General features: G+C 41.3%; 6 protein-coding genes and 1 pseudogene across 8 annotated transcripts; 2 read left to right on the top strand and 5 right to left on the bottom strand.

Annotated features, from left to right (window-relative positions):
• Positions 1-10,340: 10,340 nt before the first annotated feature.
• LOC112250755 (DAZ-associated protein 1) lies at positions 10,341-27,129 on the bottom strand. Of its 3 annotated transcripts, none has more exons than XM_024421159.2 (13): positions 26,967-27,129; positions 25,697-25,737; positions 24,883-25,049; positions 24,259-24,324; positions 23,129-23,236; positions 22,800-22,848; positions 19,026-19,108; positions 16,616-16,763; positions 16,325-16,354; positions 15,738-15,890; positions 15,011-15,172; positions 12,345-12,437; positions 10,341-11,177 (listed from the first exon to the last, which is right to left on the bottom strand). In XM_024421159.2, exons 1-13 carry the CDS (start codon positions 26,996-26,998, stop codon positions 11,005-11,007), a joined length of 1,305 nt encoding a protein of 434 aa, XP_024276927.1. In that variant the 5' UTR covers positions 26,999-27,129; the 3' UTR covers positions 10,341-11,004. The 3 variants fall into 3 exon arrangements, with proteins under 3 accessions (XP_024276927.1, XP_024276928.1, XP_024276929.1); XM_024421160.2 differs by having other exon boundaries at positions 23,129-23,233; XM_024421161.2 differs by lacking the exon at positions 12,345-12,437 and having other exon boundaries at positions 26,967-27,126.
• Positions 27,130-35,333: 8,204 nt separating this feature from the next.
• Positions 35,334-39,669, top strand: LOC112250754 (guanidinoacetate N-methyltransferase). The gene is made up of 6 exons (XM_024421158.2): positions 35,334-35,597; positions 36,609-36,754; positions 36,850-36,913; positions 37,034-37,101; positions 37,414-37,524; positions 39,401-39,669. Exons 1-6 carry the CDS (start codon positions 35,423-35,425, stop codon positions 39,539-39,541), a joined length of 705 nt encoding a protein of 234 aa, XP_024276926.1. The 5' UTR covers positions 35,334-35,422; the 3' UTR covers positions 39,542-39,669.
• Positions 39,670-42,238: 2,569 nt separating this feature from the next.
• LOC112250753 (NADH-quinone oxidoreductase subunit B) lies at positions 42,239-48,991 on the bottom strand. The gene is made up of 8 exons (XM_024421157.2): positions 48,875-48,991; positions 47,993-48,029; positions 47,675-47,746; positions 47,477-47,597; positions 43,315-43,494; positions 43,171-43,217; positions 42,822-42,910; positions 42,239-42,655 (listed from the first exon to the last, which is right to left on the bottom strand). Exons 1-8 carry the CDS (start codon positions 48,891-48,893, stop codon positions 42,558-42,560), a joined length of 663 nt encoding a protein of 220 aa, XP_024276925.1. The 5' UTR covers positions 48,894-48,991; the 3' UTR covers positions 42,239-42,557.
• Positions 48,992-49,335: 344 nt separating this feature from the next.
• LOC112251547 (proprotein convertase subtilisin/kexin type 4-like) lies at positions 49,336-58,195 on the top strand. Its single transcript, XM_042322705.1, has 15 exons — positions 49,336-49,559; positions 49,695-49,799; positions 49,905-50,000; positions 50,168-50,290; positions 50,409-50,485; positions 50,610-50,698; positions 50,808-50,980; positions 51,121-51,333; positions 55,672-55,772; positions 55,876-55,979; positions 56,114-56,231; positions 56,429-56,608; positions 56,822-56,946; positions 57,427-57,546; positions 57,675-58,195. Exons 1-15 carry the CDS (start codon positions 49,401-49,403, stop codon positions 58,193-58,195), a joined length of 2,304 nt encoding a protein of 767 aa, XP_042178639.1. The 5' UTR covers positions 49,336-49,400.
• Positions 58,196-64,758: 6,563 nt separating this feature from the next.
• Positions 64,759-83,302, bottom strand: LOC112250752 (CTD small phosphatase-like protein 3). The gene is made up of 11 exons (XM_024421156.2): positions 82,520-83,302; positions 74,596-74,725; positions 74,366-74,500; positions 73,501-73,612; positions 71,738-71,849; positions 71,519-71,605; positions 71,316-71,378; positions 69,472-69,551; positions 69,114-69,240; positions 68,910-69,005; positions 64,759-65,756 (listed from the first exon to the last, which is right to left on the bottom strand). The coding sequence occupies exons 1-11, from the start codon at positions 82,619-82,621 to the stop codon at positions 65,691-65,693; spliced, it is 1,110 nt and encodes a 369-aa protein (XP_024276924.1). The 5' UTR covers positions 82,622-83,302; the 3' UTR covers positions 64,759-65,690.
• A 5,961-nt stretch (positions 83,303-89,263) lies between these two features.
• On the bottom strand, positions 89,264-132,308 carry LOC112250751 (AT-rich interactive domain-containing protein 3A). The gene is made up of 9 exons (XM_024421155.2): positions 132,021-132,308; positions 117,306-118,026; positions 116,660-116,951; positions 99,714-99,786; positions 98,143-98,326; positions 97,144-97,391; positions 96,560-96,844; positions 92,671-92,760; positions 89,264-92,491 (listed from the first exon to the last, which is right to left on the bottom strand). The coding sequence occupies exons 2-9, from the start codon at positions 117,644-117,646 to the stop codon at positions 92,355-92,357; spliced, it is 1,650 nt and encodes a 549-aa protein (XP_024276923.1). The 5' UTR covers positions 117,647-118,026; positions 132,021-132,308; the 3' UTR covers positions 89,264-92,354.
• A 6,134-nt stretch (positions 132,309-138,442) lies between these two features.
• On the bottom strand, positions 138,443-141,383 carry LOC112251546 (annotated as a pseudogene).
• Positions 141,384-144,179: the final 2,796 nt, after the last annotated feature.

Below are 144,179 nucleotides of genomic sequence, written 5' to 3'. Positions count from 1 at the left end.
ATTCTGATCACCTGTTCACACAACTGTATGTCATTATCACACACTATTTAGTTCAGTTCTTTGCACCCCATCATTGTGAGGTATTGTTTGTTTTGTGACACGTCTATTCGGAGGGCTGGTTTTCTTCCACGTAATTTAATCCTCCTGTGTATGATAGTTTCGGCCTGCCTCACTAACTACGCCTATTCCCTGCCTGTACTATTCCCTGCCCAGATTTCCTGTTATCAACCTATTGCCTGCCCCTGGACCCAGCTACCTGCCCCCTCCTGTGGTCCTTTACAAATAAACAGCTCTCTGTCTCCCATGTGTTCATTACACAAAGGGCATCAATGTATTAGCAGCGCAATTCGCCAAGGCAGGATACTCTGAGCGCAGACCAATCCAGAAATCTGGCAGTGGCTTCTGATTAAATTCAATTTTCACAGAACCGATTGACGAGGCTCTCAGATATCGGTAAGTGGACTGGAGGCAGGGCATGAAAGGATAACGAATCCAGTTGTTTGTGTCATTTGTTTCAGGAAAGTACCTGCGTAATTGGGCACCGAACTCACTCAGGTGCTTCACTATATCACATTTGACATTGTCCGTAAGCTTGAGTTAATTTGCGCACAAAAAATGTCAGGCATTCCCTTGGCAGCAAGAGCCGCTCGCTGGATGCTGCAATGTACCCAAGTGGCGTCGGGAGCAACTGCTTGCACGCGCGTTACCACTCCACTATGTCTCCCTGTCATGGCTTTTGCGCCTTCAGTACAGAAACCAACTCATCTTGACCACCAAAGTCCATTTGATGTCACAAAGCTTTCCAGTGCTTTAAAAATATCCTCTCCTGTTGTTCTGGTTTCCAGTGGATTGCAGGAGAGGATGTCTTCCGTAATTGACCCCCCATAAACGTAACAGACATATACCAGGAGCTGTTCCAGGCCCACCACGTCTGTTGACTCCTCCAGCTGTAACGCTTAGAATTCACTGGCTTGTATGTGAAGCAGTAATTGTTTTAAAACATCTGATGCGTCATGAAACAGTTTTGTTTGATGAAGTCATTGTCTGTATAGTTTTTTTGCCCTTTTCCCCAGCATTGTCCCAACCATATCTGCAGCAGCAGGAAGAATGAAGTCTGTCTTAGCCACTCGGTATCTCACCATATAAGATGCTTCTAGCCCCTTCTTATTAATGGTATCTGTTGCTTTTATACATGTCTGACTGACTGCTCGAAAGTCATCTTAATTCTTGCTCAAACTCCTGTGTCTTATTTTTCAAATTGGCATGTTTTGTTTCTAAATGTCTGTGCAAGAGTGAAGGTTTCATCGAATTGTGAGATAGTACTTTTGCACATATAACACACTGTGGCTGAGGAAAGGTACTACTCCCAATACAAGTGAACCCCAAATCAATGTTGTTCTCATCATATTTGCCCCTCTTTGATGGCCCAACATCCCTGTCTGCTGTTCGGTGCTTTCCCGGGTAATGGGGCAGTAGCTCTTCGGGGCATCATATTCACAACTGTCTGTGTCCATGCTAGCCTGGCTAACAAGCAAAACAACTTGTGTCATCGACAGTTGCAGGTGTAGTACTGCTGGTAGTAGCAGTACTACCAGTAGAGCTGGTATGTCTCAAATGTTTTTTTTTTAATGTGAATCACATTTTTATTTGGCGTACCCCTGATGGCATTGCGGTAACCTCTGCGGCAGGTACCCCCAGGGGTAACTGACTTGCCTAGTTAAGTAAAATGAAATCATTCTCACACAAGTAATTTGCTGAAGGCTCAAGCCTATACTACGTTATCTACTGGTATAACATCGTTATTGAATGCAGTTCTATGACAAGCTCTAGACTTTTATTTTGGAAATGAAACCGAAAGCTTCAAAGCAACTCTTAATGTCTGGGTGTTGCTTGATTGACTAGCCAACTTTGACTAGCTAAGTTCGGTACATATCCTTTGCAGATGCCACATTACTGACAACAGTTTGTAAGCATAAAAAAGTTCTATAACTAAGCAAAGGGAGACTGAATGTTATTGAATGTGTAAATGTTCATTTATAGTCATAACATAGGGTTTGTACATTTACATTTCATGTTTCACGCACGCAATTTACGTATGGATTTTCTTACGATCCTAACGAGACATACGTTCAACCTTTTGGCAGGTATAGGAAGAGGCTAAGCGAGAAGGCTCACTCTTGCCAAAATCTGTTCTGAATAAGCCCAATGCTTTTCTATGGGCATAATATGCAGACCTAAGCTTGTCGCCTGCAGTCCTGCCTTTGGGACAATGACTCACATTGTTAGGGTGGAGACATGAGTATCTTGTCAATACACAGATCTCTAGTTTCCGCCACTTGGCGGGTGCAGCGTGCACTGTTCAGATGCTGGCTTCCCGTAAAATAAATTGATATAATTACTCCTGTTTAAACAAAATCATTCAAATACCAGAGAGCTTGACTTAGCCATTAGATCATTAGCTTATTTGAGAAGCCAGCCATTTGGGCAGCGCACGTGGCAATAGGCCTAGCTGATTAATAAGTTGAGGCTGTCAGTGAAAAGCATCTCAAATGTGTGAAGATGTGTCTTGAGTATAAATTAAATGTCGAGACAAGAAGAATGGGCGGGGTGTGTGGCAAACATGAGCGTTTCAATGAGAAAAGACCGCGATTTTCCCCAGGAATATGGGTGGAGACCAGAGCAATCGATCTCCGGCTCATAGATTAAGAGCATTTCGTAGATGACAGATGAACACTTTTAGACACCACAAAATAAAGTAATCAATATAACGTTTACACATTACTCTCACAATTCGTACCCTTTGACAGATTTTAACTTTAACACAATTATATGAATGTTATCAATCTCTATCAACTAATACTGAATGCATCTTCTTAACCTTAGATGTTTTAAGATCCTCACATACTATGAACTTACTAATACTTTTTAATGTATAACAGGCTATGAATATTTTCTTTACCCTGTTACATTAATGCATGTATTACAGTCATTTACCGTTCTCATTCTCAAAGTGGAAACGTTGTTTGCAGAGTTTACAACCTGCTACACTTGTGAGAAACACATTTTGGTATATTTCATAACCAGCCGTTTAGGAGTTTTCTAAATGTTTTCACTGTCTTTTGTTTGGAGTGCTCTAGGTGAGCAATGAGCATGTTTGTGGTTTCTCTGTCCTGATAAGGCTGAGGGAGTGTGCATGCCTGAGCACGCCAACCTGCTAAGTTGGTACAATGTTGCACTTCACTAGCTATAGCTCAAATCAAGACATATAGAAAGGGAGGCAGACAGAGTAGAGAGATCAGTGGCAATTTTAGCATGTATATCTTGGTGGGGCACACCACTACACAACACTAAACAATACATTAATTGCACTTTAAAGGTGGCAAATAGTGTCACAAACTGTTACATAAAGCTATCCCAACAGCAGAGCTTTCTTTTCAGCACCATGGAGTGAATCCAGTATTTATGCTGCAGTAGTTTATGTGTCGGGGGGCTAGGGTCAGTTTGTTATATCTGGAGTACTTCTCCTGTCCTATTCGGTGTCCTGTGTGAATTTAAGTGTGCTCTCTCTAATTCTCTCTTTCTCTCTTTCTTTCTCTCTCTCGGAGGACCTGAGCCCTAGGACCATGCCTCAGGACTACCTGACATGATGACTCCTTGCTGTCCCCAGTCCACCTGGCCGTGCTGCTGCTCCAGTTTCAACTGTTCTGCCTTATTATTATTGGACCATGCTGGTCATTTATGAACATTTGAACATCTTGGCCATGTTCTGTTATAATCTCCACCCGGCACAGCCAGAAGGGGACTGGCCACCCCACATAGTCTGGTTCCTCTCTAGGTTTCTTCCTAGGTTTTGGCCTTTCTAGGGAGTTTTTCCTAGCCACTGTGCTTCTACACCTACATTGCTTGCTGTTTGGGGTTTTAGGCTGGGTTTCTGTACAGCACTTTGAGATATCAGCTGATGTACGAAGGGCTATGTAAATAAATTGGATTTGATTTGATTTTGATTTGAATCCTTACCACCGCTACACCTGGCTATCAGCGGAGCCTTGTCTGGCAGCGAAACAATTAATTCAGCCTAATTTAATGACTTTTAAAAAACATTGCTGATATGGCTTACTTGCTTAAACAAATGTGGTTTCTACTGACAATTGAGATGTACAAACTATGGCATAAGGGAACGATGAGTGGATAAGAAGCAATCCGTAATTTTGATGAAGACAATGAGCGAGCTACAATGGACGTAGTCAATATAACTATTTGTTCAGCACTTTTGAAATGTAGTGACAGAATTCATAACATGGGAAATCCTTACAGTATTCTCCCTGTACACCAATTCAGAACTGTAGGGTATATAAAGGGGGCATACAAGCAGACAATGAAAGCTCTTACAATAATCGAGGATGACATTTCTCTAAAACAGGCTATGTGCACCACCAAGTCAGAACAGTAGGCTAAGTTATAAGGGGGAAAGGGACCAAATTAGTAGGGTGAGGCACATGGACTACTAACAGCTTACTACACAACATACACTTACTATTACTTTGTTAGCCACAGTATACATATCTCCCTGGCATAATACATCATTTATGCAACAGCATACAATACATTTTTGGAATCCCCTTGTGCTGACTTGAACAGGAAGGTGGTGCGGTGCGGCAGTCCTTCTTGGGGGCAAATTCTGTCACCAAACTTTGTCATCTAAGTCTGGCATTCTCTGGATTTATTGTGCTTTCAAGACAACTGGGACGTCAGAATAAAAAAAGGTAGAATCATGACGTCAGTGATCTTCAGGTCGGAGCTCTAGAAAGAGGACCAAGTTCCTGACTTGGAATTCCGAGTTGGATGACCGTTCAAAATGTATTTTCCCAGTCGGAGCTCGTTGTTTTCAAAGTTCCAAGTTGTCTTGAACTCACTGAACTCTGAGATTTCCCAGTTCCGTGTTTCCAGTTGTTTTGAATGAGGCAGAAGTCATGCTGGATTGACATCATGGCCAATGTATTCAACCTTTTCTGGCCCGTGGTGTTGCATGTGAACGTTTATCCTTCTAAGCTTGGAAAAGAGACCCTTAAAACCAGACTTGAACCACACACCCTCACTACCGAAAAGCCGGCTACTGATTACTTTGAAATGCTTGCAGTTAGTCACTGACTCCTTCCAAACCACTCATTGTTGAATTTGCAAATTCCAACTTGTGTAATGTTGATGTCCAATGGCAGATGAACTCTGATACGTTTTATCTGTAATTTCACTTCTTATGACAAGGACTGAAAAGGATTTGCCAGTAGATTGTCGACTTGATTCATGATGATGACTGCTTGTCTCGCTTGCTAAGATTTTGAAAGCATGATGGTGAAATTATCAGTCCAATCAAAGCTATGGTAGATAACGTGATTTGACCTGTGGCCATTGACCTTGAGCCTTCTTGGATGTAACTCTGTGGCAGCACCCAAGGGGCTTGAACTTTCTTAATCTCCCTGTAGATTTTGCAATGATGTAGTGTCCCCATGAGTGAGAGAACACTGTGACAATCACGGCGCAACTAGAGAACATTACCAGCCCATATGCTCTGTATTTTCCGCTGGCTGCCCCACCACCACAGAAAGCACTGAGCTAGGCTGAAACACCTGTATTTTGGAGCTGCTTTACTCAAGAAAGCAAAAAAAGAGACCATGTTTGTATGTGGCTTTATTAACTCAATTTTGTTATTTTTAAATTGGCAAACTGATATTTGGCACATATTGATGCCAAAATAACATGCAAAACAGAATAAAAGAAATGCAGCAGCCTACAATACATTGGCCAATACAGCAGTTGGCCTCTAACTTCCATTATCAACTAAATAATATACATAGGACTAAAGCCGACAAAATAAAAAGAGGATAATTTGTTTTTGTTTTTGGGGGAATAAACAGCCCCACCTGCCCGGAATGACGGGTCGCGGCTGAGAGAGATTAACGGATTGAAAGAACCTGAATGTTCATCGGGATATTTTCTACTGTTTTTATTTGTGGGCTTTAGGCCTAAGTATTTTATTTAGTTGATGATGGAAGTTAGAGCCTATTGGCCAATGCAGCAGTATCTCAGTTTCTAGTGCTCATTTCTTTAGCTGCCAATGGATCACCTTGTATCAATGTTTCCATATGGGAAAGGCTGGTGCTCTTGCATAAATTGAATTTAAACTTTTAGATTGCTATCATTTTAATTCAGATTTTTATAATGAACCATGCGACAATCATTTTGAGGAAAGAAACCCTTCTTATAGAAATTAAACTGTTTCACGAAAATGCGTACATAAAAAATAAAGAGGGCACGACAAAGCCTGTTCCCCCTCAAGAAACTGAAAAGATTTGGCATGGGTCCTCAGATCCTCAAAAGGTTCTACAGCTGCACTATCAAGAGCGTAGTGCGTATGGCCCAGTACATCACTGGGGCCAAGCTTCCTGCCATCCAGGACCTCTATATCAGGCGATGTCAAAAGAAGGTCCAAAAAATTGTCAAAGACTCCAGCCACCCTAGTCATAGACTGTTCTCTCTGCTACCGCACGGCAAGCGGTACCGGAGCGCCAAGTTGAGGTCCAAAAGGCTTCTTAACAGCTTCTACCTCCAAGCCATAAGACTCCTGAACAGCTAAACAAAGGGCTACCCAGACCCATATTTTACACTGCTGCTACTCTCTGTTTATAATCTATGCATAGTCACTTTAACTCTACCTACATGTACATATGACCTCAATTACCTCGACAAACCGGTGCCCCCGCACATTGACTCTGTACTGGTACCCCCTGTATATAGCCTCGCTTGTTATTTTACTGGTGCTGTTTAATTATTTGTTACTTTTATTTTCTATTTTAAATGTTTTACTTATCTATTTTTACTTAACACTTATTTGTCTTTCTTTCTTAACGCATTGTTGGATAAGGGCTTGTAAGTAAGCATTTCACTGTAAGGTCTTCTTCACCTGTTGTATTCGGCACATGTGACAAATAAAATTTGATTTGATTTGAATGTTCCTGAGTGGCGGAGTTACAGTTTTGACTTAAATCTGCTTGAGAATCTATGGCAATACCTTAAAATGCGATGATCAACAACCAATTTGAGAGAGCTTGAAGAATTTGTATAGGAATAATATTGCACAATTGGCCAAATATTGCACAATCCAGGTGTGGAAAACCTTTAGAGATTTACCCAGAAAGACTCACAGCTGTAATCGCTGCCTGAAGTGATTCTAATATGTATTTACTCAAGAGGTTGAATACTTATCTAATCAAGATGTATTAGTGTTTTAATTTTCATATATTTCTTTCTTACAAATGGCATTTTGACATTACCATATTATTATAAGTAGACTGTTTGGACCTGCAAGAAGTTGTGCCACAGATTGGGTCTTTTCAGAAGGAGGATCCAAACACACGGACTTGGATTAGATATTTCAAAGGTATTTCATCCCGGGGCAAAACGAACAAATTGCCATCAATCTAATGATCTAATACACTCGATCAAACAGGCTTCACTGCACACGATTATACATCTTATAAAGTAATACACTCATTCAAACAGGGGTCACTGCACACGCACACACACACAGGTAACTTCAGACTATAATATACACCATTCTAACGGTCATGGTGCGTTATGAGCACAAACAAAAAAACTATTATTGACTGCAAAGAGATCTGAGATTGAGTCCCTATCAGTCTGCTCTCCATATTCGTTACAACAGATGTCAGTTCAATGTCTAGTATGGATTTACATTTGGTTGAGTTGTCAACTAACATGAATTCAACGTGAAATCAACCAAACATGTCACCCTGTCATTGGATTTAGGTTAAAAGTAAGGTGAAAAAAATATGAAATGCCCTTACTTGTGTTGAAACAACGATAATTCAACCAGTTTTTGCCAAATGGGAACGTTCTTCGTAGCCTAGTAGTCGAACACTTTCCATAATCTACATACAGTAGTTTAGAGAGTCTAACAACTAGGCCTATGGCGAACGGGAAGTTCAGAATGGGGGGAACCAAAATTATGTGCGTAATGGCAACTATTAACGACCTTATCCATTATGTTTAACTAATATTAGTATTTCCTCTAACGGCAACTCTCCTTACGACTACGGGGCAGTCTAGAAGGCTATGTGAGCACACCCAATGAACGAATTATCTTGGTATCCTGGAGACCGGGGGCTATGCGTATGTGTCCATGTCGAGCTGCTCTCCAAATTCGCTACAACACCCGATATTTTGCAGCCCATTATAAACCTATAGCGGACCACTAGATAGAGTACCCTAACCTGTAGGCTAATAGTACATTAAAGTTGGCAAGTTAAAGTAAATTATAGGTTTACCCAACGGCTGCGGGTGGAATGAAACAGGGATTTTTACACAAACACGTCTATGGGAGGAGAGGTAACTCAATGACCACTCCTGCATGTGCAAAGCAGTTTATTTAGGCGCCGTTTCAATAGATTAAAGGATGGATTCTCCATTTCTTGAAATAATATTTAATAATATATCTAAATATAGGCCTGGATCAATAAGGATCGATAATAATAGCCTATATATAAATAAATAATCACTGATCTGACAATACTTATTTGGTATGGTAGCCTAGCCTAAAATCTCCTGTCATCTATCGGGGATGTCTTCAAGGATGGGAGTAATGGATGCGTAAAATGATCAAAAACAGGGGCATCGTCTCCGTTATAGGTTATGCATGCGCCACAGCTATACCGCTCACTTAGGCTACCTAATTTAGGCTACCATTAATTCACCTTATAGAGGCTAGTAGCTAGACCTGTTAGGTTATAATAATTAACCGTAAAACGTCTGTCTCAGACGGGGCTTTACCCAAATCCCTGCCCCGTGGCTATGCAAGGTCCATGGCAGGCGTTTGGGGGAAGCCCTTGAGCCCGACAGGGACGCGCATCCTCCACATAATATGTCACTTGTATTCACAAAACAAGCCTAGGCCTATGCTACTTCATTGGAAGTGTACATAAAACACCGTGCCATTACGCACAGATTTGTAAATTAACCTTAAAGTTCGACATAGTAACAGCTAGGCCAGCAGCCTCTAAGTATATACAAGGTGTTGAGGACAGGAGCGGTTCTGGGGAGGGGGGACCCCTTGTGGACCCTGGCACTCCTAAATGTGGAGCATGAAATAATTCTTACATAACAAATTTTGGCTATCATTCTTTCTTTACATCCGTTATTAGACAGTGGCATCTCGGAACACTAATGATTATGAACATGGTATTTTGCCTTGCAAATGCCTGCAATGCAGCGACACTAATGCCCCCCCCACCCCCACCCCACCAGTTGAAATAGTCTAGATCAGCCACTGGTTGATGATAACATTGTAGCGGATTCGAAGGGCACCATGACAGGGACTACCTGTCACACACATCATACAAATCCTTCTGAAAAGACCCAGTCTGTGGCACAACCTTTTCCAGGTCCTAATACTTATATTATGGTTGTCGCTAAAAGAGTAACGATTTCATTTTTACTAAAACCAATTCTAAAGTAGTTTCACCAGGTCCTCCAACTCGTGCATTTTAAATTGCACAGCAGAGAGCCAGGGAGGCATGCAACCAAACCCTTGAATCTTGAAATTTAACTGCGACTTTGTTCTCGAAATCTTGACGTTTAATTTCAACGTTATTCTCGATATAATGGTACTCAAGAGAAAATTCACGTAAAAGTTCTGTGCATTGAGGCAAAATAATATTTAATGGCTATTCTGTGGTTTTACCATGTGAGACCAAGTGGGTTTGAAAATGTAATTTGCACAATGCATTTGTTAGCTTGCTGAGCTAAAGCCTATATAGGCATTTTATTGGGGAGATAAAAACCATAAATCAGGGGTATTACACTTTTAATCTACTAGGTCCAGAGCCAGCTGTTTTTCAATTGTACCGGATTAATTGCACCTACCTGGTGTCCCAGTTCTAAATCTGTACCCGATTAGAGGCGGAGAAAAAAAAGAGCCGTGGAACTGGCTACGAGGTCGAGAGTTCAGTTTGAGGGGCCTGTGTGTACGCAAATATATCTTTACTTTTTTTTAGAGGGCCAAACCCGTTTGGGTTTGACATGTTCAGGTTTTTGTTGATATTGAGGGAACCTGGTCCATGATTGTCATTCTACTTAACCCTTGAAAATGACCATGGGTGTTATTTTCCCCATAGACTGTCGCCACCCCAGAAACAACACAGCCTACCCCTTGATGGTTCATGTAATGCCCCCCCAAAATTGTGTAAAGGGATCCTAAACAGAATATACACCAAGCATATCAAACATTAGGAACACATTCCTAATATTGGCAGCAACAAGAGGCAGGATATCTTTAAAACATTTATTTGAAATAAACTCCTTTCTTTTTGCATAAGTGCAAAATGCACTCAAAAACAGCCACCTGAGGGAAGTCTACATCTTTAAATAAAAAAACAAGCAAAGTGTACATTTTTCGTACAAAATTCTCTTTAAAAAAATTGCAGTTTGTGTATAATATATATTCATATTTTCCAAACTTTAAAACAAAGACTCAGAAAATAAACACAATCCACCAAATTAAAAACATTTTCCCTAAAATTTAAAGCTGAGAACTTTAGACCCTGTTTTCAGTTCTGTATCTGGCATAAATATACATGTGTCTCTCTCTCTCTCTATATATATATATTTTTTTTTCTTCTTCTCTGTGCTAGTGTTTGACCAGACAATCAAAACCTATTGCAAAGTAGTAAAGTCCTACTTTAAAACATGTGGGGAGAAACAAAGTTCCTTTCATTTCAACATTTGAAAGAAAGGTTATGCAAAAATCAACTTTTACATCATGTGACATTGTAACAGAAGTAAATTGGAATCCCTGGTTTTATGAGAGTTCACTTTTCCCCCCAAATTGTGTCAATTTGTGTTCCAAAAAACAAATACAGAAATCCAGTTTTGCTTATGACCAGAACACATTTCCCTGACTTTAGAACTGAGTGCTGTGGCAGTCGGAGACGCTCAGCGTCGGTATGGATGAAAGCCCGTTACGTTGTGATTCTGTCCTCGAGCAAAAGCGGCTGCTGTAGGCTGGGGGCCCGCCGCCGGTTGTGCTGTTGGTGCCCCGTATGAAGTGGTCTGCTGGCTGGGATCTGCAAAAGTATGGCCAAACCCACTCAGGTCCTGACCATAACCTGTGGGGGTGGGTGAAGAACAGGGAAGAGGGGTTCATTATCACAATCATAAATGGTGCTCATAAACAAACAGATTCCAACCAGCTAGGTGAAAGTCCCTTATTTTACCCAAAATAAATACAGCATTGATCATGGTTTCAGGGCTTTTAATGTTCATGTTAAATATAGTCTTCCTTCCTTCATGAGCCTCCATGAACCAAAAATCAGAGTTTGGTTAAGGCAGTTAAGAATGAGTGCTTCCAGTTTAAATCAATTGGTCTATTATTTTTAGGATTCAAAATATGTAATCTGAACTGTTATGAGAGGAATCAACAAAAGGAAAACAGTATAAATGCTTAACAGGTTTTTTTTTTTTTTTTTTAAATAGACACTGGATGGCTCCATCTCCCTGCAATCCACTGTAGTCGGAGAAGCAGAGAACTGCATAGACGTTCAGTGCAGATCAGGCTGAACAGTTCCAACTCATGTCGGACAGTACAGAGTAACGAAAAAAGAAAAGAAATGAAACAGAAAATGGTAGAACACAAGCAAACTTTCCCACAAGGTGCTCAAAGCGCTACAAGGCTGGAAGAAACATGTGGAAGAGCAGACCTAACAGAAATCAAATAGATATCGGACATTCATTCACCAGCCACAAGTGTTTGTTTCTTCATACAAACTTTCCTCTGATTATCATCTTTTATCTGTCAAAGGAGAGGACAGCATATGGGAAAAAACAACAATTGACTGCTAACACTTTCAACAACAGAGAGCAAAATAAAAACGTTAATTATACTATACCATGAACACATTTTGACAATTAAATATATATATATTTTTTTTTTACCAGAAAAGGCAGAGAGGACAAACAAATCTGAGGACACAGGTGTTGTTGGTATAATAAACTACAGCTACGATAGGAAATGAGACATTAACATTCAACAGGCATGGAACCCTGTTAATTGATTTATTATTCATATTGTGAGATATGGTCACGCAATAAGATCTCAATCTCAAATCATTGAATACCGTAGCTGTATTTTAGTTTACTCTAGAAGTATGTACTTTGTATGCACAAACATACAAAAGCACATACAGGGGGAAAGGGACGCAAAGGAACGTAGCAGCTATACAACTTTATACTGAACTGTACTTCTGGTGGTTGGAAAAGACAATGCTCACACCTACCTGCACTACTTCCTCCCTGCACATCCTGACCATTACTGTGAGAAGGACGCGTTGGTCCGTAGGAAGAGGGCTCCTGAGGGTAGATACTCAGGCCTATCAGGGAGACGAGGAGACTAGGTTGACGTAACCCAGATAGTCCACTTTAACATTGTCGCCTTCTTAGACCTGCCACTATGGCTTGGCTTAACACTTAATTATTACACTCCCACTGACTGCCTGCTCTTAAGACTCCTACCATCACTGCACACATCCACCTGGAATTACAAACACATAGGGTGAATGGGGGGGCACTTCTTGCTAATGCCCTTTGCCACCTATGGTTACCTTACTAAACAATTCTAAAGTAGGCAGCTAATGCTAACAGTAAAGAGCAGGATGGGTAGGCAAAGCACAAGCATGAAACACTGAACAAGATGGGAATCTCAACTGACAGTCACAGGGATATAGTCAACTGATGCAGTGCATTCGGAAAGTATTCAGACCTCTTGACCCCCCCCCTTACACACCCATACCCCATAATGACAAAGCAAAATCAGGTTTAGAAATGTTTGCAAATGTATTAAAAATAAACTGAAACATCATATTTACATAAGTATTCAGACCCTTTACTCAGTACTTTGTTGAAGCACCTTTGGTAGCGATTGCAGTCTTGAGTCGTCTTGGGTATGACGCTAAAAGCTTAGTTGGCACACCTGCATTTGGGGAGTTTCTCCCATTTCTCTAAACAGAGGTCTCTCCAGAGATGTTAGATCGGGTTCAAGTCCGGGCTCTGGCTGGGCCACTCAAGGACAAAGAGACTTGGCCCGAAGCCACTCCAGTGTTGTCTTGGCTGTGTGCCTAGGGTCGTTGTCCTGTTGGAAGGTGAACCTTCGCCCCAGTCTGAGGTCTTGAGTGGTCTGGAGCAGGTTCATCAAGGATCTCTGTACTTTGCGCTGTTCAGCTTTCCCTCGATCCTGAGCCTCCCAGTCCCTGCCGCTGAAAAATATCCCCACAGCATGATGCTGCCACCATGCTTCACTGCAGGGATGGTGCCAGGTTTCCTCCAGAAGTGATGTTTGGCATTCAGGCCAAAGAGTTCAAACTTGCTTTCATCAGACCAGAGAATCTTGTTTTTCATGGTCTGAGAGTCCTTTAGGTGGCTTTTGGCAAATTCCAAGCTGGATGTCATGTGCCTTTTACTGAGGAGTGGCTTCTGTCTGGCCACTACCATAAAGGCCTGATTGGTCAAGTGCTGCAGAGATGTTTGTCCTTCTGGAAGCTTCTCCCATCTCCAGAGGAACTCTGGAGCTCTTTGAGTGACCATCGGGATCTTGGTCACCTCCCTGACCAAGGCCCTTCTTTCCTGATTGTGCAGTTTGGCCGGGCGGCCAGCTCTAGGAATAGACGTGGTGGTTCCAAACTTATTCCATTTAAGAATGATAGAGGCAACTGTGTTCTTGGGGACCTTCAATGCTGCAGAAATGTTTTGGTATAATTCCCCAGATCTGTGTTGACACACAATCCTGTCTCAATTTCCAGTCTCATAGCAAAGGGTCTGAATACTTATGTAAATAAGTTATTGTTCTTTATTTTGAATAAATTTGCAAAAATTTCCAAAACCTGTTTTGGGTTTGTCATTATGGGGTAGTGTGTAGATTGAATACGAAAAACATTTAATCTATTTTAGAATAAGGCTGTAACGAAAAAATGCGGACAAAGTCAATGGGTTTGTATACTTTCCAAATGCACTGTACTATTTTGAAGATCTATACACTTATAAGAGCTATTAACGAAACAAGATATCTAGGTCTGTCTCTCCCCACAGATTTTGGTTCACTCTGACAAATGCCAGTGGGGACGAGGAGGGGGAGACAGAATTAACTAACTAAGCAACATACATTAACCTTTCAAAAGGCAAGGATTTACCAAGGCATTTTGCTTACTAAGGAGGAAGAGGCCTTATGCAAGAGCCACTCAGTTGATGACAATGCTGGATTTGTACCCAACATGGTACAATAAATATAATTGGAGGAATTGAAAAAAAATCCTGATACAGTGCCTTCAGTCTTCTCATATAAGCTTTCATATTTGTTTGTGGGGAAAGATTGGTCTGAAACCTATTACTCTCAGGAGAAAAATAATCTACAGGATCCATCGACACCATGGAGCTCATGCCAGGAGAGAAAAGCCAGCCAAGTCAATAACAAAAATGGAACAGTTGGTCAAACTGCCTGTAACCTTTGCCAGTAAAATACAATATCTTCCTTGGTCTATCTGCAGTTTGGTAGACATTCCAACTCCTCTCAAAAACAAGATTTCTAGGTAGGATGATCTAATTCAAACCTATCATTGGTTACCCATCCACATCATTACACAGCCCTAACTGGAATATTCTAAAAAAGGTGACACTGAAGAGTCCTGGGTATGGTGGGACTTCTATAGTATCTTCATGGCCAAGCCGTGGGGGGGTATATATGTATGCAAGTGTGCATATGTCGTCGTTAAAGCTACATGGTACCAAAGGGGCGAGCTCCTGCTTGTTTTATGGTTGTAGTAATGAGCTTAGGCTAGGGAGGAGGGGTTGTTTGACCCAATAAAGCATCCAACAAAATGGATCTATCCAGTATAAGCCATAATAACAGCAATGCTGAGGGTGGGGCTAGGGAATGCATGGAGGCTCTACTTACCATACTGGCTGTAAGGGAAGTCTGGCTGTCCCGTGGGTGCTTTGCTGATGTCCTGAGTAGGTGCTGTAGCTGGAACAAACCCTAGCGGCCCTGTTACCGGAGTCGTGGGCGGCACTCCTTGTGGGGCATACTGCTCACCTTGTGGCGTGCCAAAACTGTACCCTAAACCAGTGCCAGATGGAAGAGTAGTTATGCTGTACATTCTGAACTATGAAAGATCACCTGTAAGATATATTTCCATTTTATTATAATCAAAATAATCATACAACCTTTGTCAGCCTAGGCAGTAGGGTTTGACGATATTAGAATGTAATCATATACTGGTGGTATTAAAAAATTATATATTGTAAGACGATATTTAACGTTCTTGTGAAGATAAAAATGGAGAACTCTAAGCGTGTTACTGTCGGTGTTACATTATTGTTAGCGCTGCAGACGAGCTATTCATTTCTTCGAGACAAAGCTGGTGTTGAAATTATTTTCCGCCATTTTTTACCTGACTTAACGATGCCCGCATTTGATACTCGTGCTGACATTTAAGTTTTTTGTGGAGGAATTTGTACATATGTGCAAACACTCATCATAAAGCAATGATTTTATTTTTTTTACAAAACACACATTTTTGGGGACAATTGTTAATTGCAATATTGGCAATATGAAAACAAAACCATTTACATAAATAGAAAAAATGCTTTTCTTATGACAACAATACATTGCAGATACTGACCGAACTGAGGTGGTGTGCTGTATCCCTGTTGAGCGTAGGCCTGAGGTGCACCAAACCCCCCCGGCGGGGTCGTTGTGACGAGGAATGCGTTGAACGGTGATGGGGGCTGGACGGGAGCTCCACGGCCCACAGATAAAGGGGGCCCGTACCCACCTGAGTCAGAGAAAACAACAGTTACTGAATACGGGATGACAGGTGTCTATTGGTACATTTTTAGTCTTGGATATATCCTGGTTGAAACCCACCGTCAGTAGAGACTGCATATTAGATAGCATTTTCACCGCTAGGGTGGTATTATACAAGACTTAAGCAAGGGTGAAGAGTGTTAAGAATAATGATAATTTCCCTCTAGAGACAGATAATGGACTTAGAGTGCCCTGAGGTATCCCAGCTGTCACCGTGATAACTGGTGCTTAACTGACATTACCCAATTCGTCAATATGGAAAATATCAAGTGCAAGGCAATTGTCTATGACACAATACTTTCTTGGTAAGTTAACCATCACAAGACAATAGATAACTATTTTTTTAAAACTAGTTAGTGCGAGATATCCAAAACAATCAAGTGATTCAAGGACAAAACATACCCATGGGCTGGCCTGTAGACACCCAAACTCCTTCAAAAGAGAAAATAGTTTAGTATTTTGCTGGCACAAAAACAATTCCTCAATATGCAATTTGTAACTATAGTACGTTGATCATTCCTCAAAGTAAAGTTTCAATGTGGACCTAGAAATACAATGTTAATATTATTTTATAAAGCAATCAGGAATTTTAACAGTTCGCAATACTATATTTCTCCTAGGTATAATAGAATGTCATGTTCCTGGTCTGACAGAACGAGCCAGGTTCTCTGCTCTGGCTGGTCTCTCACTCACCCGGAGGCCCATAACTCTGCTGCCAGCCCTGGGCAGGCTGTGCCGACCAACCATTGGCTGCACTCAGGATGCCTCTGGGTCCCCATTGGTTAGGTTCAAACTGGCCAGGAGCTTTGTTGTCCCGAGGTTCAGCCCTTTTCACTTCCACCTGGACAAAGGACAAGGAGGGCACAATTTGCAAGACCAGTAGTTTATCACCAAAATACCTTCCTTACCTGATCTCACCCATTACTAATATTTCTCTTCAACATATCAGCTTGAGAGTGTTTCAGTTTTACATCTTATCTGGGCCATTACACTTGTGCCTAATGCTGATCAATACTTTAAGGGGAGTTGTGTAACAATATGTTTCTCAGGTACTTCAGTCACAATAAGATATTGCTTAATTGTTGGTTAAATCATTTTGAATAAAGCATAAAATAGCAATTGATTTAAAATGGTGCAAAAATGTCATACATTTTTACAAAAATCAGTCTGAGAAACATATTCATATTTCCTGTTTTTGTGCCCTTTAACTTTGATAAAAACATTTATCGGAAGGTAAAGACTTACCTTTTCCCAGCTAACGTTTAAAGAATCTCAATTATATTTAACTTGTAGTAGAACTTCAGAGGGAGATGGATGTACAAAGAAATGTATCATATATATCAGAAGAGGTAAAACATGCAGACAATAGAAATGGACAGTCATAAGTCAATTTAAAAATGAATCTTCATACAGTGTCAGATAATGGAGAAAATTGCAATGGTGCTCAATTGACTAATACCCATCTGATTTGCTCATCTCACACAGAAAAGAAGCACTTGGTATTGGACTGGACTAATGTTCAATGAGGTTGAAAAGCCAAATCATTTTGTATCACACCAGATGGTTTGTGAGGCTACCAGCCCTTATCTGCCCTATAAAATAGTAGCTTCACTTGTTGTAGCCAGCCAGAGATACCAGCAGTTTACCAGAGCGACAAATGGGTTTAAAAACTACATGGTGGGGAAGAGGGGGGGGACTAGACAGAAATAGACTAGGCTCTATGGAGGTTGAGTTATTGGGGTCACCTTGCAAAATGAATCTCAATTTTCCCCCTGCTTTAAGGCGGTGCCACTTTCTTTGCCTCGCCTCTTTCTTCTCTGTCGACCTAATTACAAGCACGTTTCCACGAGTGGCCCTCCGTCTATAGCACAACTACCTGGGTCTTCTCCCACGGGCATCGTGGCTGGGAGTGATGGATACCATGACTTCAATACACTACCCAACAGCGGAACTGGGATTTTGTCCCACAGTTTGATGTGCTCCACTTTCTAATTTTGTAACTTATATCCCCTGCCTCCCTCAAGTCTAAGCCAAAGGTAATGTCAACTCAAGATCAAGCCAAGCCCCGATTCCTTCTGGAAATCAGGACAGTCAAGGAGTCAGTAAGAGGATAGCATAAAGTAGGTAGGGTCCCATACATCAATTATGAACAGACATGGGTTGAGTTCAACTATGAAAAATGGGGGGGTGTAATCACACTATTGAATGCAAATTTTCCAAATTAATTTTGTCAAGATAATGAATGCTATAGGAAAGGACGTCTCAGAAGTAGTTATGCTAATTGTTTATGATAAAACTACAAATCATTCATGACTGAATATAACTAAAAATAAAAACTACTGGTATCACAGAACTGTGGCTTCAGGCACCCAATTATCTAGGAACTTGCCACTGGAAGGAAGTAGTGGATGATAGAGGCTTAAAAGACGGTGTGAATAGACAGCCCTAGAAAAAGGCCCACCCATTTTGGTTCTCAGATGTGGTCGACACAGTATGGAGATTCTTAAACTGGGGTCACTTAATTTAGGTTCTTTAGGAAATATATCAAATAACTCAAAAAGTAAGTGACCTGCCAACAAAATAATCAAAAAAGAAAAAAAGAACTGAACAAGACCAATCCTTTAGGTGATTTCTCTGTGGTAAAATAAAGCATTTTAGGCTAAACTCTTATCTCCCATTATATGCTCCAAAACTGGCCACTCCCTTGAATCTCCAAAGCCAGGGCAAGTATAGTTTGAAGTAAGATATCGAATAACTTTTACAACCTAAAGGAGAGGTCAAAATAAACAAAGCCTTGGGCGAATACAGAAGTTGTCACTAATACTTCAGGAGGGGTGACCAAGTATTCTTTACAACAAGTACAAGGTCAACCAGGCCATTGAAATGTTACGTGATCCAGAAAACAATTGTGACCTGATCTTTTAGGAAAATCTTCAGCCATGTCATTAAAATATGGAGTTTATAAGAGGTTTAGGCCTTCAAATCTCATTGGTGGCCCCTGAAAATAAGAGCTGTAACTCAAAGTTAACAGCAGCGAACAATGCATCACGTCGCCCAAGCCTCAGTTTGATCTTGAGGGTAAAATAAAACTACAACTACACACTTTTTTGCCCATGATGTCGTGAAAATGCATGTTGACAGCCTGGTCCACTGATTGTTCGGCCTCGAAAGTAATAAATCCAAAACCTAGCCAACGACCAAGAGTGAATCAAGGTAGCAGGGTGTTGTGACAACACAAGATGAAGAACAGTATTGTGCTCAGCAAGACAAGGATCCATCAAGACTGAGCTGGAGGCTCGTGGGGTTCAGATGATGTCACTGACTTGCAGCGATACACAAGCTGAAGTTTGAGGCCTGAGGCACTTGTATCATCCAAGATAAACTTTGCACCAATCCTTTCCATGAACAACTAAGGTTTCAACTGTTTAAAAAAAAATTTTTTTTTTACTTCTAACACAGCAAAGTCTCCTTGTTCTGTATTCATGTATTATAGGGGTTTGAAAATGTAATGTAATATATCAAATTGTAATATATTTATATCTAGTGCAGTCAGTTGAACTACTGAGGAATATAAAAACTATACAGATTTCATGACACTTAAGTGGTTTCAGAGCATTCATGTATGCATTGGGTGCCAATTGGCCCAGCAGTATTGATGTTAGTTCATTTCATCCAAACCCCAACTTGATCTGCCCCTTGGTATATTGCTGTGCAGCACAATCTGGCAGCATCCATTGTTAATGCATAACAAAACAAAAAAATGGAGAAACAGAAACTGTACAATGTCTAAAGCTTTTTCAAGTTTTCCCAAATGTGGTTTTATGTTTAGAGTCAGCCAGGATAAGCCTAAATGGAAAATTACAATATTGCTTACAACAGCAACACAAAGATATAGGCCATTATGTCTTACACACGAAATGTGTAAGTAATATCTAATGATGCTGTCAAGAGTTTGCATGGGGGATAAACAAAGTTCCCGTCAAACATGGTGAAAAACCCAATGGTGTAAGTATTCAACTCTTACTGTACAAAATAAAAACCCTGAAATGAAGGCTTTGATAAGGTGATTGACTGTGAAGCCTCTCATGGCTTTCCATTGAACTGCATAGAGCCTGGGTTATTCTAACAAATCAAATCTAAACTTTAATTGGTAGCGTACACAGTTTTACAGATGTTATTGCAGATGCAGCGAAATGCTTGTTTCTAGCACCAGCAATATCAAGCAAAAACACCATTCATCCCAATGACTACAGTCCCTGCATGATATTAAAAGTTACTCTAGCTGAACCTATGAATATACAGCACTGTAATTGAATCCTTCATTTAATTGTACATTTAGAAGCCCAACATTGGCAAATGTCCTGGTTCTGATAAAGTCTTGTGATTTTTTTGTGGTGATACAAAACTTTCCACAGTACTTGAGTTATGCAGCAGCAGCAATAGCCCACTACAGTGAACCAGTTTCATTTTGATAAACTCATACCAGTGGCAGAATTGGGTTGTGAGAAAATCTCCACTCTGGGACCTAACCTGATTCCAATTAAATGTCCTTTGAGACAACCGAGAATTTGAAACCGCTAATATTATTTCAAGCTGTCCCAAGCCGCCTGATCTACAACTATAAATATCATCCATCGATGACCTGTCCTTAATCTAGATTCAAAACTTAGTTTAAGCATTTGCAGGCAAACATTCCTAGACAATCTACCCAAAACAAATGTGTCAAAAACCCAATGTCGTGCTAAGAGCAACAACAAAAAACCTCAAGTTCATAACCATGATGAATCTAAACTTTGTATACACCCCAAATTGACAGCCTGCACATTCCATTTTTGGTTCAAACATCTGGCCTGTACCTCTGTGATACCACTCAGTACACAATAACCTAAAGGAGAAAAGACAAATCTTAAGAGACACCGTTAATCATATTCAAACCATTCACAAGGAGAAGGACAGAAAAATTAAAATAGGAAGGGCTTATACTTACAAAAATACTTAACTTTCTACATACGGGAAAACACTTAATATATATCTATATATATATATTTTAAATCCGAAGTCTAAATTTAACAAAAGAAAACTTAGCTTAATACTGAATGTTTAAAAGTATTTTAGTAACAGAAAAGTCTGGATATTATGCTTGATTATGTTAATGTCATTGCTGTGCAACATCGTGTAAATTCAGATGACAAACTATTCTGCTTGTCTCCCCAAAGAGATCAAGGGGTACTGAAGTAGAAGAGAGGTAATAAATGACAGAAGTCATTGACTGCTGCATCTTTGCTATGTGGGACAAGTGCAGAAGAAACAGCTCTGAGCAAACTACCCAACCTAATGTAACCTACATCTAGGCTAAACAGTTCTGAGCTAACTGACCAGACTAATCAACATCCACCCATGCTTGTCTTGTCATTCTAGGGGTGTGTTTACAGCCCAATTCACATTCAAATGTTTTACTAATTGGTCTTTTGACCAATCAGATCTGAAAATGAGCTGATGTGAAAAGATCCGATGTGATTGGTCAAAAGACTAATTAGTGGAAAGAATAACCAGGCTGCCAGTGTAAACACAGTCTAACTATCAACTAATTTACCAGATGAAACTCCTTAATCGGTTCTTCTTAAAAACAATTTCAAATGTCAACCGACTGAAAAAAAAGTGATCTGCATAATTTAGGGCCATAGGAATTCCTTTCCCCAGCTTCTTCAGGTTTTCCCTCTCGAAATTGAACTAATAGAAAAAACTAAACTGGATGTTGTAAGTCCACAACAATGCTTAAACCACATCAGGAGATCACTTTTGAGTTCTGGGTCAAATTTGAGAAATGTCTTACCCTTTAATTCCAGTGGGCACCTAGTAAGAGTCCGTTTAGTGATGTTTTTGTAGTACACATGATGGTAGAGTTTGCAAAACAAATATCCACTGGATTGATGCAAATGATAATGACATAGCATTCTGCCAGGTAAGCATAGGCTACCATGTAGTTAACATTTAATTGAGAAGGTTTTTGGGAAAGCCTTTCCATCTATCAGAAGATTTTTCATTAGCATCATCGCTAACGCAAAATGGTAGCTGCGCGCACTGCACACACAGATGGGGAATTCTCGTTGACTCTTCAGAAAGTTGCAGGAAATACAAATCACTGATGTTCATGTCTTATGATAAACTTGGGCTAATTAATACATTTTCAATACATTTAGTTGATTCGCTACCAAACAAAGTTATATTGTTGAATTCCAATGTGTCTGGATTGAGTCCACGTTTTCCGTATTGCAGATTTTATAGGTCCTTAATTTAAAAAAATATTATAATAATCTGGCACTATGCTGGTGAAGTTCTGCCATTTCAGCATTTAACTCAAAGTACTCAAAAAAGACAAATGTTAACACTTTTGTCAAATGGTCAAAGTTTTAAATTAGTCAATCCATTTCATTGCAGCCTGAATAATACCAAAAAAGAATATCAAGATACTGTACTCAAGTATAGTTGTCATGATGAAGCCAATTTATTTCAAACTACATGTAATAGTATAGTGTGTTAGCATGTCCCTTAATAAAACATCTAAATGCATCAAAAGCTGATCCGGTCACACAAAGTCAAGATGTTTGAAATGCCTGCAAACTTTCAAAACTTCCTCATCATGTAAATAAGACTGCACGGGGAAAGCTTTCCGTATTTAAGGGTGGCATCCATTACAACGCCTGTGAATGAATGAATGACGAACAAGATGTTCCACCAGAAGACACAGGTGGGTCTAGCTATAATTCAGCATATGGGGGGTGGATTGAATGCAGCTTACTCTCTTTGAGTCAGAATAGTTTGTCATGAGATTTAGAGATGGGAGGTACGGAAGAAAAAAAAAGGGATCAGCTTTTACCTCGGGGCCTCTGTTTTTCCGCGTCATAGATCATTACCACCTCTGTGACCTTGGATTCAACAAAGGAGAACATGGGCTGCATTAGGATACAGGGGGAAAAAATGCTAGTATTGCCATTGCATGCATCTCTCAGTTGGAAAACTAACACATTCTATCAATATCCTCTCCTCATATTCATGGCATTTTAACAGAAAATACTACTTTTCCTGTAGTCTTCCATTAAGCACTTCCTATATTGGATCCTGTGCAACACATTTAAAACGGTTTTAGGTATTCTTTTTTATATAAAAGCTATACAATACCGTATAGACCATTTTAACAGGACTCACCACTCCAAATCTATTGAAATAGTCCCGGAGTTCAGGTTCACCGCAGTTATGGGGGATTCCGCCGACAAATATCTTCTTTGATTTATTGCTGTCAGCTTTGCTGCCCTTCTGAAACAAAGAATGGGATCTCAAAGCCAGATCAAGAATCTGTACAGGTGCATCAAATCCAGGACCAAAAAACAGCTTCCATCTCCAGGCCATCAGACTGTTGAACAGCCATCACACCATCCCCTGTATTAAGAGAGTAGTACTCATGTAGTAAGTGAAAGACAAAGATAGACTCGCTCACACCCACACTCACAGCCAACGCTGCTGTCCCATGTATATGAAGACAAACACTGGACTGTTTCTTTCACACCAAGTATTCATAGTGTATTATTCACAAAGCTCATTCTAAAATATCTACTACTGTACGTTCGATTTTTGTTAAACTGTTTATATACTCAAATCTTGACACGGCTCACTAATATCTTCTGCTTTACATATCATCCTCAGTATATATTTTAGGTGGCATATGGATTACTGAGTGTTATTTGGGTTGTTATCTGGATTAGTTCTAACATTTGTGATTTGTTTTTTTAGTTTTTCATTATTATTTGTGTACTTGTTAAGACATTTTTTCCTGCATTTAGGCGCTAGTAACAAGCATTATACTGCACCCGCTACAACACCTGCTTAACTGTGTACACAGCCAATAAACTTGCATTTGATTCACACTGAAGACAATTCACCATCTAGTCAGACAGCGGAGAAGAAATTAGGTTCTCTCATTCTGCCCTGGGGTATAATTCTTCACGTCACATCAATGCAAACACCAGTCCCAAAAGATCAGGGCACACTAGTGCCTTCACCTCAGAGTTACTGAGACAAGCCATTTCAGGATCTCTGTAAGTGATTTAGTAAAAAAAAAAAAAATCAAGTCTAACAATTACATTTTAGGCTCATTAGTAGAAGTCATGTTCACAGCAATATGCTTCAGTGTGACAGATGAGATTTCTAGAGGCAGATAGGACCCCAGTTTATAAAAGGACCAAAAGGATACAATTTAATCCATTCTACCTTGGTGGAATTGGTGCCCTATTTCTGTAGAGGACACATGTAGACCCAACTAATTAAAATACGCCCCTTACCCAGCCATCCTTCGTTCGCACTTTTTCAGGTTGCATTCCTCTGGGAGTACATGGCTTGGGATCAATCTGAAGGCAAGGAATGAAATTGTACATCTCACCCTTCAGTGAAAAATCACCTTCAAATGTTCCCTCCAATTTATCTGGTGAATTAGCCCACTCAATACAGCCACATACAAATTAAATAAATTACGTGTTATACAATTCAAATTATGATAAGTCAAAGTTTAACTTCAAGAGAATGACCTTCACCATGGCAAAATTGACCTGTTCATATTGCTGCATAAAGCAACTTGTAGCAAACAAAGCATGTCATGTCCAGCCCACTGCAGTTACATGTTAGTTCAACTAATAGGCATCTGAAGAGGCAACACTTGTTTGGCAAACAGCCTGCTTTCATGTCCATGAATGTCCTTCAGAGCCAGCCTTACATTTACTGAAGATACCAATGCCAGTTATGAATTCCCTACTACGTGCTCTTGCACAGAGTATCATCTACATGTAATACTTCAGATAAAATGTCCACATTCCCATGCAGTGCTTAATTATTCTAATACTTTAAAAAAAGCATAATTGATAAGACACATAATTTACTTTCCTTATTCAAGCTGCAAAGTGCATACTCACATTTCTGCCATCAAGATTATGGGGTTTGGTCTCCAGTACAGTCCGGACACAGTTTGGGTCTTTGAATTTGACAAAACCAAAGCCCCGTGACTGATTTGTGGTTTTGTCCTTCATGATGACACAATCAACTACTTCCCCATACTGCGAGAAATAGTTTCTCAAAGTTTCTGATAGAAAAGAGGACATTGACATGAGTGGGACGATCCGTTACAGGATCCTTTAGGGATACATACATAGCCTAGTGTCCTGACATTATGGGTAATGCGTTTCAAAGTTAACTGAATGCAAAGTATTTAATTAAGATCCCCATTAGCTGTTGCCAAGGCAGCAGCTTCTCTCCCTGGGGTCCAAACAGACAAAACATTACATCAAACAAAACATTGTGCATTCAAAAGCATGCATCTTTGGAGGCAGGGCATGGAGGTTTCAACAAATAATTGTCATAACAATCACATCGAATTCTTATAATTGCTTTTCTTGTCATTGAAAGCCCCAAGGAAGTACCAAGGAAGGATGCACAAAAATACATAGTACTGTGGCTATTGCTCATAACTTCAGAAAACACTGTCAGAGTGAAGAGCGTGGTGTAAAGACACACTGCCCAATCAAGCATGATACAGAGAAGGGCTCTGGACCATAGCTACAGACAAACTCGCTTAAGACTAGATATGAGCAACTATGAGAAAATCCTGCATGTGTACTTTAATTACAATACCCACTAACATGCCACCCTTTGGTACTCCTTCAAGCACAACAGTATGTGCACTGCAATACGCCTAATATTGACTGGTTGGTAAGTAGACAGCTGACTCACCCTGTGTTGTACTCCAGTCCAAGCCACCCACAAACAGTTTCCTATAAAACGAGAAAAAAAAGCATTCCTTTGAATTTAAGCAAAACCTGAGATGGTCCATCATTCCTGGGACACAGGAACACATTCTCAAATGGTTCTGATGCGTTAACATGTGAAAACTGACTGTGCCACATAATTGTAATGTAACCTCACAATAGATAGTTATTTTACTGTGGGTATATTTCTTTAAGCTGCTGATGATGCATATCAACAAACCTTGCTTTCTACTCAAATACTGGAGTAAGGGTGACTTGTTAAGCACCGACATCACCTCTGGTCTTGTTTTGAAACCTTATGCCACGTATACAAGCTAACAATATCTTCGCTTGCCTGGTTTAATTTAAGCTAGCTAAATTAGCTAACTAAAACATGAATGATCCATTAAACTTGAAAGAGCGTTAGCTAACGTTACAAATTTGACTTTAGTTAATCTTATAAACCAACGTTAGCTATATGCCGCAAGTAAAAAATAAAATAGGTAAGATACCATTGCTTCAACTATAATTTGATATGGATAATGTTGACGGATCAAACCAATATTATTACAATACTCTCAATCTTATTCCCTGAAGTCAGTTCTCTATCAAGTTCAAGAGTAACAGCGCAATACTAATATTATCTCCAGCAACTAGCCACAATTGAAAGTTAACTAGCTTCTGGTATATTTTTTAAGCATGTAGTGTTAACTAACGTTATATTCTGTCAACTTCAATCAAACTTGAAATTGGCTACTCCACAAAACGAAGATATCACCAGGAGTCGACACTTGGCTAACGTTACCGTGCCGTATTGGTACTTCACCACTTTGCTAGCTAGTTAACGTTAGCTGCTAACGCTAGAGAGCCAACTTGTTTCGGTTTATATTTATTGTGTTGTTAGTTAACTAACTAGCTGAATAGTTGATTATTTCAATTAATTATTCAATGACACCATGTAAACATTACTTTTGACTAGCTATCTAGTTACCTAAACCAATGTCATGCATGTTTCCAAATTATTCTAAACTAGCTAGGCTAAAGTCAACTAACGTTCGCAAACTAAGCTAGTTAACGTTAGTTACCAGTAGTTATAAATATAAAAACGCCAACTAGCAAGCTAACGTTTGCTAGCTGAGTAAAAGTGGTGATGCAGGTAATATCTATCACAGTAATTCAATGATTGAAGTTAAAATGCAAAGGAGTATATACTTATATAACTAATTCTCATTAATTAGGTGGCGATCACATCTTACCCAACTTCATCTCCGGCTAAATTGCTGTTCATTTCTAAGGCTAGTGCAGGGAACGGGTTACTAGTTTATTGCTTCAGTACTGCTCCTCTCGAGGAAGGTCACTCCGCTTTTGGTTCAAACTGAATCTGCGCAATGACGACGTTTGCCACACGGGGTCACCTGCCAGGGGGTGAAAAAAATGTAATAATATACAGACAGTTGTGGGATATGTAGTTGAAATTCAAGATGTAGTCTCTTCATTTACAAATTAGATCATAAAATAAAATAATACTGCCACACGGCATTGCTTGTGGATGTACTATATAGTGCTGAGTGATTAGTGCTTTAAGGTTGGTTCGGTTTCGGTTCGATTATTACATAAGAAAATGTAGACATTAAATGTATACATTTAAAATAAAATACAATTAACGGTAGTGACTGAACATTACTACTTATCACTTACCACAATTTATTCTCATTACTTTACTTTAATAAAATATTCGTTTTATAAAGATGACTTTATTATTTAATTCCAAGTCATCATCTCATCTCTAGAGCTGCTGCCTATGCGTTTGACGAAATCAATATTTTAGTATTTGTTCAAAGTAAATAAGGCATATTTTTTATGACTGAATTACAACTATCAATCACTTAGATCATATATTTTCAGGTAGAGATACCTCGTGAAAAATCTGCTTTCTATCCCTGTCGACCGCGCGTTCTCGCCTCTCTCAGGGTGCATTCATAAATTGCCTCCAATATGTAATGTCAGAGCGTTGTCAGAGTCTGCCATAAAGATCATCAAGGACATCAACCACCCGAGCCACTGCCTGTTCACCCCGCTGCCATCCAGAAGGCGAGGTCAGTACAGGTGCATCAAAGCTGGGACCGAGAGACTGAAAAACAGCTTCTATCTCAAGGCCATCAGACTGTTAAACAGCCACCACTAACATTGAGTGGCTACTGCCAACACACTGTCAATGACACTGACTCTACTCCAGCCACTTTAATCATGGGAATTGATGGGAAATGATGTAAATATATCACTAGCCACTTTAAACAATGCTACCTTATATAATGTTACTTACCCTACATTGTTCATCTCATATGCATACGTTGATACTGTACTCTATATCATCGACTGCATCCTTATGTAATACATGTATCACTTGCCACTTTAACTATGCCACTTGGTTTACATACTTATCTCATATGTATATACTGTACTCGATATCATCTACTGTATCTTGCCTATGCTGCTCTGTACCATCACTCATTCATATATCCTTATGTACATATTCTTTATCCCCTTACACTGTGTATGACAGTAGTTTTTTTTGGAATTGTTAGTTAGATTACTTGCTCGTTATTACTGCATTGTCGGAACTAGAAGCACAAGCATTTCGCTACACTCGCATTAACATCTGCTAACCATGTGTATGTGACAAATAAAATTTGATTTGATTTGATTTGATTTATAAATTCAGAGCGTTTTGCTCTTGGAGCATTCAGAGCGCACACTGAACGCTCTGGCTGAGGAGTAGGGTCGATCCTAGCGTTCTGACCTCACAACGGCAGTCAAGCACCTAAACTAACTGGCTAAATAAAGTTGGCTAGCTACTTTCAGACACAATTGAGGGTACACCTCACTCTCGCCAATTTACTAGCCCTAGCAGAGTTGGTTAGGCTCTCTTCATCTAGAGCGTCAATGACCGTAACTGTGCTGCTGGCAACAATTGAACTGCATCAGTTATTCTGCGCTCTGGCACACTAAAACGAGAGTGCCCTGAAATCATAGTAGATAGCCAGAGTGAATTTACAAACGCACCCTGTCTCCATGTCTGCATCAAATGTTCACATTATAGTTCAACGCATCACACAGACCAGACAAGTAAGGCAGACACGTAATGGATTATGGCCATTGTAGTCACGAACCATGTTTTCTACGCTAATATTGGCCTGTTGGAAACTACAACTCCGTAATACATCGCTTGATCTGATTTATAGCTCCAGAAACTGTGCATTGACCTCACAGAAGAAAAAAAACTAACGAAATATAATTCAAATAAGTTAACAAACGTCCGTCAATTAAAAACAGCAGGCATTTCAGTTAATCGCTCAGCACTAAATGTACAGACAGGCTAGTTAAGGGTCATAGTTAAGAATCATATCATCTCCACCTTACCCGACACCCTAGATCCACGACAATTTGCATACCGCCCCAATATATCCACGGATGACGCAATCGAAATCGCACTGTACACTGCCCTATCCCATCTGGGCAAGAGGAATACCTACAGTTGAAGTCGGACGTTTACATAGACCTTAGCCAAATAAATTTAAACTCAGTTTTTCACAATTCCTGACATTTGATCCTTGTAAAAATTCCCTGTCTTAGGTCAGTTAGGATCACCACTTTATTTTAAGAATGTGAAATGTCAGAATTATAGTAGAGAGAATGATTTATTTCATTTTTCCCCCATTACATTCCCAGTGGGTCAGAAGTTTACTTACACTCAAATAGTATTTGGTAGCATTGCCTTTAAATTGTTTAACTTGGGTCAAATGTTTTGGGTAGCCTTCCACAAGTATCCCACAATAAGTTGGGTGCATTTTGGCCCATTCCTCCTGACAGAGCTGGTGTAACTGAGTCAGGTTTGTAGGCCTTGCTCGCACATGGTTCTGGCCACAAAGTTTCTATAGGATTGAAGTCGGGGCTTTGTGATGACTCCAATACCTTGACTTTGTTGTCCTTAAGACATTTTTCCACAACTTTGGAAGTATGCTTGGGGTCATTGTCCATTTGGAAGACCCATTTGCGACCAAGCTTTAACTTCCTGACTGATGTTGCTTCAATATATCCACATAATTGTCCGTCTCATGATGCCATCTATTTTGTGAAGTGCACCAGTCCCTCCTGCAGCAAAGCACCCCCACAACATGATGCTGCCACCCCCGTGCTTCCCCCTTTTTCCTGCAAACATAACAATGATTATTATGACCAAACAGTTCTATTTTTGTTTCATCAGACCAGATGACATTTCTCCAAAAAGTACGATCTTTGTCCCCATGTGTAGTTGCAAACTGTAGTCTGGCTTTTTTTTATGGAGGTTTTGGAGCAGTGGCTTCGTCCTTGCTGAGAGGACTTTCAGGTTATGTCGATGTAGGACTGGTTTTACTGTGGATGTAGATACTTTTGTACCGGTTTCCTCCAGCATCTTCACAAGGTCCTTTGCTCTTGTTCTGGGATTGATTTGAACTTTTCACACCAAAGTACGTTCATCTCTAGGTGAGAGGTAAGTTGGCTGCGTGGTTCCATGGTGTTTATACTTGCGTACTATTATTTGTACAGATGAACGTGGTACCTTCAGGCGTTTGGAAATTGCTCCCAAGGATGAACCAGACTTGTGGAGGACTACAAAAAAAGATTATGGGGTCTTGGCTGATTTCTTTTGATTTTCTCATGATATCAAGCAAAGAGGCACTGAGTTTGAAGGTAGGCCTTGAAATACATCCACAGGTACACCACCAATTGACTCAACTGATGTCAATTAGCCCATCAGAATCTAAAGCCATGACATATTTTTCGGGAATTTTCCAAGCTGTTTAAAGGCACAGTCAACTTAGTGTATGTAAACTTCTGACCCACTGGAATTGCAATGCAGAGAATTATAAGTGAAATAATCTGTCTGTAAACAATTGTTGGAAAAATTACTTGTGTCATGCACAAAGTAGATGTCCTAACCAACTTGCCAAAACTATAGTTTGTTAACAAAAAAATTGTGGAGTGGTTGAAAAATGAGTTTTAAGGACTCCAACGTAAGTGTATGTAAACTTCCAACTTCAACTCTATGTAAGACCGCTGTTCATCGACTACAGGTCAGCCTTCAATACCATAGTGCCCTCCAAGCTCATCACTAAGCTCGGGGCCCAGAGTCTGAACCCTGTTGTGGTAATTTCCTGTATTACTAAGTGAAAGGAGAGTTTACAAACCACACACAAGTCAGAGTTATACTTTAAACTTAATATTTTAATAATATGAGCTTCCCCATAACCCTTTGATTCTCAGATCAATTCAGTGTCTATAAATGAATTCTGAGTGTCAACATAATGGCAACTGAGATCTTTTATAGCAAAGATCCACCCCTCTCAATTCACAATGATGAACCACAGGTCTTAGGAAAACTGCACAAAGGAATACTTTTACTTGAGAGAGGAGTATCCCATAGCCAGACATTATTAGCTATAAATCATTGTTCAGTTTGCTCTCTAAGATAAGGTTCTACTTCTCGTTCTTGGTACTTCATATTCCCAAAACAATTACCTCATCCAATTGCATATATCAATTGTCAATTCTATATACTCCCATCTCAAATACAACCCACCCCTGGACAAGCTCCCTTAGAGGAGTGAGCCTCTAGGTCATATACTATGAAAGACAAGTTTCGACATCAGAGGGGAAATTCAATGGTTCTAGACACTGCCATACTCCTCCCCCCAAAGGGAAAAGTAGGGAGTGACTGGTGTACAGACATTGTGGAGCCCTTCACATGGTTTAACAGATACCCTCACATATGAAGACAATCCTGACCTCTCCCCTCTCTGGGCCCCAAGTGATTTTTCCCACATAAGCATATTTATGAAAGTTGATAAAATATCTTATTTATCAATGTTACCTAACTAATTCTGATTCTGCTACGACAACCCCACCCTGTGCAACTGGGTCCTGGATTTCCTGACCATCCCCAGGTGGTGAAAGTGGGCAACAAAACCTCTGCTACGCTGATTCTTAACATGGGGGCCCCACAAGGGTGCGTGCTCATCCCCCTCCTGTACTCCCTGTTCACCCATGACCGTGTGGCCACACACAAGTCTCCAACGAAATCATCAAATTTGGAGACGACATAACAGTGGTAGGTCTGATTACCAACAACGATGAGACAGCCTACAGGGAACAACGATGAGACAGCCTACAGGGAAGAGGTGAGGGCCCTGATGGAGTGGTGCCAGGAAAATAACCTCTCCCTCAACAAAACAAAGGAGCTGGTCATGGACTTCAGGAGACAGCAGAGGGAGCACGCCCCCATCCACATCGATGGGGTCGCAGTGGAGAGGGTGAAAAGCTTCAAGTTTCTCGGTATGCACATCACTGACAACCTAAAATGGTCCATCCACACAGTCAGTGTGTTGAAAAAGGTGCAACATTTTACATTGACATTTTAGTCATTTAGTAGACGCTCTTATCCAGAGCTACTTACAGTTAGTGCTTTCATCTTAAGATAGCTAGGTGGGACAACCACATATCACAGTCATAGTAAATACATTTTTCCTCAATAAATTAGCTATCAGTAAAGTCAGAGCTGTTAAGGGTGGGGAGTAGTCAAGTGTGATTGTAAGTTCACAAAAGGCTATTTTTAATCATTTTCTATTGGGGGGGGTTAGGAGGTGGCGCGAGGGGGGAGCTGTGGGATTATTTAATATACTCTTTGAGGAGGTAGGGTTTCAGATGTTTTCTGAAGAAGGGAAGGACTCTGCTATCCTAGTTTAAGGGGGAAGCTGGTTCCACCATTGGGGTGCCAGGACAGAGAAGAGTTTGGCCTGCGCTGAGCGGAAGGGCCAAGAGACCAGAGGTGGCAAAACGGAGTGCTCTGGTTGGGGTGTAGGGTTTGAGTATAGCCTGAAGGTAGAGAAGGGCAGTTCATCTTGCTGCTCCGTAGGGAAGTACCATGGTCTTGTAGTGGATGCGAGCTTCAACTGGGAGTCAGTGGAGTGTGCGGAGGAGCGGGATGACATGGGAAGACTTGGGAAGGTTGAATACCAAGCAGGCTGCAGCATTCTGCATAAGTTGCAGGGGTTTAATGGCACAAGCGGGAAGCCCAGCCAACAGCGAGTCACAGTAGTCCAGACGGGAGATGACATGTACCTGGAATAGGACCTGCGCGGCATCAAGGTGAGGTAGGGTCCTACTCTATGGATGTTGTAGAGCATGAACCTGCAGGAGCGAGTCACTGCTTTGATGTTTGCAGAGAACGACTGAGTGTTGTCTAGGGTTATGTCGAAGTTCTTTGCACTCTAGGAGGGGGACACCATGGAGTTTCAACCCGTGATGGAGATGTCTTGGAGTAGGCAGGCCTTCCTGGGGAGGAAGGGCAGCTCTGTCTTGTTGAGGTTGAGGTTGACGTCAGTGGAGGCTGCTGAGGGGGGGATGGCTCATTATAATGGCTGGAATGGAGTGTAACGGCTGGAATGGAGTGATTCACTCTATTCCGGACATTATTATTATTATTTTAAAAAATTAATTTTTTTTACCTTTATTTAACTAGGCAAGTCAGTTAAGAACAAATTCTAATTTTCTTATTTTGAAATTCTTATGAGCCATCCTCCCCTTAAGCAGCCTCAACTGCTTGAGGTGGTGAGCAGTCATCCAAGCTGAGCTATCTGCTAGGCACACAGAGATGTGTGTCACCACCTGGGTGTCAGAAGTGAGGAAAGAGAAAAGTAGTTGACTGTCATCCTCATAGCAATGATAGGAGAGACCATGTGAGGATATGACGGAGCCGAGTGACTTGGTATATAGAGAGAAGTGGAGAGAGCCTAGATCTTTGCCCTGGGGGACACCAGTAGTGGAGAGTATGTGGTGCACACAGATCTTCTCCATGTCACCTGGTAGGAGCGGCCTGCCAGGTTGGATGCAATCCAAGAGTGTGCAGAGGCTGAGACATCCAGCCCTGAGAGGGTGGAGAGGAGGATCTGATGGTTCACTGTGTCGAAAGCAGCAGATAGATCTAGGAGGATAAGAACTTCAACCTTTTTTCAACCTTAGGAGGCTGAATACATTTGGCTTGGCCCCTGATATCCTCACAAACTTCTACAGATGCACCATTAAGCACCTAGGGTTTCTTCTGGACAGGGCCTAAATATACTGTCCTAATAAGCACATGCAGCGTTTCCCAAACTAGGGGTTGGGAGGGACCACATGTGGTGTTGCCTGATTTGAAAATTGGGTTGCAAGAGAAACAAACAAAAACAAAAATTGCGCTTGTTATGTTAGTAACATCTGGTAGCCACTAGATGCAGTTGTAATAAACAGAGTGGTTTCTGTTTTCTTCCTACAGATCTGGCTCTATCGTTTGAACGTTTAAGCTACAACATATTATGACCCCATCACTGAAAGAGTAGCCTCTCAGGAACATGTATGTTTCCCTCGACAATGCCCACGAGCTGCGCAGGACTCATTAGAAAAGGCGTTCAATCAGACTGGGGGGGAAAAGAACATCATCAATGATGATGCAAGGCTAACGTTACTTCTCCTTTGCTAGCTAGCTAACACACATTCACATCAAGCAGCTGAAATGACAGCAAACTATTTACATTAAAAAAAAAATTACCTTAATTTCTATTGCCAATTCTTTGGATATAGCCTTTATAATGACCCTGATGAATGAATTTTCTTGGATCAGAGAAGCTGTCAATCTTGCCGCGTTCGCATGGCATGATGGAGATCGCAAAATAATACAAAAAAATGCAAAATGTTGCACGAGTCGGATAGTCGGACAAGGCTTATATTAACCTGAGCAACAAAAAAAAGTCAGCGATTTTTTACATTTTCCTTTTGAAAGTGATATCCTAAGTATAAATACAGTAAAGTACACACACTAAAGGGTAATAAAATATGTTCTGAGCAAAATAGTGATTTTTAGACAACTACAAACTTCAAGGAGTTGGTCATTCAAGGAGTTGGTTTGATGGGAAGTCGTGATGTCATTGGCCTCCTCCCTTGCTCAAAGAGCAATAAAAAACAAAAAGGAAACCCCTCCCACTTGTACTATGTCATGACTTACCTGGACCACCTATTGAGATGTGCCTTTTGTTGAGTTAATCAGGTGTTAAATGATGGTTGAAAAATAGACTGGAGTGCCACTTGAACCCCAGCTGTATTAAACCAAATGCTAGGCAAGAAGCATGGGGAAATAATATCTAGGCGCTTTTTCCAGGGGGGATTAAGTTTATGAATGCCTGGCTCAGCTGCAGGACAGTGGAAGCATATTGAAACTTCAAATATAATTATGGCATCATGGCGTTTTGCCTTACATTACCGTGAATAACTCATGGCTATCAACCAATCAGCATCCAGGATTCAAGCCTCCCGTTTTATAAAGTAGACTAATAGGGCACACTGCAATGTTGTAAAACAGACTACAATATGCAATGATTATTAAAATACAATCAGTGTATCATGTTTTCTCTCAGCTTTCGACACTTAGGACTTCATTGACCCGGCTACTCCTTGAAATGCCACTTATTGACCAACAGTAGTAAGCCTAATGTCTATGCCTACGCCTCGTTGACGTCTTGCACAGTCAGCACTTCTGACCCATATAAATCCCCACCGCAACAAAATCTGTCCTTCCTCTGCCACGACGTAGAGACAGCAACTCCGTCCATCCCCCATCTAATAAAGAAAGCCAACTACCAAAATGACTACGGCACAACCCATATTTTCCAAGGGAGAAGACTGCAAAGCTGGCTGGCACGACGCTGGTGCTGGTTACAATGAGACCGACACTCATCTCGAGATTTTGGGCAAGCCGGTTATGGAACGTTGGGAGACTCCGTACATGCACTCGCTGGCAATTGTAGCCTCCTCAAAAGGTACAACACACAATGTGCAAGCTAGTGGGCCATATGAACGCATAGGGACGACAAGACGGTGTGGATTTTGGTACTCTGTGATGTAGTTCCATAATAACATTTTACCTGACTGTAATTCATTTTCCTTACAAATGTGTAAAACAAATAGACCGTAAGGGACAGCCTATTTGCCTATAACCTAATCAATGGCTACAATTCATTCAGCGCTGCAGGTTAATCAATACAGACGATCACAATCAATCAGCAGACGTTAGGAAACGTTCATGAAACCAATGCGTTTACAGTTTATATGCGACGTTCCTCTCAATGCACGTTATGTTTAAAAACATGGCGGAGTTGGATATAATGGCTTGTGGTTGCAGCAGGTGTTACTCTACCAATTGAACCGTGCCAAATGCGCACTTGCTGGGGAGTGTCAATAATTTATTACCGCATACCATTCAAGAAGTTTCATGATTATCACTGATACTTTAAAAATATATATACATTAGGCTACGTTAGTTGCGTAAACGTTTAGAGTTGTTTGTGCACTCACGTCACCATAGCGCCCATGTTGCTGCATGGAGGAATGTGGTCCAATGAGAACAGTTGTTTAGTTACAAATACAATATGACCAGTTCTAGTAAATAGTGTATGTTTGTCTTTATATTGCTTTGGCAATGTCTGTTGGAAAATACACATCTTTGGTGGAAATTTGCCAGTTTATAACAGCGTAGTAGCCTAAAGGGTGATGGCAAAACAAAATGGTATTTTTCTAATCTATTTTTACACATTACTGAAAGACTACTCTGTGGAACTCCTTCAAGTGGCCACAGGCCATCTATCACGTGCCGTTTCCCCCAAACATTCATTTGAGAACCCTTAAATAACAAACAAAAATTGTGCATTATTAGTTTTGCTTTTCGTGAAAGGTGCCACAGCACTGGGATAAAGGTAGAAAAGTTGAAAACACTTCAATACAGGTAGATACTTAAACACAAATTGAGATGCTTGTTCTGCTTTGTCCCACAGGTGGACGGGTTCTGGAGATTGGGTTTGGCATGGCCATCGCGGCAACTAAAGTCGAGTCCTTCCCCATCGAGGAGCACTGGATCATTGAGTGCAATGATGGAGTGTTCGCAAGATTGCAGGAGTGGGCCAAGGCTCAGCCACATAAAGTGAGACAAATCTTCACTTCACATTAGGTTCTATTCAGACTTTTTCCTCCTTTTTAAAGTGAATGAAATTAACCTAAATTCTTCTCCACTCACAGATTGTGCCCCTCAAAGGACTGTGGGAGGAGGTAGTGGGCGGCTTGCCTGACAACCACTTTGATGGTAAGTTTCAAAATGCATTCTATTGGCATATCCATTATTGAATATTTTATATTCTTCAGTGAGTAAATTGCTTTAGATATGTATGTATGTGTAATTGTAATTATGCCTCTTCTATCAAAGGCATTCTGTACGACACATACCCTCTGTCTGAAGACACATGGCACACTCACCAGTTTGACTTCATCAAGGTAAGTAACACTTCGATGACCAAGGCTGCACATTATGAACATATCAGCAAAAGCACAGGAACCAACAGAGGAGTGGGATTTCCCCCTGTAATAAAGACTACAAAACACACAAATGTTTGGTATCATATATGATATCATAGCTGTATCCAACACAAACATATGGCAGATGTTTACAGACATGAATCCAAATAGAATAAGATATTTCTTAATGGAATCTGATCCCTATCACTTGAAACAAACATTGCCTATCGTTCCACAATGACGTGCTAACGTTTCCATTAATAGTGCAATTGTTGAATTGTGTCTCAATAGGGCCATGCCCACAGGCTGCTGAAGCCAGGTGGCGTTCTCACCTACTGTAACCTGACCTCCTGGGGTGAACTTCTCAAGACCAAATATGACAACATCGACAACATGTTCCAGGTGAGCCGCCTTTCAGCCAGTCAATGATCAACACCTAATCTCTCTCTGAGTTGCATGGGTAGGCTACACATGTTCCTTCTCGGGCTCGACACATTTCATTTCTTTGCACGCCTTCTGCCCTTCTGCCAGATGGTACTTACAGGTATATCACGGATAGTTACTGTGGTATTACATGTCATTTCACGTGTGGCCCTCAATATTGTTTGGTTTGATGTTCATTCAACCATTAACCCATTAGTTTAATGTACAGTGACTACGTCTCTGTTGCACTCTGCTTATTTGGTATGTCTGTAGCTACAGTACTAACTCATTTTGCTGCTGCATGTTTCCACCATTTTTTTTTGTTACAGTACTTCAAAGTCGACACTTGATCACAAATGTTCTATAGTTTTATTTCAAAACTATGAAAATCAAATTCACAACTCGATTGATTCCACTCCTGTGTGGGGTGAAGTGATTACTTAGACAAACTAAACCAATTACTGTATATCTACTAATACCATTTTTATTGCACTTGGTCCTGGCACTGTTAGAAAATCTGTCCTCAATTACCTTTCTTGGCTAAACAAAGGTTAATGATAAATTGTATCTGAACTGCAACTGCGTAACCGTTTAAACTCACAGACCCTATTATCCTGTATACTGGTTGAAAATTGCAGATTTGGTCACTGATAAGTGCCTCAATTGTAACTTAGTGGCTGTACAGTAACCTACTGTACCATATATGACCGTCAGAGTTCAGGCTCTTCAATTTACAGCGTTTTATGGGATTCAACTGACAGCCGTTCTAAGCGCGTGTACCACACACACAAAAAGATGCCATTTGTTGTTGTCTGAGGGGAATGCTGTAAATCGAACGATCTGAAAGATGAGACGTTGAGGACTATAATAAATACCGCTTTGATGTCATACAAGCAAACCACACACCTACATTAAGTCCAAATGTGCACTTCACATTTCCATGTTTGAAAACTCATGTCATTTTAAAGTAGAAACATTTATGATCGATATGTTTGATGTAAAGTTAAAGATGTGTCATACCCTGGGTTTTCCTGAACAGAATGAACCGGTGTCGTATTGTGAAGAAAATGTGCCGAGAACATGCACTCATGACTCCATTCTGCGCGCACCAAATGTATTTTGTGTTTGTCTTAAGTGCCTTGTGAAAGCCTAACACTGTAAGATCGTATTTTATAACTTCGCTAGTCATGTTGGCAATTGAATAAGCTTTCAAATGATGCTCACCTGACCCAGATTGCGATTTATAATGAAACGTTCCTGGATTGTGTAAACAGTAATTGTGTGATTTTTGGGTACGCCGGGCTGTGTTCAAAACAACTACAAGTATTCTAGCTTCAGTTCCTCAATGGCAAAGCTAGGAGAGCTCAAAAAGCATCTTATCATTGAAGGCTCTTTCCATGAGTCATAAAAGTGCATTGATTACTTAGGAACTGTTAGACCTCTCACTCAGACACTTTTTTTGTTTTTTGATTTTTTTTTTGTTATGTTGCAGCTACCCCAAACATGTCATGAATATTCTTGTGTTACTGATTGTATCCAGAGTGTTTTCAGATTTCGTTGACAAACGCTGCGAAAAGTACAGTAAATGTAAAATGCATATAAAATCAACAGTTTGTTTGGATTCAGTCGTGTCAGGTGAACTGTTGTGTCTGATCATTTCCCCATAATCTCCAGTGTTCTCTTTTAATTGCTACCATGGTCATGCATATGCTTTTTATGTTTCTTCTGATAGAAACATTTCAATTTGGCACTATTCACATAGGCCAATTTCCACAAGTGTAAAGGGTTAAATGGCCCCATAATGTGTGATGCAGGTCCACAATACAGACCAGATCTTTGTGTTGATGATTTTCAGGAGACCCAGATGCCTCAACTGCTTGAGGCTGGCTTCAAGAAGGAGATGATTAGCACCACAACCATGGATATTGTCCCCCCAAGCGAATGCAAATACTATGCCTTCCGCAAGATGATTACTCCCACCATTCTGAAAGAGTGAAATGGCTTGGTGCCACTGCAATGTCATGCCTTCTCAAGTGCCTGTATTTTAAAAAGCCACATTAGTTTACTGTCAAATCCACAAGCACTCAGGGATGTTCATCTTTCAATAAACCAATTTAAATCACATCAACTCTATTTTCTTCTGTCAAAATGAATTTGTTTGGGTATTACCTCTAACAATTGTGCATCTCTTGCAATTTGTCACAGAATGCATTACATTTAACTGTATTGCAACGTCAACAAGCATTTTACATACCACACAGGCAGCCCAATTCTGATCTTTTGTCCAATTATTAGTCCTGTGAGATTAACCAACTAATTGACCGATCATTTGAATTCTATTTAGTTTTGGGGTTTTCCTGTGAGCTCGATGTGCAGTTTCTCTAGAGCTAAATCAGATCAAACCTGAACTGTGCGATGTAGCTGGGAGTTGTATTTAGTTTGTTTTTTTTCCCACAAAAGGGGTTACTTATGGACAAATACTCAATACCCCCCCCGACGATCCCGCATGTGAAGAAGCCAGATGTGGAGGTCCTGGACTGGTGTGGTTAAACATGGTCTGCGATTGTGAGGCCAGTTGGATTTACTGCCAAATTCTCTAAAACATTGAAGGCGGTTACTGGTAGAGAAATTAACAAAACATTTTCTGCCAACAGCGCTGTTGGATATTCCTGCAGTCAGCATGCCAATTGCACGTTCCCTCAAAACTTGGGACATCTGTGGCATTGTGTTGTGTCAAAACTGCACATTTTAAAGTGTCCCTTTTATTGTCCCGAGCACAGGGCGCACCTGTGTAATGATCATGCTGTTTAATCAGTTTCTTGATATTCCACACCGGTCAGGTGGATGGATTATTTCTGAAAAGGAGAAATGCTCATTAACTGGGGTGTAAACAAATTTGTGAACAACATTTATTTAAGAGAAGCTTTTTGTACATATGGAACATTTCTGGGATCTTTTATTTCAGCTCATGAAACATGGGACCAACACTGAGTTGCTTCGGTTGCCCGAACGCCTACTTGTCTGGTCTGTGTTGAGCAGACACGGAGAGAACACAGTTGCTGCTCAAGGCACAGTATCTCACCCTGAAAATACATGATCTAAGTGATTGATAGTTGGTGATTAGCAGTCATAAAAGTATGCCTTGTTTACTTTGAACTACTAAAATTGTGATTGTCAGACAGCAGCTCTACAGAGATGAGATGACTTGGAACGAAATAATCAAATAAAACTAAATGTAATATACACAAGTTAAATATTTTAAAGGATAGTTAAATGATAAGTCCTATGATGGTAGTGACTGCCCATTACTGCTTATCTTAATTGTTTTATTCTGTTACAAGTGCCGCAGCGGTTTAAGGCACTGCATCTCAGTGCAAGAGGCGTCACTACAGTCCCTGGTTCGAATCCAGGCTGTATCACATCTGGCCGTGATTGGGAGTCCTATAAGGTGGCACACAATTGGCCCAGCTTCATCCGGGTTTGGCCGTCATTGTAAATAAGAATTTGTTCTTAACCGACTTGCCTAGTTAAATAAAGGTTCCATTTTTTACAGCATTCAGAAAAATTTACGAAAATCAACAAACCTAGATTTCTTTTATAATCGAACAGACCTCAAAAAGCAATTATTGGCATTTTGACCAATCAGATCAGTCCTTTGCCAAATAATTGGGCAAAAGATCAGAATTGGGCTGCCTGTTTAAACAGCTTTCGATTTTCCATTTGAATGAATAAAAATCAAAATTGCACTCTTTTGACAAGAAAACAATTATTTCCCGAGGGGCTGGGTGGGACAAGCTTCAGAATAAGTCCCTTAAGTAAATAGTTACCTTTTCCATCTAGAGAAGTTGTTAATCATTAATGGATAAGTTGTCGTGGCACATTGCCTCACTTATTGGCCCTGGTTATAGATAAGTGTTATTTGTAGCTTACACCCCAATCATGAAGTGTTTTTTAAATAGAGGTCCTCGGGATATTAGACAACCTTCAGAGCTCACAAGAATTCAACTGAATCCATAAATATTTACCATGGGGTCACAAATCCTTGAGCCTGGTAAATGAGATGAGTTACTGAAAATGAGATTTGTCAAATATCAACTTATATTTATGGAGCATGCATTTCTTGCAGAATAAGCACAAGAGGGCAACAATTCAACATTTTTTTGTAGATTGGATGTAATTTATCGTGCCAAATCACACAAGGGGAGCTTTTTTGTGCCAACATGTTAGATGGTTTAGACCTATCAACTTTCCCATAAAATATTAATAGCTCCACCCTGCTTCCTGATAGGCTAGGTGGAATTGTATCCCTATTGCTACCTACCAACCGTCTAAGATGTGCATACAGGGTTAATTTGGGATTGGGTGTTGCTTAGTAGAACCAAAGACGGACCCTGTGACAATACTTTCAGGTTGTATCCAACCTCACTTCATTGAAGTAAACACTGATCTGACATGACAAGGAAAGCTTGCTTACACCAATTCAATGTCAGATCAGTGATTACTTCAAGGAAGAAAGGAAACATTGAGTATTCAAAAAGGAATTATTTGGTTGAACCAGAGACAAAGGAAGAAAATATCTAAACTCTGTAGAACTATTGTGTGTACCAAGTGCACCATCTACTGACTGAAGTACAAATAGTCTTCAGATAAAGTACACCAACACATTACAAAAGGGTAAGAATAGACCACAAAAGAAAGCAAAAGACCTGATGTGACTTTATCTAAATAGTGATGACCATAGAAATATTGTTTAAAATGTTCAGTTAAAATTATTCTATTGCTGAGAGAAAATTGGAAATTGATGAATGTCATACCTGCCAGTATCATAATCTGTGCAGGGCCAAGAACAACAACAGTTAAACTAACGACAAGAAATTAATTTAATTGTTTATACAGAGAAGAGGAGCCAGAGAATACCCGAGAGTGACTCCTGAGGATATTGCCTACCGGTTTACTGGGTGGCCAGACCACCCATAAATACAACATTTACAAACAGCCAGAGACTGAGAATTTCACTTGCGATACCAAATCCTCATTTTCTTCTCTCTCTTTATTTTCTTCTGCAACTGGAGCGTCCCGTAGAGAAGGGCCTCTGCTGTGGGAGGGCAGCCTACAAGAGGACAAGTAAACAATCAATTTGAGTCAAATGTTTTCTATAAAAATAAAATAAAATCTTCAAAAGAGCTATTGTTGTGATTTGTTTCTTTTCCACATTGCTGTACATACATCCGGGACAAAACATTATTTGTTTCATAATTTAAAAAACAATGAGATACCTGGAACGTATATGTCCACTGGTACGATACGGTCACACCCTCTGACCACTGCGTAAGAGTAGTGGTAGTAGCCACCACCATTGGCGCAGCTGAAGGACAGAGTAATAAGATAAGTGGCTCAACTAACAGTTAAATATGAAATGCAAGATGAATGTCAACCAACACTGTAAATCTTGGTGTGGGGAAATAAATCACAAATCAGTAGAAGCAGATAACTTTAGGGAGGTTATGTTAAACAATCAGGTGTTATTTAAATGGAAAAGTTCAGGCGATCATGAGATCCATTTCAAACTAGATAACCACTAAAATGTTTCTGTTTAAATCTAATCATATTACGACAATACTTTACCTTCCCATGGAAATGACATATCTTGGCTCAGGCATCTGGTCATAAACCTAGGGGAAATAATGAACATCATGGTGAATTCATACACTCAATAAAAGCAAATACAGAACTCCTTTCTCCAAAGAAACATGTCCTTCAGTCAAATACCTTGCGCAAAGCGGGGGCCATCTTGTTGGTCAGGGTGCCTGCCACAATCATGACGTCGGCCTGTCTGGGGCTGGCTCTGAACACCACTCCGAACCGGTCCATGTCATAACGAGGAGCCGCCATGTGCATCATCTCCACCGCACAGCACGCCAGTCCAAACGTCATGGGCCATAGGGAGCTCTAACGTAGAAACACACAAAGACAGATTGCCTTGTAGACTTATCAGTCCAATCTGAACAAAGATCACTGAGTCAGTCAATGCTTTCCCTTATTCATCTCTGGTGAAAAGAAAAGTGAGATATGGCTGGCCCCTACCTCTTGGGCAAAACATTTTAGTGCCCCCCCCCCTCTTGATGGCAGAGAATAAAAAAATTGCAAGTTGTTTCAAAGCTAATTTCCTGCAATTCTACACATTTTGCCATGACTTATGCCATGTTAACGTGATATCTGAGTGAGAGTGACTAACAGAATACAATTTTATTGGTCACATACACATGGTTAGCAGATGTTGCAAGTGTAGCGAAATGCTTGTGCTTCTAGTTCCGACAGTGCAGCAATATCTGAGTCTGAGTCACTGGCTTACTGGTGCTCTTCCATGCCGTCCCTAGGAGGGGTGCGTCACTTGAGTGGATTGAATCTCTGACGTGATCTTCGTGTCCGGGTTGGTGGTTGAAGATATCCCTCTAGTGATGTGGGGGCTGTGCTTTGACAAAGTGAGCGGGGTTATCCTGCCTGGTTGGCCCTGTCCGGGTGTATAGTCGGACGGGGCCAGAGTGTCTCCAGACCCTCCAGTAATTTTGCTGAAATAGTTTGTGTCGGGGGGCTAGGGTCAGTCTTGTTATATCTGGAGTATTTATCCGGTCTTATTCAGTGGCCTGTGTGAATTTAAATATGCTACCTCTGATTCTCTCTCGGAGGACCTGAGCCCTAGGGCCATGCCTCAGGACTACCTGGCCTGATGACTCCTTGCTGTCCCCAGTCCACCTGCTGCTCCAGTTTCAACTGTTCTGCCTGCGGCTATGGAACCCTGGCCTGTTCACCGGACCTGCTGTTTTCCAACTCCCTCTACCGCACCTGCCGTCTCGACATCTGAATGATCGGCTATGAAAAGCCAACTGACATTTACTCCTGAGGTGCTGACCGGTTGCACCCTCTACAACCACTGTGATTATTATTATTTGACCCTGCTGGTTATTAATGAACGTTTGAACATCTTGGCCATGTAATGTTATAATCTCCATCCCGCTCAGCCAGAAGAGGACTGGTCACCGCCTGGTTCCTCTCTAGGTTTGTTCCTAGGTTCCTGCCTTTCTAGAGTTCCCCCTCCTCGCCACCATGCTTCTACATCTGCATTGCTTGCTGTTTGGGTTTTTAGGCTAGGTTTCTATATAGCACTTTGATATCAGCTGATGTAAAAAGGGCTTTATAAATCAATTTGATAGATTACATGTTAGAATAACCAAACCGTTCCACAACCACGTAATACACACAAATAAGTAAAGGAATATATACATATAAAAATACGAATGAGCAATGACATAGCGACATTGGCAAGATGCAATAGATGGTATAAAATATAGTATATACATTTGAAGTCAGAAGTTTACATACACCTTAGCCAAATACAAATACATTTAAACTCAGTTTCACAATTCCTGACATTTAATCCTAGTAAAAATTCCCTGTTTTAGGTCAGTTAGGATCACCACATTATTTTAAGAATGTGAGATGTCAGAATAATAGGAGAGAGAATGATTCATTTCAGCTTTTATTTCTTTCATCACATTCCTAGTGGGTCAGAAGTTTACATACACTCAATTAGTATTTGGTAGCATTGCCTTTATATTGTTTAACTTGGGTCAAATGTGTTTTGGGTAGCCTTCCACAATAAGTTGGGTGAATTTTGGCCCATTCCTCCTGACAGAGCTGGTGTAATTGAGTCAGGTTTGTATTCCTCTTTGGTTGCATAAGTTTTTTCAGTACTGCCCACAAATTTTCTATAGGACTGAGGTCAGGACTTTGAGATGGCCACTCCAATACCTTTTTTGTCCTTAAGCCATTTTCCACAACTTTAGAAGTACGCTTGGGGTCACTGTCCATTTGGAAGACACATTTGCAACCAAGCTTTAACTTCCTGACTGATGTCTTGAGATGTTGCTTCCATATATCCACATAATTGTCCCTCCTCATGCCATCCATTTTGTGAAGTGCACCAGTCCCTTCTGCAGCAAAGCACCCCCACAACATGATGCTGACACCCCCGTGCTGCACGGTTGGTATGGTGATCTTCGGCTTGCAATCCTCCCCGTTTTTCCTCCAAACATAACAATGGTCATTATGGCCAAACAGTTCAATTTTGGTTTCATCAGACCAGAGGCAGTTCTCCAAAATGTATGATCTTTGGCCCCATGCGCAGTTGTAAACTGTATTCTGGCTTTTTTATGGCGGTTTTGGAGCAGTGGCTTCTTCCTTGCTGAGTGGCCTTTCAGGTTGTCGATAGAAGACTCGTTTTGCTTTGGACATAGATACTTTTGTACCCGTTTCCTCCAGCATCTTCACAAGGTCCTTTGCTGTTGTTCTGGGATTGATTTGCACTTTTCACACCAAAGTACGTTTATCTCTAGGAGACAGAATACGTCTCCTTCCTGAGCGATATGACGGCTCTGTGGTACCATGGTTTTTATACTTGCGTACTATTGTTTGTACAGATGAACGTGGTACCATCAGGCGTTTGGAAATGGTTTCCAAGGATGAACCAGACTTGTGGAGGTCTACAAAAAAAAATCTGGGGTTTTGGCTGATTTCTGTTGACTTTCCCATGATGTCAAGCAAAGAGGCACTGAGTTTGAAGGTAAGCCTTGAAATACATCCACAGGTACTCCTCCAATTGACTCAAATGATGCCAATTAGACTATCAGTAGCTTCTAAAGCGATGACATCATTTTATGGAATTTTCTAAGCTTTTTAAAAGGCACAGTCAGCCTAGTGTATGTAAACTTCTGACCCACTGGAATTGTGATACAGTGAATAAGTGAAATAATATGTCTAAACAATTGTTGGAAAGTTTCTTGGAGGGCCATTGTGGTTTTGGCTAGAGGGGGTATACACAGCTGTGACAATAACCGAGGAGAATTGTCTTGGGAGATTACACGGTCGGCATTTGATTGTGAGGAATTCTAGGTCAGGTGAACAAAAGGACTTGAGTTCCTGTATGTTGTAACAATTACACCATGAGTCATTAATCATGAAACATCCACCCTTCTTCCCGGAGAGATGTTTACTCCTGTCGGCGCGACGTACAAAGAATCCAGGTGACTGTATTGACTCCAACAACATATCCCGATTGAGTCATGTTTCCGTGAAACAGAGTATGTACAATCCCGGTCTCTCTGGAAAGCAACCCTTGCCCTAATTTAGTTTCTACCTTGTTATCAAGAGACATTGGGGAGTAATATACTCGGAAGCGTTGAGTGAAGTCTGACCAGAAGAGAGCTCCGTCTACCTCTTCTCTGGCGGTGTTGTTTTGGGTCAGCCCCTAGAATCAGCTCAAATGCCTTGGGTAGTTCGGACAAAGGATCCGCTTCGGGAAAGTCATTTTCCTGTTAAGTTCACGCCACTCTGATATCTAATAGTTCTTCCCGGTTGTATGTAATAACACCTAAGATTTTCTGGGCTAACAAATAATAAATAAATACAAAATACTGCAAAGTTCCTAAGGACTAGAAGCGAGGCAGCACTCTCTGTCAGCACCATTTTGTAAAATGTGGGTCAGGACCCGTGGGCATGTGCCCGACTGTCAGTGATTAACAAAATAAAAACTTCTCACGCACAATCAAATGTAGAAATTGCACCTTGTGTATTCTACTTTTCTGACTCAACAGTAAGTTGAGACCCGACTGAGTGCCAAAAAAGAAAAAAAAGCTTAAGGCTGGATTAGAGGAATGCCTGTGATCATACGGTGCTGCCCTCTATAGTTAGTTTAATCATTTTGACAGTTGTTTGACTGGCAGCCAGTCAGCCACAGAATAGAATATGTCACAAAGATGTTTTAGATGGAGGGGTGCACTTCTTGATTTTCTTATTGAAAGATTGACACAAACATTCAAAATGGACCACATGCCACTGAAGAACATAGAGTACTTGCGGTGTGACATTGACTTACCCTGCGTGCCCAATTCACCAGATCATCCAGCTTAGTGATAACATACTCTCCCTTGCTGCTTGTTACTGCAGCGGGCTTGGCAGCAGCCACCGCTGTGCTTTTCTCTCTGACTGAAACCACACTGGAAGAAAAGGAGGTAATATGAAGTACTCAAACAAATATTTTGACAAATTGAGACGTTTACAGGACCTCCCTTACCATGTAGCATTGCCACTTTTAGCAATGTGGTGTAGCGACAGGCACGGTTGTATCGCAAATACTGAAATAGATCTGTGTGGTAGAAAAAGATTAGGTAATACGACCTTACAATACAACAGACTAACCATCAAGACAAACTAAATGGTATTAACAATACACAAATTACACTACTTTAAGGATTTTACAAATAGAGCAAACATTTCATAAGGTTACAGGTGATTTCAAAACAGAAAGAACCTGTTACTAACTATAGTAAATCCTAGGCCTGTCTTAGTTTAAATCACCTTATCTGCGTAATTTGCCTAACGTTATGCTTACCTTGATGAAAAGGTACCAAACGCAGCGAGGCGAGGAACTGCACAGGAAAGACAAAAAAAAGCACAGATGTCAACAAATGTATCTATAGGTTGTATTTAGATAACGTAACGGTTACTTGCGGGACACATCGAAATATTGGCTATAGAAAAGGCAGTGCGCTTTCTTGGGTGATATAATAAGCTGACTGACGTTTGTGATAGAAATATTAATAGCGACAGTAGCTACCATCCATGCTTTACAAATGTTTTATTTAACTAGGCAAGTCAGTTAAGAACAAATTCCTATTTACAATGGCGGCCTACACCGGCCAAACACGGACGACGCTGGGCCAATTGTGCGACGCCTTATGGGACTCCCAATCACGGCCGGTTGTGATACAGCCTGGATTTGAACCAGGGTGTCTGTAGTGACGCCTCTAGCACTGAGACGCAGTGCCTTAGACCGCTGCGCCTCTCGGGAGACCCTAACTAACATTACTTAACTAGCTAGCACTATGAGCCATTGCTCTTATGTAAAACAGGGACATGTATTGGTCTTTACTAGATTTACCACTGAGACGTTAATAACCATGCACAATGTCTGAGAAACTTCACGCGTGCTAGCTTTCTAGCTAGCTAACTACACGAACAAACAGAAGTTGCTAACTAGCATATAGTTGTTTCTGATTAAGCCAGGGGTTCTGGAGTGCTAGCAGCTAACTAGCTTGCAAGGTCAGGGAATACAAACAGTTGTGATAACAAAAAAATGTCACGAACAACCAATATAATAAATGAATCGGAAACGATACAAAAGTGTAATATTTGTGAGATAAATTAGTTAGATATTTTCCAGAATGATATGTTCCAGTAACTCGCTTTACGTTTTAGCCAAAACATCACTCACCCACCAACGCCGCCATCATAAGCAAATATAATAGCTAGGACTTCCGGTGACTATGCTTACACGATAGAACCATTTGGGGCGCTCTCTTCCATATGATTTTATTGACAGGACTACAAAAATGTCTGTATATTAGTAAAACGTAGGCCTATTGATTGGTCTGAACTTTCGAAGTGAATTGCTCAATGTAAAAAACAAAGGTGTAGAAAATAATGTCACATTAGCCAGTGGATCCATGGGGTAAGAAGTAGATCAGAACAGATCCAGGATCAGTTTACACAACCCAAATCATAGCCCATTACAACGCAAAACTGACTTCATAATGCGATAATTGGGCGCCAATCTGTGGCGGGAATATTTATTGATCATGCGCATGGAGGCCTGTTCGAATGTCAAACAACAACCGTTAGTGATACAACGTTGTCAAAATCACTTAGTCATGTTGGAGGCATGAGAGTTATCAAAATGAAAAGGTTGTTTCCTTAAGACTAAAAATAAATCAGCTGAACAGTTAAAAAAAGAAGCCAGCATGAGGTACCTGTACATTAGTTGCTCTTTGTGTATGGTGTATGTGTGCACAATTTACGCAGAGGTCATCTACACCAACAGTTGGGCTCTATATTTAAGTGGCACTCCTGAACAAATCAACAAGATTGCAAAGAAACATGGTTTCCATATCTTGGGAAAGGTAAAACAATTATGTTAATGTTAGTTCACAGTTTATTCATGCAATATAATAATTTGTATTTTTTATAGGTAGATATTTTGGCATAATATGACTTGCTAGTAGGATCTCATTTCTTCTGGCATATTATATTTGTAGATATTTCCAGATGGCAACTATTACCATATGGAGCAACGAGGGGTGGCAAAACAATCATTGCAGGCACACTATTTGCATAATCTTCGACTGAAAATGGACCCTAAGGTGAAAAGCCAATAGATCTGTAAAACACTTTCTAAAATTGGCTGTGATAACCAGTCCCAGTATTGCTCTTATTGTGATGAGTGTAATGATCTACCTGTTTCTCAGGTGCTTTGGTTTGCACAGCAATCTGGAAGGAGTAGAAATAGAAGACACTCTTTCACTGTACCCACTGATCCATTTTTCAATCAGCAGTGGTACCTGGTACATGTCAACATTATTCTTTCATTTGTGTTTGAAGTTTATTTCCACAATAAGAAGCTCTTTAGATTTTTATTCTGCTGTTTGAGGGTTTTCTGCCTTGAGTGAAAACATATGGTAAACCTGTTTTGAAAAAAAATAATTGTAACTGTAGGCTTCTGCTTTTCCAGAGTGAGGCCTTTAATCAGAATGTGGTGGCCGCCTGGGCTCGAGGCTACACAGGCAAAGGGGTAGTGGTGTCCATCTTAGACGATGGCCTAGAGACAAGCCACCCAGACCTTGCTGAAAATTATGTGAGCTATCGAGATGATTATTGTTGTAGGGGCAAATTATTGCATTTTGTTAATCATGAAGACAAATGGAAAATGATCCATCAGTAGAAAAAACAACAACATTGCATTGTACCTGTAGGATCCACTGGCTAGCTATGACATGAATGATAATGACCCCAACCCAGAGACTCAATACTCTCTGACCAGACCAAGGAGGTAATTTGGCTGTAATGTTATTAAGATTTTACTACTACAAGACATTACATCATATAACATGTATGATCTGCACTATATGATGACATTCTGCATTGATGAACCCCTTTTGTCCTCTACTCCATAGGCATGGAACACGGTGTGCTGGGGTGGTGGCAGCGGTGGCAAATAATGGGATGTGTGGGGTTGGAGTGGCACATCAGGCCAAGATCGGAGGCAAGTATTAACTATACATTAAATAATTCTCTCTGTTAATAGTATATAAAACAATACGGTAATTATCCTGCTTTAATTTCCACCCTGGCTTCTGCTCTGTTCTGTCCAGGAGTTCGGATGTTGGATGGACAAGTGACTGACCTGATAGAAGCCATGTCCTTAAACTTGAATCAGAAGCACATTGACATCTACAGCGCAAGCTGGGGACCTGAAGATTTGGGGAGGAATTTGGAGGGGCCAAACACATTAGCTAAAGAAGCCTTTATCAGAGGCATAAGCAATGTATGATACAACTTGCACTGGTCATCCTATATTACCTGTTTCATCAGTAGGACCAATCCGTTGGCTGAAGATTCTGGAGGCAAAGTAACTATTGCAGTAAGATTATACAATGAGTATTAAGCAACTTCAATATCTTACAGGGCCGAGGTGGCTTGGGTTCCATTTACGTCTGGGCTTCAGGCAATGGGGGCGCCAGCTTTGACAACTGCAACTGTGATGGCTACACCAACAGCATTTACACGTTGTCTGTTGGAAGTACCACCGAGAAGGGAACTCTGCCCTTCTACAGTGAACCCTGCTCGGCCATTCTAACAACTACCTACAGTGGTGGAAGCTTTCAACACCACAGAATTGTAAGTGTCTTTTTCCCAACTCATACCATGTTATTGTTTTCAACATTCATATATACACTGAACAAAAATATAAATGCAACATGCAACAATTTCAAAATTTTACTGAGTTACAGTTCATATAAGGAAATAAGTACATTAAAAAAAGTAGTTAAAAAAAAAACTAGGCAAGTCAGTTAAGAACAAATTATTATTTAGAATGACTGCCTACCCCGGCCAAACCCGGACGACGCTGGGCCAATTGTGCGCCGCCCTATCAGGCTCCCAATCATGTCCGGTTGTGATACAGCCTGGAATCGAACCAGGGTCTGTAGTGACACCTCCAGCACTGTGATGCTGTGCGTTAGACCACTGCGTCACTCGGGAGCATGGATTTCACATGACTGGGAATACAGCTTTGCATCTGTTGGTCAGAGATACCTTGAAAAGGTAGGGGCGTGGATCAAAAAATCTGTCAGTATCTGGTGTGACCACCATTTGCCTCACGAAGAGCTACTTTGCATGCAAGTTGACCAGGCTGTTGATTGTGCACCTTTGGCAGCGATTACAGCATCAAGTCTTCTTGGGTATGACGCTACAAGCTTGGCACACCTGTATTTGGGGAGTTTCTCCCATTTTTCTCTGCAGATCCTCTCAAGCTCTGTCAGGTTGGATGGGGAGCGTTGCTGCTCAGCTATTTTCAGGTCTCTCCAGAGATGTTCGATCAGGTTTAGGTCCGGGATCTAGCTGGGCCACTCAAGGACATTCAGAGACTTGTCCTGAAGCCACTCCTGTGTTGTCTTGACTGTGTGCTTAGGGTCGTTGTCCTGTTGGAAGGTCTGGCCACTCTACCATGAAGGCCTGATTGGTGGAGTGCTGCAGAGAAGGTTGTCCTTATGGAAGGTTCTCCCATCGCCACAGAGGAACTCTAGAGCTCTGTCAGAATAACCATCAGGTTCTTGGTCACCTCCCTGACGAAGGCCCTTCTCTCCTGTTGCTCAGTTTGGCTGGGCGGCCAGCTCTAGGAAGAGTCTTGGTTGTTCCAAACTTCTTCCATTTAAGAATGATGGAGGCCACTGTGTTCTTGGGGACCTTCGATGCTGCAGAATTTTTTTGTACCCTTCCTCAGATCTGTGCCTCGAAACAATCCTGTCTCAGAGCGCACTGGACAATTATTTTCACCTCATGACCTGGTTTTTGCTCTGACATGCACTGTCAACTGTGGGACCTTATATAGACAGGTGTGTGTGCCTTTCATGTCATGTCCAATCAATTGAATTTACCACAGGTGGACTCCAATCAAGTTGTAAAAACATCTCAAGGATGATCAATGGAAACAGGATGCACCTGAGCTCAATTTCGAGTCTCATAGCAATGGGTCTGAATACTTTTTTATTAATACTTGCAGTTGAAGTCGGAAGTTTACATACACCTTAGCCAAATACATTTAAACTCAGTTTTTGACATTTAATCCTAGTAAAAATTCCCCGTCTTAGGTCAGTTAGGATCACCACTTTATTTTAAGAATTTGAAATGTCAGAATAATAGTAGAGAGAATGATTTATTTCAGCTTTTATTTCTTTCATCACAATCCCAGTGGGTCAGAAGTTTACATACACTCAATTAGTATTTGGTAGCATTGCCTTTATATTGTTTAACTTGGGTCAAACGTTTCAGGTAGCCTTCCACAAGCTTCCCACAATAAGTTGGGTGAATTTCGTCCCATTTCTCCTGACAGGGCTGGTGTAATTGAGTCAGGTTTTATAGGCCTCCTTGCTCGCACAAGCTTTTTCAGTTTTGTCCACAAATCTTCTATAGGATTGAGGTCAGGGCTTTGTGAATGCCACTCCAATATCTTGACTTTGTTGTCCTTAAGCCATTTTGCCACAATTTTGGAAGTATGCTTGGGGTCATTGTCCATTTGGAAGACCCATTTGTGTCCAAGCTTTAACTGATGTCTTGAGATGTTGCTTCAATATATCCACATAATTGTCCTTCCTCATGAAGCCATCTATTTTGTGAAGTGCACCAGTCCCTCCTGCAGCAAAGCACCCCCACAACATGATGCTGCCACCCCCGTGCTTCACGGTTGGGATGGCGATCTTCTGCTTGCAAGCCTCCCCCTTTTGCCTCCAAACATAATGATGGTCATTATGGCCAAACAGTTCTATTTTTGTTTCATCAGACCAGCGGATATTTCTCCAAAAAGTATGATCTTTGTCCCCATGTGCAGTTGCAAACTGTAGTCTGACTTTTTTATGGCGGTTTTGGAGCAGTGGCTTCTTTCTTGCTGAGCGGCCTTTCAGGTTATGTCGATATAGGACTCGTTTTTACGGTGGCTATAGATACTTTTGTACCTGTTTCCTCCAGCATCTTCACAAAGTCCTTTGCTGTTGTTCTGGGATTAATTTGCACTTTTCGCACAAAAGTAAGTTCATCTCTATGAGACAGAACGCATCTCCTTCCTGAGCGGTATGACGGCTGCGTGGTCCCATGGTGTTTATACTTGTATACTATTGTTTGTACAGATAAACGTGGTACCTTCAGGCATTTGGAAATTGCTCCCAAGGATGAACCAGACTTGTGTAGGTCTACAACAAAAAAATTCAGAGGTCTTGGCTGATTTATTTTGGCTGATTTATTTTGACTCAGATGTCAATTAGCCTATCAGAAGCTTCTAAAGCCATGACATAATTTTCTGGAATTTTCTGAGCTTTTTAAAACCTGTTAGAGATAGGGGGCAGTATTTCCCCTTTGGATGAATTGCGTGCCCATAGTGAACTGCATCAAAATCTGTCCTAAATTGCTAATATATGCATATTATAATTAATATTGGATAGAAAACACTCTGAAGTTTCTAAAACCGTTTGAATTATGTCTGTGAGTATAACAGAACTCACAGGGCAGGCAATCTTCCAAACTAGTTTTGAAATCCTGAAAGTTGGGGCAACTTTGACGTCATCGCCCCCTCCCTTCCCAACAAGTTATTGATCTGGAAACACTTCCTATGTCTTCCACTAGATGTCCTCATTCAGTAGAAAGTGTAATGGAGCATTTGCTGTGAACCTTGACCTAATGGGAAGGAAAGTACTAAAGTGTCGCAAAAGATTCAGGTGCTTGAAGGCGCGTATGCGTTCGAGTGATTCGGCTGTTCCAATCAGCCCCAGATGAACATGGATGGCCCGGTTGGAATGCTATTCGATCTGTATGATTATAACATCCTGAAGATTGATTCTGCACTTAGTTTGACCAGTTTCGTCGACCTGTAATATGTCATTTGGAAGTTTTGATGCTGGACCAGAAGTCGTTTTTTGGGCATTTGAGCTGAAAGTGGTAGCAAATGCTGCTACATGGACACTAGAATTGAACATTATGAAACAAAACGATTTATTGTTGAACTAGGACTCCTTGCACTACATTCTGATCGAAGATCATCAAAGGTAAGGGAATATTTATGTTGTAATTTTGTATTTCTGTTGACTCCAACATAGCGGAGAAATATTGTTACGTCTGAGCGCTGTCTCAGATTATTGCAATGTTAGGCTTTTTCCGTAACGTAAAAAAAAAATGTGACACAGCGGTTGCATTAAGAACCAGTGTATCTTTTTAATTATATGTAGAACATGTATCTTTAGTCAAAGTTAATGATGAGTATTGCTGTTATCTGGCGTAGCTTTCTATAATTCCTCCGGACATTTTGGAGAATTTAGTTCCTGTAGGGGAACCCATAGGCTTAAGAATTTTTAAAGGCACAGTCAACTTAGTGTATGTAAACTTCTGACCCACTGGAATTGTGATACAGTGAATTAATTATAAGTGAAATAATCTGTCTGTAAACAATTGTTGGAAAAATGACTTGTGTCATGCACAAAGCAGATGTACTAACCGACTTGCCAAAACTATAGTTTGTTTACAAGAAATTTGTGGAGTGGTTGAAAAACAAGTTTTAAATACTCCAACCTAAGTGTTTGTAAACTTCCTACTTAAACTGAAATGTAAATTTGCAAAAATGTCTAAACCTGTTTTCACTTTGTCATTGTGGGGTATTGTGTGTAGATTGAGGAATTATTTTTATTTAACCAATTTTAGAATAAGGCTGTAACGTAACAAAATGTGGAAAAAGTCAAGGAATACTTCCCAAAGGCACTGTGCAAATATGCATTTAGAATGACAAAGCATTCTGATAAATCTTTGACTAGTTTAGCTTTAGAATAATCATGCTTAAAAAGTAGTCACATGAATGCAAGAGGTTGCTGAAGATGTGTGGAACTTGAAAGAGGTCAATATTTATCTCTCATTCACCACCTACAGCAACAGTAAGCAGAGCCTCAACAAAATACCTGGATGTTGTTTCCCCTCTAGGTCACCACTGACCTGCATCAGTCCTGCACCTCTGACCATACTGGGACCTCTGCCTCTGCCCCTCTGGCTGCTGGGATTATTGCACTGGCTCTGGAGGCAAAGTAACCACTCCTTTGTCTCTGTGCACCTGTAACTCAAGAAACTTATTTGTTGTAAGGCTTTGAGTCATCGAGAAAGATGATAAAATCCCAACTTCTCCCACAGCCCAAGACTCACCTGGCGTGATGTGCAACACCTCGTGGTGCGAGCATCAAGACTGGCAGATCTTCGAACGCATGATTGGCGGACTAATGGTGTTGGGAGACCTGGTGAGACATAAAGCACTACCTTCTATTGTTAGATAGTTAACCATTCAGGGAAAGTGAGATGTGATTTGCTAGACTGTAGGGCATGAAATTTAGTAAAAAAAGAGTGAACTGGCATCTGATTTGCTTTACTATAGTCAGCCATTACTATGGATATGGGCTCCTGGATGCAGGCAGACTGGTGGACTTGGCCAGTAAATGGAAAACAGTCAAACCTCAAAAGAAGTGCACCATTGACCTCATTACCAGATCCTTGTAAGAAAAACACCCTTCTACACTTCTCACTTATGGATAGTTAGTAGGAATACAGCTACCTATCAGTGTGTTCTCCAGCTGTTTACAGTACACATAAATACGATCTTCAGATTTGATTGAGCATGAACTGTCATTCAACCAAATGATAATACCAACTTGGCCGGTTAGATTTGTTGTACTTTATGTCTGTCCGATAGTGAACTCCGCATGAAACTAACATTGAGGTGGAATGTGACAGCTTGTCATGGCACCAGGAATTGGATTCGGTCTCTGGAGCACATTCAGGCACGTCTCACACTGACCTATAGCAGACGTGGAGATCTCTCCATCACCCTCATTAGCCCGAAGAAGACAATCTCCAATTTACTCACAACCAGGTAAGACACAGCCAAGTCAATGGACAGCAAACTTGAAACCAATAAATAGAAGTATGAAACCATTTATAGATAATCTGTCATAAGGAAGAATAAATATTATACATACAGCATAATGGTGAAGTATCAGGGTTTACAATATGCAACGAGAGGTCCAAGTGTAACCCATCTTGTCTTTAATGTACTAAAATATTCCAATCCAATGTTACATCACAGGCCCTACGATAAAACGTCTGCAGGGTTCTCAGACTGGGCCTTCATGAGTACACACTGCTGGGATGAGGATCCCTCTGGATATTGGGTTCTACAGATAGAAAACAACGGAGATTCAAACAACAGAGGTACACGGATTTCAGCAGACATTCTCAAACTGACGAAAAACAACGTTTGTGGACTTTAAGGTGTCAACTTCAATAACACCGCGAGTCTCTTAAAACACATCTCTGGTATCTCAATTCAATTAGTTAATGGCAGAAAGAAATATTATACATCTAATGTGAACTAGAAAAATGTATTGTCATCCTTAACTAGGATTACAAATCAAAAGCACTTGGTGCTGCAGCTGACGTGACAGCAGCTGGCTCTGTTTGGCTCTGGCTTTCATCATCTGTTATAGTCCATATTGTTCAAACACACTCCTTCACATCTCATCAAAATATACTACTTAATGTATTCATGTCAAAACATGAAAATTATTTGTTTTTGTTCCCTGGTTTCCCATAGTTACTATTTATTTCTTTGTGCGCTATACATTATACATAATGAGCATTTTCTACAATGTACTCAGCCACCAACTAGTTAATTGTTTTCTTTGTTCAAAGGATTCCTGTTGAAATTTCAACTGGAGTTGCATGGGACAGCTGAACACATGATAGGCCGTCGCATGGAGAGGGCAGTGGTACAGCAGTGTGCAGCGAGGAACTCTGATGGCGGCTGTGAAGGCAGGCTGCTACATTATTCATTCCCTGAATTTAGTTTACAATGAAACAGTTGCACACACACTGTCATTTCACATTCTGGAAGACATCTAGGAAATGTTACTAACCAAGCAAGTATCCTCTGTTTATAGAGTGCATATACCCACTGTACGGATTTGAGAACAGCTGCCTGATGTCCTGTCCACCTCACTACTATGTATCAAATGGAAACAGCACCCGCTCCTATCAGAGGTGCTTACCCTGCCATCGCAACTGCCTCACTTGTTTCGGCAAACAGGACACAAACTGTCTCGACTGCCCTCCATATTCCACCTTGGATTCTCGTCGCAGTACCTGTAGTCCCCCCGTCTACCCCTGGGACCACAAAGGTAAAGTAACAAATGGCATGGATCGGACGGCAGCGGTTCTGGGTATTCTGATCGGAGGGCCGCTGGTGATTTTGTTTGTCATGTGGGCGATTGCATGGATGGTGAGCAGGTCGTTTCTACCACGTGGTGCTGCCAGGAACCAGGTGGACATCAGCACCAGTCATAGCAATGATGAGTCCAGGGATGTGGAGATGGTGGTATTCAGTATTACAGAAAGCCAGGCAGAGAACAGCGAGAGTACATCTACATTCACCAACATTCCCAATACTTCAAGAGAAACATGACTCACTTCAGTCAGCATAGAATTCATTATTGGCTAATTTCATGTTGACTAACAGAAACAGAGGAAACATTTTACAAATAGCTTTTATTGTTACTTCAGTATCATTCACAAACTTTTGGATGGATAAAAGAAATATATTTTTAAGACCCAAGTTGCATTCAGTGGTTTTTATGAGAGCACATCAGTTGGTAGAATATCCATCCATTTGCAATTATACATTTTAATTCAAAGTACGTCACAGAACATTTTAAATCTAGGCAGCGGAATAGCTTAAAATTACACATTAAGACGGCTTAAAAACTTCCTCCACAACTAGAGGGAGGAACGGCTCTTGCATTTCAGATAATATGTATGAATCCACATAAAAAGGTCCTGTATATGAGGAGCGAAAATACAACTTAAGCCTTTACAGGCTTAGAGGTTAGAGGAATTCTGTGTAGCTTCACTGTACACATATTACAAGAATGGGCTATTTCTGGGATAAGCTTTCTCTTGAAGTTGAAAGGGAAAGTGCTCTCCTCACTGAGTTTCCAAGATGTCTGTGGGTATGACCCTATCTGAATTTGCCACTGGGGCTCTGTAACATCTCCAGAGGCCAGGATGAAGGGGTGGTCTGATTACAGAGTGTGTCCCCAGACCCAAAGAGCAGCTGTCGGAGGCTAATGTCATACAGACAGTACAGATCGAAAGCCACCATGGCAAGGAGCGGGAAAATGGTAAGCCCTGATCCAAAGCCTCTCCAGAGGCTACAAATATGGAGGCACAGCCAGTAGTAGACAAGCCTACAGGAATACAATGAGGAGAAACTCAAAACATGATCAGCTTTGCAATGTCAAACAATGAGCAATGGCTTTAAAACAACTCACCTTCCTTCAACGAAAACTCCAGTCAAAATGGGCACCACCCTAAGCTGCTTTTGAGGCAGGAATGTAGCCCGAACCAACAGATTGAGAATGTAGAGAAACAACTGCTCCATAGATGCATAGACAAACAGCTGCTGAATGGCCGGTCATCCGGGGAGAGCCTTAGCTGCATTCAAAGACCCAGTGCAGAACTGGCACATCGCACCAATCAGCATAGCTAGAGGGAGTGTAATGCAGTGTAAAAAGGCCTTACGTCTCTTAGTATTCGAATTTGAAAACCTAACACAAAACACCTAATGGTCTGTTTGATTCTGTCTGGCATTATGTGTCTTCAGCATCCTTTCCCATCAGTCTTTCAAAATATCTCCCGTTCCTGCTTGACTGCCAATAGGTGAAGGGATTAGTTTTCACCATGTTGTTTTCATCAGTCAGGTCCTTTCAGTGGAAATTAGGAAAGTAATGGAAACTATTAGGACACAGCCCAGGTGACTGGAGAACTAGTTACCGTCATCTTTTCTATTTTAGTTTAAGCTATTTATAAGGAGAGGGAGGAAATTGCCAGTGAACCAGTATGGTTAAAAGTGTTGACAATTAAAGACTAAGCCTTTGACAGACAGATTATGAGGCATTTGGAGAGACTTCTAAAATGGCATATATTGTTAAAATGGATTGCTCCAACTAAATAAGTAGGTTTGTAAAGCTCAGTATACAGGCACCGTTGTTTCAGTCTAACATGAAACAATGATTCAGACATACCCAACAAGATGGGTACTGCAGCTACAGAACAGCAGCAAAGTGTGAAAGTGAGGCAGCTGACCATGTCAGGGCAGTCTGGGGTATCTATGGGAATGTAGAAATAGAGTGCATAGAGACTCCCCGCAGCAAACAGAAGGGAGACCAGGACTGAGCACACAACAGGAACGTGGCCTCTGGCAGCATCTACAGCAGCAGCAGAACGGTACCATGCCTGCCACCTCTGGGACAGCCTCACATAGTCAACTCTAGGCCCTCCGGTGGCAAGCCAAGCAACGGTTGGCCTTCATCAATGGTGGACACCAGATTGTTGGATTCTGGACTCAATCTCTTTGTGTCTGTGTCATTGGCAATGTCTCTCAGAGAGGCTGACTTTGGAGTGCTGATGCAGTTTTCCACCGGGTCTTCCAAATTGTGCACTGTAACAATCAGAGTGGAATAGTTCCATCCTGAACTTCCTCTTCCCCCTCATGTAGTCTTTGCTCTGCCGTGAAGCCCTTGCTGGGTTGCTGGTGGCAGGAATCAAGCTCTATACAAAACTGCCACCATATGTCAATGTTGTGAATAAATAATAATGAATGACACTAAATCTGTTTAATTAGTTGCACTCAAATTAAAAACTAGTTTGTTTATCACTTATGGACAAGTTGATTGGCTGGCAGGGCTTCCAGAGAGAGGTGAGAACCTGTAACAGAGTGAGGAGTAGAGCTCCTCCACTGAAGATTCAGGACTGTCCGACACTGGTGCCAAGGAGATCTGTGTGTCCAAGTTGAGGAACGGGAGAATGACAGCCTGGCAAGATCAATGTCCTGCAGTTGATTGATGATGTCACCGATTGATTCCTTGCCATGTTCTGGCTTGGTGGCTTGACGCCTTGTCAGAGTCGTACAGCCTAGAGAGCAAACAGCAGATAGGCAACTTCACATTTAGTATGTAATCCCTACAATAAAACCTGACAAGTAATATCAGTCATGTTGATATTGCTTGCTTTTCCTCATGGTTTTCTGCCCTTAACCTTGTTCTGAACACCTCCAAAACAAAGGTAATGTGGTTTGGTAAGAAGAATTCCCCTCTCCCCACAGGTGTGATTACTGCCTCTGAGGGTTTAGAGCTTGAGCTAGTCAATCAAGTACTTGAGAGTATGGCTAGATGGCACACTGTCCTTCTCTCAGCACATATCAAAGCTGCATGCTAAAGTCAAATCTAGACTTGGTTTCCTCTATCACATCAGCTGCCAAACTAACTGATTAGATGACCATCCTACCCATGCTAAATTACGGAGACATAATTTATAGACGTAATTTATAGATCGGCAGTTAGGGGTGCTCTCCAGCGGCTAGATGTTCTTTACCATTTGGCCATCAGATTTGCCACCAATGCTCCTTATAGGACACATCACTGCACTCTATACTCCTCTGTAAACTGGTCATCTCTGTATACCCGTCGCAAGACCCACTGGTTGATACTTATTTAGAAAACCCTCTTAGGCTCCACTCCCCCCTATCTGAGATATCTACTGCAGCCCTCATTCTCCACATACAACACCCATTTAAAAAAAACATAACCTTTATTTAACTAGGCAAGTCAGTTAAGAGCAAATTCTTATTTACAATGACGGCCTACACTGGCCAAACCCGGACGACGCTGGGCCAATTGTGTGCCGCCCTATGGGACTCCCAATCACGATACAGCCTGGATTCAAATCTGGGTATCTGTAATGATGCCTCTAGCACTGAGATGCAGTGCCTTAGACTGCTGCGCCACTCGGGAGCCCGAGTGTTCTGTTCTGCCAGTCACATTCTGTTAAAGGTCCCCAAAGCACACACATCCCTGGGTCGCTCTTCTGTTCAGTTTGCTGCAGCTAGCGACTGGAACGAGCTATAACAAACACTCAAACTGGATAGTTTTATCTCAATCTCTGCATTCAAATACTCAATCATGGACACTTGCTGACAGCTGTGGCTGCTTTGCGTGATGTATTATTGTTTCTACCTTCTTGCCCTTTGTGTTGTTGTCTGTGCCCAATAATGTTTGTGTCATGTTTTGTGCTGCTACCATGTTGTCATGTAGTGTTGCTACCATACTGTGTTGTCATGTGTTGCTGCCTTGCTATGTTGTTGTTTTATAAGTCTCTCTTTATGTGGTGTTGTCTCTCTGGTCGTGATGTGTTTTTTTCCTATATTTTTTTACATTTTATTATTTTTAATCCCAACCCTCTGACCCCACAGGAGGCTTTTTGGTAGGCCATCATTGTGAATAAGAATTTGTTCTTAGTTGAATTAAAATGTAAAAAACAAAACAAATGTCAAGGTTAAAATGGTCTGCTCCATTCACGTCATTCTGCATTATGAACATCTGGGCCATTTTTCCAAAATGATGGGTATTTGACCTATTGGCTAGGATTGAAAGCATACAAATACACTGCTCAAAAAAATAAAGGGAACACTTAAACACAATGTAACTCCAAGTCAATCACACTTCTGTGAAATCAAACTGTCCACTTAGGAAGCAACACTGATTGACAATAAATTTCACATGCTGTTGTGCAAATGGAATAGACAACAGGTGGAAATTATAGGCAATTAGCAAGACACCCCCAATAAAGGAGTGGTTCTGCAGGTGGGGACCACAGACCACTTCTCAGTTCCTATGCTTCCTGGCTGATGTTTTGGTCACTTTTGAATGCTGGCGGTGCTTTCACTCTAGTGGCGGCATGAGACGGAGGATACAACCCACACAAGTGGCTCAGGTAGTGCAGCTCATCCAGGATGACACATCAATGCGAGCTGTGGCAAGAAGGTTTGCTGTGTCTGTCAGCATAGTGTCCAGAGCATGGAGGCGCTACCAGGAGACAGGCCAGTACATCAGGAGACGTGGAGGAGACCGTAGGAGGGCAACAACCCAGCAGCAGGACCACTACATCCACCTTTGTGCAAGGAGGAGCAGGAGGAGCACTGCCAGAGCCCTGCAAAATGACCTCCAGCAGGCCACAAATGTGCATGTGTCTGCTCAAACGCTCAGAAACTGACTCCATGAGGGTGGTATGAGCCCCCGACGTCCACAGGTGGGGGTTGTGCTTACAGCCCAACACCGTGCAGGACGTTTGGCATTTGCCAGAGAACACCAAGATTGGCAAATTTGCCACTGGCGCCCTGTGCTCTTCACAGATGAAAGCAGGTTCACACTGAGCACGTGACAGACGTGACAGTCTGGAGATGCCTTGGAGAACATTCTGCTGCCCTGCAACATCCTCCAGCATGACCGGTTTGGCGGTGGGTCATGGTGTGGGGTGGCATTTCTTTGGGGGGCCGCACAGCCCTCCATGTGCTCGCCAGAGGTAGCCTGACTGCCATTAGGTACAGAGATGAGATCCTCAGACCCCTTGTGAGACCATATGCTGGTGCGGTTAGCCCTGGGTTCCTCCTAAATGCAAGACAATGCTAGACCTCATGTGGCTGGAGTGTGTCAGCAGTTCCTGCAAGAGGAAGGCATTGATGCTATGGACTGGCCTGCCCGTTCCCCAGACCTGAATCCAATTGAGCACATCTGGGACATCATGTCTCACTCCATCCACCACAGACTGTACAGGAGTTGGCGGATGCTTTAGTCCAGGTCTGTGAAGAGATCCCTCAGGAGACCATCCGCCACCTCATCAGGAGCATGCCCAGGCGTTGTAAGGAGGTCATACAGGCACGTGGAGGCCACACACACTACTGAGCCTCATTTTACCTTGTTTTAAGGACATTATATCAAAGTTGGATCAGCCTGTAGTGTGGTTTTCCACTTTAATTTTGAGTGACTCCAAATCCAGACCTCCATTGATTGATGAATTTGATTTCCATTGATAATTTGTGTGATTTTGTTGTCAGCACATTCAACTATGTAAAGAAAAAAGTATTTAATAAGAATATTTCATTCATTCAGATCTAGGATGTTATTTTAGTGTTCCCTTTATTTTTTTGAGCAGTGTATAATAAATAGAACGAACTCACTGACTTGAATGAAGACTCCTGTTCTATTCATTCTATTTACAGTATGTGCATTTAATCCTAACAGGCAAATCCAGATTGATAATTTTTGAAACTAGGCCCAGCGGATTACATTTGGAATCTCTGAGACATGTAATAAACCAAACAAGTCACGAGTAGGGTACATTAGCCAAACAAAATACAGATTTACTACGTAAACTATAATAACCGTTATGCATTTTGAAAAGTGGGTAAACAGGCATCGAATTGAACCCATACAGAAGTTGTATGTAAGAAGAAATGTGCATTTGCCGTTCATTTGCATGTGAATTGATGACAATTGCAATCATTAGGAGACTAGTGATTTTCTTTATTTACAAGGATACTTGAAGTGGTCTATTGATCAATAGTACATAAATCTAACTTCCGTTTCAAATGACAAGAGGAGCAATATAAAAGACAGCCTCATTTGTCTGATTGACCACTACTCAATGTTTAGTTTATAAATAGTACAGAGCAGTCCAAATATCCATACAACAGATAATGTACAGCGAATGTGCCACCCACACGTATTGTTATATTAAATTATGCTAAGAAAAAAATGTTATACTTTCGAGGGATGCAGAATTACGTTTGTTTAAATGTATTCCTTCCCCCAACTTTTGTCTTACGGCACAATGAACTTCTCAATCAAATTTCAAGAAAAAAATAGTAAGGTTCAGCCACCGCCCACCATAGACTGTCATAGGATCGCGATGCCGCACATACATACACATACTTTTCTCCGTGCCATGTCACACAGACCATATGGAGCAAATACATCAAAAGCGTAGCCTATACACCAGGGGTTTGGGGGCTCTTGTGTCCAGATCGAAAACAAATCTTACTTCAATCTTAATAGAAAGTCACTAGCAGGTGATCAATCAAATAAAAACATTCTGGAATGCACACCGCTCCACTCAGATTTAAAAACAAATCAGTTACTTCAACTTTATTTTTATTTGCAAGCATGTAGTTTTCCAAGACATTCTGAAATGAACCTACCCAGACCTTTGTGTCGACAGAAAAGTGACCATGTGCCAACCACTGAGCGACCGATTTGTTTAGTATGGTGAAACTTAAGGTAAGAGAATAGGGAAACCAACAATAGCCGTCTTTGGGTTCTAACCGCATGTGGGTGTGGGGGAACGGAGTAGAATTTCACAGTAGCTTTGGCAAGACCATCCGTTGAAAGGAGGGATGGGGATATGTTCAAGTTTGACAAGTTAGTTCTTAAAATTAATATTTCTAGGTCAATACAATGTCAGAATTCCATATAAATATACATTTCACAGATTAGTACCCAAAAAAAAAATCAAATAGGCTAACCATGAACGTAATAGGTTGGGAGTAAGATGCGTGACATTTCTGCAGTGTAGGCCTACTAAAAAAGGCATTCAAAGGGAGACGATATGCACGTAAAAATCCCCAGAATTATCCAAACAGAAGACTAAATCATGACATTTCTCAAATAAAAGCTGAAAAATACCATTATGGTTTAAATTGTTTGTTACAGAAACTGCTCTGGCTTTTGTTGAAGTGATACATAACTCTGATTATTTTAGTGACAATATGTGGATCACTTTTAAAAAGCTATTTTGTCAATAAATTAGCATGATTAAGTATGCTAATAAACATTTGAAGTTGCTATTTCAAGTGTTTTTGTTTTTTTGAACTATTAGGAATGTTTTGCTCTGCCAAGTGATATTGTGTGGAAACGTATCCCAACTGTACATGTTTGAAATTAACAAACTACATCAGTAACCTACTGGTCATTCAGGGATAATACAGAAGGGCTAGGATAGTACACAAAGATCCAGTTCATGTTCACAATTAAACACATTCCAGGATAAGGATGATCAGAAGCCTTTTCTCAATCCTCAGAGAGCAATCTGTGAAAGTGGTCCGTCCTCCTCTTCAGTACTTCCCGGAAATCATCCTACAGAAAAATTGTGATTTCAAATTAGTAAACATCAACTATTTCTTTGGTAGGTCAATTGCTGGTGATGTTTCTTGTGGAATACAAGTGGTCTTGAATGACATTTCCATACACAAGACAAGTTTGACTTGTGGTATTTTGTAGAAGACTGGCTAAGTGTTTAGAGATTCAAATCAAATCAAATTTTATTTGTCACATACACATGGTTAGCAGATGTTAATGCGAGTGTAGCGAAATGCTTGTGCTTCTAGTTCCGACAATGCAGTAATAACGAGCAAGTAATCTAACTAACAATTCCAAAAAAAACTACTGTCATACACAGTGTAAGGGGATAAAGAATATGTACATAAGGATATATGAATGAGTGATGGTACAGAGCAGCATAGGCAAGATACAGTAGATGATATCGAGTACAGTATATACATATGAGATAAGTATGTAAACCAAGTGGCATAGTTAAAGTGGCAAGTGATACATGTATTACATAAGGATGCAGTCGATGATATAGAGTACAGTATCAACGTATGCATATGAGATGAACAATGTAGGGTAAGTAACATTATATAAGGTAGCATTGTTTAAAGTGGCTAGTGATATATTTACATCATTTCCCATCAATTCCCATGATTAAAGTGGCTGGAGTAGAGTCAGTGTCATTGACAGTGTGTTGGCAGTAGCCACTCAATGTTAGTGGTGGCTGTTTAACAGTCTGATGGCCTTGAGATAGAAGCTGTTTTTCAGTCTCTCGGTCCCAGCTTTGATGCACCTGTACTGACCTCGCCTTCTGGATGGCAGCGGGGTGAACAGGCAGTGGCTCGGGTGGTTGATGTCCTTGATGATCTTTATGGCCTTCCTGTAGCATCGGGTGGTGTAGGTGTCCTGGAGGGCAGGTAGTTTGCCCCCGGTGATGCGTTGTGCAGACCTCACTACCCTCTGGAGAGCCTTACGGTTGAGGGCGGTGCAGTTGCCATACCAGGCGGTGATACAGCCCGCCAGGATGCTCTCGATTGTGCATCTGTAGAAGTTTGTGAGTGCTTTTGGTGACAAGCCGAATTTCTTCAGCCTCCTGAGGTTGAAGAGGCGCTGCTGCGCCTTCCTCACGATGCTGTCTGTGTGAGTGGACCAATTCAGTTTGTCTGTGATGTGTATGCCGAGGAACTTAAAACTTGCTACCCTCTCCACTACTGTTCCATCGATGTGGATGGGGGGGTGTTCCCTCTGCTGTTTCCTGAAGTCCACAATCATCTCCTTAGTTTTGTTGACGTTGAGTGTGAGGTTATTTTCCTGACACCACACTCCGAGGGCCCTCACCTCCTCCCTGTAGGCCGTCTCATCGTTGTTGGTAATCAAGCCTACCACTGTTGTGTCGTCCGCAAACTTGATGATTGAGTTGGAGGCGTGCATGGCCACGCAGTCGTGGGTGAACAGGGAGTACAGGAGAGGGCTCAGAACGCACCCTTGTGGGGCCCCAGTGTTGAGGATCAGCGGGGAGGAGATGTTGTTGCCTACCCTCACCACCTGGGGGCGGCCCGTCAGGAAGTCCAGTACCCAGTTGCACAGGGCGGGGTCGAGACCCAGGGTCTCGAGCTTGATGACGAGCTTGGAGGGTACTATGGTGTTGAATGCCGAGCTGTAGTCGATGAACAGCATTCTCACATAGGTATTCCTCTTGTCCAGATGGGTTAGGGCAGTGTGCAGTGTGGTTGAGATTGCATCGTCTGTGGACCTATTTGGGCGGTAAGCAAATTGGAGTGGGTCAAGGGTGTCAGGTAGGGTGGAGGTGATATGGTCCTTGACTAGTCTCTCAAAGCACTTCATGATGACGGATGTGAGTGCTACGGGCGGTAGTCGTTTAGCTCAGTTACCTTAGCTTTCTTGGGAACAGGAACAATGGTGGCCCTCTTGAAGCATGTGGGAACAGCAGACTGGTATAGGGATTGATTGAATATGTCCGTAAACACACCGGCCAGCTGGTCTGCGCATGCTCTGAGGGCGCGGCTGGGGATGCCGTCTGGGCCTGCAGCCTTGCGAGGGTTAACACGTTTAAATGTCTTACTCACTTCGGCTGCAGTGAAGGAGAGACCGCATGTTTCCGTTGCAGGCCGTGTCAGTGGCACTGCATTGTCCTCAAAGCGGGCAAAAAAGTGATTTAGTCTGCCTGGGAGCAATTGACTCAAGGTTTGTTCCTCTGCTTTCTCTACACCCAAGGGAACATGTTTTTCACAAGGATCCCATTGTATACCCACTTCCCGAATTAGAGCTCTGTAGCATGTGACGTTTGTTTGGTCTTCTAGGATTAAATCCAGTTTGACAAGTATACTGAACATAAATAAATGGAACATGAAACGATTTCAACAATCCTACTGAGTTTATACATAGAAATCATTCAATTGAAATATATTCATTAGGCCCTAATCTATGGATTTTACATGACTGGGCAGGGGTGCAGCCATGGATGGGCATAGGCTCAGTCAATCAGAATGAGTTTTCCCCCACAACAGACTGAAAATTAGGAATATTTCTTCAACTGTCCAGGTGGCTGGTCTCAGACAATCGCACAGCTGAAGAAGCCAAATGGAGATCCGGGGCTGGCCTGGTTACACGTGGTTTGCGGTTGGACTTAATACCATATTCTCTCAAAATACGTTGGAGACGGCTTATGGTAGAGCAATGAACATTCAATTCTATGGCAACAGCTCTGGTGGACATTCATGCAGTCAGCATGCCAATTGCACGCTCCTTCAAAACTTGAGACATCTGTGGCATTGTGTTGTGACAAAATTGCACATTTTAGAGTGGCCTTTTATTGTCCCCAGCACAAGGTGCACCTGTGTAATGATCATGCTGTTTAATCAGCTTCTTGATATGCCACACCTGTCCGGTAGATGGATTATCCTATCAAAATGAGAAATGCTCACTAACAGGGATGTAAACAATCTTGTGCACAACATTTGAGAGAAATAAGCTTTTTGTGCATATGGAAAATGTATTATTTCATGAAACATGAGACCAACACTTTACATGTTGGGTTAATATTGTTGTTCAGTATAGGTAGCAAATTATGGAAATGTAAAGATTTCTTTAAAAAGACAATACCCAAAATAAAAATACTAATGCCCTGTGAGGTGGGATACCAAATCATTGTCAACTTACTGCTCCTGACAGTCTCACAAGACACGGGATGAGCTTCTGAAGTTCTTTGTCATCGTCATTTCCAGACCAGCTTTTGATGGGAAGCACATTCATCAGCTACAGAAATAAAGTAGGAAGTTAATAAACTTAAAACCACTCTGCATCAAAAAAAATATATATAATAATTGTATAACTAAGTGAACAACAACATCACAGCAAATGTACATGGTAGGGGTACGTGTGTGGAGCGTTGTCCAAAACCACTGTCTTAGCAAGGTCCCTCTCAAGTACACCCAAGTCCTTGACATAGTGCCCCAGAACACAGGTACAGTTCTGTTGATACAAACGGTGTCTATAAAAAAACATTTAAAAAAAAAAAAAAAAAAGAGATTAATGCACATTTCAAGTACATCCAAATATCAACTGAAATATGGTCCTCAAATCATTCAAAATCAGATGATATTGTCAGCCCGTCTCTGGTAAACAAAACTCTGCAGCTGCAATATCTCTAAAACAATACAGCAAAACAAGTATGGCTAAAATAACAGACAGCAACACAAGTTACAATGTTAACTTCTCATACCGAAAAAGCCTTCTCTTTGGGTCCAAGATGTCCAGGATTTTCTCTGCATATTCTTTCTTCGCAGATGTATAAACAAACATCTGAAAACAAACACATTTGATATATTTAATTAAATGTCCTTAACCCCCTTGAGTTGGTCCATGCCCCTGCAAAAATGAATTAGCATAATACAAAAATCCCTATACAAATCCATCAGTTTAAACCAGATGTTTTTTTTTGTTACATTGAATGCATCTCAATCCAACACATCTGTGGTGAAAGGTGACAGAGCTACAGTGGTGTTTGCCAGACCATGAGACATCCCGATAATTGGTCACCTCACAAAATCGTCTGTAGCATCCAAACAGTTTGGCCTACAAACTATTATGACCCCTCTATGGAAAGACGACTCTCACGAACACGATGGTGTTCAGAAAGTATTCAGACGCCTCGACTTTCTCCACATTTTAAAATTGATTATATTGTCTCCCCCCTTATCAATCTACACAATACCCAATAGTGACAAGTAAAAACAGGTTTTTCATATATATATATATACACATAAACAGATATCACATTTACATAAGTACTCAGACCCTTTACTCAGTACTTTGTTGAAGCACCGTTGGCAATGATTACAGTCTTGAGTCTTCTTGGGTATGACTACAAGCTTGGCACACCTGTATTTGGGGAGTTTCTCCCATTTTCTTCTGCAGACCCTCTCAAGCTATGTCAGGTTGGATGGGGAGCATTGCTGCACAGCTATTTTCAGGTCTCTCCAGAGGACATTCCGAGAATTTACCCAAAGCCACTCCTGCATTGTACTGGCTGTGTGCTTAGGGTCGTTGTCCTGTTGGAAGGTGAACCTTTGCTCCAGTATGACTTCCTGAGCACTCTGGAGCAGGTTCTCATCAACGATCTCCCTGTACATTGCTCTGTTCAGCTTTTCCTTGATCCTGACTAGTCTTCCAGTCCCTGCTGCTGAAAAACATCCCCACAGCATGATGCTGCCAACACCATTCTTCACCGAAAGGGCTGGTGCAAGGTTTCCTCCAGACATGACGCTTGGCATTCAGGCCAAAGAGTTCAATCTTGGTTTCATTAGACCAGAGAATCTTTTTTCTCATGGTCTGAATCCTTTAGGTGCCTTTCGGCAAAGTCCAAGCAGGCTGTCATGTGCCATTTACTGAGGAGTGGCTTCCATCTGGCCACTCTACCATAAAGGCCTGATTGGTTGTCCTTCTGGAAGGTTCTCCCATCTCGACAGAGGAACTCTTGAGCTCTGTTAGAGCGACCATCGGGTTCTTGGTCACCTCCCTGACCAAGGTCCTTCCCCCCCGATCGAGTTGGAACTACCAAAACCTATTTTCATTTAAGAATGGAGGCAACGGTGACCTTAAAATGCTGCAAAATTGCATCTCGTCTCGGAGCTCTACTGACAACTCCTTCGACCGCATGGCTTGGTTTTTGCTCTGACATGCACGGTCAACTGTGGGACTTTATAGACAGGTGTGTGCCTTTCCAAAGCATTTCCAATCAATTGAATTTACCACAGGTGGACTCCAATCACATTGTATTTACATCGTAAGGATGATCAATGGAAACAGGATGCACCGGAGGTCAATTTCAAATCTCACACCAAATGTTTTGAATACTTATTTACATAAGGTATGTTTTTTAAAACATTTGCAAAAAAACTCTAAAAACGTAACAAAATGTGGAAAAAGGTCAATGGGTCTGAATACTTTCCGAATATGCTGTAGCTTAGTAGAACCCCCACAATGGCTGAAAAGTTCAGTATGTTGCAACAAGAATATATATATATATAACACATAAGAACTTAGCAATCAAGCCTAGGAGCATACCTCAAAATGTTTTGTCATGGCTTCTAGAAATTCTTTCACATGTGGTCGTAGAATCACGTAGACCTATTGAGTTAAGAGAAGATATTACAATCCTCTCTGTTAATGTCATTATAAAACAGGCATTCATTCTATCTAAAAAATGTTTTTAAATAAACTCAACACCAGTCATTACAAGTCTAGAAGGAACTGGTTGATGCACTCACCTTGTACGGATTGTCCTGGAAACATGTGCGGAAGGTATACTCTGCATCCTCAATCACATTCAGAGAGCTGTACATGAGTGTTTCATCCTAGAACACAGAAATAATTCCAAACAATTGGTACCACAGTGTTTGATTTAACACATAAAATAAATATTCATATAAAATCAGGTAAATGCTTTGTTTAGTCACTGAACTCAAAAAGTTAAACCCAACACTCACCAGATCTAAAACTAGCGTAGCTTGGGGAGTACTCCTCGTCTTAGGTGGAATGTCTCTTATGCAGGGTTTGGATTGCTGGCACTTGGATGGAATGTTCTTCATGAAAGAGAAGCTAAAGACAACAATGCAACAGATTCAAATTACTTTCAGAACAAGGGAGTGAGTCCTCCAGAACCACGGACAATGGGAAAGCGATTCTAGGCAGTGGATTATTTCAGAGGTGCATCACAAAGCAGGAACTATTAAGTCGATCAGGCTGGCCAGCTAACTTGTAAGTTATTTGATACCATTTTGGTGGTTTGTTGGTAACTCCTTGATCCTGCATTTTAATATAACCCCATAGGTGATTCAACTCAATAAGTAGACATTGGATTTAATAATATATGTTATGGCGTGCAGAAGGGATGCACCAATATTTTTTTCTGATACAGATAACCAATATTTTCAATTTTAGCGGCCTTTTAAGCACTCGAGTACAGTTAAATAGTTAACACACACATGGACGCAGTGGTCTAAGGCACTGCATCTCAGTGCAAGAGGCGTCACTACAGTCCCTGGTTCGAATCCAGGCTATATCACATCCGGCCGTGATTGGGAGTCCCATAGGGCGGCGCACAATTGGCCCAGCGTCGTCCAGGTTTGGCCCGGGAAGGCAGTCATTGTAAATAATAATTTGTTCTTAACTGTCTTGCCTAGTTAAAATAAAGGTCACACACACACCAAAAAGTTATTTTATTGCCATTTACTAAATGTCCCCAATTACCAGTAAAACAATCAAAACCTATTTCTTTCACTTACTTGCTGTTTCATTGTTCATTTGTTCAGTCGTTTCATTCTCAACCAGGATTTCATCATACATGTCAAGCAGTGAAGTTTCAGCTGTCTGTCTATGGCCTCTCTTCCTCGGTGCGCACCGTCACTGTGTCCATTTCCATCTTGTCCAGTTGTGTATGTAACATTTCACGTAAACTCTGCTTCTTGTCTGCGTCAAAGTAGCGGTCCTTGTACTTAGCATCGAGCATGGTGGCAACACAGTAAAAAGGCTCAGAGAGAATACCACCGAATCGCTTGTTCACATCCTTCAGTACTTTTGTAAGTTTTAACCCCACGGTCTGTGTCGGCAGTTTTGTTGAGCAGGCGTTTCAATGCCATGACAGAGGGCATCACGTCTTCTGCAGACACAGTTAATTAGCTGATTTCTCAAGTCAGTGCGATTGGTGATAGGAGTGTGTTCATGTTTCCAAGTTTCAAACATGTTCTCAAATGCCATTGAAATGGCGTCAGCGGTAAGAGAACTAGCACATTCTTGAGCATGGAATATGGCTTGCCTCAGTACGTAATCCTCGTCGACCTACTGTGCTGTCAGACTCAGCATGCTCATGGGGCTGACATCGCTGGTCAAAATGTCAGTCGTGACGCCCATAGCAAGTAGCATAATGAATTCCATTATTTCGCCGTTAATGGATTTTTCCTGAGTTGTCTCGCTGAAATATTCTTACTCTTTCAAATGACTGCTCAACCTGAACTTAATAAGTTGTTGGAAGTGTGCACTTACTATTTTTCTGCTTTTGTTCTGTGTATCGCTGTATTCTTCATGGCGTCATTATGTCATCTACCTATGTTATTCACATCAGCTTTGACATCGGTTTCTGTCATTTTTAAGCTAATGTCAGCCGATTCCGATATGCTCACCGATATATTGTGCATCCCTATAATTGTATTCCACAGCACCAAGAACACAATATAAAAATGGCATAACTCACGGGCTGAAAGTGTCATTGCAGTCCTCATCTCCAGCGAGAAGGCTAATGGAACCATAGCCAAACACACACTGCTCTGGGCTCATCACATCACCACTGCTGGGGGTTCTCACATCTGAATAGGAAAAAACTGCCTTGATTAAAATGAATAGGTATATGACCCTGGTATATGACTAGACCAATTAAGAGGTTACTGTGCTGACCTCATCCACTCTTGCCTCAAGAATCACAGAATGACATGCATGTTTGATAAACAATGCAAGTCCTTGCTAGCCTATACAGTAGTTTGTTAATTTGAAACTGACAAATGGCAGTTTCTCTGTAAACAAAAAGGGCTACCCAATGGACCCAGGAAAGTGCCAAATCATGATGGCCTATTCTCCAAGACGAAGAAAGTATGTTCTGCTTTACACAAAACATTTCTATCCGAACGCTGTGAAAAACTGCACACCCATGTACTAGCCTCTGGTCTTTCAGGCAGACTATCCCACCTGCATACAAAAGCTAACACACACTCGTATGCTTACCTAATAAATCAAATCTAATTTTGTCACATGCACTGAATACAACAGGTGTACTTTACCGTAAAATGCTTACTAACAAGCCCTTAACCAACAATGCAGTTCAAGAAATCGAGCTAAGAAAATATTTACTAAAGTGTTTTTTATTATTATCCAAAAGTAACAAGAAAATTACATAACAACGAGGCTATATACAGGGGGTACCTGTACCGAGTCAATGTGCGAGGGTAGTGACTATGTATAGATAATAAACAGCTAGTAGCAGCAGTATAAATACACTTTTGGTCCTCGACTTGGCACTCCGGTACCGCTTGTGTGGAAGTATGCAATTTTGAGCCTATACTTACTTTCCTTGGTAGGAGTGAGGAAACGGACAACGGGGGAGTAGATATTTCGCACAGTGGAATTGAGGGGAAAGGAGGGGTTTAGCTCCGACAACACCCGGTGATGGCGCACATTAACGGGGGTCTTGAAGTCCAGATCTAGAAATGTATACAGAATGATTCAGTCAGTATTGAGTTGCCATTTTGAAATAAATGTCAATAGAGCAATTGCATTCACCAAAATTAACAGGTACCTTCTCTTTCTTCATAGTCTGGGGCTGCCACCCTTTTCCTCCCACGCCCTTGTACAAGAGGGCGCTTTGTAGAGGTGGGGATATCATCAGAGTAGAGTGACTGGTCGTATAGCTGTTGTACCTCTTCATCCTACACACAGAAAATATAATTGAGACAACAGTATGAAAAAGTAGCCAAAAGTTCATCAAAAGGATCAGAATGCCCCCCCTACACCTAAATGACGTAGAGAGCAGAGACTTACCGATTGACGGCCAAGTTAGCTACCAAAGCCAGCTAATTTTAGCCCTACTAGCCTGCATTAGGTTAACCCTACCAACCTGCATGAGTCAACCAGTTGCTATCAACACCTAGCTTAGAGCTACATTAAACTAAATTTTTGAAAATACATAAACACCATCTAACCAGTTAGCCAGCAAGCCTAGCCTGGCCGGCCGCCCAGCCTACCCAGCCACCTAGCCTAGCTAGAGAACAATCACAGACAGGATTAGTTATAAATATATTTGGAAAAAACTAGGCAGGAACCCACAGAACACAAAAAATGCCAGCAGATAACGTAGAGAAATCGACTTACTGATTGACTTAGCTACCTTTTAGATGAACTAACTTCAAAGTAATGACTCGGGACGTCGGGTTTGATACGAAAGCTTCTTTTAGTAAGAATACTTGTTTACGTTACATTTAACAACAATTGTTTTGGTACTGAGCAATGCAGGTAAGATGCTGTCGGAAAGTCAGCCACAATCACTGCACCTGCACATAATTGGCGCGTTATCACTCATTCCTCTCGCAAGGCATTCTGGGACTTTCAGTCAAAAAGCGTAATTCAACACAACCCAATACAATTACATATGCAAATAAATCTAAAGAAATATCTTTAGATACAGCTCAAAGAATAAACTTAAACATTAACTCTTAACACATTAAAGTTACAACATCACCAAAGTCAAAAGAGCCAAGGAGAAGCAGCTAGCTAACCAATAGGATATAGTAATATAGGTTACAGGCTTCACATTCACGCTAAGCACAGAACCTGGTTTCTGTCAGAATATCATTCCCCAACCCTGCCTTCCACTGGTTATATTACGCCATCAAAGTCCTCCGGGGTGAAACGAGCACCACATACAGTAGAAGTGAGCATGGTCCCCATACTCCAATACGCTAGCTTCAACCGGACAAACTGTTCCGACTTCAGTTTACTTCTCATTTTTGGGCCACAAACGAGTCGTAATCCCTTCCTTGTGGGTAGTACAGCACTAGCTACAAATGAAAACTACTCTAACACTCACTCGCTCGACTACCAAACACACAGGACATGGTTTCATTGTGGATGTACATAGTAGCTTACCAGCGCCAACACTTAGTTTGGAATGTAATTACACGTTAGCATGGCTAGTAGCTAACAGTAGCAAGCTGGAACTAGCTTCTTTCTTTTTTTTAGCAAGCTGGAACTAGCTTTTTTATTATTTTAATTTTATTAACAACAAATCAATACATAAAGCACATGAGGGAACAGAAGCATACATAGATTACAAACAATGGCCAATCGAGCTAGGGGGTACAATATCACATTACAATTACACAAGGATCTTAAGGGACATGCATATACTTACGATTCTAACAGCTTTTTTGTTAGTAGAGCATTTAACCGTCTTAAAATACAGTTCAATTTCTTTTTGTAGGGTACGAAAATGTGGTTCTGTTTGTAAATTTACATTTGTGTATATGAAATTTGGCCCAAAGAATAATTAAATTACAATAAAAATGTTTCAGCTTATTTCTATTGTATGTAAAGAATCCAAACAGTACATCTCTCCACAAGTGTAAAATCTTCATAAATGTGTTCAATTATAAACCGACTGATGTCTTGACAGTTTTCTTACATGCATACAATGCCAAAAAAGATGCAACACTGTTTCTGGGTGGTCATTACAAAAGGAGCAATTTGAGTTTGTTTTCCTTAAACTTCTTCATATAGTGGTTGGCAGGATAATATTTATTAATAATTTTAAAGGAAACTTCCTTAATTTTGTTAACAAGTAGGTATGTGTGTGGCAACATCCAAACTTGTTTCCAACAGATATTATCAATAAATCCATTCCAATAAGGCATGACATAAGGTATAGATACAACATCCTACTGAAACAAGGTTCGTATCGCTCTGTTGTTGAATGGACCAAAAGTGAAACAAATCTTTCCTACTGATGAATCAACAGAGTCAATAGAAGGTAGGCTCTGAGGGTCAGGTCATGACACGTTCCTGAATAACATAGCAACACCAGAGGGAATGGCATCTAAAACAATTGCAAAATCTTTAGGTGTTACAGGGACCTTGTAAAGTGATAAGAATTCTTTATAACTGAGTAAAAGACCCGCTGCATTTACCATTTGGCTCACCAATAGGATATTATTTCGGAACCAGTATTCTAAAAACAAATAAGTATTTTTAAACAATATATCCCGATTATTCCATATATAATATCTGTGTGGAGAAAAATTGTGTTTATAAATTAAGGACCATGACAAGAAAACTTGCCGATGAAAAGTAGAAATTTGCACTAGAACTTTGTCAATATTATAATTGCAAAACATGAAATTAAGGCCACCAAAAGTAGAGAAGACATGAGGAATAAAATTCCAGATAGAAGTGGGTCTTCTTAGCAATTGTTTTATCCAATTGGTCTTAAAAGTATTATTTAAAGTAGTAAAGTCCATAAAATTCAGTCCACCATTCTCATAAGTGTTCATTACAACAGTTTTCCTAATGTAATGGGTACGGTTTCTCCACAGAAAGTTGAAAAGCATCTGGTCTATCTCCTTGCTTATTTTACTGTCAAGATATAAAGATAAGAGCACCATATGCTAGTCTAGAGATACCGTCGGCCTTGGTTATTAGGACTCTACCCTTTAAAGATAAATCAATGGCTACAGAGGGACTTAGCTTCTTCTGTTGTTTTTTTTAATAAGAGGGTTAAAATTTAGTAAGCCTTTAGACTTCTGATCCTTTGTAATGGCTATGCCTGAATATGTAAGTTCTTCTTTTACTGGAATACCATAATATGAAGGTGTCACAATCTTTGACAGCTATGAGTTCACATTTATTAATGTTAAGATATAGACCAGACGCTTTGGAAAAGGATTGTATCACATTGATCGATATGTGAATTTTGTTAACGTCTTTCAGAAAAAGTGTAGTATCAGCCAGCTGGCTTATAATAATTTCTTTACCAGCTATGGAAATACCTTGTACAGGACTATTATTTAAAGAATTTGCAAGAAGTTTGGTGATTAATAAAAACAGGTACGGAGAGATAGAGGGGAATTAGGCAAGGTTGTCCTAAATTTTTATGGCTGCAGGGGCAGTATTGACTAGCTTGGATGAAAAGGTGCCCATTGTAAACGGCCAGCTCCTCAGTCTCAGTTGCTAATATATGCATATTATTATTAGTAGTATTGGATAGAAAACACTAAAGTTTCCAAAACTGTCAAAATATTGTCTGTGGGTATAACAGAACTGATATTGCAGGCGAAACCCGGAGGAAAATCAAAGCAGGAAGTGGCTTCTGTTTTGAAAACTCCATGTTCCATAGCCTCCCTTTGCTGGATTTAAAGGAATATGAACCAGATTCCTTTTCCTATCGCTTCCTCAAGGTGTCAGTCTTCAGACATAGTTTCAGGCTTTTATTTTGAAAAATGAGCCAGAAAGATAACATCGCGTCAAGTGGTCACATGAGTTTTACTCGCGCAACAGTTTGGATACGTATTGCTTTTCCCTCTCCTACTGTGAGACATTTGCAGTTGATATATTATTGATTATATATTTTAAAAACAACCTGAGGATTGATTATAAAAAACATTTGACATGTTTCTGTGGACATTATGGAAACTGGAATTTGTCTGTGTTGTCGTGACCGCTCTTTCCTGTGGATTTCTGAACATAACGCGCCAAACAAACTGAGGTATTTTGGATATAAAAATCATCTTTATGGAACAAATGGAACATTTGTGTAACTGTGAGTCTCGTGAGTGAAAACATCTGAAGATCAAAGGTAAACGATTAATTTGATTGCTTTTCTGATTTGTGACCAAGCTACTTAATGCTAAGTGTACATAAGGTTTTGTCGTGCGATCGATAAATTTACAAATGCTTGGATTGCTTTCGCTGTAAAGCATAATTTCAAAATCTGACATGACAGGTGGATTAACAAAAGGCTAAGCTGTGTTTTCCTATATTGCACTTGTGATTTCATGAATATAAATATTTATAGTAATATTTATTGAATGTAGCGCTATGCTATTCCGTGGTTGTTGATGACACTTAGTGGGATTGCAGCCATAACAAGTTAACTCTAATCTGGGTGAGATGCCATATTTCAATTTGATAGAGCTGTTACCATTTGCATAGAGAGTCTTAATAATAGCCTCACAGAAAAATTCCAACGCCAAGTCTCTCAAGGGAGTGGAAGAGAAACCGATGCTCTACTGTGTCAAATGCTTTATAAAAATCTAAAAATATAATATGAAGCTATCCTCAGTTATTAGGTCTGAGCAGTCAAGTATGTCTAATACTAGTCTGACATTGTTAGAAATATGTCCGTTCCTCATGAAGCCAGACTGTGTTTCATCAATGATTGCATCCAGGACTTCTTTAATTCTTTTTGCAAGTAGTAAGGCATTTTTTATTTATTTTACCTTTATTTAACTAGGCAAGTCAGATCTTTAACCTCAAATTTAACTATATCATTATTTAATAATGAGCTATTTAGCTTCCAGTAGGATGCTCTACCAAGGTTAGTATCAGGGGTAAATATTTTGATATCAATGTAAATAGCCCTATGGTCTGTGAGGGGAGTAGTACAAATATTTGTAGTAACACACTCACTATCAATACATTTGGATATAAGCCAAAAATCTATTCTGGATTGTCTGGAACCTGTTTTGTTACTCCAAGTGAACGATCTGCCGGCCGGAAACCGCTCTCTCTATCTCCATATATCAGTAAGATCAAACTTTCCCATAAAAAGTATTAAACCCAAATTCTGATTGGTTGGCCTACCTGGGGGCCATTTATCAGTTGAATGATCTATTGTAATGTTAACGTCTGCGCACGGAACCCGGTAGCGCGATGAAATTCGACAACATACGGTGATTGCTACATAGTCATTTTAAACATTCATGAAAATACAAGTCTCATGTTTCAAAAGCCTAGAATCTTGCTAATCCAACTGCGTTGTCAGATTTAAAAAAGGATTTACTGCGAAAGAATACGATGCAATTATCTGAGGATAGAGCCCCATAAAAAAACAACTATTTCAACCAGCACAGGCGTAACAAAATCAAACTGCAATAAAATAAATTGTTTACCTTTGACGATCTTCCTCTGTTTGCAATCCCAATGCTCATTGTTACACAATGAATGGTCTTTTGTTTGATAAAATCCACTTTTATAGCCTAACACGAAACATTTTGTGAACCGCTTGTGTCGTGAAGTCGTCTCATTCCATTTGACGACACATTTGAGGTAAATACACACACAAAACGTGACTTGTCCAGTCATGTTTGGTTTCATTGCAATCAACTGCTTTGTTTGGTATTAGTGTTATTGGTTGTGTTACAACTGGTTTGTAACACAACCAAACTTGATGGGTCATTTCGCGGGCCGTATTGACTGAAAGAAACCGATTTGAAGACAACAAGTAATGACATTGTGCACCAATAATTTGCCCGCTGTTTCTCTGATTGACTGTATTTGAACCCAATGACAATTGATCGTCTCAAAATCTAGCTGGGTAGATAGCCAATGAGCTGAGGTAAACGGCAATATGTAATGTTTATGTGTTGGAAGACCAACCCATGTAGTAAACTCCGGCGTAAAGAGGTTCATTCGCAATTGACGATTCATACCGGAAGGAGCAAAGCATGTTGCGCACAGCATTGTTTTGGTAAAGCGCATATTTGCCCTCATGTTTTTCACTGAAATTGACCCCATCATCCTATCTGAATGGTTGTTTTGTCTTGTTCATTTTAAAGATGATGAAACAACAATTAAAGAAAAAAACATGTTTTTTTCCCCATTGTATTATATTCTCCTACATTCAATTCACATTTACAAACTCCAGTGTTTTCTTTCAAATGGTACTAAGAATATGCATATCCTTGGTTCTGTGCCTGAGCTACAGGCAGTTTATTTTACCTTTATTTAACTAGGCAAGTGTAGAACAAATTCTTATTTTTAATGACGGTGGGTTAACTGCCTGTTCAGGGGCAGAACGACAGATTTGTACCTCGTCAGCTCGGGGGTTTGAACTCGCAACCTCCCGGTTACTAGTCCAACGCTCTAACCACTAGGCTACCCTGAATAAAATATGTTTCACATAAAAAGGTTCCTAAGACCTTTTTTGGAAATAAGTATTAATAACTAAATAGAGCAATAACTGTGTAAAGTCAGAGCAGACCTGTATGCCCTTTAAAACAGTATCTTAGTTACGGTATACATAAAAAATAAATAAAGCTTTCAATCTTCTTCGTAAGTTTGTAAACAAAATTAGGTATTCTGGTCATACAAGAACAAACTAATAAATTGAAATACCTGAGTATTCCTGAAAAATAGTCACCTGATGCTTGTTAGGTAAACATAAGGAAAATGAGAATACCATGGCTGAAACCATCAACCTGTTCCTTCTAGTGAGATTTTAGGGAGGAATGTAGATTTCTGAACCGTTGATGAAGCCTCGTCCTCCGAAGAAGTAAGCAGCCTTTCCCTCATTTCGTGCTATCTTGATCGTTGGCCACAACGTGTTCCTTCTTTCTAGGTCCTCCGGGGAGAGATGCTCGGGGAAACGCATATCATGGCTCTGGAGGAAGGCGTTCTTCCTAGCAGCTTTCCAGACAGCATCCCTGTTGAATCTGGCAGTGAAGAGGATGATGATACCGCTAGGTCTTGAATCGTTTTGCTGTTGCTTCTTGCCGAGGCGATGCACAACGTTGATGGTATCACCAACTTTGTTCTTCTTTGCAGGCAAAACTTCTTGGCAGATACGGATAGCCTTCTCCACTTCTGACAAGCCGTAGAGTCTCAGGTTCCATTTTCTTGTGTATTGTTCAAGATCAGTGATACGTCACCACACGCAAACTCCAGTCTTTTTCAAGCCTTCGATAACAATGGCGTCACACCTGGAGTTGATGAGTTAAGGAGAGGGAAGCCACGATGTCAGAGTTCATGTTGGGTTTTTTGGAGGGTGGAGGTTTGCACGGAGTAACCGGTAAAGAGAGGAATTCGTCACCTTCAACAGCATGATATTATCCATAGGCCAAGCGTAGTTATGGCAGTTGTCTATAAGCACGTTTCTCTCTTGTGGATTAGCAATAGAACGGCTAACTTCTGCTTTTTGTCACTTTGCATGGACATGCCGAAATAAATGATCCAAGTATCATTCCAGTCACAGGAAAGGTCTTATCTTGAACAAATAAAAAATAATGACTAAACGTTATTTTTTTTCACAATCTTTCTGAAGTTTGGTACGGAGCTCCGTTAAAAAACGCGTCTGTTCAAGCCGCCATCTTGGCACCATCTCAATTGTTTTACTTATCGAATTGTACAAACATAGCTAGGGGTCGTCACAAGTTACCACAGCCAAAGACTAAACCCACCTATTTCTACAATCTCTCATAATAATCTGACGATAAACCTTAACCACACTGCCAACCTTATTAATAACCTTAAATGAAGACCAAAAAGTGTTTTCATAAATCTTTACGATATAACCTATTTGACAACCATTAGCTAGCTAACGTTAAACCAGTTAGCTATCAAGCTCCTATGCCAGTTAGCTACTGTAGTTTGTTCGCCAACGATAGTGCGTAACACGCATTCGAAGTTCTCATATTAAGCCAAGCAATTTTGGCAAAACAAGTTTCTCGACTTACCTTTTGAGTTACGTTCCGCGCCTCTCTCTTTGAGTTCCGCCGACCGTTAAACCGTGCTGATGAAGGGTCAGCAATACTTCGAGACCGAAGTCTCATCTTCATGAACTGAAATGTGTTGTGTAGCTACACAAACATTACTCGTTATACAGCTCGTGAAAATAATCATGGGCCTACTCAAAATGTCGATAGGAAAACCAGTTCCTGTTTGTGATTGTCTGTCGTCTCCCATTCGTTCTTGTGCCGTATTTTTTTTTATCTACCGGAAAGGTTCACACAAAGAGAGTACAGTAGGAAGATAGGCAGAAACTGCTTCTCCGATATAAATCCCCGATCACGTTTGTAGGCGATGTTGGTTATCTAAACTCATGCGCAGAATACGTTATCGGGTCTAACGGTCGTCTCTCGCCGAACTGTGCATGTAAAGGCCGGAAAATCAAAGGCACTCTGTCGATATAAAATATATTTTTGACAAAAATTAGATTGGAGTATTAACATGTTAAACTACTCAAGACATTTGCTCGAATCTAGGTTGTGCCTTTACATTTATAGAAAATTAAAAACTAAGGAAGAATTGTTCACTTCTCTCATTGACTTCTCAATCTCCAAACCCTGACCTGGTCTGCTTGTTGTTTTACAAGCGTTCCCGGAAGTCTTGCGATGTTGCGCCTCTGTGTTTAGAAACTCTGTTGTTTACAGCTGCTGTGGGATACCCTTTTCATGCTACTTCGATACGAAGTGATTTTCGCTAACCCTAAACCCCTTCTTGACATTAACCTCAGTCTCCTAACCTGCTACGAAAAAGTCACTTCAGTATCGAAAAGGTATGAAAAGAGTGTTTCCCCTATGGAAAGAGAGCCTATGACACAACTTCCGCTTTTGGATGTTAACAAGGCGACACTCAGAGATAATAGAGAACACATCATGGATATAACCATTTTTAGCATGGGCATGGCCATTGAGGACTTCCACCATGCTTCTACCATTTTAAAGTAGTCAACTAGGTGGGGATTCCAATGGGTTGTAGCCTCAATGGTGCTGCCCATGCCGTCACAGACACTATAATGGCACTGATATAAAGATTAATACTTTATCTTATGGCGACACTCCTAATGTAGCAAGCATAAAATAAATGCCTGAATCTTCTATTTCGCTTGAGGGTCTATGCTAGTCAATGGGATTTCCTTCCGCCTGGCGGCAGGATGAGTTGAGATATTAATATCAGAGTAATTCCATGCCAAGGGTGTGATGCGCATGCCACCACCCCCTGTAAATACCTGGGAGTGTAGCATCACTTCCTCTTTTCATCCCTCAGCTACACAGGTGAGCGAGAAGTGGATGTGAAGACTCTATGGGTGAGTTTTTCGTTGAATGTGTTGAGTATACGCCATTTTGGGCGATGCTTGCTCTTTGCCGAATAGTGAGTCCCATAGGGCGGCACACAATTGGCCCAGTGTCGTCCGGGTTAGGGGAGGGTTTGGCCGGGGGGCTTTCCTTGGCTCATTGCGCTCTAGCGACTACTTGTGGCGGGTCAGGCACCTGCAAGCTGACTTCAGTCACCAGTTGAACAGTGTTTCCTCCGACACATTGGTGCGGCTGGCTTCCGGGTTACGCAAGCAGGTGTTAAGATGCAGAGCGGCTTGGTGGGTCATGTTTCAGAGGATGCATGACTCGACCTTCGCCTCTCACGAGCCCATTGGGGAGTTGCAGCGATGAGACAAGATCGTAACAACCAATTGGATATCACGAAATTGGGTGAGATAAAGGGGGTAAAAATAAGAACAAAAGAGAGAGGAACACACAGTGCCCCCTCTGGTTCACGATATCCACCCCCCCAACTTGGCCTAGATGCCCTGGCCCACCAGTGGCTGATTCCATTGATCCTGGACAGAATCAGGGAAATGGGTCACCAGGTCCTTCTGATTGCCCCGAGATGGCCATAACGCCACTGGTTCAGAACAATACTGTCACTCCTAGTGGGGATAGCATGGGAACTACCTCGGAGGCCGGGCCTATTGTAACAGGTGGGGGGGCACATTGCGGCATCCGAATCCCTCCGGCCTGCTGCTGTGGGCCTGGCCGCTGAACAGCGAAAATGGTCTGGTTTACATCTTGAGCCCTCTGTTGTTAACATCGTACAGACTGCCAGGAACCCGTCTACCATGTCAACCTATGACACAATGTGGCACATGTTCTGCCAGTGGTGTGAAGAGCAGTGGCTTGCTCCAGAATCTTGCGGCATAAAAACCGTGGTCCAGTTCTTGAGGTCTTTGTTCAATGCTGGCAGGGCTGCATCCACACTTAAGGTGTACGCAGCAGTCATTTAAGCATGTCATGATGAAGAGCAAGAGGGCCCACTTGACAGCCATCCGCTCATGGCAAGGTTTCTTAAGGGAGTCTGTCGATTACGCGCCTAAAGAGCCTCCTCATTTCCCAAATGGGATTTGGATCTGGTTCTTGGAGTACTATCTAGACCTCACTTTGACCCTTAAGACACTATAGACTTGAAACCTCTTCTTTCTGGTGACCAACGCCTCTACCAAGGGGATTGGCGAGCCCAATGCTTTATCTGTTAGTGTTATAATTTGTGTTTTACATTTTTTGGTTGAACCTTTATTTAACTAGGCAAGTCAGTTAAGAACAAATTCTTATTTACAATGACGGCCTACCCCGGCCAAACCCGGACCACGCTGGGCCAATTGTGCGCCGCCCTATGGGACTCCCAATCACGGGCCAGATGTGAGCCAGGGACTGCTGTGATGCCTCTTGCACTGAGATGCCATGCCTTAGACCGCTACGCCACTCGGGAGCCCCAGGCATGTGTTACACTGCGGCCTAATCCTGCCTTCCTACCAAGGATCCTGCCCCCAGGTCACGTGAACAGGGAAATGGTGCTAACAGCCTTATCCACCTCCATGCCCACTGGGGCTAATGATGTTGATGGATGCACATGTACATGGAGCGGACTAAGGTGATCCGTCGCTCTGATCAGCTGTTTGTGTGCTTTGGCGATAGAGAGGCAAGCCTCTCAAAACAACGGTTTTCACATTAGATTGTAGACATTATCCTGCAAGCCTAGCTGGTTGCCCAGTCCCATAGTCTGTGGTAACGTTGCCAACTCCTGGGCACTGCTCTGTTTGACATGTGCGGCTGCCAGATGATGACTAGCATAGACCCTCAAGTGAAATAGAACAAAGGTTACTCACGTAACCACGGTTCTATGAGCTAGGGACTATGCTAGTCCAGATGTCGGTTCCCTTGTAGCCTCGGGAAGAGTCTGGAGGAAGTGATGCTATGCGCCCAGGTATTTATAAGGGGTTGGGGCACGCGCATCACACCCGCGACACGCAATTACTCTGATATTAATATCACAACTCATCCTGACGCCAGGCGGAAGGATATCCCATTGAATGACTAGCATAGTCCATAGCTCATAGAACCGCATGTGCGTAACCTTTTCACAGAGCTAGATCCCCTACAGCAGGGGTGTCAAGCTCATTCAATGGACTGCCTAGGGTCTACAGGTTTTTGTTTTTTATTTTCAATTAAGTCCTAGACAACCATGTGTGGGGAGTTCCTTACTAATTAGTGACCTTTATTCATCAATCAAGTACAAGGGAGGTGCAAAAGCCCGCAGCCACTCTGCCCTTCGTGGAATGAGTTTGACAGCTGTGCTCCACACTGGTCTTTGACGAGAAGGGGAAAAAAACTGTCGGGGGAGGTACTCTTCTGCACTGTTCAACCAATCCAGTAAATGCGAAGGAGGACTTAAGATGGTGAGTTGCCTTGTTAACACAGGGCGCTTTTGAATGGTAAGGCTACACCAACTGACAAGATGAAAGTCGAGGAGTGAAGTCGGGGGATGTGCATCTGCGACAGCCAAAAGTCGGATACTAATGTGATTTTCCAACAGCAAAGCTCAGATTAACATGGCAGTGTTACCATTGTTTAAATATAAAAAATATATATGATGTGGAAGTAAACATGTCTCCAAACCCCATATCACACACTCAAACTGAAATCATGTGTGTACATTGTATAATCAGTGAGCCTTAAATATCACATTCATTTCTAGCCACTGTATGAATTATAGCAAAGTTGGTTGCTGCTTCCGTCATCGTGTGGGTCGAACAAAAACACCCTAATGATTGGTTGACAATGTATTAGATATATATAGAACCTCCCACAATGCAGCCGATGGCTGCAGGATGAAGTTGGTGAAGAGCAACTGCAGAAACTTGCAGTCGACTGCATGACCTTGTAAAGTTCATGCAGTCACAAAACAGACCATTTTTATCCATGCAACACACTTTGAAAGGTGGTGACCATTGCCAAAAGTGATCCGCTTGAACAGGCCCACATAGTTTCTAAACCAAGAAGCGCATCATAGCAAGACAACTGGGAGCCCTTGCAAAACAGACCAAGCAGATTAGGCCAGTGACGACTGGGGTTTGGGGTTTGACAAGTCAAATACAATTTTATCGGTCACATACACATATTTAGCAGATGTTATTGCGGGTGTAGTGAAATGCTTGTGTTCCTTGCTCTAACAGTGCAGTAATATCTAACAATTCACAAGAATACACACATCTAAAAGTAAAATAATGGAATTAAAAAATATATAAATATTAGGACGAGCAATGTCGGAGTGGCATTGGCTAAAATACAGTAGATTAGAATACAGTATATTCATATGAGATGAGTAAACACTGCTAACCTTAAATGAAGACCAGAAAGTGGCTGTGGTAACTAGTGACAACCCTTGTAACGCTGCACTTGTAATCAATGGGTGGTGGTTCAGAAACAACCCGAGTCAACGGGCGCATTAGAGAGGATCACTTGTCAAGACATTGACCAACGTTGGTCACCGACTTTTAAAGTGTGTTGCAATATGGATATAAAAATTGGCTGACTTGCATGTCGACTGCATGAACTTTACAAAAATCATGTGATCAAAAGTCATGCAGTTTTTGAAGTTGCCTTGGTTTTGATGAAATCGCCTTCAAGTTGCTGCAGTTGCTTCCGACCAACTGCAACATGCAGCATCCATAAGGATACCTGCTTTGCATGAGGTAACGATTTAATCATTAGCATATAAACACCTACTATGCTGATGAGTGACATAGGAAGCAATGTGAATTGTGTTTACTAAGATAAATTAAGTGACAAGCCATTCAGACCAGCCTTCCAGATTGAACTTTCATAAACTACAGTACCAGTCAAAAGTGTGGACACACCTACTCATTACAGGGTTTTTCTTTATTTGTACTATTTCCCACATTGTAGAATAATAGCAAAGACATCAAATTTATGAAATAACACATGGAATCATGTAGTAACCCAGAAATGGTTAAATCAAAATATATTTTCTGTTTGAGATTCATCAAAGTAGTCACCCTTTGCCTTGACAGCTTTGCACACTTTTGGCATTATCTCAACCAGCTTTATGAGGTAGTCACCTGTAATGCATTTCAATTAACAGGTGTACCTTGTTAAAAGTTCATTTGTGGAATTTCTTTCCTTCTTAATGCGTTTGAGCCAATCAGTTGTGTTGTGACAAGGGAGGGGTGGTATACAGAAGATGGCTCTATTTGGTATGGCAAGAACAGCTCAAATAAGCAAAGAGAAATGACAGTTCATCATTACTTTAGGACATGAAGGTCAGTCAATCTGGACAGTTTCTTCCAGTGCAGTCGCAAAAACCATCAAGCTCTGTGATGACTGGCTCTCATGATGACCACCACAAGAAAGGAAGACCCAGAGTTACATCTGCTGCAGTGGATAAGTTCATTAGAATTACCAGCCTCAGAAAATGCATCCCAAATAAATGCTTCAGAGTTCAAGTAAGAGACACATCTTAACATCAACTGTTCAGACTGCGTGAAATCAGGCCTTCATCATCAAAATGCTGCAAAGAAACCACTACTAAAAGGACACCAATAATAAGAAGAGACTTGCTTGGGCCATGAAGCACGAGCAATGGACATTAGACCATCTGTCCTTTGGTCCGATGAGTCCAAATTTGAGATTTTGGTTCCAACCACTGTGTCTTTGTGAGACGCAGAGTAAGTGAACGGATGATCTCCGCCTGTGTGGTTCCCACCGTGAAGCATGGAGGAAGTGTGATGGTATGGGGGTGCTTTGCTGGTAACACTGTCGGTGGTTTAATTAGCATTCAAGGCACACTTAACCAGCATGGAAACCACAGCATTCTGCAGTGATACGCCATCCCATCTGGTTTGCGCTTAGTCCCACTATCGTTTGTTTTTCAACAGGACAATGACCCAACACGCCTCCAGACTGTGTAAGGGCTATTAGACCAAGAAGGAGAGTGATGGAGTGCTGCATCAGATGACCTGGCCTCCACAATCACCCAACCTCAACCCAATTGAGATGGTTTGGGATGAGTTGGACCGCAGAGTGAAGGAAAAGCAGCCAACGAGTGCTCAGCACATGTGGGAACTCCTTCAAGACTGTTGGAAAAGCATTCCAGCTGAATCTGGTTGAGAGAATGCCAAGAGTGTGTAAAGCTGTCATCAAGGCAATGGGTGGCTACTTTAAAGAATCTCAGATATATTTAGATTTGTTTAACACTTTTTTGATTACTACATGATTCTATGTGTTATTACATAGTTTTGATGTATTCACTATTATTCTACAATGTAGAAAATAGTACAAATAAAAATCCTAAACTTTTGACTGGTACTGTATATTTGTGTTGACAAGAACAGCACGTAACACCTCAGCTGACATTCTAGGAAAAAGTGATATTTATTAAAATCCCCAATAAAACATTCACACAAACACATATTGATTAAATATGCAAGAATAGTTTGTCACCCCTCAGTAAATGGTTAAAAGCATTAGAGGTCAAACATTCTAAAAAAGCATGTTGTTGACGATCTGTTATTTGGGCACTACACCATACTAATAACTGGTTATTAAAGAGGCACAACATGCCACACTTCATCTTCACTTGTTTCCTCATATCTTGGGAAGCATCCCATTCAGTGGAAAGGTTCATCATGGAAAATAATGGAGAAAAAAAATTGCACACGTGTACAGAACAGATTAAAAAATACTTTTGTGCCTGTATCTATAAGAAGTAGTTGAAAGCTGAAAAACCAACTAGAACACCAATGAAGAGTGCGACCCTTTGTGCACCCACCAACTTTAGCCCTAGCAGGGATACATCTGTAAAACTGGAGGTAGAAGTATATTCCTGAGAAGTAAAAGACAAAAAGCCTCATTTATACTCTGAATTTCCAAGTACTGTACATGAAAACAAAATAGTTAACAAAACCAAGGCCGGTATGTCAACCTAGTGCTTCCCCAAATCTCACGATACTATTATCGTCATTCATATTATGACTGTTATTATTAATATTATGATACATGTCATCGTGTAATCTCTGTGCTAGGTTTCTATATCATATTTGTTAAAGAAAGAACTAAAACGTGAAAACAAAGTAACTCATATCTACAGCCATCCAAAGCCTTTTCAGAAGTGTTACCTATACAGGTTCATTCATAGAAGAATTGTCACAGCATAAGGCATCTTGCAATTACAGCAGATATTTTATCATAACATTTCATTTGATTTAATCTCCACATATGTTTTGGTTGTCCCTGCAATATACTATCTACCAAACAAATAGTTCAAGCAAGTGGTAAATCTCATATCAAGGCTGAAAATTCATGGAATGATTCTGATTAGAAATAAGTAAGTCTCTTAACTTTGGTTGAGATGAAGAAATCGGGGGCTTGCAATCAAATATCAACAGGGGAAAGGCAAGTCATTTTTTTCAAGAGAACACTTCTGTATGTTAGCTATAGGGGCCTCAAAAAACAACCATATCCATCCCTGAAACGTATGATTGTGCACTGTAACAAAGAAGTCCACTAGGGGGCAGCATCCCAGAGTAATAAAAGAAGTATTCCTGACTGAGGCGTCCCTGGTCTCCATTGCATGTTGCCAAAAAATATCCAAAGTAATTATCATCAGCTATGATAGAGGAAAGATTAAAGGTTTAAAATGATTGTCTGCAATAATCTTTCCTTCCAACCATTATTTATCAAAAGCTGAATTCCCTGACCACAATCCAACTACAATCTCTTATCTCTGTCAATACATTGTACAGTATAGACCCAAGTCATGAAACGCAGCATAATATATCACACTTTAAGATATAACCGCAATATACTACTTCATTAAGGTACTGTGTAATCTTACAAGAGATATAGTCTAATCATAGTCTTTGAGGTAGAGGGTCTTCATTGTGGAAAAACAGAACATACGAGGTATACAATGTTGTAACATCTCTTGATTGTCGCTACAATGAACTCAAAAATCCACCCTCGCTGAGGATTCTGAACTCGAAAAGAGTCTGAATCCATGCAGTTTCTTGAAGATGCAGAAACAACCTTCGTAGTAGCTGTGGTACCTTAGCGGTTAAAATGCAAATATTTCTGAGCGCTGCAAATCAATGGATATCTGATAAAAATAGATATTTTCTTAATGACCAGATGCTCAGTTGTTGCCTTGGGGACAAGGAGGTCAAAAGGTCAATTTGAAGAGCAGTGCTGACCCAAAGACAGGAATTGATTGGCTGTTTCCACCCCAATCCTTTACATAAGCAGCCCTACGTAATGCAAGCACGTACCTAAATTCATAAACACTTTGTTGTTATGAAGATGTCATATCAATGTGTAGGTGCTTTTAAGACATGATTTCAAGCCCCTAAGTAAAAGCTACTTCAACCCCAAACCTCTGTTTTAAAGCAGCACTATTGCAGAGCTAAGAATTCCTGCACCCATCAATCCCCTACTATAAGCTGTAAGTAAGGACATCCAAAAGAGCAGCTAACTTTAGAGTGAAGATGATCCCTCTACTTATACAAGTACAGAGGACCCTGGGTAATTGATGAGACAACCGGATAGAAAACTACATTCTAAAACTAAAAAAACAAATGGTTTAAACGGGTCATAAACAAAACAAACACTCAAACAGTTGTATAGTTTGTAACTATGACAGAAACGTAAAGCAGTGAAATACAAAGTGATTGTTTCACAGCAAGCTGGCAGACACCTGAGGAAAACCAACATGTCTGCACATATAAGTCCCAATGAGCATTAACAATTCCTGTTGACTTCCACCAGGAAAAAAAATTAAATGATCTTGCATCGTGACCACAGAGACTTGTGAACCTGTGTCTGAGGTACAATTAATAGACAATCTCAGCAAATATTGATTTGTGTGCAACTGCATTATGCAAATGAAGAGGTTTTCTATAACATGAGGTCACAATGTTACTTTGTTATGCCCTGAAGAAATAAAATCTTTAAAGCTTTTCTACTTAAAATAGAAGATATTTAAAATGTTCTACTTTATAGAATCCAAATATATTTTTTTTTGCAATAACTATATTGTTAGTGATGATGATGATAATAATAATAAAGATGAGAATAATAATGTTAAAAATAAAACAAGTTTAATTGTGAGTCAGTAGCTGTGTTACGTGTAAACAGTGCATTACCCTTCCAACCTATTATTTTTATTTGTTCTTAGACACTGTATTTATGTAGAAATAAATTATTCACAGGCTGTGCATATATCGTAATCATATACTGGCTCTTTGTTGGGTTATTCAAACTTATTTTGGCTAAAGAACAGAAGAGGAGAGAAGATATGAGAGAACCTGAGATAGACCACTTGAAGTACACAGAGTTTTAGTTTGTTTTTCTGTATATGTTTTTTTTTGGCATAGGCTATTTAGAAAATTTGGTAGGGTTTTTTTGGCTTTAGTTTTGGCATCAAAAAGTGAAGGGTTCAGAGTTGTTAAGATGATGGGTTAATTGAGGTAGGTGTGTAGGGGAGCGGCTGGGATCCACTGCGCCCACCAGGGGCTTTGTTGTTACTTGATGATCCAGAGGGGCCTGAAGAGGCTGACCCTGCTGCCTGAGCAAAAAGCATACCTGAATGAAAACAAAAAAACAGACTTACAGTAACATTTATGTCATTGCAAAAAGATAGCAAGTTGAAAGTTCAACTTGTGTTTTCCTGACCTACAAAAGGTCCAATGTTGTGTGTTGCAACAGGTCAGGAATGACAGTTGTAGTAACACAAGAGTGTCGTTGACTGACTGGTGACTCACCGGTGTACATGACTCCATTGAGCTCCACTGACATACTGATGCTGCTCATGCCATTTGTGGTGAGATTGAGAGCGGAGTCCTGCCGGCCACCTGAGAAAACACATACAGCATGTAACGTACACAGCATTCATAGGTGATGTTTAAAGCAGCAATCAGCAGTTGAAACAACAAAGCGTTTTTTCCCTGCCCCTGTTTCCGTAAAAAGCTGAGGGATGGGGCTGGAGAAACATAACCCATCTCAAATTCATAGACACCGATATGGATGCAAGGACAGACCATCCATGTCAAAATTATAGTTTAGCCATGTTTTGAGGCTATATAGTGTTTGTTTACATTCATTTTGTTTACAAATCTGCTGGAGGGTGGTCGTGGAGTTGCGAGAGAACTTGGGCAAATACAATGGCGCAATTACACTTGATATGTGGACTGACGATTTTCGGAAAATAGGATACTTGTTTACAAACATTGGAGTAAAACATGCTTATATTTCAGGTTGATGGGGTATGACAGTTAAACTAAGCTCATGATGCATTTATATGTTATATTATTCAAGAATCATTGGGTAAATATTCTTAAATTATATGTACAATTATATGTGGTGAAGTTAATAATTGCACTTTGGATGGTGTATCAATACACCCAGTCACTACAAATATACAGGTGTCCTTCCTAACTCAGTTGCCGGAGAGGAAGGAAACCACTCAGGGATTTCACCATGACTTTAAAACCGTTACAGAATTTAATGGCTGTGGTACAGGAAAACTGAGGATGGATGAACAACATTGTAGTTACTCCACATTACTAACTTAATTAACAGAGTGAAAAGAAGGAAGCCTGTAAAGAAAACAAATACTATAAAACATGCATCCTGTTTGCAACAAGGCACTAAAGTAATACTGCAAAAAAATATGTGTCAAAGCAATTAAAAGTTATGTTTGGGGCAAATCCCAATACAACACATTACTGAGTATCATTCTCCATATGTTCAAGCATAGTGGTGTCTGCATCATGTTATGAATATGTTTGTAATTGTTAAGGATGGGGGAGTTTCAGGATAAAAAATAAACGGAATGGAGCTAAGCACAGGCAAAATCCTAGAGAACCTGGTTCAGTCTGCTTTCCACCAGACACCCAGAGATGAATTCACCTTTCAGCAGGTCAATAACCAAAAACACAAGGCCAATTCTACACTGGAGTTGCTTACTTTAAGAAGACAGTGAATGTTCCTGAGTGGCCGAGTTACAGTTTTGACTTCAATCTACTTGAAAATCTATGGCAAGACCTGAAAATGGTTGTCTAGGAATGATCCAAAACAGATTTGAGAGAGCTTGAAGACTTTTGAAAGGAACAATGGAAAATGTTGCAGAATCCAGGTGTGGGAAGCTCTTAGAAACTTACCCAGAAAGACTCACAGATGTAATTGCTGCCAAAGGTGCTTCTACAAAGTATTTACTCAGAGGTGTGAATAGTTATGTAAATTAGATACTGTATTTCATTTCAAAATGTGCTAACATTTCTAAAAACAGGTTTTCACCTTGTCATTATGGGGTTTTGTGTGTAGATGGGTGAGAAAAAAAATCTATTTAATACATTTTGAATTCAGGAAGTAACAACAATTTGGAATAAGTCAAGGGGCAGGAATACTTTCTGAAAGCACTGTAAACTAACTAAATGCACAACCTAATTTATAAACAAACTAATTCATTAAACAATCTAACACGTACAAATTGATATCTGAATAAACTAACTACGTGAACAACCTTAACAAACGGAACAACCTAATATATTAAACAAAGTCACTGAACAACCTAACATTTACATACTATCTGTACAACCTATTATGTAAACTGCCTTGCTGAACTATACATACAAACAGCCTGAACAACCAAACGTCGTCTGAGCAACCATGAAAACACAACCCTACTACTGAAGCACAGACACACACACAACCTCATAAGTTTCTGTGTAGACTTGCAAACTACTGTTAAATGACAATCTGGACCCTCTATTTCTGAAACTATCCGCCGCCATTGTCGCAACCCCTATTACCAGCCTGTTCAGCCTCTCCTTCGTATCATCTGAGATCCCCAAGGATTGGAAAGCTACCGCGGTCATCCCCCTCTTCAAAGGGGGAGACACCCTGGACCCAAACTGTTACAGACCTATATCCATCCTGCCCTGCCTATCTAAGGTCTTCGAAAGCCAAGTCAACAAACAGGTCACTGACCATATCGAATCCCACCGTACCTTCTCCGCTGTGCAATCTGGTTTCCGAGCCGGTCACGGGTGCACCTCAGCCACGCTCAAGGTACTAAACGATATCATAACCGCCATCGATAAAAGACAGTACTGTGCAGCCGTCTTCATCGACCTTGCCAAGGCTTTCGACTCTGTCAATCACCATATTCTTATCGGCAGACTCAGTAGCCTCGGTTTTTCGGATGACTGCCTTGCCTGGTTCACCAATTACTTTGCAGACAGAGTTCAGTGTGTCAAATCGGAGGGCATGCTGTCCGGTCCTCTGGCAGTCTCTATGGGGGTGCCACAGGGTTCAATCCTCGGGCCGACTCTTTTCTCTGTACATATCAATGATGTTGCTCATGCTGCGGGCGATTCCCTGATCCACCTCTACGCAGACGACACCATTCTATATACTTCTGGCCCGTCCTTGGACATTGTGCTATCTAACCTCCAAACGAGCTTCAATGCCATACAACACTCCTTCCGTGGCCTCCAACTGCTCTTAAACGCTAGTAAAACCAAATGCATGCTTTACAACCGTTCGCTGCCTGCACCCGCACGCCTAACCAGCATCACCACCCTGGATGGTTCCGACCTTGAATATGTGGACATCTATACGTTTTTATTTATTTACTTTTCTGCTCTTTTGCACACCAATATCTCTACCTGTACATGACCATCTGATCATTTATCACTCCAGTGTTAATCTGCAAAATTGTAATCATTCGCCTACCTCCTCATGCCTTTTGCACACAATGTATATAGACTCTCTTTTTTTTCTACTGTGTTATTGACTTGTTAATTGTTTACTCCATGTGTAACTCTGTGTTGTCTGTTCACACTGCTATGCGTTTATCTTGGCCAGGTCGCAGTTGCAAATGAGAACTTGTTCTCAACTGCCTACCTGGTTAAATAAAGGTGAAATAAAAAAATATAAAAAAATAGACAGAAAACACATAAGAGAAGAGTTGAGGGGGGAAAAGCTACATAAGCTTTAAGGCATTTCCATGAAATAGTACTCATTCATTTGAACAAAAACAACAAAATGTCAAGGAAAATTCCCCAGCACTCTGTACTTTTACTAGACACTGATAAGAGGATAAGAAAGTTCCACTGTTGAATCCTCTATGTATAGAGTCTGTATGCTGCTTGGGAACATTGTTTGTGCAAAAGGGGTCAATATACGCAATTGTTTGACATGGCCAGTTCAAGATCGACAATTTTGCTTAAGAACAGGAGGCCTGATCTACATGACATAAATCCCCTTTCAGGACTGTACTGTAGACCAGTGTTTTCTCAGATGATGGGTTGAGAACCACGAATGGGTTGTGTGGCCAGTCCCTGGGTTGTAGCTAAAGACTGGGTTGTGGCTTAGAGATACAGTTTTGTCTAATTTGGTGGTTGTCAAGGAGAAATTGAAAGGCCTTCATTAGCTAGGTCACAATGTAAAAAAGTTTGGGAACCAATGCTGGATTTGTATTTAATATGGATCCCCATTAGCTGCTGCCAGAGCAGCAGCTACTCTTCCTGGGGTCCAGCAAAATTAAGGCAATTTATACCATTTTAAAACATTACAATGGTGGCCCAATATTGGTACCTTCATATCAAACCTTATTTAAAGTGCATCTAAAATTGCAACATTCTTTACCTTGGTTGTTGATGCGGATGTTCATGGGCATCTGGGCGGTCATAGCCAGCAGGTTGTGCTGCAGTGCTCTCTGCAGCAGTCGCTGGTGCTCCTCGGAAGGCAGAGCCATCTTCTTCTCCGGGGGCTCGCCCGCCTCCAATCTGTCCCTCAGCTGCTCCAGAGCCGCTACCTGGGCTGCCATGGCTGCCTGGGCCGCTGCCGCCTGCACCACTGCCACCGAGTGACCTGCCAGAGGATGCCCAGACATGCGGCCCACGCCGGACAGGGGCTGACCGCCCTCATCTTCTGCAGGGGAAACAGAGAAGTTTGGAACAGGATAGTAGTGTTGGATGTGTTGGCATTTCAAATCAAATGTGTGACGCTATGGGTTACTGTTCACTTCAACTGTTCTGTGGTAATCTGTATGAACCCACCCAACACTTTGGGGTTGTGTTCGTGTTATGGTTTACTGTTCACCTCAATCTGAATGATATAAATGAACCGAAAGAAGAATTTAAATAAAATAAAACAAACTTCCTCATTTCAATGCAGCATAATTGTCCTCTAAAGATATCTGAGCAAAACCCGTTGCTCTCCAACAATACCTTTCTTCATTTTCTGGATGGGAGTGAGAGATGCTCCGTTGGTGGCCACGTTCATCCCCATGTTCTGCATGGACATCTTGGGGGAGGACAGCATGGTGGGGGTCCCATTGGGGGAGTAGGTGAAGAGGGAGCTGCCGAAGCTTTGCCGGCGGCCCTCCCGCCGGTTACTGTCGATAGCTGCCTGGAGCTCATTGGGGTTGCTGAGGCTCCTCTTGTCACATTCATATGGGTACAGGTACTTCATGTATCTGTGATAACGTCATTTCAGTTGGTATTAGGAACATTTTGAAATCATGTGAAAAACACTATTACAATGGATGAGTAAGTATACCTTGAAACAAGTTTACAAATTGTGTGTGTGTGTGTGTGTGTGTGTGTGTTCACCAGGGGTTGGAACTGGTTCAGGGAACGGAACAGAAAACCAGAAAATAATACATTTAGAGGAACAGAACCGAGAACGAAAGTGAATTACACTGTTCCAGAACAGAACGGTTATTTTAAAAGCATGGGAACAGGATAATAACATTAGTTTACTTTACAGCATTTTTTTTCAGTCCCACAAAAAAACGCAACAAAACTCCTATGCAAAGCACTCACTTTCAATCACTTATTCCAGTGTGTCTACCTGCTAGCTGAACATCTTAGCCAGTGAGTGTGCGTGTAGGCTAACTCCCCCTCCAAAGTATAGTCTACTGTAGCCTACAGACGTACAAGTGGGGTTCAGAAATTAGAGAGATTTTTTATTAGAAAAGAATGGATGAACATGTAAATAGCTTGCCCGCTCCAGAGCAAGCTGCTCTATCCACACTGATTGGTGAAGTCATTTAATGTTGCCTTGGGCAGATAAGTGTAGGGTGCGAGATGCGATTGAAATTTTGCGGGTGGTAGGAGCGGGTGGAGGAGGAGACAAAAAGTTGATTTCAGAGGTTTAAAAACAATCAGAAAGAAACTATATAAACATTTACTATGTTTATTTTGGTTCCAACCCCTGGTACTCACTGTGTCCTGAGAGTAAAGGCAGCACTGGTAATTGAGGTAGGAAGGTTGAGTCCTTTAGTGATCTCTCTCCACAGCTTCTTGTTGATGACCTCCACCAGGCCTCCCTTCTCTGTCACCAGCTGGTACAGCATGTACAGGTCCAGGACCTGCTTGGCCATGATGGGGATCCTGTTTACCGGGGTTCCTGGAGACAGGGAAAAGACAACTCACTGCCTGTGGTTATGCCATACTCTTTTGCTAGGTTTCTCTTTTGATACGTCGCTATGGAACTGAGTGTGAACTGAGAAAGCCTTCTAGTCGTTTGAAACGGTTTGAACGCTTCAGGAGTACAACACTACATTCAATGGGCGTAGCTTTGGTGACAGAAATGTCATGGTCTAATAGGGAGAGGGTGTTGTTTTCCTACAATGTCACACCTTTTCTGAGCACACATTACTTCAATAAATAATACATTGTCAATGCCATGTCTGTTTTATTCTTGTTATGGTATTGGGTCTTATTATCCTTTCAAATATGTGACATCTTCTTTAACAATTAAGAAAGCTATTGGGGGATAAAAGAAGATACTCCTTTCAGTCGTTTGTCAATTCCCTATATTGTCCCTAGAGGGCAGTGTCCAATTATTAGAGAAACTATGCTCGCAGACCCGCCCATACATTTGTTTGAGAGCAAACATACTGTAAACCTCCAATACTGGATTTTCCACACTGACTATCTTGACGTTTATTTATGTTTATTGTTATTACATTCAACATGTTGGCCTTATATTTCCAAAGTAGAACTAATTTGTGTATCAACATTATACAATGTACTGTGCTGTTTGAAATGCTTGAATAAAAACACCACATGAACCCACAATGTGACTGCTGACTACTCTCCATGATCTTTCTCTGCATTGTTTTGTAGATACAGTCTGACTATGATTAATAAAATATGCTTGTGTTGAATTGCCATGTTCTGAGGCAGCAATTCACACTTGGAATGCTGAACCAAACCAAACACCATAACTGAACGGAGCAACATACAAACTCTGGAGCCTAAACATATGAGTAAATACATTCCTAACTCAATACATGCACTCTTGTGTACGCTCTACTTTTAGACGCGCTGGGAACAGTGAGGGCTTGGCAATCATCTCCAAATGAATAACGATCCGCCCATGGAGGTGAAAGCTGAGAGTGGTGTTTCGTATGTCAATGAAGGGGGAGGGACATGGGGTTATAGAGCAGTGTTTCCCAACTCCAGTCCTCAAGTACCTCCAGCAGTACACATTTTGATTGTCGCCCTGGACAAACACACCCGATTCAACTAATCATCAAACCCTTTGAGTTGAATCAGGTGTGCTTGTCTCGGGCTACGATCAAAAGGTGTACTGTTGGGGGTACTGGACTGGAGTTGGGAACCACTGGGCTAGAGAACAGAACATTGCCTCCCAGTACTAATCCACCAAGGCAAACAGTACAGCCTTCCAGTCTCCATCGAGTCATGGCAGTTATTGGCATTGATGTGGCTCTGCTAGATAGAGGGACAGAAAGGTACTGTACTCTCTGGCACATACGACACTCCCTCACCTCTCTTTTGCATGAAGCTGAATAGGTCATCCAGAAACTCTTTTCTCTTGGGGTCGCCATCTAGTTCATAGAGCTGTTGAGGAGATGAGAAGAGGGGAGGGGAAGAGATGAAACAAGTTACAACTGGGAGCAGATTACCAATGGGGGTTGAGAGACATTATTGCCCCAAAATGGAGGATGGAGCCTCAGCCTTAGAATGCCATCAAGTCGAGAGAGGAGGCCCAGTCTGATGAAAACCTGATGTGGCCCTGCTGCTATAGCTGAGAGCTCCGGAAAGCTCAGTGAAAGTTAACAGTAAAAGTGGATCACATGCTCAGGGGAACACAGTGGGCTATTGAGGCAACTTCAATTGCGGTATGAAGATTGATTCACACTCGCTGGTGCGAAGAGTATCTTTTGACTGGCTAGAATGTCAAACAAATGTGCAGCTAACAAACCAAATGTATACCTGAGGTGAAAGAAATTATATATATACCTGCTACACAAGGTTCTTCATCATTACAGTTCGGCCAGAGCACACAATGTAAAACTCTACCCTGGTTTGGGAGGGCTTTTTTCAGGCTCTTGCTGTGTAACCACAAACAGGCCATTCTCTTTGTGGCATTTAGCGCTCATTAGTGACGCCAAGCTGCCGTAAGATCTTATTATCAGAGGGATGGGGGGCTGGATGATTAGGCAGAGAGAGCGGTAATGTAGGGCTGGAGGCAAGGCAAGTCTTAATTACAGGATGCCTGCATTTCGAGGAGTGCCGTGCCATAAATCTTCAAAATGGCTCCCCTCAGTCTCTCTCGCTCTTTCTCTCTCTCTCACAAGTTTGTAATAGATCTCCCCCCATGCCTCCCTCCACCTCCTCCACAGAGCAACCGCTGTGTTCTTCCTTTTCCTTCTATCCAATCCACACCGGTCTGCTCTGCCAGCATTCCTACTGTAGGTTCCTGAGATAGGCCTAACCTGCCTGGGAAAAGATAATCGCCTTGACAATAGAACTGTCTGGACAAAATTAGTTCACATAAGTTACAGCAAACATAAACAAGAGGGCATATATGTTTGCCACAGAGCATCTACAGTTGAAGGCGGAAGTTAACATACACTTAGGTGTAAAAACTTGTTTTTCAACCTCTCCACAAATTTCTTGTTAACAAACTATAATTTTGGCAAGTCGGTTAGGACATCTACTTTGTGCATGACACAAGTAATTTTCCAACAATTGGTTAGACAGATTATTTCACTTATAATTCACTGTATCACAATTCCAGTGGGTCAGAAGTTTAGATACACTAAGTTGACTGTGCCTTTAAACAGCTTGGAAAATTCCAGAAAATGTTGTCATGGCTTTAGAAGCTTCTGATAGGCTAATTGACATAATTTGAGTGAGTTGGAGATGTACCTGTTGATGTATTTCAAGGCCTACCTTCAAACTCAGTGTCTCTGCTTGACATCATGGGAAAATCAAAAGAAATCAGTCAAGACCTCAGAAAAAAAATCGTAGACCTCCACAAGTCTGGTTCATCCTTGGGAGCAATTTCCAAATGCCTGAAGGTACCGTGTTCATCTGTACAAACAATAGTATGCAAGTATAAACACCATGGAACCACACAGCCGTCATACCGCTCAGGAAGGAGACGTGTTCTGTCTCCTAGAGATTAACATACTTTGGTGCGAAAAGTGCAAATCAATCCCAGAACAACAGCAAAGGACCTTGTGAAGATGCTGGAGGAAACAGGTACAAAAGCATCTGTATCTACAGTAAAACGAGTCGTATATCGACATAACCTGAAAGGCTGCTCAGCTAGGAAGAAACCACTGCTCCCAAACTGCCATAAAAAAGCCAGACTACGGTTTGCAACTGCACATGGGGACAAAGATCGTACTTTTTGGAGAAATGTCCTCTGGTCTGATGAAACAAAAATAGAACTGTTTGGCCTTAATGACCACTGTTATGTTTGGAGGAAAAGGGGGAGGCTTGCAAGCCGAAGTGGGGTGGGGGAGTGCTTTGCTGCAGGAGGGACTGCTGCAAAATAGATCATGAGGAAGGACAATTATGTGGATATATTGAAGCAACATCTCAAGACAAATCAGTCAGGAAGTTAAAGCTTGGTCGCAAATGGGTCTTCCAAATGGACAATGACCCCAAGCATACTTCCAACTTTGTGGAAAATGGCTTAAGGACAACAAAGTCAAGGAATTGGAGTGGCCATCACAAAGCCCTGACCTCATCCTATAGAAAATCTGTGGGCAGAACTGAAAAAAGCATGTGCAAGCAAGGAGGCCTTCAAACCTGACTCAGTTACACCAGCTCTGTCAGGAGGAATGGGCCAAAATTCACCCAACTTATTGTGGGAAGCTTGTGGAAGGCTACCTGAAACATTTGACCCAAAATAAACTATTTAAAAGCAATGCTACCAAATACTAAATGAGTGTATGTAAACTTCTGACCCACTGGGAATGTGATGAAAGAAATAAAAGCTGAAATAAATAATTCTCTCTACAATTATTCTGACATTTCACATTATTAAAATAAAGTGGTGATCCTAACTGACCTAAAACAGGGAATGTTTACTAGGATTAAATGTCAGGAATTGTGAAACTGAGTTTAAATGTATTTGGCTAAAATGTATGTAAACTTATGACTTCAACTGTGTGTAGTCAATAGGGAGATTTGTGTGCTCTCTTCATCTGGTATAGGATACCCTTTTGGCTTCATAGCTTAACCAGAGGTCTGAGACATTATGTCTGGGGGCCCAATTGCAGCCATCTAATCTAATGTGTACCTCAAAGATTCAGTCAATTCTGGTTTGGCAATGTGGTAATTGCTATACTGTGAGCCTGTACTATATATTGAAAATAAGATTTTCTTAAAAACAATGGGCCACTCACTAAAATTACTTTGGAGGCCCCTGGTTTAGACTGAATATTAGCATGAGATTCATGTCAAAGGAAAGTTGATTAGCTGGGCCAAGCCATATCAAAGTGTTTGGAGTACCAGTGGCGGGTGAACAAGACAGTTGGAGAGGTTGAGGGACAGCAGCAACCACTCTGAACAAGACAGTTGGAGAGGTTGAGGGACAGCAGCAACCACTCTGAACAAGACAGTTGGAGAGGTTGAGGGACAGCAGCAACCACTCTGAACAAGACAGTTGGAGAGGTTGAGGGACAGCAGCAACCACTGGAGAGGTTGAGGGACTGAACAAGACAGTTGGAGAGGTTGAGGGACAGCAGCAACCACTCTGAACAAGACAGTTGGAGAGGTTGAGGGACAGCAGCAACCACTCTGAAAAAGACAGTTGGAGAGGTTGAGGGACAGCAGCAACCACTCTGAAAAAGACAGTTGGGGAGGTTGAGGGACAGCAGCAACCACTCTGAACAAGATTACCAACACCATCCCTGACAAGCAGAATCAATTTACTTAGGCAAAGCCATTGAGCATGCTCCTCTTTCTTTAAACAGTTCACTTTTGGGCCTCCCAGGTGGCGCAGTGGTCTAGGGCACTGCATCGCAGCGCTAGCTGTGCCACCAGAGACTCTGGGTTTGCCTTCAGGCTCTGTCGCAGCCGGCCGCCACTGGGAGGTCCGCTCAATTGGCCTAGCGTCGTCCGGGTTAGGGAGGGCTTGGCCGGTAGGGATATCCTTGTCTCATCGTGCACCAGCGACTCCTGTGGCGGGCCGGGCGCAGTGCGCGCTAACCAAGGTCCCAGGTGCACGGTGTTTCCTCCGACACATTGGGGCGGCTGGCTTCCGGGTTGGATGCGCACTGTGTTAAGAAGCAGGCTTGATTGGGTTGTGTTTCGGGGGACGCGTGACTTTCGACCTTCGTCTCTCCCGAGCTCGTACGGGAGTTGTAGCGATGAGACAAGATAGTAGCTACTAATAATTGGATACTACGAAATTGGGGAGAAAAAGGGGGTAAAATTCAATAAAAAAATAAAAAAACAACAACAAAAAACAGTTTACTTTCCTGACACAAGTTACTAGAGAAACCCACCAATCAGGTTCCCTTCCCCACCCCCTCTCTCTATCAACCACCACTCCCTTTAGTTGGGCCTCTCTCTCGTATTACTGGATACAGCTGCTTCCTTTTCCCAGGAAACTCTTAGAGACCCCCCACACACACACACACACACATCTAATCCCCCCTCCAAACCAGACCCCCCCCACCCCTCCCCCACATACCTCTAGTATAACACATCTGTTTATCTGGGTTGGGTGGGGTTTGGGGGCTACAGGTTGTCACATCAACCTAAATCTATAGTATACACACTGATAGGGCGTTGACCGTCTCCTTGTGTGCGATTGTCTCGCAAAGAGCTGTGTCAGTGAGCAAAAACATTGGTGGTGAGCATTACAGTATATTACTTTTACGTGTGCCCCAGTGATACTACGGCCAAGTAGGTAGGCGTTTTAGATGTAACTTTTTAGTAGCAGGGAGTTTTAACGTGAGCAGGTTTCCTGCCAAACCAGATTTCCTGAGATCCACCCAGAATGTTACAATGTGAAAAGGCACACAGATAGTCAGAGACCACTTCAATGCATTGTCTGTGCAAACTACATAAAATGGTTGAGCGCGCCATGTTTATTTGGCTGTTTACAATGTTTCTTCATTCGTAACTCTTGGATCATTGGACACAAGATAAGCAACATGTTCATTTCTGAATGCTCTAACTACTGTGTGCAGGTCAAGCTTGTCGTGTGCCTGTTGGGTTAAACACACACACACACACACAAAAAAAAAATCTGCTTCATGTCAAATATCATGAATAATTCCAGCACAGGTAGCTGGAATTGGTACTCAAACCGGTTAAGAAAAACAACAGCAACCGGAGTCCCATGCAAATCATCATGGCACCGGGCGAGAAGTGTCACGTAGCACATAATTGGGCCTAGCTATTGAACACTATTCCCCACATGGATATTGAGAGGGAACTGCATTGAGCTGATGTGTTGCACAAACACTTACCCATCCTTTCACACCTGACAATCACCTCCGGGCAGGGCTGACACACACACACACACACACACACACACACACACACACACACACACACACACACACACACACACACACACACACACACACACACACACACACACACACACACACACACACACACACACACACACACACACACACACACACACACACACGAGTGGGGGATGGGAGGGAAAGGTCAGGAGGGGGAGTGAGCAAACATGCAGCTTGACTTCACCAGTGTGAGAAGGTTCTGGATATGGTTTGTGAACATCGGTACATGATGGCTCATATTCAAATAGTGCATTGTTCCTAGCTATATCCCTCCTATGCTAGCTTTTTGCATTTTCACATGGCTGTCAAGTGAACAAGGACAGTTCAACACCACAATGTGGTGCTGGCTGTTCCCTTTCACTCATTATCACACTCATACACACTCAACTCAAAGAGATATAAAACCACAGTTGCAAATAAGAAACCACATGAATGGAAATGCATCACAGTGAGGTAAGTAAGCTAAAGAGCTAACGCTACACTAGCTGAGTTTGCTAGCATTGAATTAAAAAGAAAAAAAACGTTCTGAATTTATCAATTTGAATTGGCGTGTAGAAAACAGATAAATCATTGTGTTGAGTATAATACCCTTATTTTATGCTACGGCCTACTATATTACGTTACACAACTAAGAGCTTACCTTTATTTTTCCCTAAGAAAAAAATTATCATAATTGTGTATATTTTGTGCCTTCTAGAGAATATTTCCACTCAAGAGGAAAATAATGTGTACAAGTCAAGTCAAAGTTTTACTTGGCTGCAAGAACAGGAAATGAAGACTACATGGTAGCCTGGCGGGTAGGAGCATAAACGAAAGGTCACTGGATCGAATCCTCGAGCCGACATGGTACAAATCTGTCGTTCTGCCTCTGAGCAAGGCAGTTAACCCCCAAATACAACTGCGCCCCGGGCGCTGATGACATGGATGTCGATTTAAGGTAGCCCCCCGCACCTCTCTGCATCTGAGGGGTTGGGTTAAATGCGGAAGACACATTTCAGTTAAATGCATTCAGTTGTAGAACTGGTATCCCCCTTTCCCATAATCTAAGCTCAAGAAGAAGGAACCAGCAAAGTATACTGTAGTTTATTTTTGAAGTGAAAATAAGGAGCTAATACCTACAGGGTAAAGTGACTTGCAGAATATACCAAAGTAGTATGTAAATAAAGATTAACGTCTTCCAAAATCATCCCCAGCCTGTACCTCTTTCTAGTGTCGTGCGAAGACATAACACAGTAAGAAAGATTTCACGCTTGCGGATGGTCAATGAATGAATAGCTAGAGAAGTTCCACTCTGTATTTGAATGAGTCCGAAACTAGTCTATTTGACTTTCCAGTCTCTCTCTCTCTCCTCTTTCTACACCCAAACAAATACAGAAACCTATGCATGAGCAGACATTTACTCTTTTAAAACCGGAGAACAAACTCAGCCTTTCTGAGCACTATACCTACAGAGACAGAATCCACTGCCAAACATGTTCCAACACATCTTAATCCTGACTGAATTCCCGATCATTAAATCCAAGATTCACCTTATGAACAGAGGGTTGGGGCACAATCAAAGGACTAAGACGCAGGGAAGTAAGCATTTCGTTGAACGGTGTATACCATGTGTATCCTGTACATAATAGAACTTAAAACTGAAACTGAAATACTCAGAAGCAAAAACAAAAGCTGTTTCTCATAGTATTGCTGTAGTATTGAGTATTGAGTATTGAGTAGTATTGAGTATTGCTGCATTTTCTAAGAACTGAAGAGAGTTGAGAGGACTGTCTAAATAACTTCCAAGGAATTGATTTGTGTGGATTAAGATTAACAGTGATAGCTCATGTAATATGTTTGAATTCTGCCAATTAGTGTAGTCAATAAAATAACTACATTTAAATGATTAATGTAATCCTATATAGGGCCTATGGCAAAGTAATAATCATGTCTTTCATTGTATATATTTACATTTGAAGTGAAAAGAGAGTGAACACCACTTGACCATACATGACATGAAAATAGAATTAACAATATTCAAATGATACATGTATCCCATTCCCATTAACCCCAGCTGTTCTTACACACAGCCAGTACAGACGTTGGTAATGAATGTAGAATAGTTGGTAGCTTGTGAGAGCCTCTACATGGCTAACTGCATGGATGATGTATTAAAGGCCTAACCTTACTACACTTAAATGATAATGCCAGAGAAGCCGATGTTTGGAGGATATATTGGCATGGGTGTCGTTAGGCCCGAGACGAAGTTGAGGCCTGGCAAACCGTGCCAATATATCCTCCAAACAACAGCTTACCAACCTATTCAAATAATGATTGACATATTTTTATGAAACACCTTATTTAGATGAATGTATTCATACCATTTCATCATTCCACGAGATATAGTCCTGACACAAGTCTGAGGTTGCTACCCAAGCCATCTGGTCATTCATTCTATTGGTTTGGTTGCCAAAAACACGACCCAGTTGTGAAGACTTTCTGTCCTGCATCTATGGATGCGACCCAATCGTTTCTTCTAAATGTTCTATTGTCATACTGGCTGGCAATGTTCTTATCCCTTGCTTGCTAGCTAGCCAACTACGGCTAACGTACAGTCACGTCAAAAAGCGCATTCAAAATAACAGCAAAATAGCTGCATTTGCATTTGTTAAAGCTGTTTTCTAGTGACATTCATTTGGATACATTCATAAGAATGAGCTAATGGTGCGAGATTTCACCTGGCATAGAAAATGTACTCTCTCATCAGAACACGGTTGTTCAGAGAAGCTAGCCAACAACACAGCTATCACAATCACCTCAAACTGAAGCTGAAAAGACAGCTGCATTTAGTTTCATTTGACCCGTTTCATATTGACATTTCTTTGTTTATATCCATACAAATTACGCCGATTCATGATTTCCACTGGCTGAGAAATGCTGCCTGCCTGTCCGTCTCGTCTCCCGACCCCTACACGTACATTATTATGGGACAGCTGTAGATCGAATTTCATTATTGAAACCATGTTGTAAATGTCAGACAGACAGCAAGGTTTAAACAAATCTCCGCTATTGAAAACCAATTTCTAGTCTAAAAGAAATGGGAGATAATGTCTAGATGCTTTTTAAGTGGAGATAAAGTTTATAAATTGTCTGGCTGGGCTGAAGAGACAGTGGATTGCGCAGTGAGGTGGAACAGAGTAAAAAGGCAATTCAACGTCAGTTTTAGCTGGTGGTAATTTCTGGATTAGACACCAGCTGGAATGCGGTTTTAACCAATCAGCGTCCAAGATTAGACCCACCCATTGTATAAAGTCTAATGAATAGTATCATATTTATAGATGACAAAGAAGGTAGGGCAGAACTGTGAGCAAGCTGCAGTTTCACATGGCAGCAATGTGAGTGGGTGGGGAAATGTTTTATTGGCACGAACAAGAACAGGTTCTAAGAACGACAACATCACCTAACAAAACAAAGAGGTCCTTTATATAGATTAGAACCTTTCCACACTACATTACCACGTTAGAGACTGATAAGCGTAATTAACCCCAAAAAGGCCCAAAATTTCTACTTAGCAACGAGATAAACATCTAATGACTATTCATGCGCAAGCTGGAAGCATTTATTCAGCGCCAGTGGAGATGAAGTGATAATGTTGTCTCTAAACGTTAGAGAGATGGAGACAGAGATAGTAGCGAAACTCAGGGTTCAAGCCAATGTCACGAAACAAACCAGAGCCTGCGTCACCTAACAGGACCAGCAGACAATCTGGAGGGAACAGAAGATGTTATGTCTGGAGAGAAAGGCTCCAGTTGTTTGTGCAACAGAGGGCTGGGGTAAGGCGCCTCAAGTGTCAATCAGAATGATTGATGGCTTGGGCTATGAAGGTAATGGTTGACGACAGCCCAGGTCCTTCCCCCTCAGCAGCCCTTTCCATGGGGCTCTTTAGGGAAGGAGATGTCCTGGTCGCGTGACCGGACCATCCAGATCAATAGGTTGTATGGGTGAACGTTTAACCTCTGCTGACCCTTGATTTGTCCTCTCCATGTCAGCTGTCCTCCCCCATGTTGTGGAGATTGAGTTAAAGGACAAAGAGAGGAACCATGGAGGTGGTAGGTATGCAACTCAGCCTGGACTTGGCAAGCCCACCTCCTACCAAGACAAAACAGATGACAAAGACCCACCATTGTCATATTAAGATCAGGGAGAGTCATGACACTGTCCACTGTTTTGACTTGAATCCTAAACATCTTCCAGATGTAAATGAGATCCAAACAAGGTGTGGGCTTGCTAATCTCACACATCATACTTTGTATTAATGTCACACTCATAATGGGACTTTACGGATTCAATTGTAAATTTATATTTTACCCTATTGACATTTTCCTATCACACCAATCTATTTCAAATAAGGTGGATTCAAAAATGCGAGGCAGTGTGAAACACTAATACATATCTTTTATATTATTGCTCAAGGTCACATTCTAGGCTTTCATACAGTAAGGTGGGGAGAACCAAATGGAGACAGAGTTTAAGCCTTGTATAGAAATGTATAGATTAGACACTACAAAAGACACAAGGCATCCACAAAGACAGATGTATGGCTTGAGAAGTTCAGCAATGTCAACCCTTTTAGTTTTTTAATTGCTTTAAGCCAATAAAGGAAATGCAAGTTGTGTAATCTCAGTCCACTCCCAGACAATGTATTAGCAGACAACTCACGGTTATGCCTAAATCAAATCCAGTTATGAAGAAATACAAGGCTAGACTTTTCAGAATCAGAGGGGTCGGGTTAAAAGCGGAAGACACATTTCAGTTGGACAACTGACTAGGTTTCCCTTTCAAACCAAATACCAAAAAGTTCAAGCACCAAAATGGGAACACGCAAAAAAGTGCTGGCCTTTATGCAATCTTTGTTTACATTCCTGCTACTAGCTACCCCCCTTTGACGCCATATTCAGCGCCTGCCAATTTCCAGTTCTGACATCAGCTGCACAGCAACTAGAAGCTGGACACTTTCCAACACTCTACTTCATAGCCAAAGGCCAGTATTCACTACACTTGTACTGCTTGGCTGTTGTTCAAACTGTAGCTCCTCCCTGCTCTCTCCCTCCCACACCCTTTAGTTACAACCCTTAATTTCTCCTTGATTCAAGAAGACTTTAATAGGGCTTCCCATGTCGCTGTTTATTTTGTTTTCCTTCCATTGTTTTTCGTGGGTTGCCAAGTTCCATTAACCCTGTTCCTTCTTTGTGTTAAACGGAGCCTGCCGCACACCCAAAGGTTCACCAGGGCACTTTAAGGCAGATCTGTAGAGAAATTCAGTTGTCCAACTGTCTTCAGCATATGCTCCTCCAATGGTCTGTTGTGCACTATACAAAATGGTTGGGTCACAAGTAAATGCTGTGCGAACTGGATACAATACTTCACTGACTTTGCTCCAAGATTTTATTTGATTTATTTAAAAAAATCAGGCCAATGGACTACATTTGTATAAGCAAATCTTTATAGGCAACGGTTTGAAAAAGTACTGAGATAAGCTAAAACACAAAACTGCATGGCAGTTGCTTTTGACACTAACAAGTAGGCTGGCAAAGCTATAGGCTAAATGTATTTTGTCATTTGAGCGCTGAGTAAACAGTCAGGAAGAAACTGTTAACACATTTCAGAGGCGAACATTAAGGAATGCCATCGGTATAGGAGTTGTATCAGCAGAATCGTGCTGGCGAGCAATCCCAATAAGTGGCACTCTGTATTGGCTCCAATTCGCCCTTCATTTCCTGTGGTCACTGCCCTTCCCCCATTCCATGTGTGTGCATGCAAATCAATATTTAATGCCAACTCCCTGATAATAGGGAGTGGAATGAATTTTTAAAGAGATACCCTCTTTACTGTCCATCTGTGTTCCGTCTTCCCTGCTGTGTGTCTTTAAAAATACAGAAGGCGACAGACAAGAGCGGGCACAAAGGTTTTATTTGCTTCTGGAGTTTTCTAGCCTGAGAATGATAGTGTAATGGGAGAAGGGTTAGACAATGGACAGTCGGGAGGTCAACACAATTATTTCTGAGGCACTCTCCGCCTTGTTTGTGGACAAGCAGCAGATTCCCCTTCAACACAATGACTGTTGTGATTAGTCAACTTTAAGGAACGTGGTAATTGTTATCCTAAAAGGCCCCAAAATTAAAAAAAATCCCTGATAGTGGTTTCGTCTGGAAATCGTTAAGTTAAACGCTAATATTGTTACTTAAATATTTCTCTCTATTTAAAAAGTGCTTGCAATGATCTTTGAATTGGACATGTTTGTTATAGAGGTCTGAATACACTGCATGCTGTCATCATAATTAAAACATGTTTCAAGGTGTTTGAACAAATAGAAGAGGTTAATATGTATGTCTACACACTAGCTGCAGGGTTAATGAGTCAGTTCTGAACAGGGAGGTAAAAACATGGAGTTTACCCTCTCATGGTTCTACAGTGCATCCATTTTATGCTAAATATTTTGCTGTGCGACCTAGACTTAATTTAGGAGCAAAAGTGCGCCTAGAAAAATCTAAGATTCTAGCTTTAATATTTTTCATTGTGCTCCTAAATTCCTTTGCGTGCGCCTACATTTTCCAACTTAGGTGCACACGTGCTCCTTGTAAAAAAAAAATGTCAGTGTAGAGCCCTGCCTCTGGTGAATGAGCACCAAGGCTGCTTCTGAAATGACACCCTATTCCCTACATAGTGCACTACTTCCCGGGCAAAAGTAGTACAGTGAGCAGGGTGCCATTTTGGACATAACACAGGTACATTTTCACTGTGGAAGTAGCCCCAAAAGCACCAGATTCTCACCTCATGTGATTGTGATAATGGACGGTTATGATGTCCTATGCCTTATCAGATGTCAAATAGTAACAGATACATGTAGGCCTACAGGTTGGTGGAGAAACAAAAAGTTAAAGATTCTCCCTCGTGTTTGAGGGAGTGAACAACTCCGAATGGAAAAAGAGGGCCGGGTAGTAGTAAAACAAGTGCTGTCATATACAAATATCTGAGGATAGGTGTATGTATAGGTGCCAGGGGGTGGGGATGGGTCTCACTAACATAACACAGCTCAAATGGCACTATACCAGGGGCAAATCAGTTTAACTGGCAAACATTATCCACCGCTGGTATAATTTGATATCCACCCAATGAATCATTTTTTAAATTCAGCTGGCAGATATAGTCTATCAGAGGCTACTGGCAACCTGCCTAGAAATGTTGATTAATTAATGACCACATATTTTATCAGACCTCCGCCCAGACCACATTGAGGCTGATTTAGTCAGACCTTTCTTCAGCCAAGAGGATGGACACTCCTATGTTTCATGACCAGGTTTGACTAAAGGCAGCTATAACACTGGCTTTCATGTAACATGGACATCCATAATACGCTCACCTGCATGTCTAGTTTGTATGTAGGGCCCACATATCAGATTGGAATGGTTCCAACTGGCACAGACCGATAGAGACATGCAGCATTCTGAGAGGGTCTGGGTCCAGAGTGGACAGATTATCACGCTCCCTCAGGCACATTCCAACTGCCTCCACCCACCTACCCAAAATAAACTCTACAGTCTTAACCCCTTCCTCCCCAGGGAGAGGCACAGACCATCACAATACTTCTACTCAGCTATTATCATAAGAAAAACACATTTAACCGGGGGGCAAAGAAAAAAACATCCTGGCAATCTTAATTATTAACTGTCAACAATATTCATCCTTTCTGAGGTAACCATGATATAACTCGGATCATTTCAGCAACACTAACCATGTTTCCATCCACAGTGTTTATGCGAATAAAGTCATACCGTATAAAATAAAATCCCGACAGCTGTGATGGAAACAGGAAGTTTCAGTACAATTTTCTAAATGCTGACAGATCATTTGTTTGTTTGACGCGGTGGGATTTCTTTTGTGTGTGTCTGCAAAATGTAGTATGCGAGAAATGGCGGTGGAAATGCCTTTATGTGCAAATATTACACAGCGCTCCTTTCCAAAAAATATCGAGGGTCTTATTCTGGTGACATGATGATCAATGCTTGACAGCCTTTTAACAAATAAAAATATTCTCTCTTATCCATAATAGTCTCACCATGTAGACTGTATCCGCAAACTGCCGGCTAGATCGCACGTGCCGAGACCAGAGTAGGCACATTTGCTATTTGTGACAGAACTGTAGAGTTGAAAATGCAATGGAAACATATTGAACTTCAGATTTTTTTATTCGGTACATAAAAACTTAAGGGAAAAGGTACATTTTTCAGGACTAGGTCATCACGCGCTGATTTTTATCTTCAACAAGTCAATTTGGTGGAAATCCACCACTGGTGGAAAAACGTGAATATACAAATCAAATCAAATCAAATCGAATTTTATTTGTCACATACACATGGTTAGCAGATGTTAATGCGAGTGTAGCGAAATGCTTGTGCTTCTAGTTCCGACAATGCAGTAATAACGAGCAAGTAATCTAACTAACAATTCCAAAAAAAACTACTGTCTTATACACAGTGTAAGGGGATAAAGAATATGTACATAAGGATATATGAATGAGTGATGGTACAGAGCAGCATAGGCAAGATACAGTAGATGATATCGAGTACAGTATATACATATGAGATAAGTATGTAAACCAAGTGGCATAGTTAAAGTGGCTAGTGATACATGTATTACATAAGGATGCAGTCGATGATATAGAGTACAGTATCAACGTATGCATATGAGATGAACAATGTAGGGTAAGTAACATTATATAAGGTAGCATTGTTTAAAGTGGCTAGTGATATATTTACATCATTTCCCATCAATTCCCATGATTAAAGTGGCTGGAGTAGAGTCAGTGTCATTGACAGTGTGTTGGCAGTAGCCACTCAATGTTAGTGGTGGCTGTTTAACAGTCTGATGGCCTTGAGATAGAAGCTGTTTTTCAGTCTCTCGGTCCCAGCTTTGATGCACCTGTACTGACCTCGCCTTCTGGATGACAGCGGGGTGAACAGGCAGTGGCTCGGGTGGTTGATGTCCTTGATGATCTTTATGGCCTTCCTGTAGCATCGGGTGGTGTAGGTGTCCTGGAGGGCAGGTAGTTTGCCCCCGGTGATGCGTTGTGCAGACCTCACTACCCTCTGGAGAGCCTTACGGTTGAGGGCGGTGCAGTTGCCATACCAGGCGGTGATACAGCCCGCCAGGATGCTCTCGATTGTGCATCTGTAGAAGTTTGTGAGTGCTTTTGGTGACAAGCCAAATTTCTTCAGCCTCCTGAGGTTGAAGAGGCGCTGCTGCGCCTTCCTCACGATGCTGTCTGTGTGAGTGGACCAATTCAGTTTGTCTGTGATGTGTATGCCGAGGAACTTAAAACTTGCTACCCTCTCCACTACTGTTCCATCGATGTGGATGGGGGTGTTCCCTCTGCTGTTTCCTGAAGTCCACAATCATCTCCTTAGTTTTGTTGACGTTGAGTGTGAGGTTATTTTCCTGACACCACACTCCGAGGGCCCTCACCTCCTCCCTGTAGGCCGTCTCGTCGTTGTTGGTAATCAAGCCTACCACTGTTGTGTCGTCCGCAAACTTGATGATTGAGTTGGAGGCGTGCATGGCCACGCAGTCGTGGGTGAACAGGGAGTACAGGAGAGGGCTCAGAACGCACCCTTGTGGGGCCCCAGTGTTGAGGATCAGCGGGGAGGAGATGTTGTTGCCTACCCTCACCACCTGGGGGCGGCCCGTCAGGAAGTCCAGTACCCAGTTGCACAGGGCGGGGTCGAGACCCAGGGTCTCGAGCTTGATGACGAGCTTGGAGGGTACTATGGTGTTGAATGCCGAGCTGTAGTCGATGAACAGCATTCTCACATAGGTATTCCTCTTGTCCAGATGGGTTAGGGCAGTGTGCAGTGTGGTTGAGATTGCATCGTCTGTGGACCTATTTGGGCGGTAAGCAAATTGGAGTGGGTCAAGGGTGTCAGGTAGGGTGGAGGTGATATGGTCCTTGACTAGTCTCTCAAAGCACTTCATGATGACGGATGTGAGTGCTACGGGGCGGTAGTCGTTTAGCTCAGTTACCTTAGCTTTCTTGGGAACAGGAACAATGGTGGCCCTCTTGAAGCATGTGGGAACAGCAGACTGGTATAGGGATTGATTGAATATGTCCGTAAACACACCGGCCAGCTGGTCTGCGCATGCTCTGAGGGCGTGGCTGGGGATGCCGTCTGGGCCTGCAGCCTTGCGAGGGTTAACACGTTTAAATGTCTTACTCACTTCGGCTGCAGTGAAGGAGAGACCGCATGTTTCCGTTGCAGGCCGTGTCAGTGGCACTGTATTGTCCTCAAAGCGGGCAAAAAGTTATTTAGTCTGCCTGGGAGCAAGACATCCTGGTCCGTGACTGGGCTGGGTTTCTTCCTGTAGTCCGTGATTGACTGTAGACCCTGCCACATGCCTCTTGTGTCTGAGCCGTTGAATTGAGATTCCACTTTGTCTCTGTACTGGCGCTTAGCTTGTTTGATAGCCTTGCGGAGGGAATAGCTGCACTGTTTGTATTCAGTCATGTTACCAGACACCTTGCCCTGATTAAAAGCAGTGGTTCGTGCCTTCAGTTTCACACGAATGCTGCCATCAATCCACGGTTTCTGGTTAGGGAATGTTTTAATCGTTGCTATGGGAACGACATCTTCAACGCACGTTCTAATGAACTCGCACACCGTATCAGCGTATTCGTCAATGTTGTTGTCTGACGCAATACGAAACATCTCCCAGTCCACGTGATGGAAGCAGTCTTGGAGTGTGGAGTCAGCTTGGTCGGACCAGCGTTGGACAGACCTCAGCGTGGGAGCTTCTACACAGGGTAGTCCCTCGCCAATTGGATGGAAACCTAGCTACTGACATTTCCTGGTAACGTGTACTACAACATGAAAATGCATCACATTTCGCCGTGGGACTTATAACACTGTCAAACATTTGTTGAAAGCAACAATTTAAGTAACTCACATTAAAAAGGCACATATCCTTTTAGATAAACTCATAAGACGTATAATTGTGGTTAAAAAAAAATCTAGTTACACTGTAATATGACCAAATACACAAACTCCCCTATACATTACCACCATGTTTGTGTCATTATTACATAACTTCCAAAGTCTGATCAAATAATGACAATCTGTGAAGCAAACTTGCATTCCCCAATATTTCTAAAATACCCTGTGGCAGCGTTTACAGCAGCTAAATGTACCACTGCGCTCAACTACAGCTGCTCATACCCAAAATCCTTCACAGTAAACACGAGACTGCAAAGGAAGGTTAAAGGTAGACTCAGCAATATGACATCCTCATACACAACTAGGCGTCTTCCTGCTTACATCAACAGAATTGAAATTTGACAAGACTCTTTCCAATGTGAGCATACCTCAATGGAGGGAGGGTGCAAATGGAAGAGCCCAGCTGTGTATGATTATATCATACTACTACTGAGTGTACTATAACATTTGCATTTTTGTCATTTAGCAGACTCTCTATCCAGAGTATATCAAATCAAATTTATTTGTCACATACACATGGTTAGCAGATGTTAATGCGAGTGTAGCGAAATGCTTGTGCTTCTAGTTCCGACAATGCAGTAGTAACCAACAAGTAATCTGACCTAACAATTCCAAAACTACTACCTTATACACACAAGTGTAAAGGGATAAAGAATATGTACATAAAGATATATGAATGAGTGATGGTACAGAACGGCATAGGCAAGATGCAGTAGATGGTTTCGAGTACAGTATATACATATGAGATGAGTAATGTAGGGTATGTAAACAAAGTGGCATAGTTACAGGAGCAATATGGGTTAAGTGACGTGCTACAGGGCTCATGACAGATTTTTCACTTAGTCGGCTGATTGATTTAAACCAGCAACCTTTCGGTTACTGCCCCCCCCCCCCGAGTCCTACCTGTCTGAACTGCTCTTCGTAGGTCCAGTCCCCATGGTCCAGGCCACCCAGCTGGCTCTGGGATCCGTGTGGGGGGAGGATGGCCGCTCGGGGCTCCTGGTCTGGGTCGGGGCTGGGCCGGGCCGGCTTCAGCATCTGGGAGTGGGGGTGCAGCTGGCGGTGAGGCAGCAGCAGGATGCCCTTCCCCGGGGCCACCGCTTCCCGGCCTGTAGGCAGGCCCTCGTTGACTAGCTCGTCCTCGTAGTCCTCCTCCATCTCCCCCTCAAAGTCCTCCTCATCCCACTTCTGCTTTCTGCAGCCGAGAGAAAAGCCACGCCACCCGCATGTTACAACATCCATACACAAAATGGCATATACCTGAAATATACCTGTATACTGGTGCACTTGTGTAACCAGTAAGGGCAATGATTACATTCGATGGAAAGCTAGCTAACACACCATTGAAACTTTAAAAAGGTGTTGCATTATATAGGCTAAATGGTAAAGATTGAGGAAATGTGTATGAATCGCTCACCCATTACAAGTGAACAAAGACCAGACAAAACCCTAGACCAGAGCAAATCACCAGAGCACCAGAGCAAAGCAAGTCAGACATTCAAGGTGAAATGAAGACAACAGGGTAGAAGAATGAGGCAGTCCTACTCACATCTGCTCCTCTTCCACAGAGTCCATCATATCCTTGTACTGCTCCTCTCCTTCCTCATCCTCGTCATCCTCCTCCTGTCCCTTAATGCTGCGCTCTGAAGTGGGGCTGTCCGAGGCCCTCTGCAGCCCTGCCGCCACTGCTCTCATGGCTGCCAGCGCCGCCATCTGGGCGTGCTCCGCCTCGGGGGCAGGGCTTCCCATCAGCTCGTCCCCAATGCGGGTGGAGGTACATCCATGACCCTGCAGAGCGCCACCCTGCTGCAGCTGTTGCTGCTCCAGTTCCATCAGCAACTTGGCCCTCTGCTGCCTGTGAAGGTTCTCCATCACGGCTTGAAGCTTCATCTCAAGGGAAAGTGATGCACCAGTCAGTGGTCTCCTTCCCCTCCCCCTGAACAGCTCCAGTCACAGGGGCCGGTGTGGGCTGCCACCTCTCTAAGTCCTGATGCTGAGGGGCTGGATAGAAGGCCTGACCAACTAACTCAGCGGCTGCAGAGCTCTTTTGACGGGTAGGTTCTTGAAGAGTGGGAAGGGTGCTTAGAGCGATGAGACATACACTCGGACACTGTCCACAGTTCCCGAGCCGGAAGTCTCTTGTGCCGTTTCTCAGTGCAGGGAAGGTCAGTGAAGTCTCACCACTTAGCAGAGTCCATGTGAGTGCTGTACTTAAGAACTAGTGGCTGAAAATCTCTCTGTGGACTTCACCGGAAGGGATTTACCAGGGCCTGTGGGAAAGAGACAAACACATGTGAGACAAAGCACCAGCCACTGCTTCAACATTTTTCACATGTTGGTAAGCACATACAGTACCCGTCAAAAGTTTAGACACACCTACTCATTCAAGGGTTGTTCTTTATTTTTACTATTTTCTACATTGTAGAATAATAACCAAGTTTATTTTGCCTAGTGGTGCGCTCTGTTGAGTATTGGCCACTAGTCGAACAATCATTATAAAATCGTACCATTAAAGGAGGTGGTATTTTTGTTTTAAAGTAACGTTATACTATGCTATTATATTCGGTTTTGTAATGTTGAATACGGTCATTATGTGATCTTTCAGACATTGATTCAGCTTTCTTAAATGAGCACCATTCGCCAGAGTAGTCTGTTCTCTGGGTAGCCGAACGAGTAGAGACGGTGTGCAAAGTAAGGAATCCTGCACATGCGCAGAAGCTTCTGACCTTTAGCTGTCGGGAAGAGGGGTCTAGAGAAGTTGGATCCGCAGCCACTCAGTTTCTTTTAAAACGACAGGGTCTGACTGTATTAAGGTTGACAATTTTCTCTTAAATCACCCATAACTCTCCTTGTGACAGGGATAAATGGAGGAAGGGAAATTGAATACAAGCTTAACAAAAAATGTAAACTAGCCTATCTGTCTATGGGTAACAGGCTCAACGTGTTATGCTCATCAGCTTTTACACTGTGATTGAGTGTTTTACCAACATTTACACACACAATGGCTGAAGGACATAAAACCACCCTATTCATGGTAGGACATATTGTTGGTCAGAAATTCAAATATAAGGGGGAAATCCATGATACAGCCCCGATTTGCATGACCAGTACGTAATTTGTCCAATAAACATTACTCAAGAGTATTTTCTAGGATGACTAAGATCTATTTGTACTTTACTCAAATGACTCACATGGACAGCAATTCATAGTGAGACATACCAGATTTGGCTCCTACAGTGCCTTCAGTACCCCTTGACTTATTCCACATTTTGTTGTGTTACAGCCTGAATTCAAAATGGATTCAATATGATTTTTTTCTCTCGCCCATCTACAACCAATACCCCATAATGACAAAGTGAAAATATGTTTTTATAAATTGCTTTACATTTATTGAAAAGTAAATACAGAGCTGTCTCATTTACATAAGTATTCACACCCCTGAGTCAATACATGTTAGAATCCCCTTAGGCAACGAAAGAGTCTTTCTGTGTAAGAGCTTTTCACACCTGGATTGTGCAACATTTGCCCATTTTCTTTTCTCAAAATGATTCTGTTAAATTGGTCATTAATCATTGCTAGACAATCATTTTCAGGTCTTTCCATAGATTTTTAAGTAGATTTAAGTCAAAAACTGTAACTCAGACATATTCACTGTCTTCCTGGTAACCATCAAATGTGGAAAAAGTCAAGGGGGTTGTGAATACTTCTGAAGGCACTGTAGTTGCTTCTATGGTCTACATTTTGATTGAACAAGGCCTAGGTCACATCTAGGTCAGAACAAAGATAAGCTTTACATATGTTGCTCTAGAAACAAGAGCACACACTGACAGGGATATGAAGACAGATTCTCCAAGCAGGTGTTGAACAGACTAGGTTGCCTCTGGAATTAAAACAGACAAGACACACCTACCACGATCACAGTCAACACACATATTTTGTAGTAAGAACATAATGGAATATAACAGAATAAAATACAAATAATATTTTTCCCGACTGAAAGTAATAGGAATTCTATTTTCAAAAGCGGTCTTGTGTTCATATTTCACGACCTCCGTTGGCTTTTGGAGTTGCCTATACTCGATCGGGCAAAATAGTAGGCCTACACTTGATTTGGGCTACATTATTGCATGCTAAATGTTTCTGATCAGTGATAGATGAGCAAACGAATAGATGAGCTATACCACCTTCACTTGTTTACCGAAATTATTACTAGGTCTTTAAGCGGAAATAAAAAAAGTTTTGGCTTTGATACCGGCAATACCTTTCAGATATAAGGAAAAGGCAGAAAAGAAAGTTGGCGGTATGGTAAAGTTGGCAGAAAAATGTCTTAGTATGAATGGGATAATAAAGTGACTAAAACAGCACTGGCAAACCTCTTTGTCCCTTCTATGGGCTTGTGTGTCAGGAGACAAGAAATAAACACCAGATGAACAGTTGTATTAGCAGAGGTGAGAGACATTCAATATCGATTCACGCAACATTATTTTCTGGCACAGAGGGCAACTGTGTCACTGCAGTTGTTGGATCCAAAAGTGTAGCAATAGAACATCATACAATACATGGCCAAAAGTATGTAGACATGCTCGTCGAACATCTCATGCCAAAATCATGGGCATTAATATGGAGTTGGTCCTCCTTTTGCTACTATGACAGGCTCCACTCTTCTGCGAAGGCTTTTCACTAGATGTTGGAACATTGCTGCGGGGACTTGCTTCCATTCAGCCACGAGCATTAGTGAAGTCAGGTGCTAATGTTGGGGGATTAGGCCTGGCTTGCAGTCAGCGTTCCAATTTATCCAAAAGGGGTTTGATGGGGTTGAGGTCAGGGCTCTGTGCAGGCCAGTCAAGTTCTTCCACAACGATCTCGACAAACCGTTTCAGATTTACCTTCACTGGAACTAAGGGGCCAAGCCCAAACCATTATTCCTCTTCCACCAAACTCTACAGTCGGCACTAAGCATTGGGGCAGGTAGTGTTCTCCTGTATCTGACAAACCCAGATTAGTCCGTCGGACTGCCAGATGGTGAAGCGTGATTCATCACTCTAGAGAACGCGTTTCCACAGCTCCAGAGTCCAATGGCGGTGACCTTTACACCACTCCAACCGACGCATGGCATTGCGCATGGTGATCTTAGGCTTTTGTTGCGACTGCTCGGCCATACTTTTGGCCATATAGCGTATCATATTGTATCAAGTTCTATAGCACTATGGTAACAAGTATCTTGTCTGTTTATTGCAACCATAAAACTAGACTAGGGGTTACACACAAAAACTGTGTTGCTATTACATTCTAAACATACATGTTGAAATCATCAACAGTCAAATGCATTGACCATAATTATTTATCTTACGCCAATTTGCAGCCCCCAATGTTTCACAATACAGTTTCATAAGCCAGTGGTTAAGCCCAATTCAAAACTGACTGCTTCACGACTGAGTGGTTCTCTAAAATTTTGCACAAAATGTGCTTCCTTATATTTGGAAATATTCCATTACAGAGACACACCATAGCAGAACAGCAAACTGCTTTCAAGGTCTTTGCTGTTCCTGATTAAAATACATTGAATTGTGGGAGGTGTTAGTGGTTTCTCTGCTTCAAATGCCTTTTTTGGTGGCCAACATCTTTGATTTCCCACAGACATGGCAAGATAGAGTGAGGACTGTATGTTAGATCATTCATTCATCATTCTGATTGTCAATAGGGAACATTGAAGCGCTGCATCACATTCACCACCATTATATAAATAACTTTGGGACTATGTCAATGATTCGTGTGACTGCATAATAATGCCATTATCATTCATCTTTGTTATGCAAAATAGATGTAGGCGTGGTCAGCCTTCTGGTGCAAACAAGTTATTTTGCGTCACAGGTGGTGAATGGCTAGGGCAAACTGAGTAACTTCAGTATACTGCTCTACACAACACACAATGTGAACCACAACCTTGAGTCAATCACAGTATCATTGCAACCTATTGAAATGTATTTTGGCTTTAAACTACAGCAATGGACACCCATAAGTGATCTGACCATAGGGTTATTGTTGGAGGTTGCCACGAAGCCAACCGGGTGGACAGCCGGTTTAAAAGAAGGATAAGGGACGAATGATGAGAGCTATTGGGTTAATCCTCTGGTTACCTACTGGCACAGAGACCGAGGGAGGGGTGAGGGTGGAAGATTGTGAGGTCTGAACAAACAGGACAAAAAGATAAGGAAAGCGCTAAGGGTCTAATTCCAACGTGATAAAGGGTCTCTGTCACCTCACATAAAGCTCTAATATTCAACTATAGTCTCCTAAAGAATGCATGAGACAGTACAGAGCACTAAAATTGTGCATTGGTAACATTGTCATTTGCAGTGTATATTTAACCGGCAAGCTGGTATTGGACAGAAAAGCGCTAGTTGAGTTTGGAAGTGTGTAGGGATCTCTCCAACATATTCTGAGACTACAGACCACATCTTGACATCTCCTTTTTTTGCTTAGAATACAGATGGAGGCCTTTTGCAGACCAGATAACCACCATAAAACACAAGGTCCATTTCTAAAACCTGGTCAATAGTGCTGGTCTTGATTACTGGTATGTGGTATTCTGTCACATTCCTACAGGTATTACCTCTGGAGAGAATAACACTGCTTCTATTGAGCCCATTACACTAACAACAAGATAATTCAGGAAGTGTCACCCGCACTTTCCACCAACCTCTTCCACAATACATTCAGCATGGGGCTCAAATCTCAAATCTGATTAGCAAAGCCAGCTATTAAATTATGTTGGTCAAATTTCAGAATAATCGTAATCCAATGATCTCCTTATTATAAAAGTTTAGAGGAATTTGGGGGGAGTTTTCAATCAAACACACAAATTCAGCCATTTTGAAAATGCTGACACAGGTAGTAACCTACTGACTATTCACTTCAATATAGTCATGATGGAATGAAACTGCAAACCAGTTTTTATTCATTTTTCAGAGCAAAAGGTCAATCAATGGGACTGAAAATACATGAAGGATGGATGGATTGATTGACTATTGCCTGTGCTCATCTCTGAATGATAGGTTAACACTAGGCTAGCAACAAGGCTAGCAACAACCCTGCTATCAAGAGCAGCATTGTACTCTCCATTGAGCCATGGGAGGGAAATAGTGTGACGTGGAAGTCAACATACGATTGGCGAAGTCAGGATTTCAGTTGAGACTAGAGCTGTGGTGATCACAAAATTTAGTCAGCCGGTGATTGTCAAACAAATAACTGTCGGTCTCATGGTAATTTACATTAACACATTTAGCATCTCCTGGATTCCACACAGATGCAGACCTTTGGGAACATCTGCATTTAAAAAAAGTTGAATAAATGGTTAACAAAGAAATAGGTATTCCTATATGCTTAATTTAGAGTTATGTAACTTTAGTTCTACAAACGTTGGGCTATAGGTTTAGATTTTTAATACACTAAGGCTGTATGATGTGACTGTAATGATGATTTCAAAAAATTTGCTTGAAAGGCATGAGCTCTGTTTTTTTTGTGCAGGCAGTACACACTTTATCAGTCTCTCATTCACGATTTGACTAGCACTTGATAATGCCTCAAATTTCACGGCGGCATCCCCATTGTTTGGCTGTCATTGAAAGTCAATGGCCGTTGTGCTGCAGTGCTGCGTTGTGCCCTTCTCCCTGAGTGCTGCCCACTCTCACATGGCTCTCAATCACGATTGGGTATTGCTCACAGGCTACAAGTGAAGACAGACCCAACGGGGATGCAACTGCACCTGTCCTTATCTGATTCTGAGGTGCATATTGAAGATATTGGAAGAATTGTCCACATTTACTTTTCATCAGCCAACAAGATGAGTAGGTCTAACAAACAGCAAAAGCACTAGTCTATGTCAATCTACCATCCCCCAGAGTACAAACGTTGACCTATTCTGTGCTAGAAATAAATATTCCAAAGATAGTCTAGGAGAGTTGTGGGATGTGATAGATCCCACTAGCATACAACCACTAGCATCAAAACATTTTTTAACGCAAAGTGGCTGACGCAACAGATCAGAACGTTTAGTTTTAAATGTCAAATCAAACATTTTTATTAGTCACATGCGCCGAATACAACAACACGTGTAGACCTTAGTGAAATGCTTACTTTCGAGCCCCTAAACAACAATGCAGTTAAAAAAAATAAAGATAAGAACAAGAAATAAAGGTAACAAGTAATTAAAGAGCAGCAGTAAAATAACAATAGCAAGACATGCATACATGGGGGTACCGGTACAGAGTCAATGTGCGGGGCACCGGTTCGTTGAGGTAATAAACTCAGCAAAAAATGAAACGTCCTCTCACTGTCACCTGCGTTTATTTTCAGTAAACTTAACATGTAAATATTTGTGTGACCATAACAAGACTCAAAAACTGAAGCATAAACTGAACAAGTTCCACAGACATGTGACTAACAGAAATTGAATAATGTGTCTGTGAACAAAGGGGGGAGGGGGGATTAAAATCAAAAGTAAGTCAGTAAGTATCTGGTGTGCCACCAGCTGCATTAAGTACTGCAGTGTATCTCCTCCTCATGGACTGCACCCGATTTGCCAGTTCTTGCTGTGAGATGTTACCCCACTCTTCCACCAATGGCCCTAGCCCTCACCCTCCGATCCAACAGGTCCCAGACGTGCTCAATGGGATTGAGATCCGGGCTCTTCTCTGGCCATGGCAGAACACTGACATTTCTGTCCCGCAGGAAATCACGCACAGAACGAGCAGTATGGCTGGTGGAATTGTCATGCTGGAGGGTCATGTCAGGATGAGCCTGCAGGAAGGGTACCACATGAGGAAGGAGTATGTCTTCACCTGTAACGCACAGCGTTGATATTGCCTGCAATGACAACAAGCTCAGTCCGATGATGCTGTGACACACCGCCTCAGACAATGACGGACCCTCCACCTCCAAATCGATCCCGCTCCAGAGTACAGGTCTCGGTGTAATGCTCATTCCTTCGACGATAAACGCAAATCCGACCATCACACTTGGTGAGACATAATCGCGACTCGTAAGTGAAGAGCACTTTTTGCCAGTCCTGTCTGGTCCAGCAATGGTGGGTTTGTGCCCATAGGCAACGTTGCCAGTGTTGTCTGGTGAGGACTTGCCTTACAACAGGCCTACAAGCCCTCAGTCCAGCCTCTCTCAGCCTATTGCGGACAGTCTGAGCACTGATGGAGGGATTGTGCGTTCCTGATGAAACTCGGGCAGTTGTTGATGCTATCCTGTACCTGTCCCGTAGGTGTGATGTTCAGCTGTACCGATCCTGTGCAGGTGTTGTTACATGTGGTCTGTCACTGCGAGGATGATCAATCAGCTGTCCGTCCGGTCTCCCTGTAGCGCCGTCTTAGGCGTCTCACAGTACGGACATTGCAATTTATTGTCCTGGCCACATCCGCCGTCCTCATGCCTCCTTGCCTAAGGCACGTTCACGCAGATGAGCAGGGACCCTGGGCATCTTTCTTTTGGTGTTTTTCAGAGTCAGTAGAAAGGCCTCTTTACTGTCCTAAGTTTTCATAACTGTGACCTTAATTGCCTAGCGTCTGTAAGCTGTTAAGACACCACTAACGACAGTTCCACAGGTGCATGATCATTAATTATTTATGGGAAACCATGTTTAAACCCTTTACAATGAAGATGAGTGAAGTTATCTGGATTTTTACGAATTATCTTTGAAAGACAGGGTCCTGAAATAGGGACGTTTCTTTTTTTGCTGAGTTCATGTACATGAACGTAGAGATATTAAAGTGACTATGCATAGAGAGTAGCAGCGGTCAGCGGTGTAAGAGAGGTGGGGCAATGCAAATAGTCTGGGTAGCCATTTTACTAGGTGTTCAGGAGTTTTATGGCTTGACTTGGTGCTCTGGTACCACTTGCTGTGCGGTAGCAGACAGAACAGTCTATGACTCGGATGGCTGGAGTATTTGACAATTCTTAGGGCCTTCCTCTGACACCGCCTGGTATAGAGGTCCTGGATGGCAGGAAGCTTGGCCCCAGTGATGTACTGGGCCGTTCGCACTACCCTCTGTAGTGCCTTGCGGTCGGAGACCAAGCAGTTGCCATACCAGGCAGTGATGCAACCAGTCAGGATGCTCTCGATGGTGCAGCTGTAAAACCTTTTGAGGATCTGAGGACCCATGCCAAATCTTTTCAGTCTCCTGAGGGGGGATAGGTTTTGTTGTGCCCTCTTCTTGGTGTGCATGGACCCTGTTAGTTTGTAGGTGATGTGGACACCAAGAAACTTGAAGCTCTCAACCTGCTCCACTGCAGCCTCGTCTATGAGAACGGAGGGAGTGGTTGTTGATAAACTATTATGTTATTTCTTTACATTATAAGCGCAGTAATGCGCACATGACAGTAGGCTATAAGCGTGAATGTTCCATGAGCAGGAAAACACCATTCTCAAAAGTGACCACAAATGCGGTTATGCATGTAATACTTTTATCATAAAGGTACATTTTTATGGTGAAAATGATCTCCCCCAAACTTGAATCTCACGCGCTGCTTATGTATGCCAGCTAGGCTCTACACCCCTTGTAAAGCGGCATAATGTGCTTAATTTTATGAAGTTATTTGGCCACTTTAGTTGTGATACAAATCTTATTAAAAGATATAGGCCTATGGGCTAGGCTACATAAGGTGTGCGACTATGATGGAGGAAAAGTTGCAACAAAAATAAGGCAGTTTCTTATGCTGGGCATTATTCACAAGTGATAGGCTAATAGTCACTCAGACTATTCTTGATTTAATCTTGTCTTTACATATTATTTAGTATATGTGTGCGATTCATTTTCAATACGGTCATTTTTAATACGGTCATCACAACAGCCCTAATTGAGACTATACGTTCCAGATTGACCATGTTGAACATGCAGAAGAGTAAACCAGCCAAGTACTTCCAATATAAAAGCTAAAAATCAGAGAATAAGGTTGCTGTAATTGGAAAGTCATCAACAACTTTAATAAAGTAACTAATTCAGTTTGAAAGGTTCTCTACTGCAGCACCAGCAATGGCCATTGCAGTTTTGCTAGTGCTCAGTTCTCTAGGTTCTGACACCAGCACTCTGGCTTCTGAATCAATGGTGATCTTAGTATATCAGATCTCCCACGTAACAAACAACTAAACCTTGCACAGCTGTTGCAACTGTAAGACTACTCTTGTATAGGATGAATGACACACACATAGATGTTATATGACCTCTGAAAGGAAATTCTGCCTGTCGATACAGTTAGCTCTCTCTTGTGGATATTGGCCTTTCACTGCCCATTAGCCATTATCATTGTTCCCTGTTTGATCATGTCTGATGCTATTAATTCCTTTAAAAAGCAGCATTATTTATATTTTTTCCCGGAGAGTTAAGAAACAGCCCTAGAAATGCATTTCCTAGATAAGACGCAGTGAGACTCATTTCCATGTTCACTCTTTAAGTGACACAGGAAAATAATTCTCCCTAAGGACTGAGCTGAAGAGGAGGTACTTAATATGCGTATGAAGTGTATCTACATTGAAACACAAATGCCCCAAACTGGATTAACTTGTTGATTCATACAATTGCAGGGAGGCCATAGTCACCACTAGCCGGCTTCTGCCCAACACCCTGTCTTGAACTTACTCATTGTTACTAGCAAGCTACCACCCAGTACTCTACCCTGCACCTTAAGAGACTGCTGCCCTATGTACTGTACAGTCATTTAACACTGGTACCTTTAATCATGTTTACATACTGTTTTTACCCACTTCATATGCATATACTGTATTCCAGTCATCCTATATAACTGCTGTACATACCTTTCCTATTCAGTATATATTTACATTCTCACACACACACACACACACACACACACACACACACACACACACACACACACACACACACACACACACACACACACACACACACACACGACTCTGACATTGCTTGTTCTGATATTTCTTTGTATTTTTGGGATTTGTGTGTATTGTTAGGTATACTGCACTGTTGGAGCTAGAAACATAAGCATTTCGCTGCACCTGCGATAACAGTACACAATGTGTACACGGCCAATACAATTTGATTCAATTTAATCTTGTACAATCCAGCCATTGTCTGGGTAAGTGAGGAGCGATAGGCAGGAAACAGCTCTTTGGCATGGATTCCTAATCTAGTCTGGTGAAAAAAATGACACGTACATGTGGGCTACATGACACATGCTGTGTGCCTGTGTATGCAAAACATGCAACCGACTCGGGAGCCCAGTCGGTAACTATAGTTATCCAGTAGCTTGTCTTGATTTTATTCTTGGGGCAAGTTGCCAACTTGCTCATTCATCACACATTCATGCCAAGGGGTGTAAATATGAAGCGCAAATAAACTCCTAGATGGACACGTGCGAAGCTCTGTGTTGGTCTCAAGGCAGACACCTGTAAGGATAGTCCTGGATGACTAGGACTCTGGCTTTCAATATAATTGCACTGGCAGTTGTCCACGCAAAACGTATTTCAATGTTATTGGTGGACAAATAACATGGCTCTTCCCACAGAAAGATTCTTACCCAAATTTCATTCCACCTACATTACGTCACTATCAGTCTTCCGGGATTCCCCCATGGCTTGAACCCAAAGAGTGAAGTAGTGATTTTCTTTTCCTTTTTTTTGTCAGGAGAAACACAGAAACGGCTTGTGTGCCAGAAGGACACTTTGATATGTGGGTTTTGGCAAAGGAACAGCTGAAAAACGAGCCAACTCACTACACTTCCCCCTTAAATGGCAGGGAAACTACAGTAGTGGAGTAAAGAGGCATTTTGGGTTTGTGTGGTCACTGAGCAGCAGTAATAGAAAACGACATACGATATTACAATTATAGAAGACAACAGATGTCAATTTACATTTTATTGCAACAAATATATCTAAGCAACAACAGGACGATGACAGTACAAAAGTATGATCACTACAAATAAAGCACTCAGTTCAAACATACAGTATTTGACAGTTGAAGATGTATCCTCCTTTTAAAACAAATTCTCAATTCATTGACCTTTGTGGTTACTGTTCACTGATACTATAGACTTATTCAAATTGCTTACTTGTCTGTTATGAATATGTCTGGCAAATATCACAAGATGTATGTCATACGGCCAAACTAAATGTGTATTTAGAGGACGGTCATCCTTTGTGACATGAAGTCACTTGAAACCAATTACACTGTAGATGTAAGATTGGATAGTAACAATATTTTACCCATGTCATTTCTATCATAACTATAGCTGATATAAACTGAGCTACATTGAGATATAAACGTGTCTATAAAAACATACATTTCAACAGCAAACATAGGCCACATTTTTATTCTTCATATTTTGCCAGTGTGTTCATAAACAACTAAGCTGTTAGGTGAGTCTGTATTTTCACTGCACCTGGGAAAAGGAGACATTCACACAAGGCTATAGCAGAGAACTATTGGATGGATGTTAAGCTCATAGCTTAGAAACACGATAGCTCAGTTCAAATTGGTTTTAGCTATTGTAATGTATCGACAAGGATGAAGATGCTGTCACTGTTCTACAAATTGCCCTTGTTTGATTACTTTTTTTTAAAATTATAAAATGACTGCTGATTGAATTCCAGATGCAACAACAGGATTAGTGTCGTGTTAGTGGAAATAGTGAATAATTCTGTTATAACACTGAATTTATATTGAGGATTCAAGACACAATGTGCACAATCTCGTTTTTTATAGAATTCCTGACATATTCTGTATAACATAACTAAGTATAATTCCATTAAACAAGAGTATGAAGATCTCCAATAGTTTTATTTTCACACACAAAAAAAACAAGAAATAAAAAGGGAGGGACCAGAAATATTTTCCACAAAAGGGAAAAAAAAAATCAGCTGACTCCCCGGCTTCCTAGAAAAATGACATTATCTCTAGACTACCACCATGTACAAATCATATGATAGATGTTACATGTCCAACCAAAAGTACTTGTTTGTTTTCCGGTTCACTATCTCAGTTACAGTTTTCACTTTGATGGAACTACAAAAGCGCTTCCTTAGTGAGCCCAGTTTGCGCTCTGAACACATTCTAAACTATTTCTTGGCCACAACATGTCCGATTGTAACAGAAATTCTGCCTTGACAAGGCATGTTATTCATTAGACTGCCTTCATTATGCAAAGACATTGGGCCTTTAAGATCTGAGCTTGATCGCCCACCATACGTTTCTAATCCAAAAGAGGTCCAATCACTGAGCAAATCCCCCTTTTCTTAACGAGGACTCATTGCAGGCTAATATGGAGAATGGCCCGCCATTGGAAAAGGAATATGTATGGGATGCTGCGTTACAGTAGGCTATAAATATGGAAAGGCACAAAGTGAGCAACTATGGTTTCATAATTTGGCATGCTGTCCACACAGATTTCAAATAGAGATAATACCATGGCTGGGTATGATAGTGAGATAAAATACTGTTTTGATTGTTATTTGTCAGGCTAACATGAATAAAATAAATCAAACAAACAAACAACATTGCATGTGTGTGTGTGTGTGTTTTCTGGACTCTTTTTTTCCAAGAGTATATTGTAAGTCAGCCTCTGTATACACACAATGATTGAAAGTCTTAGCAAGTTCTTCCAGAGTTTAACCCTGGTTAGTCATCTCCAATGAAATCACAAATGCCATGCTTACAGCTCACCCAAGGGACATTTTTGTCACACACTTAAAAGAGACTTGTGATGAGTCTTTCTCAAAACCTTCAAGGGCCAGAATCAATGTATTACCAAATTGGAACCATAGACACAGGCACCTTATGTCATGATGTAGTAACAGTCAAAGAGATGACATTTGATTGTTGCAGACTTCATTTCCTTCCATACTGCTAGACCCAAACGCCCTTTTTTTGGGGGCACTTACGTAAGACACTTCCTATCCCCTTGCTTTGCTCTACTTGTTCAAATTTGCCATCTCAACATACAAGTTGGGCTGTCTAAACAAACATAGACATATACCACACATATATACATTATGCACTATAGTTGATACACATGTAGGCATTCATTAGAAATGTACGAAGCAAGGGTGGCTTGTGCAAATGAATATCTGGGAAACACTGCTTGTGTATTAAAACTCTTAGAAAAAGGAGATCCAAAGGGGTTTTTCAGCTGTCCCCACCTGGTTCCAGGTAGAACACTTTGGGTTTCATGTAGAACCCTATGTGGAAAGGGTTCTACATGGAACTGAAATGGGTTCTTTCTGCCTGGAACCAGAAGGGTTCTACCTGGAACCACAAATTGTTATTCAAAGGGTTCTCCGATGGGGACAGCGGAAGAAACCTTGTAGGTTCTAAATAGCACCGTTTTCCTAAGAGTGGAGTGTTTCCCCCTCACCATTCATCTAAATGTAAATGCTGCAACTTTTATGGATCTACAAAAAGTCAATTCAATTCAAAAACAGGCCAGCAGTGCTGAAAAGGCCCAATTGATTCCATGCTATATCATGTAATTTACCTGATAAATATAATAGGCCCGTTGGTTTTTATATTCATAACTTTCATTAAAGTTTTTTGTTTTCTATTTAACTTGGCTTCAGGCCAGTTGTAAATACAGCTGTTATCTGTTTCCAACTTCCCCATTCGCCAAACTAATGTGACCTTCAGTGTCGCGCGGTCTAAGGCACTGCATTGCAGTGCTAGAGGCGTCACTACATACCCGGGGTCAATCCCGGGCTGTATCACAACCGTCCGTGATCGGGAGTCCCATAGGGCAGCACACAATTGGTCCAGCGTTGTCTGGGTTAGGGGAAGGTTTGGCCGATGTAGGCCGTCGTTGTAAATAAGAATTTGTTCTTAACTGACTTGCCTAGTTAAATAAAGGTTAAATAGCACACTTATTTATATTAGAAAGTCTATTAAATAATTATTTGCAAATGCAAAATTAACCCAAACTCTGGATAACTGCAGTTGAAAAGGCTTCACAGAAACATATTGATCACAGATGGATTCCATAATAATAACTGAAGCTTTTATATCATAACATCATTGAATTACTTGGCACGTCGCCACATATCGAAAAGGGAATGTACTGCACACATGGCAGCATACGTATACGAATACATTAGACTGTATCCGATTAGTCAAGTTAAATCAGACATTATATATATATTTTTAAACAGACAGAATAAGACTGGCGCTTATTTGTATAAATCCAAATCAAATCGAATATGTGAGCCACAATAAGAGAGAGAGAAAAAAAAACTTACCAAATCAGCTTCCGTTTTGTTTTTGCACTCGGAACAAACATTCCTGATTTCCCCTGAATCTACGGCGTTCTGGTGGTTATTGATTGTACATTTCATATATAGTAGTAAACTGATATCAATTGATTGTGATATTTCTATTCCGTTGTATACATATTATTCGATTTCAACGTATGGCTTTGATTCAGAGGTTACATTGTATCTTTGCCTAATCCAAGGCGTGCTCACGGTCGTAGAGTCAAATCATTGGTTGACAAACAGCAATCGGATGCAAATTCCTAACCTCTGAATCAGAGGGGGCCAACCTACCCCAATACAAAGGGAATGTCGGCAAGTGTAATATATATGTGCTGTCAATGTGGGGGAAATAATTGCATTATAAACCGACTTTATACGTTTCATGTTGTTGAAATAACTAAGAGATGTTGAAACGTGTGCGCGTTCTATAATTCGAGGAATGCGTTAACAATTTTCTGCTTAAGCACACCTCGGCGTAGTCATAGTTGGAAACTTGGCAGATTGTCCCTTGAAATTATAATGAAGACTACCTAACCCATGAAGAGCTTTTGGCGACGTTCCCTTAGGTGGTGATCATTTTAACCCTACAGCGGGTAGGTGGGTGGTGTCTACTGTATGCTTAATATATAGCAGAAGAAGTAAACAGACCAAATGAAGAGTTAAGTCCACGCCTCCTAATTATCGCTTATACGTTTAACTTATTCCTTACCAAATTTACCATGTGAATTTTCTTGGGAAATAAACGTCAATTATTTCATTATTATAATATTATTAATAATGATTATTATATTAACTATCATTAATGCATAACAATTAAGAGAAATATAGCGTTTCTTCAGAGTTAGACTACTTGTCCTATAAAGGGGTTATGCATTTCAATCACCCAGCAAAGGTTAGCTACAATACAGCTACAGTATTTGTAATTATAAATACCAATTACTAAACCGAAGATAACTGCATGAGCTCTAATACATACATTTAAATGATTGTATCATTAATTAATGTATCAAATTACTACTACTCTCCTTTAATTAATTAAAGAGTCAATAACAGTACAATAATGGTCAAACTACTGACCATAGCAAGAATTAGTTGAGGTCGCCTATTCTTGCCCAGACTGCAAAGATTTGGCTACTCATTTAAACAAATGTGATACTTGAGCAGAATTGCATTTCTGATTTAAGCAGCGTAATGTGTTGATATCATTTATACTTTTAAATCAGGTTCGGTTCCATATATGTTTTTTTCTTGCCATTGAAGGTGATATAATGAAGAATGTAGACCTTTGGCACAAATTGTATACATTTGTAAAAAATCTTTGGTTTGCAGGTCTGTTTCACTAGTGTAGGCCTACTATATTTTATAGTCAAATGTCAGTTTTAACAATGCTGAAGTGAGACAGGACTTAAAGGGGCAATCTGCAGTTGCTACATCCATTTGTTTTACTTATGTATTCATTATGTACCCATTAATTCTTGAAGGATATAGTTCATCTTTCGTACCCCATCAGAACCCAAAATAAAGCTTGTTTTACTCCATGTTTGTAAACAAAGTAAATGTAAACAAACCCCAAATAGCCTCAAAACATGGTTAAAACGATATATTTGATATAATGGATGGTCATTCCATGAATCCATGGCTCGGTCTATGAATTTGAGAATGGTTACATTTCTGCAGCCTCATCCCTCAACATTTAACTGAAACAGGGGCGGGGTGTACGCTTTGTTATTGTTCTAACTGCTGATTGCTGTTTTAAGTCAACTTTCAGCACAAGTATGTTAATTGAAGCATAATTTCATTCTTATCAGTATCAACAATTTACCTATAAGACATTTTGTGTCAGTAAACAAATAAACTAATTTGTTGAAGTTCAATCATTTATTGAAGTTTACTGAGGAAAATTTAAGGTTCTTCTAACACATGAAAGATTGTTTAAAAAAAATAATTCTAAGACATTAAAGTGAACTATGCAGAAATCTCTGTTTCCTGGTTACAAAAATTCTAATAGTTTGCCTCGCTTCGGTTTATGTGACAAAACAAGCATGTACAGTGTATTATCTAAACTGCTGTGAAATTCTTTTCCATAACCAAAAATATTGTATTTTCAGCTGTTTGAAGCTGGTGTACAAAATAAAAAATAAAACTTTAATGCAAAAACTAAACTTTAAAACAGCAAGCATAGAAATAGCACACACAGAAATAGCACACATAAAACAGATATATCCCCTCTTTGACTTGCTTTCAATGAGAATGTCAGATTTATAACTCAAATTCCTACGTGAATTTTGTCAGGTCACCCAAAAAGTGACATATTTACAGCTTTATCAACATCATACATTACTAACATCATGCTGCCATCTAGTGGATAGATTCATGAATCATGGCAACTCTCAAAATAGAATACACTGTCTTGCAAGCAATTTACTATAGCAGAACTCTTGACAGCGTTGCAAAACAACTGAAATGATCACTAACAAAACATTGTGTCATTTACCATGCACATATAGGCCTATGCTAAATGTGTGATTTATTTCCACACTGCTAACAGGAGGAAATACTGCCAGCAATTGCCCAACTGTAACGGGCGTGACTGTGCACCAGGCATATGCACAGACAGGAGTCAACCTGTGCCCGAGCACATACCCCTTTGCCCTCCGACTTGCAAAATGCCCGTTTGGGTGGCGGTAAAATAAGACATTTTTGTATAAAGTTGTATCATTGTTGTCCTGAACCATCAAGTGTGTTTAGCTAGCTACCTAGTTTAAATATCAACAGTACTGCCACAGCAGCGTAACATGTGATCATCAATATTCGGTCTGATTGGCTAATACGTAAAGCAGAAAGTCAAAAAGGAGTGGCAGCATCAAAGACCCTTGCTCCGACCCAACTCCATCCCTTCCTCAGTCTACAGGAGCCACACAGGTAGTCTAGCCTCTAACTAACCAACGTATAAAACATAGTATGGTTTAAGTACAAAAATAAATGAACATTAAGTTAAACATACATCCTGAGGTTGTGCTTTCTTTCCCAATTTTCTGAAACTTTGACCCAATCAAAGATACACGGTAAAAGCCCACTTCAGAAGTTGTAGCAGATATTTCATAAAATCATCTTTGGATGCAAGATCTATTGACCAATTGCACATACACTTTTTTTGTTTAGTTCAGGTTTGTAATTGGTTAAACATGTTCAGACTTTCACATTGTGGTACCCAACTCACAGAAAAGTAGATGTTTTGCCAGAGGTATTGCATTCTTGTGGGCTTTTCCTCACATTTGAAGCAGAATTACATTCTACATTTCCTGTTACGTAATCAATTATTTTAATTACTTTTTTAAATGACGTTTTAAGTGTCCTTCAACCATGTTTTCTATACTGAATCCCTGCCAATCATTGAAACTCATGACTTATTGTAGGGAGTCTCTCTGCTCCATCATACTGCTCGGTCTTACTACCCTTTGTCCATTTCATATTACAAATGCAAAATTATATTTTAAGTTGTTCCTGAAATACTGCTTGAATCAATGATTAAATAATCACCTCATTTAAGAGTCATTGAACACTTGAATTAACATTTATTGCAATAAATGTCTATTCAGACATGGCTATCAGCACTCTTTTCCAGTAAGGATTACACAGCCAATTGCTTAGAAATAGGAGAAAAGTTTGCGCTGTTCTGTGAAGGGAGTAGTACACAGCGTTGTACGAGATCTTGCATTTTTTGGACATTTCTCGCATGGAATAGACTTCATTTCTCACAAAAAGAATAGACTACCGAGTTCCAAAAGAAAGTTCTTTGTTTCTGGCCATTTTGAGCCTGTAATCGATCCCACAAATGCTGATGCTCCAGATACTCAACTAGTCTAAAGAAGGCCAGTTGTATTGCTTCTTTAATCAGAACAACAGTTTTCAGCTATGCTAACAATTGCAAAAGGGTTTTCTAATGATCAATTAGCCTTTTAAAATTATAAACTTGGATTAGCTAACACAACATGCCATTGGAACACAGGAGTGATGGTTGCTGATAATGGGCCTCTGTACACCTATGTAGATATTCCATTAAATCTGCCGTTTCCAGCTACAATAGTCATTTACAACATTAAATGTCTACACTGTATTTCTGATCAATTTGATGTTATTTTAATGGACAAAATTTGCTTTGCTTTCAAAAACAAGGACATTTCTAAGTGACCCCAAACTTTGAACAGTAGTGTAAAACAGTACCAATCAAAAGTTTGGACACCTGCTCATTACTGGGGTTTTCTTTATTTTTACTATTTTCTACATTATAAAATAATAGTGACGACATAACAACTATGAAATAACATATATGGAATCATGTAGTAACCAAAAAAAGTGTTAAACAAATCAAAATATATTTTATATTTGAGATTCTTTAAAGTAGCCACTCTTTGCCTTGACAGCTTTGCACACTCTTGGTATACTCTCAACCAGCTTCATGAGATAGTCATCTGGAATGCATTTCAATTAACAGGTGTGCCTTGTTAAAAGTTAATTTGTGGAATTTCTTTCCTTCCTCCTTAATGCGTTTGAGCCAATCAGTTGTGTTGTGACAAGGTAGGCGTGGTATACAGAAGACAGCCCTATTTGGTAAAAGACCAAGTCCATTTTATGACAAGAACAGCTCAAATAAGCAAAGAGAAATTACATTCCATAATTACTCTAAGACATGAAAGTCAGCAGTAGCCTCTCAAAGCTAAATTAATAAATCAATAACATCCTTCCATCTCATTTGTCTGGAAATGAGTTAATTGGGTCATCATTTCCCACAGTATCTATGCATGTCCAGTCTTTCGCCAAAATGGACGTCTACATTTTCACCTCGGAAAATCTTCAGAGGGAAAAAGTACCTGCTTCCAAGGTTGGTGACGTAAACAGAGTGAGGTTGAGCACCAAAGAAACTGAGAATGTTCTCTTCCAAGTACCTCACGTGTACCCTAAACCAATGTGAGCGAGGGAAGTAAAAGTGTCTATGGCTAGGTTTCCATCCAAATGGTGACAAATTTTCATGTGAATCTTCTAAAATCTGTATTAAAAACAATACAGGGATTTTCTCACGAGAGGTATGTTTCCATCAAACTGACATGTTGAGGATAAAAGGATGTGCTGATGACGTAGTGCACATAAACATAAAAATAAATGTTGCATTAAGATCCCATGTAACAAATAAAACACAAGTTAAATGGGTTTCTAACTCTACTGATGGTTTTGTCACAAAAACGGTTGCGATAAATTGAAAACTTGCCCATTCTGGTTTTGGCGCATGCTCTCTAGACAAGAGATTGCTTTTAAAGTGGACAGGTTAGGCTTATTTGTTGACATATGGATAAGACCAAGATCATTTTATTTGATAATTGGCAGCCAAGCACTGATCATCATGTCACCAGCATTCAATAGCCTATACTCGATATTTAGCCTATTGTAAATTTGCATTATCACCGTGCACTTAACCACCATGTGAAGTTCATAATTGTCACGCCCTGATCTGTTTCACTTGTGCTTGTCTCCACCCCCTTCAGGTGTTGCCCATCTTCCCCACTTATCCCCTGTGTATTTATACCTGTGTTCTCCGTCTGTTGCCAGTTTGTCTTGTTTGTCAAGCTTACCAACGTTTGTCCTGTCAGCTCCTATCTTTTCCCAGCCTCTCTTTTTCTCGTCCTCCTGTTTTTTGACCCCTGCCTGACCCTGACTGCCATTCTGTATCTTTGCTCCACTTCTGGATTACTGAACTATGCCTGACGCTTTGCCTGCCGTCCGTGACCTTTGCTCCTACTCTGGATTATCGACCCCTGCCTGCTTTGACCTGTCATTTGCCTGTCCCTGTTGTTACAATAAACATTGTTACTTCACACAATCTGCACTTGGGTCTTACCTTGATACCTGATAATAATAACTTATTTCACCAGCCTATAAACATTTCATGCTTTTCCACGTTGTGGTGGTAGGCCTACAACGTAACAGCCTATCATCGCATAACTTTACATTTACATCAATATGATGGTTATTATATCAATATTTGCGCATCAAGGCATTTCCACCACCATTTCTCGATTAATTTTATGGACTCCATGTCGAATGAACAGTGTCAACATTTATGAATTTGAATCGACATTTCCTGTTTCCATCAGCCCTGTCATTGTTTTTTTTAATGAGTCAGGTAATTCATCTGCATGAAATGGTTTGATGGAAACCTGGTTAGTATGTGTCGATGATGACACATGTCACTAGCATGACTAACAGTGTCCTTATGTTTGGTTAAAACACCTCAAACCAAAACATAGGCTTGGTAATTAACCTTCTTTAAAAAGTTAATTTTGTGATATCCAATTGACAGTTACGATCTTGTCTCGTCGCTGCAACTCCCCAACAGACTCGGGATAGGCGAAGGTCAAGAGCCATGCGTCCTCAGAAACATGACCCGCCAAGCAGCACTGCTTCTTGACACACTGCTCGCTTAACCCGGAAGCCAGCCGCACCAATGTGTCAGAGGAAACGGACAACAGAAGTTAGCTTGCAGGCGCCTGGCCCACCACAAGGTGTCGCTAGTGCATGATGAGCAAAGGAAATCCCCCCGGCCAAACCCTCCCCTAACCCGGACTCCCAGTCACGGCCGGCTATGACACAGGTAATGAACTTTCAACAGCTTAACACTACAAGCTTGTTAGGGGAGTGTATGTTGTGGTGTGGCAGGCATTGACCCTGGGCTCTCACCCTCTCTCTGGTCCTTGAGGAGCTTGTTGCAGTTGTTCCTCTTGGCCTCTTCCAGAAGGGCTTGCAGCTTCTCCTGCTCCTATCCAGAGCGGTTCATGAAGTCATTCCATTGCTGGGAGAGAGACAACGGGACAATGAGCTACATCTTACCCTTTCAAGTTAGGGGCATTTCGGGAAAAAATGTAGTTAGGGGTAGTAGTGGTAAAACATTCACTTGCAACAAGCAAGGCTTTTGAAAGATGTTGGGACCAGTAGAAGCCTACCTCCACGTAGTTGCCATTGGTGCAGACCACAGTGAAGTTTGAAGGGAGGGCAGTCGCTGCATACCTCTGCCTCATCTTTGGAGCACTCATTTCTATCAAGAAGATTGGCAAGGTAGCAACCTTTTTATTTTTGGACAGAGGAAAAGAATAGGCATCGTTAAATGATGTTGATAAAATGCTGTGTGGCTAATGGCTATGACTAATGGATGTGTTCAGACATGCTGCAATCAAGCTAGTGGGTATTGAGAAGATGCTTGCTCAGCACAAATTATATCTGTAGCAACCCAACATCTGCAGCAGAGTGAGAACTTACTGTTCTCCTGCCGCCTTTGGTTCTTCTTGCCTTTGGCTCTGGGTGTCAGGTCAGAGTTGCATATGGCCTGGTTGATGAAGAACTGTTTCTTCTTGGTCAGAGACACACATTTGGCAGCGGAGTTGGGCAGAGAACTGCATTTGCGCTCCTCTATCAAGCTGGGGAAAATAGAGAGCATTACGTTTGAGGACTGATGCATTTGGAGGTGACCTCTTCACAAAATATTGATTTGTTCCTGTGTAGCTAGTTACTTCTAAATGGCCTTACTATTGAATAAAGTAGTATACCATATTGCTATAACTATACTGAGCATAGAATAGGTTACAAAATGACACACCACCATAAAATGGGGGTCAGTGAGTTTAGATTTCAAAGCCATGCTCCATTCAGATTCTCGAGCTCTGATTGGTCGTTTTTCACTGTTGCCACTTTTAGACCCGATGGCAACATTGTAGTTGAGAGAAGGTGCACAAACAAACACATTGCTCATGCAAATGAAGTTGCTGACGATCTGTCATGATGAGAAACAAAAAATGGTTGGCTGGCTACATCGTAAAAGTACGTAGGTGTATGTAGAAGAGGTCTAGTCAGAGAATATAATGACTGGCTATTAAAAAAAAGGCTGCCAGATATCTTGCATGAGCAGAGCAGAGGAGTAAAGGATGCCCAGGAAGCTACGATTCAAACTTCCATTAGACAACTCTGCAAGCGTTATAATGTCAACGTATTTTAGTTACTCAAAAAATATGGAGTTTCAATGAGCAACTATCTTCATTTACTCCCGTTAATACCAGTATGTACTTCCAAAAAAGGTCTTAATAAAAATGTACAAGCAGCCAGGTTCACACGCCAACATTCAGACATCATTTAAAAACAAAGCATTTGTGTTTAGTGAGTCCGCCAGATCAGAGGCAGTGGGGATGACCAGGGATGTTCTCTTGATAAGTGTGCGAATTGGACAATGTTCTGTCCTGCTAAGCATTCACAATGTAACGAGTACTATTAGGTGTCAGGGAAAATGTATGGAGTAAAAAGGACATCATTTTCTTTAGGAGTGTAGGGAAATAAAAGTACAGACACCCCAAAAAATTAAGTATTTTTACTTAAGTACTTTACACCACTGATATTTAGTAACAAACATATTTCAACATTATAACCAGTGGTGATTTTAGCATGTAATTCTTGGTGGGGCAAACTAAAAATATATAATTTTTGATGCATGCCAGCAAAGCCACAACACAACACTAAACAATACATTTATTGCACTATAACGGTGACAAACGGTGCACACAAACTGTTATGGCCAACATAAAGCTGTCCCAATAGCAGTCCCAAATCCTTACCACTGCTACACCTGGTTATCAGCGGAGCCTTGTCTGGCAGTGAAACAGTTCATTCAGCCTAATTTACGGCCTTTAAAAAAAACATAGCTGATATGGCTGACTTGTTTAAACAAATGTGGTTTCTATTGACAATTGAGATGTACAAACTATGGCAAAAGGGGAAGACGAGCGGATAAGAGACAATTCGTAATTTCGATTACGACATTAATGAGCGAGCTAGGATATACACGTAGCCAATATAACTATTTGTTCAGCACGTTTGAAATGTACAACGACGGAATTCAGAACATGGGCCGTTCTTACAGTATTCTCCCTGTACACCAAGTCAGAACCGTAGGATAAATAAGTGGGGGATATAAGCAGACAATGAAAGCTCTTACCATATTCAATGATTACATTTCTATAAAACATGCTATAGGCATGTGTGCCACCAAGTCAGAACAGTAGGCAAAATTAAGAGGGAGAAAGGGACCAAATTATTAGGGTGAGGCACATGGGCTACTAACAGCTTACTACACAACATACACTTAGTATTTACTTTCTTAGCGACAGTATACATATCTCCCTGGCATATGAGATAATTCATGCAGCAGCATACAATACATTTTTGAACTCACCTTGTTGTGCGGTGCTCACTTGAACAGAAAGGTTGAGCAGCAGTCCTTCGTGGGCAAATTGTGTCATTAAACTTTGTCATCAAAGTTTGGCATTCTGTAGATTTATGGTGCTTTCAAGACAACTGGGAACTCTGAAAAAAAAACAAGGTTGAATCATGATGACATCAGTGATCTTCAGGTCGGAGCTCTAGAAAGAGGCCAGAGTTCCCGACTGCAATTCTGAATTGGATGACCATTCAAAACGTATTTTCCCAGTCGGAACTAGTTTTTTTCTGAGTTCCCAGTTGTCTTGAACTCACTGAAGTTAGATTTCCCAGTCCTGAGTTTCCAGTTGTTTTGAACATGGCAGAAGTCATGTTGGATTGACAGCATGGCCAATGTTGAATGTTTATCCTTTTAAGCTTGGAAAAGAGACCTTTAAATACAGACTTGGGACCACACATCCACTCAACTGAATAGCAGGCTAGTGACTGCTTTGCAACACTTGCAGTTAGCCACCGATTCCTTCCAAACCACTCATAGTTGAATTTGCGATTTCCAACTTGTGTAATGTTCAATGGCCGATGAGCACCAATACGTTTTATCATTTCTATTCATTATTTCTCCTCCTATGACAAGGATTTAAAAGGATTTGCCAGTAGATTGTCGACTTGATTCATGATGATGACTGCTAGCTTGCTAGCTAAGATTTTGAAATGTATGATGTTTTTTTGTATGATGTTGACAGTCCAATTAACGCTACTGTAGATATAACGTGATTTGAAGTAATTTTCTCTGTGGTCAATAACCTTGAGCCTTCTTGGATGGCACTTCTAATGTAACTCTGTGGCAGCACCCAAAGGGCTTGAATTTTCGAACTCTTACCACAGATTTTGCGGTGAAGTAGTGTCCCCATGAGTGACAGAGAACTGAGTCAATTAAGGCACAACTAGAGAACATTACCAACCCCTAAGCTCCGTATTATCCACTGGCTGCCCCACCACCACAGAAAGCACTGAGCTATGCTGAAACCCCTGCATTTTGGAGCTGCCTTACTTGTGCCTTACTGCTTTATTAACTCAATGATTCTAAAAATGTTTTTTAAATAGTTTGCAAACTGATATGTGACTCGTATCAAGAAACTAGGCGCATGTCGTGCGTCACTACTTCACAGGAATGCCATTTGAACGTAAACTTTAAAAAAAAATCCAAATCCGTTTTCTGGCAGAAATACCTTCTGGAACATGAACTTCATGTGCCTTAATAACAAACTTATATGCCATCTGTAAATACGAATACAATTGTTAATTTATGAGCCTAGTTGGCTTAGCCACGGAAAAACCGAGGAACCTTCCCCCTAGCCATGATTGGTTGAAATAATGAGTGACCTGGACATGCCGAGAGATGAGTTCAGATTGGTCTGCAATGTAACACGCTTCTGTCTAATATGAGCTGGTCAGTATGTGTAGGTAATCCTTTCTAACACAGCTTTTTTTGAAAGATATCACATAGTAGGACTGCTCTCCACTTTCTGGAGGACTGAGTTTTGAAATCAGTGGAATTAGAGTATGATAGTTAAAGAGATGGAGAAAATGATTCTGTTTGATTGCAGAAATGCAGACGGAGTCGAAAAGAGAACACATTGTATAAACACTGTTGTATAAAACATCTGTCTCTGGATTACATCTTCAAACTAAGGGCAACCATGACATCTGTGACAGAGAGGGAGAAGCACCCATCCATGTATACTGGTAAGAGAGTATAGCTGTGCTACATTTTCAGATATTACAAGTTTCTAATTTAGTCAGAAAGTCGTTTATTTCAAGTGTACTGTCAGCTAGCTAGCTAGCTAATGTTAGCTGGCTGGCTAGCTAGCTAACATTACATGTATGATCTGTGTAGAGATATTATTTGTATCTCAGAGCCATTTGCATTGCTAGTTATAGCCCAAAGTCAGTGCCTCTTTGCTTGACATCATGGGAAAATCAAAAGAAATCAGCCATGACCCCAGAAAAATAATTGTAGGCCTCTACAATTCTGGTTCATCCTTGGGAGCAATTTCCAAAAGCCTGAAGGTACCACATTCATCTGTACAAACAATAGTACGCAAGTATAAACACCATGGGACCACACAGCCGTCATACCGCTCAGGAAGGATACGCGTTCTGTCTTCTAGAGATTAACGTACTTTGGTGTGAAGTGCAAATCAATCCTAGAACAACAGCAAAGGACCCTGTGAAGATGCTGGAGGAAACAGGTACAAAGTATCTACATCCACAGTAAAAGGAGTCCTATAACGACATAACCTGAAAGACCGCTCAGCAAGGAAGAAGCCACTGCTCCAAAGCTGCCATAAAAAAGCCAGACTATGGTTTGCAGCTGCGCATGGGGACAAAGATCATACTTTTTGGAGAAATGTCCTCTGGTCTGATGAAACAAAAATAGAACTGTTTGGCCATAATGACCATCATTATGTTTGGAGGAAAAAGGGGGAGGCTTGCAAGCCGAACGACACCTTCCCAACCGTGAAGCACGGGGGTGGCAGCATCATGTTGTGGGGGTGCTTTGCTGCAGGAGGGACTGGTGCACTTCACAAAATAGATGGCTTCATGAGGAAGGACAATTATGTGGATATATTGAAGCAACATCTCAAGACATCAGTCAGGAATTTAAAGCTTGGTCGCAAATGGTTCTTCCAAATTGACAATGACCCCAAGCATACTTCCAAAGTTGTGGCAAAATGGGTGAAGGACAACAAAGTCAAGGTATTGGAGTGGCCATCACAAAGCCCTGACCTCAATCCTATAGAACATTTGTGGGCAGAACTGAAAAAGCGTGTGTGAGCAAGGAGGCCTACAAACCTGACTCAGTTACACCAGCTCTGTCAGGAGGAATGG

The sequence above is a fragment of the Oncorhynchus tshawytscha genome, linkage group LG05, assembly GCF_018296145.1.
Source record: "Oncorhynchus tshawytscha isolate Ot180627B linkage group LG05, Otsh_v2.0, whole genome shotgun sequence".
NCBI classification, from domain to species: Eukaryota; Metazoa; Chordata; class Actinopteri; order Salmoniformes; family Salmonidae; genus Oncorhynchus; species Oncorhynchus tshawytscha.
Note: the sequence above shows the minus strand (reverse complement) of the source record. Positions and strands in the feature narration are given on the sequence as shown.

Bases quoted from the DNA above. Each gene is read 5' to 3' on its own strand.
- LOC112250751 (XM_024421155.2), bottom strand. From the start codon at position 117,646: ATGAAGCTTCAAGCCGTGATGGAGAACCTTCACAGGCAGCAGAGGGCC. The intron at 116,952-117,305 runs GTGAGTAGGACT...TCTCGGCTGCAG, and splicing joins TCTGTGGAAGAGGAGCAGAT to AAAGCAGAAGTGGGATGAGG. The intron at 97,392-98,142 runs GTGAGTACCAGG...ACGTTATCACAG, and splicing joins GCCTTTACTCTCAGGACACA to ATACATGAAGTACCTGTACC.
- LOC112250753 (XM_024421157.2), bottom strand. The intron at 47,747-47,992 runs GTAAGCATAACG...TCTACCACACAG, and splicing joins TTTGGTACCTTTTCATCAAG to ATCTATTTCAGTATTTGCGA. The intron at 47,598-47,674 runs GTAAGGGAGGTC...CTTTTCTTCCAG, and splicing joins AAAAGTGGCAATGCTACATG to TGTGGTTTCAGTCAGAGAGA.
- LOC112251547 (XM_042322705.1), top strand. From the start codon at position 49,401: ATGAGGTACCTGTACATTAGTTGCTCTTTGTGTATGGTGTATGTGTGC. The intron at 49,800-49,904 runs GTGAAAAGCCAA...CCTGTTTCTCAG, and splicing joins GACTGAAAATGGACCCTAAG to GTGCTTTGGTTTGCACAGCA. The intron at 55,773-55,875 runs GTAACCACTCCT...CTTCTCCCACAG, and splicing joins GCACTGGCTCTGGAGGCAAA to CCCAAGACTCACCTGGCGTG.
- LOC112250752 (XM_024421156.2), bottom strand. From the start codon at position 82,621: ATGAAGATGAGACTTCGGTCTCGAAGTATTGCTGACCCTTCATCAGCA. The intron at 71,379-71,518 runs GTGAGTGCATCA...TTAACTCAATAG, and splicing joins TCCAGGACAATCCGTACAAG to GTCTACGTGATTCTACGACC. The intron at 69,552-71,315 runs GTATGCTCCTAG...GTTTGTTTTCAG, and splicing joins CCATGACAAAACATTTTGAG to ATGTTTGTTTATACATCTGC.
- LOC112250754 (XM_024421158.2), top strand. From the start codon at position 35,423: ATGACTACGGCACAACCCATATTTTCCAAGGGAGAAGACTGCAAAGCT. The intron at 35,598-36,608 runs GTACAACACACA...TTTGTCCCACAG, and splicing joins AATTGTAGCCTCCTCAAAAG to GTGGACGGGTTCTGGAGATT. The intron at 37,102-37,413 runs GTAAGTAACACT...GTGTCTCAATAG, and splicing joins ACCAGTTTGACTTCATCAAG to GGCCATGCCCACAGGCTGCT.
- LOC112250755 (XM_024421159.2), bottom strand. From the start codon at position 26,998: ATGAACAGCAATTTAGCCGGAGATGAAGTTGG. The intron at 24,325-24,882 runs GTGAGTATGCAC...CCTTGCCTTCAG, and splicing joins ATAATCTTGATGGCAGAAAT to ATTGATCCCAAGCCATGTAC. The intron at 15,173-15,737 runs GTCAGTATCTGC...GCACTGGTTTAG, and splicing joins CAGCACACCACCTCAGTTCG to GGTACAGTTTTGGCACGCCA.